Here is a 144,179-nt window from a genome sequence, read left to right on the forward strand (position 1 = left end):
ATTCAGCACGATATAGGAGGTGGAATGCACCTGTCTCAAGCGCAGTGGAGAATGATTTCAATGTTGTGCAAGGTTCTGCTGCCCTTTGAACTTGCCACACGTGAAGTCAGTTCAGACACTGCCAGCCTGAGTCAGGTCATTCCCCTCATCAGGCTTTTGCAGAAGAAGCTGGAGACATTGAAGGAGGAGCTAACACGGAGCGATTCCGCTAGGCATGTGGGACTTGTGGATGGAGCCCTTAATTCGCTTAACAAGGATTCACGGGTGGTCAATCAGAGCACTACATTTTGGCCACCGTGCTCGATCCTAGATTTAAAACCTACCTTGGATCTCTCTTTCCGGCACACACAAGTCTGCTGGGGTTCAAAGACCTGCTGGTGAGAAAATTGTCAAGTCAAGCGGAACGCGACCTGTCAACATCTCCTCCTTCACATTCTCCCGCAACTGGGGGTGCGAGGAAAAGGCTCAGAATTCCGAGCCCACCCGCTGGCGGTGATGCAGGGCAGTCTGGAGCGACTGCTGATGCTGACATCTGGTCCGGACTGAAGGACCTGACAACGATTACGGACATGTCGTCTACTGTCACTGCATATGATTCTCTCCCCATTGAAAGAATGGTGGAGGATTATATGAGTGACCGCATCCAAGTAGGCACGTCACACAGTCCGTACTTATACTGGCAGGAAAAAGAGGCAATTTGGAGGCCCTTGCACAAACTGGCTTTATTCTACCTAAGTTGCCCTCCCACAAGTGTGTACTCCGAAAGAGTGTTTAGTGCCGCCGCTCACCTTGTCAGCAATCGGCGTACGAGGTTACTTCCAGAAAATGTGGAGAAGATGATGTTCATTAAAATGAATTATAATCAATTCCTCCGTGGAGACATTGACCAGCAGCAATTGCCTCCACAAAGTACACAGGGAGCTGAGATGGTGGATTCCAGTGGGGACGAATTGATAATCTGTGAGGAGGGGGATGTACACGGTGATATATCGGAGGATGATGATGAGGTGGACATCTTGCCTCTGTAGAGCCAGTTTGTGCAAGGAGAGATTAATTGCTTCTTTTTTGGTGGGGGTCCAAACCAACCCGTCATTTCAGTCACAGTCGTGTGGCAGACCCTGTCACTGAAATGATGGGTTGGTTAAAGTGTGCATGTCCTGTTTATACAACATAAGGGTGGGTGGGAGGGCCCAAGGACAATTCCATCTTGCACCTCTTTTTTCTTTAATTTTTCTTTGCGTCATGTGCTGTTTGGGGAGTGTTTTTTGGAAGGGCCATCCTGCGTGACACTGCAGTGCCACTCCTAGATGGGCCAGGTGTTTGTGTCGGCCACTAGGGTCGCTTATCTTACTCACACAGCTACCTCATTGCGCCTCTTTTTTTCTTTGTGTCATGTGCTGTTTGGGGAGTGTTTTTTGGAAGGGCCATCCTGCGTGACACTGCAGTGCCACTCCTAGATGGGCCAGGTGTTTGTGTCGGCCACTAGGGTCGCTTATCTTACTCACACAGCTACCTCATTGCGCCTCTTTTTTTCTTTGCGTCATGTGCTGTTTGGGGAGTGTTTTTTGGAAGGGCCATCCTGCGTGACACTGCAGTGCCACTCCTAGATGGGCCAGGTGTTTGTGTCGGCCACTAGGGTCGCTTAGCTTACTCACACAGCTACCTCATTGCGCCTCTTTTTTTCTTTGCGTCATGTGCTGTTTGGGGAGTGTTTTTTGGAAGGGCCATCCTGCGTGACACTGCAGTGCCACTCCTAGATGGGCCAGGTGTTTGTGTCGGCCACTAGGGTCGCTTAGCTTACTCACACAGCTACCTCATTGCGCCTCTTTTTTTCTTTGCGTCATGTGCTGTTTGGGGAGTGTTTTTTGGAAGGGCCATCCTGCGTGACACTGCAGTGCCACTCCTAGATGGGCCAGGTGTTTGTGTCGGCCACTAGGGTCGCTTAGCTTACTCACACAGCTACCTCATTGCGCCTCTTTTTTTCTTTGCGTCATGTGCTGTTTGGGGAGTGTTTTTTGGAAGGGCCATCCTGCGTGACACTGCAGTGCCACTCCTAGATGGGCCAGGTGTTTGTGTCGGCCACTAGGGTCGCTTATCTTACTCACACAGCTACCTCATTGCGCCTCTTTTTTTCTTTGCGTCATGTGCTGTTTGGGGAGTGTTTTTTGGAAGGGCCATCCTGCGTGACACTGCAGTGCCACTCCTAGATGGGCCAGGTGTTTGTGTCGGCCACTAGGGTCGCTTATCTTACTCACACAGCTACCTCATTGCGCCTCTTTTTTTCTTTGCGTCATGTGCTGTTTGGGGAGTGTTTTTTGGAAGGGCCATCCTGCGTGACACTGCAGTGCCACTCCTAGATGGGCCAGGTGTTTGTGTCGGCCACTAGGGTCGCTTATCTTACTCACACAGCTACCTCATTGCGCCTCTTTTTTTCTTTGCATCATGTGCTGTTTGGGGAGTGTTTTTTGGAAGGGCCATCCTGCGTGACACTGCAGTGCCACTCCTAGATGGGCCAGGTGTTTGTGTCGGCCACTAGGGTCGCTTATCTTACTCACACAGCTACCTCATTGCGCCTCTTTTTTTCTTTGCGTCATGTGCTGTTTGGGGAGTGTTTTTTGGAAGGGCCACCCTGCGTGACACTGCAGTGCCACTCCTAGATGGGCCAGGTGTTTGTGTCGGCCACTAGGGTCGCTTAGCTTACTCACACAGCTACCTCATTGCGCCTCTTTTTTTCTTTGCGTCATGTGCTGTTTGGGGAGTGTTTTTTGGAAGGGCCATCCTGCGTGACACTGCAGTGCCACTCCTAGATGGGCCAGGTGTTTGTGTCGGCCACTAGGGTCGCTTATCTTACTCACACAGCTACCTCATTGCGCCTCTTTTTTTCTTTGCGTCATGTGCTGTTTGGGGAGTGTTTTTTGGAAGGGCCATCCTGCGTGACACTGCAGTGCCACTCCTAGATGGGCCAGGTGTTTGTGTCGGCCACTAGGGTCGCTTATCTTACTCACACAGCTACCTCATTGCGCCTCTTTTTTTCTTTGCGTCATGTGCTGTTTGGGGAGTGTTTTTTGGAAGGGCCATCCTGCGTGACACTGCAGTGCCACTCCTAGATGGGCCAGGTGTTTGTGTCGGCCACTAGGGTCGCTTATCTTACTCACACAGCTACCTCATTGCGCCTCTTTTTTTCTTTGCGTCATGTGCTGTTTGGGGAGTGTTTTTTGGAAGGGCCATCCTGCGTGACACTGCAGTGCCACTCCTAGATGGGCCAGGTGTTTGTGTCGGCCACTAGGGTCGCTTAGCTTACTCACACAGCTACCTCATTGCGCCTCTTTTTTTCTTTGCGTCATGTGCTGTTTGGGGAGTGTTTTTTTGGAAGGGCCATCCTGCGTGACACTGCAGTGCCACTCCTAGATGGGCCAGGTGTTTGTGTCGGCCACTAGGGTCGCTTATCTTACTCACACAGCTACCTCATTGCGCCTCTTTTTTTCTTTGCGTCATGTGCTGTTTGGGGAGTGTTTTTTGGAAGGGCCATCCTGCGTGACACTGCAGTGCCACTCCTAGATGGGCCAGGTGTTTGTGTCGGCCACTAGGGTCGCTTAGCTTAGTCATCCAGCGACCTCGGTGCAAATTTTAGGACTAAAAATAATATTGTGAGGTGTGAGGTATTCAGAATAGACTGAAAATGAGTGGAAATTATGGTTTTTGAGGTTAATAATACTTTGGGATCAAAATGACCCCCAAATTCTATGATTTAAGCTGTTTTTTAGTGTTTTTTGAAAAAAACACCCGAATCCAAAACACACACGAATCCGACAAAAAAAATTCGGTGAGGTTTTGCCAAAACACGGTCGAACCCAAAACACGGCCGCGGAACCGAACCCAAAACCAAAACACAAAACCCGAAAAATTTCAAGTGCACATCTCTAGTAAACATGCCTTACTTAATAATATTCATGTTGAAAATGAAACAGAGATTGTGGGCTAAAATTACCTAGGAATCTTACCTTTTTTTACACATATGTGGCTTCTAACTTTCCATACTCAATTGAAAAATGAATTAGGGTATTGTCGGACTCTGTGCCATAATGAATGTGCAAACACGAAGAACTGTCGCCATTTTAAATTAATGCATTTACAGATTATGTATGACCCTTCCTTTTGTTAAACACACACAATACATTAAATGTGTTTTGGAACACACTCACAAATTGATCAAGGCAGTCAGTGTTGTGTGGGCAAATTACACCAAAGAAATAAAGCACACATTTCTCTGAAAAAAACCATGTAAATGTCTTAAGGTGGCCTATGTTTAGAAATGTTGATGTTGTCCATGGCAAACAATTGGATTCTAGGTTTAAATTTTGTTGCTGTTTATTGTTTAATTTTTAGGAATATTACATGGTTGCTATGGGCAACATCACATCTGAAAATGTAACTGCAAAAATGACCAAAAAACCATGTGCTTGTTGTTTGTGATTATTGCCTGTAATAAGAATTAACCGTAATTTATTATTTTTGCCAGTACACAAACAGTGGTGCAGATGAATTAACCAGGAGAAGACCTAAGGATTAGAAAAACCAGTGATATGTGCAAGGTGATAAAGGCACAAGCCAAACAGGGACGTTCAGGTTTTTTACTGTTACGATCTGTTTTGCTTCTGCCTTGATCACCTTGCACATATCAGTGGTTTATCAATTCATTATGCCTTATCCAGGTTAATTCATAGACCACACTGTTTAAAATTTTTGTTACAATTAACTTATATGTTTACTCACCAGACAGCTGAGGCGATTGTGGATCCTCGCTTTGTGGACTCGCCAAAATTGCTTGTGGTGGCAGGGACAACACTGCGGAGATGTGCCGTTGGGGTGGTGATGATGGAGCAGCAGATTCAGCCTCAAGACGACGTCTCTTGGTTGGCCTCCTAGGCACAGTCACCGAGCCCTGTGATGGGCGCCTTAGTGGAGGGGGGTTTGCAGAAGAAGAACCTATGTGATAAGATAAACATTAACATTTTGTGCTTCTATGTGTTTGCTGAATATGTGATTACAGTGAATTCTTACCTGCATTCCCACCATCTGCATCACTTGGCAGTGTTGGATGTGGCCTGGCTGTGCTGCTTCTCTGGCGTACTGTAAAAATAAGAAGAATTATCTTATGGACATACTTTTATTTAACAATGTTTTCTGAAAATCCTTCTTGTGATGTAAACATCTGGAACCTGATGATAAGTACACTAAACGATGCTTAAGCTTTTCTGGCTGACTTCATTGGGTGTGTATACTTTAAATAAGAATAAAATTCTCTAATTAATCCATGCACAATATTCTAATGAATAAAAATCAAATCACATAGCTTGACACAACCACAATATTGCACGCTAAGGTACCAATTTCCATTCTACAAATACAACACTAGGCTCAAATATCTGCTCAAAAATGTATCTAATATTTCACAAAAACACAAAAAAACAAAACAAAACCACAAAGGACAACCCACAACAACACACAATAAACAAAAATCCAAATAAATCTATTTGTTTTCTAAATATACTAACAACATATTCAACACACTTCTTTTAAATACACCTAGAAAGATTTAGTACTGATATAAAATGGAAGGAAAAGGGCAAGGCAACCAGATTACAAAACCAAAAATAAAAAAAATAAAAAAATAATATTAACACTACATCAGTCATGGACAACCTGGGGCTCTCAAGATGTAGTAAAACTACACATACCAGCATGCACTGCAACAGATGTAGCATTCACTAATAACAAAACTGAGGCAATGCATGATGGTACTTGTAGTTTGCCAACACCTGTAGAGCCACAGGTTGGCCAGGCCTGCACGACATCACCAACACATTGTAACAATCCAAACTGACTGTTACGCACACCAGTGCCAACAGGAGTATACCGGTGTATGAACAGAGAGGGAAGCGAAGCAAACGAACTCACAGACAGTATAACATAACATACACAGGAGGTGATGGAATAACTAATAAACACAAAGTGAACGGAGAAGCCCAAAGGCTCAGGAATTGGGTGTCTCCCTAGTGTCAGGAATGCTCAGATGGAATAGAGCGGACAATGAAGCGATGTGTAGTGATTTAACATGTGGAGCACCTGAAATGATGTTGCTAAGAGCAACAGAAAAACCCCCAAAGGGTTACCAACGGGTGTGGGAATAAACTCCTTGGTCATAGATAGAAATATAGACACAAGGAGAGTATCCACAATCCTAACCCCCACTTGCAGGGCACAGGTTCAGCTTACTGCCACTAAACTGACACCTGGACGCCCTGCACAGTGAGGGAGGATTAAGCAAGCAGCTCTGAGAGTACAGCCGCAAACCTGCTGGGTTCACAGAATAGCAAAAGAACCCCAGCAGGTCAAACAACTGACTCCAGTCTTACTGCTAGGTCCGGATTGGCAGAATGAAGTACCGAATCCCAAGGCCTATTCGCAGTAAGCAACAAGTAAATACAAAGTCACACAGTACTAGCTAACTCTCTGGAACTGACTAACAAACAAAGATTCAGCAGCATTTGCCTAGCCTGAGAGGATGGTTTATATAGCAGGTGCTGTCCACGCCCCACTCAGACCTCACAGACTGTGAGCACAAAACCAGCGCCGGATTCCCTGCCGTGCACAGAGCCTGTAACCACTACACAGTAAAAACCCAGACCGGAGTATCAGCTGCGCTCAGGTTACTTCGCTAACACTTGCCTCCCGGTTGCCATGGCGACGTGGCAGCACAGAGCAGGAGATCCTAACAGTACCCCCCCTCTGACGAGGGGTCAAAGAACCCCTACCACCGGGTTTATCGGGGAACTGCGAGAAGAAAGAGCGTATCAGTCTGGGGGCATGAAGATCACAACTGCGCACCCACGACCGCTCCTCCGGGCCATACCCCTTCCAGTGCACCAAAAATGACAGCCGACCCCGAACCATCTTGGAGTCAAGAACCCTTTCAACCACAAACTCCCTCTGACCCCGTATCAGAAGAGCAGAAGGTCTTCCACTGGAAGAAGGATTACTAACCGCCAGTTTTAAAAGGGAACAATTAAATGTTTTATTTGATACCCAATGAACGGGGCAGATCTAACTGAAATGCCACCGGATTGATAACCCTGGTGATCTTATAAGGGCCGATGAACCGGGGGCCTAACTTATGAGATGGCTGTCTCAACTTCAAATTCTTGGTGGACAACCAGACGAAGTCTCCTAATTTGAAGCTGCAGGGTCTTCTCCGCTTATCAAAAACCCTTTTGGTCACTAATGACACAGACACAAGGGCTTTCTTCACTTTCCTCCAAATACCCCTAAGGACCGAAACAACAGAGGAACCACCAGGCGTGGAATCCAGGGGGTCAAAAGAATTGGCCTTAGGATGATGCCCATACACACAAAGGAAGGGAGAGATCCCTGTAGCAGAGTGAGCCGCGTTGTTATAGGCAAACTCCGCCATGGACAGATGAGCAACCCAGTCAGTATGACACTTGGAGACATAACACCTGAGGAACTGCTCCAAGGACTGGTTCACCCTCTCAGTCTGCCCATTAGACTGTGGATGGTAGCATGACGACAAGCTCACAGAAATCTGGAGATCAGAACAAAATGCCCTCCAGAATTTGGCCACAAACTGGGATCCACGGTCAGAGACCACATCAAGTGGCAACCCGTGGAGGCGCACAACATGCTGCATAAATAACTCAGACAGGCGTCTGGCCGATGGCAACCCAACCAGTGGAAAGAAATGCGCCATCTTCGAAAACCTGTCAACGACAACCCAAATGGCTGTCATCCCCGAGGATTTGGGCAAGTCCACCACAAAATCCTTGGAAATGTGGGTCCATGGCTTAGACGGAATAGAGAGTGGATGTAATGGGCCGACAGGAACCCCTCTAGGAGTTTTATTTCGGGCACAAACGTCACATGCCCGAAACCACTGATCCACATCCCTAGCCACCGAGGGCCACCACACCGCCCTAGACAGCAACTCCCGAGTTCTGGCAATACCCGGATGCCCTGCCGACCTCTTGGCATGGAATTCCAGGAACACTCGCTGTCTTAACCTAGGAGGCACAAACAAAAGACCTACCGGAAGGTCTGGAGGAGCCTACTCCTGTGCTCTAAGGACTAATGACAAGAGGTCCTGGGTAATGCCCACTTTAATACATGATGGGGACACAATGGGCAATGGCTTCTCGGTGGTCTCTTGAACTGGAGCAAAACTCAGCGATAGCGCATCAGCCTTGATGTTTTTTGACCCAGGGCGATATGTTATCAAAAAATTAAAGCGAGCAAAAAACAAAGCCCATCGTGCCTGCCTGGCATTGAGCCGCTTCGCTGACTCTAAATATGCCAGATTCTTATGGTCGGTGAGAATTGAGACCACAAACTTAGCCCCCTCAAGCCAGTGTCTCCACTCCCCGAGTGCATCCTTTATAGCCAACAATTCCCGGTTACCCACATCATAATTCATCTCGGAAGATGAAAATTTACGGGAAAAGTAAGCACAGGGATGAAGGCGATTATCAGACACCCCCATCTGAGAGAGCACTGCCCCAATACCTATCTCAGAGGCATCCACTTCTACCACAAAAGGACGCTCTGGATCTGGGTGTCGCAGCACCTTGGCCGAGACAAATGCCCTTTTGAGACGGGCAAAGGCCGCTTTGGCCTCACAAGACCAGTGAGCAACATCCGCCCCTTTCTTAGTGAGTGCCACCAAAGGGGCCACTATAGACGAAAATCCAGCGATAAACCGTCTATAAAAATTCGCAAAGCCCAGAAAACGCTGAAGCGCCTTCAAACTAGTGGGCTGCACCCAATCCAGGACTGCCTGTACCTTAGAACCCTCCATTTGGAAACCTTCTGAGGAGATGATATACCCTAGAAATGCGATTTGCTGGACTTCAAACTCGCACTTCTCCAGCTTCGCCCCAAGCTGGTGGTCTCTGAGTTTCTGGAGGACTAAGCGTACATGCTTCCGATGTTTCTCCAGGGAATGAGAGAAGATTAGGATGTCATCTAGATAAACAACTAAGAATCTATCCAAATATTCCCTGAGCACATCGTTCATGAATTCCTGGAAGGCTGCTGGGGCATTAGAGAGCCCAAAAGGCATCACCAAATATTCATAATGCCCTGAGTGGGTATTAAAGGCAGTCTTCCATTCATCCCCCTCTCTTATTCGGATTAGATTGTAAGCACCGCGTAGGTCAATCTTAGAAAAAATGGTGGCAGTACGAAGCTGGTCAAACAAAACCGAAATGAGAGGCAGTGGGTACGAGTTTTTAATCGTGATACGGTTCAATTCCCTGAAGTCGATGCAGGGTCGCAACGAACCGTCCTTTTTACCCACGAAAAAGAACCCCGACCCAACTGGGGACTGTGAGGGTCTGATAAATCCCTTAGCCAAGTTCTCCTGAATGTACTCTGCCATAGCCTGAGTCTCAGGACGTGACAGGGAGTACAACCTGCTCTTGGGAAGCTTAGCATCCGGCAACAAATCAATGGCACAGTCATAGGGGCGATGGGGAGGTAGTACCTCCGCAACTTTTTTGGAGAACACATCCGCAAAATCTGCATAACATCCTGGCAATCCTGGCAAACTTAGCTGCGAGAGCCTGACTGGAAGGCTCAAGCAACTCCTGAAACAATCACTACCCCAACTAAGAATCTCCCCAGAGACCCAGTCAAATTGAGGGTTATGGGCCCTTAACCAGGGTAACCCCAAAACCAATGGGGCAAAAGAACAGACAGTCACATAAAAAGACAATTTTTCAGAGTGTGTGGCTCCAATAAACAAAGGAATTTGGCTGGTGCAGGAGGTAATTTTACCCTGGGACAATGGTTCCCCGTTTAACCCACAGATCTCAATCTCTGATGCCAAAGGTACTGAGGGAACAGAGTGTTCCAGGGCGAATTGACGGTCCATGAAAACCCCATCGCCCCCACTGTCAACAAAGGCCTCAGTCTTGACAGTTTGACCGAGGATCTCCAAAGTCACCGGAATGAGAAAAGTCTTTTTAGGAAATTCTGACTTCTGGCCTGACAGGATATTTCCCATCACCCTCAGGCCCTGAAGTTTTCCGGTTTTTCTGGGCATGATACTACAACATGACCTTTATTCCCACAGTACAAACACAAACCCTGCTGTCTCCTCCGCGTCTTCTCACGCGAGGAGAGGCGGGTAGCCCCAATCTGCATAGGCTCCTCGGAATATTCCTCAGAGTCTGAGGTTCCCTTGGGAAAAAAGGAAACTGCGGTCTCCCTTTCAAGCCTACGCTCTCTCAGCCGTCTATCCACCCGGATGGATAACTGCATGAGCTGATCTAAGCTATCAGGCGAGGGATATTGTACCAGTTGGTCCTTTATCTGGTCAGAAAGGCCCCTTCGGTACTGGTTTCTCAGGGCTGGGTCATTCCACTGGGTATAATGAGCCAACCTCCGAAACTCCGTACTATAAACCTCAGCTGGCCGTCGCCCTTGCTTAAGAACCGTAATCTGAGCCTCGGCTGAAGCCATCTTGTCAGGGTCATCATACAAAATGCCCAGTGCCGTAAAAAAAGCATCAACACTTTTAAGCGACGGACAGTCAGGCTGTAACCCATATGCCCAGACCTGTGGGTCTCCTTGTAGCAAGGAAATCACCATGCCCACCCGCTGAATCTCCGACCCAGAAGACTGGGGCCTAAGCCTGAAATATAGCTTACAGCTCTCCTTGAAACAAAAGAACTGCGAGCGATCTCCAGAAAAACGATCCGGGAGATTTACTTTCGGCTCCTTAACCCCTGAACTTGCCGCTGCTGCTGCGGGAGCTCCGCTAGCGGCCTGCGGGGTGTTCATTTTAATGGACATCTCATTAAATGGTCGAGTCAGGACCTGCACCTGATCGACCACCTGTTGCAAAGTATTTTGAGGGGTATGCTCCATATTCCCACAAAATTTCAACAGGAGTAGGGCTGCTGAATATGTTACGCACACCAGTGCCAACAGGAGTATACCGGTGTATGAGCAGAGAGGGAAGCGAAGCAAACGAACTCACAGACAGTATAACATAACATACACAGGAGGTGATGGAATAACTAATAAACACAAAGTGAACAGAGAAGCCCAAAGGCTCAGGAATTGGGTGTCTCCCTAGTATCAGGAATGCTCAGATGGAATAGAGCGGACAATGAAGCGATGTGTAGTGATTTAACATGTGGAGCACCTGAAATGATGTTGCTAAGAGCAACAGAAAACCCCCCAAAGGGTTACCAACGGGTGTGGGAATAAACTCCTTGGTCAGAGATAGAAATATAGACACAAGGAGAGTATCCACAATCCTAACCCCCCACTTGCAGGGCACAGGTTCAGCTTACTGCCACTAAACTGACACCTGGACGCCCTGCACAGTGAGGGAGGATTAAGCAAGCAGGTCTGAGAGTACAGCCGCAAACCTGCTGGGTTCACAGAATAGCAAAAGAACCCCAGCAGGTCAAACAACTGACTCCAGTCTTACTGCTAGGTCTGGATTGGCAGAATGAAGTACCGAATCCCAAGGCCTATTCGCAGTAAGCAACAAGTAAATACAAAGTCACACAGTACTAGCTAACTCTCTGGAACTGACTAACAAACAAAGATTCAGCAGCATTTGCCTAGCCTGAGAGGATGGTTTATATAGCAGGTGTTGTCCACGCCCCACTCAGACCTCACAGACTGTGAGCACAAAACCAGCGCCGGATTCCCTGCCGTGCACAGAGCCTGTAACCACTACACAGTAAAAACCCGGACCGGAGTATCAGCTGCGTTCAGGTTACTTCGCTAACACTTGCCTCCCGGTTGCCATGGCGACGTGGCAGCACAGAGCAGGAGATCCTAACACTGACAAACACAATTAGCTTGATTAAATTACAAACAACAAAGGACAACACACAGATGTTTACACTTTTATTAAAAAAACAACAACTCACCATCCTGCCTTGGCCGGTCAGAATCCCGGACATGAGTCGCACCAACCACTTCTGGCGGAATTAGTGAACGCACAGGCTCCTCCCAATCGCGGTAAGATGCACGGAAGGGGTGTCCACCCCCGGTTTGGCGGGCTGATTTGGCCTCCTTGGCCATCTTTGCCTTGACACGGCGCTTTATGTCATAAAAGCGCTTGCGACACGTGTCCTCGGTCCGCCTCACCACACCCTCACTATTCACAGCCGCAATGACCTTCCCCCACAGAACAGACTTCCTACGTGTGGACACCTTGGCAGCATCATGGCCAAACAACTGCTGATGATGCCTCATTAGCTCCCGCACTAAAGCCATATTTTCTGAATAGCTGAATTTCACATTGCGGCCAGTCTTTGTAGTGGTGCGTGGCTGCGGAGCCACAATACCATCACTATCACTGGAGGCCGCAGCAGCAGCCACCCCCTCCTCCTCACTAACCTCCTCCACCTCACTCACCTCCTCCCTCTCACTAACCTCCTCCACCTCACTCACCTCCTCCCTCTCACTCACCTCCTCCACCTCACTCACCTCCTCCACCACACTGACCTCTGACTGGGACATAATCCGGACAAACTACAAATAACACTGAAAAAGAAAAACACAAAACACACTCCTCCACTACCACTACACACAACACACACACACACACACACACACACACACACACACACACACACACACTCACTCACGAACAATGACAATAGACTTGAAAAAAAAACAACGACATAAAAGAAGACAAACTTTAAAATAACTACACAACAAGTATGACAAGACTACTTACACACACAGTACAGCACTCAACAATCGCAAAAAAAACCCCAACAAATCCACCAAATTCTCCACAAAACTCACCAACTCCTAACACACCTTCCTCTCACCTCTCCACTAGCTAAACCCACGAGGTGCGGCCGGTTTGGGGCGTTTTTATAGTAATGTGCACAGACACTCCTCCATCACGAATCAAACCAATCACGGGCGAGTGACAAAAACGAAACTTAGGAAAAAAACGCGTCCGGGAACGGAGAAACACTGCCGTAACCGAAATGTGACGCAGTCGTAACAAAAACTGCAGAACACGGCCGACAAACCTCTAAATCGGCCACATTATACCTTACAAAACCACGAATGACATCGACATCGTAAAACACGAAAAATACAAATACGACAGCTTAGTAAATGAGGCGTAACAAATTAAAAAAGTTCCACAAATACACTTTCGATGTCATTCGTGATGATTCTCACTCCAAATCGGTACTAATACGAATCTTAGTAAATATACCCCACTATATGGACAATAGTATTTGTCCACACATGTTAGACTTAGGGTGCCATCCAGGGGGCACTGCCAAGCCCGCCACTGTTTGCATCAGCCTTCCGGCACCCGCAGCAGTTACGTTTACTGGCAGACGCACACGGTGGTTTCTGCAGGGTTACATCTGACCGCGTGTGCCATACCATCCAACATTGCAGAGCAGGAATCCAGTACAAAACAGGAAAGTGTGTGTGGCTACTGGTGAAGGGGCCGTGCCCCTGTGGCACTGCTATATAACTCTATGGGAATATGAGACGCTGTATCAAGCCCTGCATTCCTATGTCGTGGCTAATTTCTCATACACATACTAATATGTAAATCGGGGAAATGTATCCAAGTTCATAAAGGGTGGAGAGGTGGACAAGTAGGGGTAAATTTACTAAGGTTTACTAAGGTGGGAGCAACCAATAGCAACCAATCAGAGTCTATCTATTATCTTCTAGAAGCAGCTAGATAAATGTTAAGTAAAATCTGATTGGTTGCTATGAGCAACATCATTAGTTCTAAAAAAAAACTCCCACCTTAGTAAATTAACCCCTAGAGAGGTTGCCGTAGCAACCAATAAGCCTCTAGCTAGCATTTATCAAGTAGTCTACATTCTATAAAATGATAGGTAGAAGGACTCTTTAAGAGCTATGATATATCACCCCTGATAACTTTGGACTTTTTATTGTTTGTTGGATGGACTGCAAGCTCTTTGAACTATTTTCTATGTCTCTGGATGTCCATGATAATCTAGTCCAGTACTTGGTGAGTCGGGGAGAGTACTGTCAGGATGTCGGATGTGCGACGTTACGCAATAGACTATAGCTGTGGTTACCGGCCTATTTCAGGCTGCAGCATGTGCCTTGTAAGCCATTTTTTTCATGACGCGGCTGTGTTAAAAATATTGTACTATTCACATCAGGGGAATCACTATCGGTTCCAAAGAAATAAAAATAACCGCGTTTGCGGATGATATTCTGCTATACTTTGCCAACCCTTACTCACTAGCTTACCCAATTGAAAAATGACAGTTGTTTGAGGAAGTACCTGATTTCACTGTCAATTGGGCCAAATCTATAGCACTTTGGGGCTTATTTATCAACAAGTGATAAAACTTGTTGTGAATGATAAAACCCGTTGCATATGATAAATGGTGCTCCAGCCAATCAGCTCCTGTCATGCTTGGAAAAAAATGACAGCTGCAAGCTGATTGGCTGGAGCCCCATTTATCATACGCAACAAGTTTTATCATTCACAACAAGTTTTATCATCCATTGATAAATGGGCCCCATCGTTTGGGTCGGGACGATCCCCGTTCTGCTGGACTGAATGCTGCCTCGTTGTCTTGGCGGTCAGATCACTTTACTTATCTTGGGGGTTAAAATCCCATGAAACCCGAGACTTCTCTATAACCTTAATTTCACACATAGATTGCGCGAGATCTCTGTCGAGCTGAAGATCCCTCCCTCTTTCATATATTAGCGGGATCCGGTCTGAAGATCGACAGTGTCTAGGTCGACAGTGTTTAGGTCGACCACTATAGGTCGACAGTCACTAGGTCGACATGGATGGAAGGTCGACAGGGTTTCTAGGTCGACATGTGCTAAGTCGACAGGTCTAAAGGTCGACATGAGTTTTTCACATTTTTTTTCTTTTTTTTCTTTTTTCATACTTAACGATCCACGTGGACTACGAGTAGAATGGTAAAGTGTGCCGAGCGAAGCGGTAGCGGAGCGAAGGCACCATGCCCGAAGCATGGCGAGCGAAGCGAGCCATGCGAGGGGACGCGGTGCACTAATTTGGGATCCCGGTCACTCTACGAAGAAAACGACACCAAAAAAAAAAAAATCCTCATGTCGACCTTTAGACCTGTCGACCTAGCACATGTCGACCTAGAAACCCTGTCGACCTTCCATCCATGTCGACCTAGTGACTGTCGACCTATAGTGGTCGACCTAAACATTGTCGACCTAGAGACTGTCGATTTGATGAACCACACCCATATTAGCAGGGCAAGCCTCATCAAAATGATAATTTATGTACCTGAACCAGGTCTTACCATTGCCACTGACTAACGATATCGGCCCTCATTCCGAGTTGATCGCTCGGTATTTTTCATCGCATCGCAGTGAAATTCCGCTTAGTACGCATGCGCAATATTCGCACTGCGACTGCGCCAAGTAATTTTACAATGGAGATAGTATTTTTACTCACGGCTTTTTCATCGCTCCGGCGATCGTAATGTGATTGACAGGAAATGGGTGTTACTGGGCGGAAACAGGCCGTTTTATGGGCGTGCGGGAAAAAACGCTACCGTTTCCGGAAAAAACGCAGGAGTGGCCGGGGAAACGGGGGAGTGTCTGGGCGAACGCTGGGTGTGTTTGTGACGTCAAAACAGGAACGACAAGCACTGAACTGATCGCACAGGCAGAGTAAGTCTGAAGCTACTCTGAAACTGCTAAGTAGTTAGTAATCGCAATATTGCGAATACATCGGTCGCAATTTTAAGAAGCTAAGATTCACTCCCAGTAGGCGGCGGCTTAGCGTGTGTAACTCTGCTAAAATCGCCTTGCGAGCGATCAACTCGGAATGAGGGCCATCATACATACTTTCTATTTCTTCGTTTCATCTGGCAAGGGAAAAGGGGGCGTATTAGCTTATTGAAATTACCACAACCCAAATCGAACGGTGGCAGATCAGGATGTCTATACCAATACGTCCCTGGAGAGAGCATTTCTAGAAGGGGGAGACTTGATAACGTTTCTACATCTTCATGACCATGTCATGGAGAACCCATTGCTCCGGCCTCCCAGGAAGTTGTGGCATACTTTGCATCACAAACACAATTTAAATAACAGGATTTTAATTTTAATACCTACCGGTAAATCCTTTTCTCCTAGTCCGTAGAGGATTCTGGGGTCCACTTATTGACCATGGGGTATAGACGGTTCCGCAGGAGCCATGGGCACTCTTAAGACTTTTCAATGGGTGTGAACTAGCTCCTCCCTCTATGCCCCTCCTCCAGACTTCAGTTATAGGAACTGTGGCCAGGGAGACGGACATTTCGAGGAAAGGATTTACTTTAATACTAGTGGTGAGATATCTACCAGCTCACACCGCAACCATGCCGCACACATGGCAATCAACATAACACACGCCAACAGGCATGAACCAATTGCAGCAACAAGCTGAAACTAACATAACACAACTTGTGTATAACTAAACTGCAGGTAAAATACGCACTGGGACGGGCGCCCAGCATCCTCTACGGACCAGGAGAAAAGGATTTACCGGTAGGTATTAAAATCCTGTTTTCTCATACGTCCTAGAGGATGCTGGGGTCCACTTATTGACCATGGGGTTTATACCAAAGCTCCAGTACGGGCGGGAGAGTACGGATGACCTCGCAGCACCGATTGACCGAACTTGAGGTCTTCATCGGCCAAGGTCTCAAACTTGTAGAATTTTGCAAACGTGTTTGACCCGACCAAGTAGCTGCTCGGCAAAGTTGTAATGCCGAGACTCCCCGGGCAGCCACACAGGATGAGCCCACCTTTCTAGTGGAATGGGCCTTCACCGACTTCGGCAACGGCAATCCAGCCGTAATATGAGCTTGCTGAATCGTACCTCTGATCCAACGCGCAATAGTCTGCTTAGAAGCAGGACACCCAATCTTGTTGGGAGCATACAGGACAAACAAAGACTCTGTTTACCGAATTCGAGCTGTTCTAGCGACATAAATCTTCAAAGCTCTAACCACATCTAGAGACTTTGACTCAGTGAACGTGTCAGTAACCACTGGCACCACAATAGGTTGGTTTATGTGGAAAGAAGAAACCACCTTTGGAAAAAAATGTTGGCGAGTTTGCAACTCTGCCCATTCTTCATGGAAGATCAGGTAACGGCTCTTGTGAGACAAGGCCCCCAATTCAGACACCCGCCGTGCGGATGCCAATGACAAAAGCATCACCACTTTCCAAGTGAGAAACTTCAACTCTATCTCTCGTAGAGGCTCAAACCAATCCGATTGAAGGAACTGCAACACCACATTAAGGTCCCACGGTGCCACTGGAGGCACAAATGGAGGCTGGATGTGCAGAACGCCTTTCACGAAGGTCTGAACCTCTGGAAGAGAGGCCAATTGTTTTTGGAAGAACACTGACAAGGCCGAAATCTGGACTTTGGTTGACACCAATTGGAGGCCCGCCTCCACACCAGCCTGCAGAAAATGGAGTAAACGTCCCAAGTGAAACTCTTCCGTAGGAGCCTTCTTGGTTTCACACCAAGACACATACTTTCTCCAAATACGGTGGTAATGTTTCGACATTACTCCTTTCCTGGCCTGAATAAGTGTGGGAATGACTTCTTTCGGGAATACCCTTACGGGCTAGGATTCGGCGCTCAACAGCCATGCCGTAAAACGTAGCCGTGGTAAGTCCTGATACACGCACGGCCCCTGCTGCAGCAGGTCCTCGCGAAGAGGAAGAGGCCGAGGATCTTCTATGAGCAACTCATACCAAGCCCTCCTTGGCCAGTCTGGGGCAATGAAGATTGCTCGAACCCTTGTTCTTCTTATGATCCTGAGAACTTTTGGGATCAGCGGAAGTGGAGGGAAGACATACACTGACCGGAATACCCACTGGGTCACTAGCGCATCCACTGCTATTGCTTGAGGGTCTCTCGACCTGGAACAATATTTCTGAAGCTTCTTGTTGAGACGAGATGCCATCATGTCTACTTGAGGAACTCCCCACCTCTGCGAAGACTTCTTGGTGGAGGCCCCACTTTGTCTGCTGAGGAAGTCTGCTTCCCAGTTGTCCACTCCCGGAATGAAAATTGCTGACAGAGCTTTCGCATGCCTTTCTGCCCAGAGGAGGATCCTTGTCACCTCTGCCATTGCTGCTCTGCTTTTCGTTCCTCCCTGCCTGTTTATGTACGTGACTGTTGTTACATTGTCCGACTGGATCTGCACGGGATGATCTTGAAGAAGATGTACCGCATGTCGAAGGCCGTTGTAAATGGCTCCCAATTCCAGCACGTTTATGTGAAGGCAGGCTTCCTGATTTGACCATTTTCCTTGGAAGCTTTCCCCCTGAGTGACAGATCCCCAGCCTCGGAGACTTGCATCCGTGGTTACCAGGACCCAGTCCTGAATCCCGAATCTGCGTCCCTCTAATAGGTGCGGACTGTGTAGCCACCACAGGAGTGAAATCCTGGCTTTTGACGACAGGACTATTTTCCGGTGCATGTGAAGGTGGGATCCCGACCACTTGTCCAACAGGTCCCACTGGAATACTCTGGCATGGAACCTGCCAAACTGTGTGGCCTCGTAGGCCGCCACCATTTTCCCCAACAACCGAATGCACTGATGGATCGACACACTGGATGGTTTCAATATCTGTTTTACCATTTTCTGGATTTCCAGAGCCTTTTCCACCGGAAGAAATACTCTCTGAACTTCCATGTCCAGAATCATCCCGAGAAAAGACAATCTTGTTGTCGGTTCCAATTGTGACTTTGGATAATTTATGATCCAACCGTGTTGTTGGAATATCGACATGGAGAGCGCAATGTTTTGTAACAACTGCTCCCTGGATCTCGCCTTTATCAGGAGATCGTCCAGATAAGGAATTATATTGACTCCTTTTTGATGAAGGAGGACCATCATCTCCGCCATCACCTTGGTAAATACCCTCGGCGCCATGGAGAGACCGAAAGGTAACGTCTGGAACTGGTAATGGCAATCCTGAACCGCAAATCTCAGATAGGCCTGGTGAGGAGGATAAATGGGAATATGCAGGTAAGCATCCTTGATGTCTACCGACACCATGTAATCCCCCTCCTCCAGACTGGAAATCACTGCCCGGAGTGATTCCATCTTGAACTTGAACCGTTTCAAGTAGAGATTCAAATTTTTTGGGTTCAGGATCAGTCTGAACGAGCCGTCCGGCTTCGGAACTACAAAGAGGCTTGAATAAAACCCCTCCCCCTGTTGCGGTAAAGGTACCAGGACTACGACCTGGTCCTGACATAATTTTTGGATTGCCGCTGTTACTGCTTCTCTTTCTTGAAGATAAGCATGCAAGGTTGATTTGAAAAATCGGCATGGGGGAACATCTTGAAACTCCAGCTTGTATCCCTGGGAAACTATTTGCAATACCCAGGGATCCAGGCCAGACAGAATCCAACCTTGGCTGAACAGTTTGAGACGTGCCCCCACCTGAGCGGCCTCCCGCAAGGGAGTTCCAGCGTCATGCTGAAGATTTGGCAGAAGTAGGGGTAGACTTCTGCTCCTGGGAACCTGAAGCTTCTGTTAGCTTCTTTCCCCGTCCTCTTCCCCTTCCTGCAAAGAAGGGAGACCCTCTCGCTCTTTTGTATTTATTGGGCCGAAAGGACTGCATGTGTGTGTGATAGGTCTTTTTTGCCGGTGCAGGCGCAGAGGGCAAAAATGTTGACTTACCTGCGGTAGCCGCCGAGACTAACGCATCCAGACCATCGCCAAATAAGGTCTCACCTTTATATGGGAGAGCATCCATGTTTCTTTTGGAATCCGCATCCGCGTTCCACTGGCGAATCCACAATGCCCGCTTAGCTGATATTGCCATGGTAGTGGCTTGTGAACTCAAGAGTCCAATATCTTTCATCGCTTCTAGCATGTATGCGGCAGCATCTTTGATATACCCTAACTTAAGGAGTATCTCCTCTTTATCAACCGTGTCATTTTCTGATGACATGATATCTGACCATTTTTCAATACCGCGACTGACCCACGCGCAAGCAATAGTGAGTCTGAGCAGTGTACCATTGGCAACATAAATGGATTTCAATGTAGTTTCCATCTTACGGTCAGCCGGCTCTTTTAGTGAAGCCGTGCCAGGTGCAGGGAGAATAACCTTCTTTGTCAACCTGGATAGTGCACTCTCTAACACGGGGCGATTCCCATTTTTTCCTGTCTTCTGCTGGGAAAGGGTAAGCTATCTGAATCCGCTTAGGAATATGAATTTTTTTCTCAGGATTCACCCACATCTCTGCAAAGAGAGCATTTAGCTCATGGGAAGGAGGGAACGTGACTTTGGATTTCTTTTCTTTACATAAATAAGTCTTCTCCTGAGGTACAGGAGTGGCTTCTGTAACTTCCAACACGTCCCTTATAGCCACAATCATATATTGTATATTTTTTGCCAATTTATGATCTATTTCTCTAGAGTCACTATCGTCGACACAAGAATCAGAGTCCGTGTTGGTATCAGTATTTACAAATGGTCTCTTATGTGACCCAGAGGGGCCGCCTGCAGAAGGAAGGACTGAGTCCTGAAAAATCACATCTTCCACAGATTTTCTACAGCATTCAGCCTGAGATTCAGACTTACCTAACCTCCTGTTAATAAGATGCATACTGTCACGTATTTCTTTCACCCATGCAAGCTCTTGGTGTTCGGCAGCGCCACCACATTACAACTCTGTGTCCCTAAAATGCCTTCCTCCGGGGAGGAACTCCCTGCCTCAAACATGCCGCTCACACGTGTACAGCACACAGTCACAGACACACTGGGACTTATAAGGGGACAGACCCACAGCAAAATCTGTCAGAGGGACACAGTATAGGAGCAGCCAGTTCACAACCCCAGCGCCAGTATGTAATATCTGTGAACACAGAATGCCCACAGACAACAGCGCTTTTACACAGTAATTCACACTTGTAATGCACCACAAAATGCTTTGTGCCCCCCTTATTTGCACCCTGTACTTGTTGTCAGAAGTGGAGGAAAGGACCAGCGTTGTCTCTGCAGCCTGAGGAGAGAGAGGAAATGGTGCTGAGCAGTGTGCTGGCTGCCTGAGGAAGAAGCTCCGCCCCCGCAAATGGCGCGTTTTTCACTCAGCAGTGTTTGTTAATCTTTACACTGACGGGGGCAGGGCTGTGCCAGCGGCATCTTATGCCCCCTTTGCGCCAGTTTAAGGAATTATTTGCTGCCCTGGGCGCCCCCCGCGCCCTGCACCCTGCAGTGCTCTGTGTGTGGGCAGCAATGGCGCGCCGCGCTCCCGCCAGCCAAACCGTACCTCAGCTGTCACTTTAGTTGCTAGAAGATCTATCTTCTCATACTCACCTGTCTTCAGACTTCTGGCTCTGCGAGGCGGTGACGGCGTGCTGTGGGAGTGAGCATCTAGGCACAGCTAGCGTTCAGTTCCCTTCAGCAGCTAATGGTGTCCTGCCAGCCAGAAACAGAGCCATGAAACTCTTCAGGAAGTTGGTTCTACTTCTGCCCCCTCAGTCTCACGAAGCAGGGAGTCTGTTGCCAGCAGTTCTCCCTGAAAATAAAAAACCTAACATAAGTCTTTTTCAGAGAAACTCAGTAGAGCTCTTCAGAGTGCATCCAGTCTGCCTGGGCACATTTCTAAAACTGAAGTCTGGAGGAGGGGCATAGAGCATACTTACCTACATTGTATTTCTCCTCTCCGGGAGAAGCCCGGAGAGGAGACGCTGCAGGTGCCTTCGGGGGGCGGGGCCGGACTGTAACATCACTAAGCGCGATTTGCGTAATTTTAACCCCTTCTCCACCCGAAGGACCCGCGAATGCGGGAGGTTATCTATCCATCCTGCTCGCATCACTAGGGTGCGAGCAGGATGCGGGAGACCTGCCCACTCTTCCGAGGGTGCGGGGGGCTACCCCAAAAAACGGGACCCTCCCGCAGCTTCCGGGAGAGTAAGTAAGTATGGCATAGAGGGAGGAGCCAGTTCACACCCATTGAAAAGTCTTAACAGTGCCCATGGCTCCTGCGGAACCGTCTATACCCCATGGTCAATAAGTGGACCCCAGCATCCTCTAGGACGTATGGGAAATTTAAATGCACACAAGTCCCTCTATCTTCCTTTTATGTCCAACCCTGATTTTCAGGACGGCCACGCTAGGCACCGTTTTAATATTTGGAGAGTAGGAGGGGTAATTAATATCGGATGCCTAGTTGACACGTCGGCTAGAAGGCCTCTCGTGTTCCAGGAGGCAATGGAGAAGTACCCAGTACTAGCTGCATGGGTTCACTACGATATGCCGGCGGCCGGGCTCCCGGCGACCAGCATACCGGCGCAGAGAGCCCGACCGCCGGCTTACCGACAGTGTGGCGAGCGCAAATGAGCCCCTTGCGGGCTCGCTGCGCTCGCCATGCTACGGGCACGGTGGCGCGCTACACTATTTTATTCTCCCTCCAGGGGGGTCGTGGACCCCCACGAGGGAGAATAAGTGTCGGTATGCCGGCTGTCGGGCTCCCGGCGCCGGTATACTGAGCGCCGGGAGCCCGACCGCCGGCATACTGAAGACCACCCTAGCTGCATACCTGGTAGCTTTTGGTTTGGCTTAACACTATGTTAGTTTGACTATTCACCAAGTTTCTCAAGCTTGCTGGCCAAATCCCTTAGATACCTTTCTCCAGCAAACACCAATGAGGAGAAAAGCAATTTCTGTGGCTTATAGACGTCTACAAATTCTGCTTCCCAAGGGGGGAGCCTCAGACATGGGTCTCACAGCTTCCGGGCCTGCACACAGTTGATTTATTAAAGGCTCACACTAGGTCATGTCATATGCTTTCTTCTCCCATGTATACAGAGTTGTTCCTTAATATACAGTATTGCACAGATCCTATCTGTCCTAACATAGGAGATTTATAATTGGATTTTCAACAAACAAATCCTGTTTCGAATGTGGCCAATTCCAGGCCGATCTATTCCACTGTTTATGGTCAATTTGAGAACATTTGTTTAAATATATGTCATTAACCCCTGAATGGACTCTGTTTGGAATTCTCCCTGGAGGGCTTCAAATTTCAAAGGAGACTATTGCAGCTGGCCGAAAGTCTATCCTACAGGTGTGAATACATCCTGAGACTACACATTGGAGGTCATTCCGAGTTGTTCGCTCGCAAGGCGATTTTAGCAGAGTTGCTCACGCTAAGCCGCCGCCTACTGGGAGTGAATCTTAGCATCTTAAAATTGCGAACGAAGTAATCGCAATATTGCAATTACACACCTCGTAGCAGTTTCTGAGTAGCTCCAGACTTACTCGGCATCTGCGATCAGTTCAGTGCTTGTCGTTCCTGGTTTGACGTCATAAACACACCCAGCGTTCGCCCAGACACTCCTCCGTTTCTCCGGCCACTCCTGCGTTTTTTCCGGAAACGGTAGCGTTTTTTCCCACACGCCCATAAAACGGCCTGTTTCCGCCCAGTAACACCCATTTCCTGTCAATCACATTACGATCGCCAGAACGATGAAAAAGCCGTGAGTAAAATTCCTAACTGCATAGCAAATTTACTTGGCGCAGTCGCAGTGCGAACATTGCGCATGCGCATTAAGCGGAAAATCGCTGCGATGCGAAGATTTTTACCGAGCGAACAACTCGGAATGAGGGCCCTTATCTCTTTTTAAAACGTAAATATTTTATCTCTTGCGTATGGCGTGGGGGGAGGCAGTGCAGGAAAAGGAGGCAAAAACCGAAAAATTCTTTGAAATGTGGGAGAGTTTCATTGTGACCCTTTCCACAGACCTTCAGACCCATATGTGAAATTCCTTATGTAACCCTTCCTGGTATCTCCTAGGAATGATTGCGGGTGACCCACCAATTTCAGCGTAACCTTAGGGAGAAGAGGGGTGCGAGCAAACTTTTTGTTTAAGTTTCTTTTTGACTGTAACTTTTGTAGTTGCTTGTTTGTCATCTCCACGGGCCTACTAATGTCTGTCCATCCGTATTTTTATCAGTATTGCACTTAATTGGTCTTATGTATATCATCATGTTGGGCCTTCCTGTCTGTGATTATGTACATATTACTTGGTACTATAGGCCCGATTCAGTATACATTGCATCAGTGATCTGACTTATGCGAACGCGACAGCCACGTGACATTACACGTGGCCGCTGCGACACGAAAAATGGCTGCCCTGCGCCTGCCTTGGCAACCCAGCTGCGGAGGCAGGGGGGCTTCCACAAATCAGCAATGCAATTACATTGTGATCGCATCGCTGCTGGGCATTTGCATGTTGGACGGCCTTGCCCTGTGCCTTTAGAATACATTTTAACTCTCAATGTGAAGACTATAAGTAGAGAGAAGCACTATGTTAGTCGCTGACTGGCAGACTACGGGGCCTTATTATTATCAGGTTTTAGAGGCAATAATTCTAATTTATTATCATTGCTTATCATTGAAATAAGAAATGATGTATCGCCGTGATGATATAAAATGCACATGCAGGCACAGGGGCTGCGATAGGAGTCCAGCCCTGCGATAGGCAGAAGTAAAGGGCGATCACTTTATCGTACAGGGCCAGCAGCGCTACTGGTCCAGCAGGTGGAATGTCGCCATTCACAATGTCAACAATGACAGAATGTCAAAGTAACACTTTTAGTCAATTTTAGGGATAGGTTTAGAGTTAAGGTCAGGCTGCGGCAGGGCCGGATCTAGACTTTTCTTTATGGGGGGGGCGGTTTACTGTTTAATCTTGACTCCTCCCTCTACAGTCCCAACTCCTCCCATCTGCAATCCTAACTCATCTTCTCTAAATTCTGACTGAACTTTTTAAGTGAGACTGAGATAGAGCTTTGTGATTGTTCTATGTACATGTGACTGTGCTATGGGGTAATTGTATTTATTAGCCCTAGTACCCACACACCAGCAAGTGGGGGGCAAATGCTCTGTAACCCTTGCTCTCCTGGCTCCTCTGTGCTGCTGTGGTATAAGCTGCAGCACATCATTCTGCCTCAGGCTCTCCCCGGAGAGCTCTCTTCTGCTCAAAAGTGGGCGTGGCTATGACTGTGTTAGGGGGGCGGTCGCCCCCTTCGCCCCCCCAACCCCCTAGATCCGGCCCTGGGCTGCGGTTATGGTTTGGTTTAGGGTCAGGCTGCAGTTATGGTTAGGGTTAGGGTCAGGCTGTGGTTATGGTTAGGGTCAGGCTGTGGTTATGGTTAGGGTCAGGCTGTGGTTATGGTTAGGTTTAGGGTTAGTTAGGGGTTAGTTTGGGTTAGGGTCAGGCTGTGGTTATGGTTAGGTTTAGGGTTAGTTAGGGATAGGGTTAGGCTGCAGTTATGGTTAGATTTAGGGTTAGGGTCAGGCTGCAGTTATGGTTAGGGTTAGGATCAGGCTGTGGTTATGGTTAGGTTTAGGGTTAGTTAGGGATAGGGTTAGGCTGCAGTTATGGTTAGGTTTAGGGTTAGTTAGGGATAGGGTCAGGCTGCAGTTATGGTTAGGTTTAGGGTCAGGCTATAAAACTGCATGTTCGACATACTGACTGTCAATATTCTGGCAGTGTCAACATTATGTCAATATCGACAGTACGAATTTTGTCATTTGACATGTCGACCTCCTGACTGTGTCAACATTCTGGTATCTCTCCGCTCGTGATGTGTTTCTCCGGGTTATCTGTACTAACATGCAGTCTATGGTGGGCTTAACTCCCACGTATACACAAATCAGGACGAATGTGTCGAGAGCAGAAGATTTCCCTCAACTCAAAATTTTGGATTATTTGTACATGAACACTTCTCAAGGCAGGCAGATCTCAGACTAGATCAGAGATAGGCAGCATCCAAGATTAACCAGTCTAAAGGGGAACGGGGGAAATGGCACATGGGGGACATGTGTGTGTGGGGGCGGGGTTAGAGTACATTAGAGATTTGAGGACTTAGGGAAGTGGGAAGTTAGAGTGGCCTATGAGGGGCTTACTGAAGCAAGCAACAAGCATTCTGGTATTAGATGATAAGGGAAAGAAAAAACTATTTAAAAACATGTAATTTCAGATGAAGATACATAACTGGCCAACGCTTGGCTTAATCAAATTATTATAAATACTTCAGGGGCCTGCTATGCTGTTTTAGTAGAGGGTTTTTAGCTTCTGATCCATTACCAGGCCTCGATATCCTGCGCCTCTTAAGCAGTGACAGAGACAGGACGTGGCGGGTAGTTATTTATTGATGCCTGATAAGACAGCCCATTGTACAGAGCAGCGACACCTTTATAAAAACTATTCACAGACTGTTTGGAGATTCAAGTAACACTTTCATCATACGTTTCAACACTTAAAACTATATTTAACCAAGTACCTCTTCTGAGATGTAACAAATATGACAAAACACGGCCTGCGATCATTCATTTTCAGTGATGTTTCCTCTCCTATATTTAGCTTTTTTCTAAAGTTACCTAATTTGGTTTACACATTTTAAACATATAAACTTAATAAGATAGCTCTCGTTTGCATATTTCCATCTCTCAGCTTCAGGTAATGGCGGATTCCCATATAGAAAATAATACGGTCGTCCAAGGAGAATGCTTTCCCTTTTACCTAAAGCAGAGGTATTCAACAGGTGGCCCTCCAGCTACTACAGAACTACATATCCCAGCATGCCCTAATAGCAAAACTGTGGCAAAACACGCAAGGACATGTAGTTGCACAGCAGCTGGAGGGCCTGACCTAAAGCATTGAGAAGTACTGCAACTTTATTGAAGAGATACTGTATGGACGGATTGTAGCTCTTCTGTTTTCCTCAAGTGGCGCTGCGAGCAGGATGCGGAATGACCTGACGCCCGGGTTTATCTACCAGACGAGATCTGGGGAAGGGTGGGACTCTTCTATTTGCCATATATGGGGTTATGTTATATTACAGAAGAGTTTACTAAAAATTGAACAGTCCCTTAACTTGTTTTTTTTTTCTTCCAGATTCTATTTTATACTCAATGATGAACATGCATGAATGTGGATGTCTGTCCTGGGAAAGATTATCTTTTGCACTGTGATCCAGTAATGTTTTAATCCAGAGACTGCTACTGATTCAGAACCAGTGGGGTCAACAACTCGAATGGAATAGTTCTGTCTCAAATTCACCCCCTTGTATATAAAGATTTCCCTGGTGTTTCATGTTGGCAGAGGTGGAGGAAATGATGATTAAGATGTTGACTTGTAGTCCTTTTTTCGGTGAGGTGGGCCCTTGCTAGAAAATATTATTGTGTGACCCCTCACTTGGCCCAAACAAATACATCTAAAGATACATTCCATTTGAGGCAAGCCTTTGTTTTCTTCCATCCAGGAAGTGATGCATCCATACTACAGCAGCTGCTCCATCAACATCAGGGGTAGGGCAGCACTTCCAGCTAATAACACTGGAGAAGACTGGCGGTCACCAGAATATAGGAATTTTGAGTCCGGCTGATGGATATGTCAGTCTGTACATGGATGTTTTATTTTCTTGGCATCTGTAAGGTACTGTGTACGGTATATCCATTTATCTTGCTTGCATTTTTCTTCACGTCCTACTAATTGCATTGAAGATCCAAGCTATCGGAAGTATGAAAGCAACATCAGCAGCCCCATTGCCAGACTGAAGACGATGAAGAAAATGGCGGCTACCCAGATATCGTATTTCTGTACATTCACGCTGGTCGGAGAGTCCGATGGAATCATGTTGGTCAGGTTCAGCATATAGCCCAATGTCCATCCAATGTCGGTGTTTGCAGCCTGTACAAAGGACATTGAGGGATAAAAGATATCAGTTAACACACGTGTCTAATTCAGGACTTTGTAGAATTAGTATTTCAAGTTTTCTTTCCCCAGCAATAACAGAAAGTTGAATTGTCGCTGTCCACTTCCAGCCCTGAAATGCCCTATTTTACAGATAGCCTAGTTTACTGCAACCTATCACCATGAATTTAGCACATGCCCTGCAAAAGATCCGGTTCCCAGCAGGCGCGTAATTGCTGCTCTGCAGAAGTACCATCCTCACAAACACTTACTTGACATTAACTCTTCCCACCCTCATTCCATCTCTCTGGTCATACAATTTCATACGTGCAAAATATTTGTGGTTGCCAGAGTAAAATCATACAAGGTATGGAGCAGGGTGCATCAGGCATCGCATAGCACTTGGGCTAAACCATGTTACACTGCAGGTGGGGCAGTAACATGTGCAGAGAGAAATTAGATTTGGGTGGGTTATATTGTTTCTGTGCTGGGTAAATACTGGCTGCTTTATTTTTGCACTGCAATTTAGATTTCAGTTTGAACACACCCCACCCAAATCTATCTCTCTCTGCACATGTTACGTCTGCCACACCTGCAGTGCACATGGGTTTGCCCAATAGCTTACTTTTTTGGTTTGCTAACAAACCTGAATAAGGCCCTATATAATGACACCAGTACACCATTTGGTCAATGAAGTTTTAATGACAGGGGACTGAACAACTAAGTGGCCCTGGGGGCCCCCGGAATCTCCATCCGGCCCCACTAGTTTGCACATGAAACTTACTATTATAAATAATATAGGGGAAATATTTCCAAGAAATTGACTTATCTTCTAAGTATTTTCTCTAATAAATTAGGAGACGTCACCTGTTTCATGAAGCTGATGGTGTTCCAGTTGCCGTCGTTGAATTTGTAGGCATCCAGCAGCAGTGTGAGGATATAATTGGCATTAGGGCAGTAATCCCTGAGGCGGTCTTTATTTTCATTCGGGTAAGATGAACGAAGCTGCAAATGAGGAATATTGATACAATTACGCTTGCAAGGTAAAACAGTATAATTCACATTTGAATCCATTCCAGAGTTCTGATACTCCATATAACACCCCATGCAGCAAGCAGAGCTGCACAGTGTATGAAATGTCAGCTACTGATGTACAGTGCATCAAATGTCAGCTACGGCTGTGCAGTGCATCAAATGTCAGCTACGGCTGTACAGTGCATCAAATGTCAGCTACGGCTGTGCAGTGCATCAAATGTCAGCTACGGCTGTGCAGTGCATCAAATGTCAGCTATAGCTGTACAGTGCACCAAATGTCAGCTATAGCTGTACAGTGCATCAAATGTCAGCTACGGCTGTACAGTGCATCAAATGTCAGCTACGGCTGTACAGTGCATCAAATGTCAGCTACGGCTGTACAGTGCATCAAATGTCAGCTACGGCTGTACAGTGCATCAAATGTCAGCTACGGCTGTACAGTGCATCAAATGTCAGCTACGGCTGTGCAGTGCATCAAATGTCAGCTACGGCTGTGCAGTGCATCAAATGTCAGCTATAGCTGTACAGTGCACCAAATGTCAGCTATAGCTGTACAGTGCATCAAATGTCAGCTATAGCTGTACAGTGCATCAAATGTCAGCTACGGCTGTACAGTGCATCAAATGTCATCTACGGCTGTACAGTGCATCAAATGTCAGCTACGGCTGTGCAGTGCATCAAATGTCAGCTACGGCTGTACAGTGCACCAAATGTCAGCTATAGCTGTTCAGTGCATCAAATGTCAGCTACGGCTGTACAGTGCATCAAATGTCAGCTACGGCTGTGCAGTGCATCAAATGTCAGCTACGGCTGTACAGTGCATCAAATGTCAGCTACGGCTGTGCAGTGCATCAAATGTCAGCTACGGCTGTACAGTGCACCAAATGTCAACTATGGCTGTACAGTGCATCAAATGTCAGCTATAGCTGTACAGTGCATCAAATGTCAGCTACGGCTGTACAGTGCATCAAATGTCAGCTACGGCTGTACAGTGCATCAAATGTCAGCTACGGCTGTACAGTGCATCAAATGTCAGCTACGGCTGTACAGTGCATCAAATGTCAGCTATAGCTGTACAGTGCATCAAATGTCAGCTATGGCTGTACAGTGCATCAAATGTCAGCTATAGCTGTACAGTGCATCAAATGTCAGCTATAGCTGTACAGTGCATCAAATGTCAGCTATAGCTGTACAGTGCATCAAATGTCAGCTATAGCTGTACAGTGCATCAAATGTCAGCTATGGTTGTACAGTGCATCAAATGTCAGCTACGGCCGAACAGTGCATCAAATGTCGCCTACGGCTGAACAGTGCATCAAATGTCGGCTACGGCTGTACAGTGCATCAAATGTCGGCTACAGCTGTACAGTGCATCAAATGTTGGCTACGGCTGAACAGTGCATCAAATGTCGGCTACGGCTGAACAGTGCATCAAATGTCGGCTACGGCTGTACAGTGCATCAAATGTCGGCTACGGCTGTACAGTGCATCAAATGTCGGCTACGGCTGTACAGTGCATCAAATGTTGGCTACGACTGAACAGCGCATCGAATGTCAGCTAAGGTTATACAGTGCATCAAATATCAGCTGCGGCTGTACAGTGCATCAAATGTCAGCTACGGCTGAACTGCCTATCAAATGTCAGCTACGGCTGTACAGTGCATCAAATGTCAGCTACGGCTGTACAGTGCATCAAATGTCAGCTGCGGTTGAACTGCTTTTCAAATTTTAGCTATCGGATTACATATGTCAAATCCTATTTGTGCATCATTTGTCAGGTTCCTCGAGGAAAGTTTCAGAAGATAAATACTAGAAATCCGACATACCTCGTTCCAGTCTCGTGCACAGAATGTCTGAATTGCGCTTCTCACTGTCTGCAAAGTTTGACCAGATGTCAGGTTGAGAAAGTCAAATGTATAAAAGAAAGCAGAAAAAGCCTAGGGGAGGTAAAAACACAATCCATTAGTCACACAAATACCTGAGGTTGGGTTCACACAGCATGGCTAATTCCCTAACAATGCAAGGAGGCGCACTAACCCATAACAACAACCAATCAGAATCTTGCTTTCATCATCTACCTTGCTTAATTGACACTTCAGCTGTCCCATAGACTTTGTAGACCATTGTAATTTTGATGACATACTTAGTGCACGTGAAACTATAACTTTAACTCTAAAGTGACTTACAAAAAAGTTTCCAACAATAGGCGGCTGGTAAACGCTGTCAAACGAGCAGGGAGTTTCACCCGTACAGGCAGTGAAATTGTAGATGGTTTTAATAAGGTTGTAACACTCGCTGGCATTGCCGGACCCGGATATGTTGAACCCTTGGGTTTGTAGCGTTGGTGGGGCGTAAGTGGCGGTGCACGGACTGTCATACAGAGTCTGAGTGGTGATGGTACTTTGGTATCCAGTGGGATAGCAAGGGTTGTTTATGGGTTTAGTTAAATCCATTCCCTGTAAGAAAGAGAAAAATACAATGTTACTGAATTTGTAATAAAAAAAGAGGGCATAACACAATGACTGGCACAATAGGACCTGATTCAAGTTTGTAAGTAAAGGAAAAAAGCAAACAACTGGGCAAAACCATGTGCAGTGCAGGGGGGGGGGGGGGGGGGGGTTAGATGTACATGTGCAGAGAGAGCTAGATTTGGGAGGTTTATATTTTTTCTGTGCAGGGTAAACACTGGCTGCTTTTGCATGTAGCCCACACATTAGACAGCTTTACTTTACACTGCAATCTAGATTTCAGTTTGATCCATACTTGCCTACTCTCCCGGAAAGGCCGGGAGACTCCCGAAAATTGTGTGTCACTCCCGCCCCCCCGGGGAAGTGGGCAAGGCTCCCGCATACTGCTGCATCCCCGCCACACCCCCACGCGCACCAGCACCTGCTCCTTGCGCATCCCGTCACAAAGAAGAAGCGGATGGGGCGATGACGTGATTCGTGCTAAATCGCGTCATCGTAGCCCCGCCTCCCACTTCACAATGCCGGTAATGGGGCATTGAAAAGTGGTGGGCAGGGCTACGATGACGCATCCCCGTGTCCCCGTACCGCCTCCTCCACGCCTCCCTCCTATGTGACTTGGCTGCTACCGAGCTGCAGAAAAGTATGCGAGTACGGTTTGAACACAGCCCACCCAAATCTAACTTGCTCTGCACATGTTACATCTGCCCCCCGCCCTCCCCCCTTCCCTGCAGTACAACATGGTTTTGTCCAGTTACTTATAAACATTAATCAGGCCCATGGGCCATACTGTAGCTCTGCAGAACTTTAGAGGACTGAAGCTGATTTGAACTCAAATCGTACATACTGAGTTATTTGCGTCTTCATCTTCGCACTTCATCTTCCACGGTGCATAAGGCACAGCATGCCTTATGGAATAGCCAGCTAGATGCAGGCTCGGATGCGTTTATGGCAATTGTGACCGTATTCTTGTAAAGGCAATCATTTAAAAGTCAGGTGTGTCTTTAAAGCGGAAATACTTTCAAGGACAAAATCAACCAACATGGCTTTGCAATTTAAATGCTTGCCTCTTTAAGAATACAGGCAGACTCATTCTCGCACTTAAATCTCGCAGGCTATTACATAAGGCCTGACATCTCTATAACAGTGTTAGTCCCGAGAGATGAATAGCATCTGCATTGCAAATCCCATTTTCAATGTAAAATTTCATGAACAAAAAGTAAAATAAATAAAAACATCAGTTTTTTCCCTCTGTTAAAAATAAAGTGGAAATACTTTTTTGCCACAGTAATAGGGGTATCGGGCGCGCTGTACAGGTTACTATGGGCACTCTATTTCCATATATTGAGCCTTATTCAGCATAGATTGCATCAGCGGTGCGGACTTGGGAAGGCATGGCGTTGAAAATGGGGGCGGGTTCAGAGCGGCCGCTGCAACCCGTAAAATGCCTGCTCTGCACCTGCCTTCGCAGCCTGGTTTCCCGTTTTCAGAGACGGCGTCCGTCACCGCCACCACCTCTCCGCCGACAAATGGTAACAGACTGTCAATCGCTGACATGTGTCGCCAATCTGCCACTGCCCACATCTCAATCATGTCCCATGTCTCCCTTAGCAGATAGTCCTGGCCGGGCCTCTTCAACAAGCCCGGACATGGGTAATTGGTACCTTTCTCCCCTTCCCCTTAGATTGTTAGCTCCTAGGAGCAAGATATTCCACCCTTCTGTACTCACAGGCCTCTTCTCTTGCACACCAACTACAGCCTTCTACTACTCTGTGGCCCTATAACACCTGCTCCACTCGCTCGTAGCCGGTCATCTCCTGCAGCTACTCTAACCTGCCAGATGCGCCGTCGCTATGGGATACAGGTTCCAGCCCTCGCCGAATACTCCCTCACACACCCCTAGGCTCCCAGCTGTATTGTGCACAGAGTACTGTGGCTGTACTTGTTACGTACGGCTATGCTCCCTTTACCGTACTGTTCTGTTCATCCTGCACAGTCTTTGAGCGGTATGTACTAAGCATTACATCCACAATGCGGTACATCCCACCACTTACTGCGTACATACATATGCACTTACAAATGCGATTAGTATCGCAATAGACAGCTCTCCCGATAAGAGTTCTCCTTCGCGGTTTCGGGGCTCCTGTGTTTTAGGACTCTATGCATGCGCAGAGTGACACGGAAGCCGCAGGGGTTGCTGGGAGGGATCCGATTGGATCCCTCTCCGAGGGAGTTGTGAAAAGAATCCCATAGGTCTCAACTGGGTAACGCCATCCAAAATATGGCATTACCCACCGGCTCCAAGCTCCAGAGTGCATCATTTTCTGGAACTTAGTACATATTGAAATGTATTAAATACCCGGATTTTATCGCATTTTAGGCTTTAGTACATCCCACCTTTATTGTTTGCTGCATGTACAGAACTACGGGGCACTGGTGGCGCCCTATAAATAAAGTGTAATAATAATAAGTATATTGAAGGAGCCATTTTGGAGGAGCTATTGTGTCCAATGAAAATAACCTCCAGTGTGTTTCCCATTGGCGTTACTTCCCCGTCGTAACATAGATGGTATCTCAGTATGAACCTCCGACCACTTCATGACATTACTAGCGGAGACACTGGGGACTTGCTAGGTTACGTTCCCTGACCTCTCACCTGCGCTGTTTTCACGAGCATCTGTTTCAGAGCCTGGTTCTGCCCGTAGCACAGGAAGCTGTGGGTATAGATGCTATACGGGAACCCGTAGAGTCTGAAATCTGCTCTCTCCTTTGCGTCTTGAATATCGACATTTGGGATGAAGCTGATTTGCGTGGAGGCCCCTCCGAGATCCAGGGCGCCAAATATGTTGGAGGAGATTGGTCGTACCCATTTACCGCTGAAGGAATACTGGGAAGAAAATGGTTACATATCTGAAGTGGAAGATTGTTCTTGCGTTATACGTAAGATACATTAATTGACCGCTGTAGATGAGAAGAGAATGAGTAAGTACAGATAATGGTTCCCCTATCCTGAATGACATTAATTATAATGTTTTCATGATGTTTAAGGGGGTAATTCTGAGTTGATCGCAGCAGCACGTTTGTTAGCAATTGGGCAAAACCATGTGCTCTGCAGGGGGGGCAGATATAACATGTGCAGAGAGAGTTAGATTTGGGTGGGTTGTTTTGTTTCTGTGCAGGGTAAATACTGGCTGCCTTATTTTTACACTGCAATTTACATTTCAGTTTGAACACACCCCACCCAAATCTAACTCTCTCTGCACATGTTATAACTGCCCCCCCCCCCTGCAGTGCACATGGTTTTGCCCAACTGCTAACAAATTTGCTGCTGCGATCAACTCAGAATTACCCCCTAAGTGCGGTTTTCTCTATCTGTTATTAGGCCTCATGTGCAGGCCTTTGTGACTGATGATAAGTACATTTGGGAGGTTATCTCATGCCATGTAAGTCCTGCAGCCTTCCGATACACTATCTCTCTCCCGGCTGCTCGTGTTAGTATGTGTAACAGCAGAGGCTTCCATGTAATGCTCTATGCATGCAATGACAAATACTACACAAGAATCCATGAGGTACCTTGTACGTACACAAGCAGCCAACGGCTAGGATTACCTATTACCCCAGAGCTCACTGCCCCAGAGGTGTCTGGTACACACAGGGCTGGCTGGCTCTAGGAGGGAGCCAAAAGGACTATGGGGAGATGTAGAAAGCCTTGGAGAGATATAAAGTGAAGTTGTCCATAGCAACCAATCATTCAGTTGCTGTCATTCCATAGACTGTGCTACAGTAGATAACCACAGTTAAAAGCGGATTGGTTTCTTTGGGCAACCCCTCCACAGTTTGGCACATCTCCCCCTATCACTGCTTCCTACTAAGACACTGGGATACCCCTGTTTCCCTATTTTAGTGGCCAATTCTAGTGCTGATCACATATATAGGGGATGTGCTACAGGCGTACGGTAACAGGGCACATATATAGGGGCTGTGCTACCAGCATTACAGAGCACATATATAGGGGGCATGCCCCAAGCATAACATGGCACATACGGGGTCTGCTACACATGTAAACAGGGCACATATATGAGGGGCAAGGTGCAAGCATAATAGGGCACATATATAGGGGCATGCTACAAGAGAAACGGCACATACATAGGGGGTGTGGTACAAGCGTAACAGGACATCTATATGGGGGTGTGGTACAAGCGTAACAGGACCTATAATGTATATGGGGGTCATGCTACAAGGGTAAAAAGGACACATGTAAAATATAAAATAAACCGTGTCCATGGATCTGATATAACAATTTATCATCAGATAAAATTATATCATTACATAAAAAATCTAGAGCACATGATACAGAATAAATACTCCTTATATTCTATATGGATAATAATTCAGCTCATGCCTATCAGCAGCGAATCAGCATTTATCAGCCAGGATCCGCCAGTTCCCATGTACTATAATAACAAATCGGAAGCTTTGTATATACTTGCAAAAACGACTGAACAGTGCATCAAATGTCAGCTACTGCTGAACAGTGTATCAAATGTCATCTACGGCTGTACAGTGCATCAAATGTCATCTACGGCTGTACAGTGCATCAAATGTCAGCTACTGCTGTACAGTGCATCAAACGTCATCTACGGCTGTACAGTGCATCAAATGTCAGCTACGGCTGTACAGTGCATCAAATGTCATCTACGGCTGTACAGTGCATCAAATGTCATCTACGGCTGTACAGTGCATCAAATTTCAGCTACTGCTGAACAGTGTATCAAATGTCATCTACGGCTGTACAGTGCATCAAATGTCAGCTACTGCTGAACAGTGCATCAAATGTCATCTACGGCTGTACAGTGCATCAAATGTCATCTACGGCTGTACAGTGCATCAAATGTCATCTACGGCTGTACAGTGCATCAAATTTCAGCTACTGCTGAACAGTGTATCAAATGTCATCTACGGCTGTACAGTACATCAAATGTCATCTACGGCTGTACAGTGCATCAAATGTCAGCTACTGCTGAACAGTGCATCAAATGTCATCTACGGCTGTACAGTGCATCAAATGTCATCTACGGCTGTACAGTGCATCAAATGTCATCTACGGCTGTACAGTGCATCAAATGTCAGCTACTGCTGAACAGTGCATCAAATGTCAGCTACTGCTGAACAGTGCATCAAATGTCAGCCACAGCTGTACAATGCATCAAATGTTGGCTACGGATGTACAGTGCATCGAATGTCATCTATGGTTGTACAGCACATCAAATGTCAGCTACAGCTGAACTGCCTATCAAATGTCAGCTGCAGCTGTACAGTGCATCAAATGTCAGCTACAGCTGAACTGCCTATCAAATGTCAGCTAAGGCTGTGCAGTGCCTCAAATGTCAGCTAAGGCTGTGCAGTGCCTCAAATGTCAGCTAAGGCTGAACTGCTTATCAAATATCAGCTACCGGATTCATATGTCAAATCCTATTTGTGTGCCATTTGTCAATTTTTTTTTTTTTTTAAAAGCCCCATTCCATCCCCTTTCTTCCTTATCATCACACAGCACCCACTATTGGCTGCAGGGCACTCTATGCAGGGCCACAACAGCTTAAACGGCTGTGGCCAGTTGTTGGGCATGGCAATGCCCAGTCGTGCATAAGTGGCCTCCATGGAGATGCCATACCAACACAAAGCTGGAGGGGACATGGCCAAACAATAATAGGAACATAGTGACGCTTACATAGCTGGGCCAGGCTAAGGATGGCCATCAAGTGGTTAAGTATTGCTTGTCGATGGTTCTAAACCACTGGGAATAAAGCACTGATGGTTCAACCATCGATGGATCCCTCACACAAATCCAGGCCGCTGTCCAACATAGGGCTCCCACAGCTGATGTTCACCACCAGTGAACATACATTGATGGAACAATTAGGTACCATAGGTGTCTAGCCATTGATGGCTACTAACCATTAATGGTCGATGGTCATCTCTGGCCAGGCACACCCCTCACAGCACCCTTGATCCTCGGTTTGATATATATATATATATATATATATATCACTGTACCTGATAGTACCGCTTTACATACTTTAACATAGAAACAATAATTCGTATGCAATTATTAGAGGTATTCAGAACATTTATTTGTGCGTTATGATGGATCAGGCCTGGCCAACCTCTGGCTCTCCAGATGTTGCAAAACTACACATCCCAGCATGCCCTGCCACAGTTTTAGCATTCCCTAATAGCAAAACTGTGGCAAAGCATGATGGGACTTGTAGTTTTACAACAGCTGGAGAGCCACAGGTTGGCCAGGCCTGCGATGGATGATACACACCCGCAGCTTGCCTTACAAAAGCTCTAATGCAGCAAGCTCACCATAGAAAGCCTACCTTCATGAAAGACTCCAAGAGATAATTGATAGTTATCCAACCATAGGACCCCTCTTCTTTACCAGTAATAATCCGAGCCCCCCGAAAATCGATTGGGTAACTGCTTATGGTCTTCGAAACTTCGGCAAGGACCATGTCCGACGCAGACTTGTTCTGTAGGCTACAACATGGTAGACAAGTGTAAATGCAGCATAACATACTTTATATTTCCATTACGTGCGTGTATAAATAGTGAGCTGTGATGTCACCACTGAGGTGACTGCTGATGTCACCGCTTCAATGTTCAAAAAAACACTGAAGGAAAAATAAGAATTTACTTACCGATAATTCTATTTCTCGGAGTCCGTAGTGGATGCTGGGGTTCCTGAAAGGACCATGGGGAATAGCGGCTCCGCAGGAGACAGGGCACAAAAAAAGTAAAGCTTTTACCAGATCAGGTGGTGTGCACTGGCTCCTCCCCCTATGACCCTCCTCCAGACTCCAGTTAGGTACTGTGCCCGGACGAGCGTACACAATAAGGGAGGCAATTTGAATCCCGGGTAAGACTCATACCAGCCACACCAATCACACCGTACAACTTGTGATCTAAACCCAGTTAACAGTATGATAACAGAAAGAGCCTCTTAAAGATGGCTCCTTAACAATATAACCCGAATTTGTTAACAATAACTATGTACAGTATTGCAAATAATCCGCACTTGGGATGGGCGCCCAGCATCCACTACGGACTCCGAGAAATAGAATTATCGGTAAGTAAATTCTTATTTTCTCTATCGTCCTAAGTGGATGCTGGGGTTCCTGAAAGGACCATGGGGATTATACCAAAGCTCCCAAACGGGCGGGAGAGTGCGGATGACTCTGCAGCACCGAATGAGAGAATTCCAAGTCCTCTTTTGCCAGGGTATCAAATTTGTAGAATTTTACAAACGTGTTTTCCCCCGACCACGTAGCTGCTCGGCAGAATTGTAATGCCGAGACCCCTCGGGCAGCCGCCCAAGATGAGCCCACCTTCCTTGTGGAATGGGCCTTAACAGATTTAGGCTGTGGCAGGCCTGCCACAGAATGAGCAAGTTGAATTGTGTTACAAATCCAACGAGCAATCGTCTGCTTAGAAGCAGGGGCACCCAACTTGTTGGGTGCATATAGTATCAACAGCGAGTCAGATTTTCTGACTTCAGCCGTCCTTGAAATGTATATTTTTAAGGCTCTGACAACGTCCAACAACTTGGAGTCCTCCAAGTCGCCAGTGGCCGCAGGCACCACAATAGGTTGGTTCAGGTGAAACGCTGATACCACCTTAGGGAGAAAATGCGGACGAGTCCTCAGTTCTGCCCTATCCGAATGGAAGATTAGATAAGGGCTTTTATAAGATAAAGCCGCCAATTCAGATACTCTCCTGGCGGAAGCCAGGGCCAGTAACATAGTCACTTTCCATGTGAGATATTTAAAATCCACCTTTTTCAATGGTTCAAACCAATGGGATTTGAGGAAATCTAAAACTACATTTAGATCCCACGGTGCCACCGGAGGCACCACAGGAGGCTGTATATGCAGTACTCCTTTAACAAAAGTCTGTACCTCAGGAACTGAGGCCAATTCTTTTTGGAAGAATATTGACAGGGCCGAAATTTGAACCTTAATAGATCTCAATTTGAGACCCATAGACAATCCTGATTGTAGGAAATGTAGGAAACGACCCAGTTGAAATTCCTCCGTCGGAACACTCCGATCCTCGCACCACGCGACATATTTTCGCCAAATGCGGTGATAATGTTTCGCGGTGACTTCCTTCCTTGCCTTAATCAAGGTAGGAATGACTTCTTCTGGAATGCCTTTCCCTTTTAGGATCTGGCGTTCAACCGCCATGCCGTCAAACGCAGCCGCGGTAAGTCTTGAAAGAGACAGGGACCCTGTTGTAGCAGGTCCCTTCTCAGAAGTAGAGGGCACGGGTCGTCCGTGACCAACTCTTGAAGTTCCGGGTACCAAGTCCTTCTTGGCCAATCCGGAGCCACTAGTATTGTTCTTACTCCTCCTCACCGTATAATCTTCAATACCTTTGGTATGAGAGGCAGAGGAGGAAACACATATACTGATTTGTACACCCAAGGTGTTACCAGTGCGTCCACAGCTATTGCCTGTGGATCTCTTGACCTGGCGCAATACTTGTCCAGTTTCTTGTTGAGGCGAGACGCCATCATGTCTACCATTGGTCTTTCCCAACAGTTTATTAGCATGTGGAAGACTTCTGGATGAAGACCCCCCTCTCCCGGGTGAATATCGTGTCTGCTGAGGAAGTCTGCTTCCCAGTTGTCCACGCCCGGGAAGAACACTGCTGACAGTGCTATTACGTGATTCTCCGCCCAGCGAAGAATGTTGGCAGCTTCTGCCATTGCACTCCTGCTTCTTGTGCCGCCCTGTCTGTTTACATGGGCGACCGCCGTGATGTTGTCCGACTGAATCAACACCGGTTTTCCTTGCAGGAGTGGTTCCGCCTGGCTTAGAGCATTTTAGATTGCTCTTAGTACCAGAATGTTTATGTGAAGAGACTTTTCCAGGTTCGTCCATACCCCCTGGAAGTTTCTTCCTTGTGTGACTGCTCCCCAACCTCTCAGGCTGGCGTCCGTGGTCACCAGGATCAAATCCTGTATGCCGAATCTGCGGCCCTCCAATAGATGAGCCTTTTGCAACCACCACAGAAGATATACCCTTGTCCTTGGCGACAGGGTTATTCGCAGGTGCATCTGAGGATGCGACCCTGACCATTTGTCCAACAGATCCCTTTGGAAAATTCTTGCATGGAATCTGCCGAATGGAATTGCTTCGTAAAAAGCCACCATTTTTCCCAGGACTCTTGTGCATTGATGTACCGACACCTTTCCTGGTTTTAGGAGGTTCCTGACAGGTCGGATAACTCCTTGGCTTTTTCCACGGGAAGAAAAACCTTTTTCTGAACCGTGTCCAGAATCATCCCTAGGAACAGCAGACGTATCGTCGGAAAACAGCTGCGATTCTTGGAATATTTAGAATCCAGTCGTGCCGTCGAAGAACTACTTTAGATAGTGCTCTTCCGACCTCCAACTGTTCTCTGGAACTTGCCCTTTTTAGGTCGTGCAAGTAAGGGATAATTTAGATGCCTTTTTTCTTTGAAGAAACATCTTTTCGGCCATTACCTTGGTAAAAAGGCCCGGGGTGCCGTGGATAATTCAAACGGCATCGTCTGAAACTGATATTGACAGTTCTGTACCACGAACCAGAGGTACCCTTGATGAGGACGACAAAATTTGGACATGGAGGTAATCCTTGATGTCCAGGGACACCATATAGTCCCCTTTTTTCCGGTTCGCTATCACTGCTCTGAGTGACTTTATCTCGATTTGAACCTTTTATGTAAGTGTTCAAAACATTTTAGATTTAGACTATGTGTCACCAAGCCGTCTGGCTTCAGTACCACAATATAGTGTGGAAAAATAATACCCTTTTCCTTGTCGTAGGAGGGGTACTTTGATTATCACCTGCTGGATATACAGCTTGTGAATTGTTTCCAATGCTGCCTCCCTGTCGGAGGGAGCCGTTGGTAAAGCAGACTTCAGGAACCTGCGAGGAGAAGATGTCTCGACTCTCCAATCTTTACCCCTGGGATAATACTCGTACGATCTAGGGGTCAACTTGCGAGTGATCCCACTGCGCCCTGAGACTCTTGAGACTACCCCCCCACCTTGAGTCCGCTTGCACGGCCCCAGCGTCATGCTGAGGACTTGGCAGACGCGGTGGAGGGCTTCTTTTCCTGGGAAAGGGCTGCCTGCTGCAGTCTACTTCCCTTACCTCTATGTCTGGGCAGATATGACTGGCCTTTTGCCTGCATGCCCTCATGGGAAAGGAAAGATTGAGGCTGAAAAGACGGTGTCTTTTTTAGCTGAGATGTAACTTGGGGTAAAAAAGGTTGGATTTCCCAGCTGTTGCTGTGGTCCCCAGGTCCGATGGACCGACCCCCAAATAACTCCTTCCCTTTATACAGCAATACTTCCATCTGCCGTATGGGATCTGTATCACCTGACCACTGTCGTGTCCCTGACATCTTCTGGGAGATATGGACAACGCACTTATCTTGATGCCAGAGAGCAAATATCCCTCTGTGCATCTCACATACATATATATAGAATGCATCCTATTAAATGCTCTACATGAATAAAATATTTTCAGTCAGGGAATCCGACCAAGCCAACCCAGCACTGCATCTCCAGGCTGATGGCGATCGCTGGTCGCAGTATAACCACCGTATGTGTGTATATACTTTTTAGGATATTTTTCCAGCTTCCTATCAGCTGGCTCCTTGAGGGCGGCCGTATCTGGAGACGGTAACGCCACTTGATAAGCGTGTGAGCGCCTTATCACCCTAAGGGGTGTTTCCCAACGTACCCTAATTTCTGGCGGGAAAAGGTATAACGCCAATATTTGCTATCGGGGTAACCCTACGCATCATCACACACTTCATTTTATTTTATCTGATTCAGGAAAAACTACAGGTAGTTTTTTCACTCCCACATAATACCCTTTCTTGTGGTACTTGTAGTATCAGAAACACGTAACACCTCCTTCATTGCCCTTAACGTGTGGCCCTAATGAGAAATACGTTTGTTTATTCACCGTCGACACTGTATTCAGTGTCCGTGTCTGTGTCTGTGTCGACCGACTGAGGTAAATGGGCGTTTTTAAAAACCCCTGACGGTGTTTCTGAGACGCCTGGACCGGTCCTAATAGATTGTCGGCCGTCTCATGTCGTCAACCGACCTTGCAGCGTGTTGACATTCTCACGTAATTCTCTAAATAAGCCATCCATTCCGGTGTCGACTCCCTAGAGAGTGACATCACCATTACAGGCAATTTCTCCGCCTCCTCACCAACATAGTCCTCATACATGTCGACACACACGTACCGACACACAGCACACACACCGGGAATGCTCTGACAGAGGACAGGACCCACTAGCCCTTTGGGGAGACAGAGGGAGAGTCTGCCAGCACACACCAAAAACGCTATAATTATATAGGGACAACCTTATATAAGTGTTTCTCCCTTATAGCATCTTTTATATATATACAATATCGCCAAAATCAGTGCCCCCCCTCTCTGTTTTAACCCTGTTTCTGTAGTGCAGTGCAGGGGAGAGCCTGGGAGCCTTCTCTCCAGCTTTTCTGTGAGAGAAAATGGCGCTGTGTGCTGAGGAGATAGGCCCCGCCCCTTTTTCGGCGGGCTCGTCTCCCGCTATTTTTGAAGTTAGGCAGGGGTTAAATATCTCCATATAGCCTCTGTGGGCTATATGTGAGGTATTTTTTGCCTCTAATAAGGTTTTTATTTGCCTCTCAGAGCGCCCCCCCCAGCGCTCTGCACCCTCAGTGACTGTTGTGTGAAGTGTGCTGAGAGGAAAATGGCGCACAGCTGCAGTGCTGTGCGCTACCTTTATGAAGACTCAGGAGTCTTCAGCCGCCGATTTTGGACCTCTTCTCTCTTCAGCGTCTGCAAGGGGGCCGGCGGCGCGGCTCCGGTGACCATCCAGGCTGTACCTGTGATCGTCCCTCTGGAGCTAGTGTCCAGTAGCCAAGCAGCAAATCCACTCTGCACGCAGGTGAGTTCACTACTTCTCCCCTAAGTCCCTCGTTGCAGTGATCCTGTTGCCAGCAGGACTCACTGTAAAGTAAAAAACCTAAGCTAAACTTTCTCTAAGCAGCTCTTTAGGAGAGCCACCTAGATTGCACCCTTCTCGTTCGGGCACAAAATCTAACTGGAGTCTGGAGGAGGGTCATAGGGGGAGGAGCCAGTGCACACCACCTGATCTGGTAAAAGCTTTACTTTTTTTGTGCCCTGTCTCCTGCGGAGCCGCTATTCCCCATGGTCCTTTCAGGAACCCCAGCATCCACTTAGGACGATAGAGAAACGTGTATTATACGTAATTATGCCCTCCTTTAGGCCCAGATTTATCAAGCCTTGGAGAGTGATATATTGCACGGTGATAAAGTACATGGACAAATAGTCGACACATGAAAATGGTCGACACGGGACATGTCGACACACGACAAGGTCGACATGGATTTTTTTTACTGTTTTTTGTGTCATTTTTTCCGTAACATGACCAGGAACCCCTATTAGTGTACCGCGTGCCTCGCTCCACTACCACTGCTATTCTCAATTGTAGTCCACGTGGATGGTAAAGTATGAAAAAGTAAAACATTATTTTTTTTAAAAGCCATGTTGGCCTTTTCATGTGTCGACATGTCCCGTGTCGACCATTTGTCCATGTCAAAAGGCGACCAATAGTGGTCGACCTAGTGACTGTCGACTTAAGTAGGGTCAACCTGCCAAACGGATACCCATCAATATATGTATTATTTATTTATTGTTATACATTTTTTCTTGGGAGGGGGCATTAATTGAATATTAATTAGTGACAAAGTAATACATATGTTTAATATGACTCTTTATTATGTTCCGCCTGGACGCTCAGAATACATGTAGTCTGCATGTAGTTTCAAACCCACCACAAATCGCCGTAAAAGACTGGTGATGAGTTTGTCATTTAACTGCAAACTCGCTTGGTATGAAATATTTGGTAAGTTTGAGCCCTGAACTCGACACGTGAGCTCTCACGATAACTCACCAAAAACTCGCAACTTATTACATTTTAGTCTTTGTATTTAACATTTTTTCCTTGGTTTGTTTCTTTTGCTGTTATATAATGATTAAAAAAAAAAAAATCCCACAGTGATATGGACTATCAAGGCAACACAGTCACATGGCACATGATGTAGTGAGCAGAGAGGCTTTGGAATGTCCCTCTGAGCTCTGTCTGCTTTGTGCACTGTTTAATCTTGCTTTAGCTTCTACCCTCATATCCTATCACATGACATGCTGATATCTTTGAACCTGTCTTTGACTGTGAGCCATACTTGCCTACCTGACCCTCTCCATGAGGGAGAAAATGCTCTGTTCCTGGACTTTCCTGGTAATGTATGATTGCCATCACCTGTGGTGAAACGCCTTTCTTATCAATTAACTAGCTCAGTGGTTCTCAAACTCGGTCCTCAGGACCCCACACGGTTCATGTTTTCCATGTCACCCAGCTGGTGCACTGTGTATAACCAACTGCCACATTTTAAAAATCTACAGGTGACCTGCAAAACATGAACCGTGTGGGGTCCTGAGGACCGAGTTTGAGAACCTGTGAACTAGCTTACCACAGGTGATGGCAATCATACATTAGCAGGAAAGTCCAGGAACAGAGCATTTTCTCCCTCAGGGTCAGGTAGGCAAGTATGCTGTGAGCCCTGAAATGACCATCATCCTGGTATTAAAACACATACGTGACCGATGTGGCAGAGTTTCTTGTTGAATTTGTCACAGTAAATAAGAATTTACTTACCGATAATTCTATTTCTCGGAGTCCGTAGTGGATGCTGGGGTTCCTGAAAGGACCATGGGGAATAGCGGCTCCGCAGGAGACAGGGCACAAAAAAGTAAAGCTTTTACCAGATCAGGTGGTGTGCACTGGCTCCTCCCCCTATGACCCTCCTCCAGACTCCAGTTAGGTACTGTGCCCGGACGAGCGTACACAATAAGGGAGGCAATTTGAATCCCGGGTAAGACTCATACCAGCCACACCAATCACACCGTACAACTTGTGATCTAAACCCAGTTAACAGTATGATAACAGAAAGAGCCTCTTAAAGATGGCTCCTTAACAATATAACCCGAATTTGTTAACAATAACTATGTACAGTATTGCAGATAATCCGCACTTGGGATGGGCGCCCAGCATCCACTACGGACTCCGAGAAATAGAATTATCGGTAAGTAAATTCTTATTTTCTCTATCGTCCTAAGTGGATGCTGGGGTTCCTGAAAGGACCATGGGGATTATACCAAAGCTCCCAAACGGGCGGGAGAGTGCGGATGACTCTGCAGCACCGAATGAGAGAATTCCAAGTCCTCTTTTGCCAGGGTATCAAATTTGTAGAATTTTACAAACGTGTTTTCCCCCGACCACGTAGCTGCTCGGCAGAATTGTAATGCCGAGACCCCTCGGGCAGCCGCCCAAGATGAGCCCACCTTCCTTGTGGAATGGGCCTTAACAGATTTAGGCTGTGGCAGGCCTGCCACAGAATGAGCAAGTTGAATTGTGTTACAAATCCAACGAGCAATCGTCTGCTTAGAAGCAGGGGCACCCAACTTGTTGGGTGCATATAGTATCAACAGCGAGTCAGATTTTCTGACTTCAGCCGTCCTTGAAATGTATATTTTTAAGGCTCTGACAACGTCCAACAACTTGGAGTCCTCCAAGTCGCCAGTGGCCGCAGGCACCACAATAGGTTGGTTCAGGTGAAACGCTGATACCACCTTAGGGAGAAAATGCGGACGAGTCCTCAGTTCTGCCCTATCCGAATGGAAGATTAGATAAGGGCTTTTATAAGATAAAGCCGCCAATTCAGATACTCTCCTGGCGGAAGCCAGGGCCAGTAACATAGTCACTTTCCATGTGAGATATTTAAAATCCACCTTTTTCAATGGTTCAAACCAATGGGATTTGAGGAAATCTAAAACTACATTTAGATCCCACGGTGCCACCGGAGGCACCACAGGAGGCTGTATATGCAGTACTCCTTTAACAAAAGTCTGTACCTCAGGAACTGAGGCCAATTCTTTTTGGAAGAATATTGACAGGGCCGAAATTTGAACCTTAATAGATCTCAATTTGAGACCCATAGACAATCCTGATTGTAGGAAATGTAGGAAACGACCCAGTTGAAATTCCTCCGTCGGAACACTCCGATCCTCGCACCACGCGACATATTTTCGCCAAATGCGGTGATAATGTTTCGCGGTGACTTCCTTCCTTGCCTTAATCAAGGTAGGAATGACTTCTTCTGGAATGCCTTTCCCTTTTAGGATCTGGCGTTCAACCGCCATGCCGTCAAACGCAGCCGCGGTAAGTCTTGAAAGAGACAGGGACCCTGTTGTAGCAGGTCCCTTCTCAGAAGTAGAGGGCACGGGTCGTCCGTGACCAACTCTTGAAGTTCCGGGTACCAAGTCCTTCTTGGCCAATCCGGAGCCACTAGTATTGTTCTTACTCCTCCTCACCGTATAATCTTCAATACCTTTGGTATGAGAGGCAGAGGAGGAAACACATATACTGATTTGTACACCCAAGGTGTTACCAGTGCGTCCACAGCTATTGCCTGTGGATCTCTTGACCTGGCGCAATACTTGTCCAGTTTCTTGTTGAGGCGAGACGCCATCATGTCTACCATTGGTCTTTCCCAACAGTTTATTAGCATGTGGAAGACTTCTGGATGAAGACCCCCCTCTCCCGGGTGAATATCGTGTCTGCTGAGGAAGTCTGCTTCCCAGTTGTCCACGCCCGGGAAGAACACTGCTGACAGTGCTATTACGCGATTCTCCGCCCAGCGAAGAATCTTGGCAGCTTCTGCCATTGCACTCCTGCTTCTTGTGCCGCCCTGTCTGTTTACATGGGCGACCGCCGTGATGTTGTCCGACTGAATCAACACCGGTTTTCCTTGCAGGAGTGGTTCCGCCTGGCTTAGAGCATTTTAGATTGCTCTTAGTACCAGAATGTTTATGTGAAGAGACTTTTCCAGGTTCGTCCATACCCCCTGGAAGTTTCTTCCTTGTGTGACTGCTCCCCAACCTCTCAGGCTGGCGTCCGTGGTCACCAGGATCAAATCCTGTATGCCGAATCTGCGGCCCTCCAATAGATGAGCCTTTTGCAACCACCACAGAAGATATACCCTTGTCCTTGGCGACAGGGTTATTCGCAGGTGCATCTGAGGATGCGACCCTGACCATTTGTCCAACAGATCCCTTTGGAAAATTCTTGCATGGAATCTGCCGAATGGAATTGCTTCGTAAAAAGCCACCATTTTTCCCAGGACTCTTGTGCATTGATGTACAGACACCTTTCCTGGTTTTAGGAGGTTCCTGACAGGTCGGATAACTCCTTGGCTTTTTCCTCGGGAAGAAAAACCTTTTTCTGAACCGTGTCCAGAATCATCCCTAGGAACAGCAGACGTATCGTCGGAAAACAGCTGCGATTCTTGGAATATTTAGAATCCAGTCGTGCCGTCGAAGAACTACTTTAGATAGTGCTCTTCCGACCTCCAACTGTTCTCTGGAACTTGCCCTTTTTAGGTCGTGCAAGTAAGGGATAATTTAGATGCCTTTTTTCTTTGAAGAAACATCTTTTCGGCCATTACCCTGGTAAAAAGGCCCGGGGTGCCGTGGATAATTCAAACGGCATCGTCTGAAACTGATATTGACAGTTCTGTACCACGAACCAGAGGTACCCTTGATGAGAAGGACAAAATTTGGACATGGAGGTAATCCTTGATGTCCAGGGACACCATATAGTCCCCTTTTTTCCGGTTCGCTATCACTGCTCTGAGTGACTTTATCTCGATTTGAACCTTTTATGTAAGTGTTCAAAACATTTTAGATTTAGACTATGTGTCACCAAGCCGTCTGGCTTCAGTACCACAATATAGTGTGGAAAAATAATACCCTTTTCCTTGTCGTAGGAGGGGTACTTTGATTATCACCTGCTGGATATACAGCTTGTGAATTGTTTCCAATGCTGCCTCCCTGTCGGAGGGAGCCGTTGGTAAAGCAGACTTCAGGAACCTGCGAGGAGAAGATGTCTCGACTCTCCAATCTTTACCCCTGGGATAATACTCGTACGATCTAGGGGTCAACTTGCGAGTGATCCCACTGCGCCCTGAGACTCTTGAGACTACCCCCCCACCTTGAGTCCGCTTGCACGGCCCCAGCGTCATGCTGAGGACTTGGCAGACGCGGTGGAGGGCTTCTTTTCCTGGGAAAGGGCTGCCTGCTGCAGTCTACTTCCCTTACCTCTATGTCTGGGCAGATATGACTGGCCTTTTGCCTGCATGCCCTCATGGGAAAGGAAAGATTGAGGCTGAAAAGACGGTGTCTTTTTTAGCTGAGATGTAACTTGGGGTAAAAAAGGTTGGATTTCCCAGCTGTTGCTGTGGTCCCCAGGTCCGATGGACCGACCCCCAAATAACTCCTTCCCTTTATACAGTAATACTTCCATCTGCCGTATGGGATCTGTATCACCTGACCACTGTCGTGTCCCTGACATCTTCTGGGAGATATGGACAACGCACTTATCTTGATGCCAGAGAGCAAATATCCCTCTGTGCATCTCACATACATATATATAGAATGCATCCTATTAAATGCTCTACATGAATAAAATATTTTCAGTCAGGGAATCCGACCAAGCCAACCCAGCACTGCATCTCCAGGCTGATGGCGATCGCTGGTCGCAGTATAACCACCTTATGTGTGTATATACTTTTTAGGATATTTTTCCAGCTTCCTATCAGCTGGCTCCTTGAGGGCGGCCGTATCTGGAGACGGTAACGCCACTTGATAAGCGTGTGAGCGCCTTATCACCCTAAGGGGTGTTTCCCAACGTACCCTAATTTCTGGCGGGAAAGGGTATAACGCCAATATTTGCTATCGGGGTAACCCTACGCATCATCACACACTTCATTTTATTTTATCTGATTCAGGAAAAACTACAGGTAGTCTTTTCACTCCCACATAATACCCTTTCTTGTGGTACTTGTAGTATCAGAAACACGTAACACCTCCTTCATTGCCCTTAACGTGTGGCCCTAATGAGAAATACGTTTGTTTATTCACCGTCGACACTGTATTCAGTGTCCGTGTCTGTGTCGACCGACTGAGGTAAATGGGCGTTTTTAAAACCCCTGACGGTGTTTCTGAGACGCCTGGACCGGTCCTAATAGATTGTCGGCCGTCTCATGTCGTCAACCGACCTTGCAGCGTGTTGACATTCTCACGTAATTCTCTAAATAAGCCATCCATTCCGGTGTCGACTCCCTAGAGAGTGACATCACCATTACAGGCAATTTCTCCGCCTCCTCACCAACATCGTCCTCATACATGTCGACACACACGTACCGACACACAGCACACACACCGGGAATGCTCTGACAGAGGACAGGACCCACTAGCCCTTTGGGGAGACAGAGGGAGAGTCTGCCAGCACACACCAAAAACGCTATAATTATATAGGGACAACCTTATATAAGTGTTTCTCCCTTATAGCATCTTTTATATATATACAATATCGCCAAAATCAGTGCCCCCCCTCTCTGTTTTAACCCTGTTTCTGTAGTGCAGTGCAGGGGAGAGCCTGGGAGCCTTCTCTCCAGCTTTTCTGTGAGAGAAAATGGCGCTGTGTGCTGAGGAGATAGGCCCCGCCCCTTTTTCGGCGGGCTCGTCTCCCGCTATTTTTGAAGTTAGGCAGGGGTTAAATATCTCCATATAGCCTCTGTGGGCTATATGTGAGGTATTTTTTGCCTCTAATAAGGTTTTTATTTGCCTCTCAGAGCGCCCCCCCCAGCGCTCTGCACCCTCAGTGACTGTTGTGTGAAGTGTGCTGAGAGGAAAATGGCGCACAGCTGCAGTGCTGTGCGCTACCTTTATGAAGACTCAGGAGTCTTCAGCCGCCGATTTTGGACCTCTTCTCTCTTCAGCGTCTGCAAGGGGGCCGGCGGCGCGGCTCCGGTGACCATCCAGGCTGTACCTGTGATCGTCCCTCTGGAGCTAGTGTCCAGTAGCCAAGCAGCAAATCCACTCTGCACGCAGGTGAGTTCACTACTTCTCCCCTAAGTCCCTCGTTGCAGTGATCCTGTTGCCAGCAGGACTCACTGTAAAGTAAAAAACCTAAGCTAAACTTTCTCTAAGCAGCTCTTTAGGAGAGCCACCTAGATTGCACCCTTCTCGTTCGGGCACAAAATCTAACTGGAGTCTGGAGGAGGGTCATAGGGGGAGGAGCCAGTGCACACCACCTGATCTGGTAAAAGCTTTACTTTTTTGTGCCCTGTCTCCTGCGGAGCCGCTATTCCCCATGGTCCTTTCAGGAACCCCAGCATCCACTTAGGACGATAGAGAAATTGTTATTAGATGAGTTGCAGAAGGGTTACAACAGTTAGATCTACTCTGATCTGGCAGTGTAACTGCAGTTTGGATTCCCACAGGCTCACAGTCTAGGCCTGGTGTCCAGCGTGGACTCAGCCCATCCCTTCTCATGGCCCAGGTCCAAGTCAGTATTTTGCTTTCTACAGTTTAGCTAAGAATCCCAGCGATGACCTTAACAGTTAATGTGAATGAGGACGTTCTAGTCCCAGGCCTTGTAGGATTGTTGCTGAGATCTTATTGGAACCCACAACACCGTTAAGTCATTAGTATAGATTAACCCTAGCAGGCCCTTACTCCAGCAGTCTCATCCCAGCTGTGGCTCCAAGATAAGCTGGGGCCCCTCTCTGCCCTTCCGGTGGTATAACAGACATTGCCTCCTCCAGACAGGAAACCAGAGATTTGCCGGCTGCGGGAGGGTTGCTTGCATAGCTGGAGATCCCGGCACCTAAATACAGTTATAATAAAGCCTTTATCATTAAACCAAGTGAAACATATAGCAGCAGCATACCATAATTGCTTCGTATATCGCTCACATAAAAAGGAACAGACCTGTTGTGTTTGAAACATTTCATGCATTCTCATATAATGTGGTAATGATGCGTAGGCAAATCCCGGAGTGGGGGGGGGGGGGGGGGGGTTTCCAGTTGCCCGAAAACACCCCTCCTGACTAATGGCTGACATCATGACCACAATTACAGTAGTACTGTATGTGGTATGATTTTACTAGAGCTGCGGCCACAACATGCAGTATAGGGGACAGGACGGAGCATATGCACAGTGGCAACAGCTTCTCTTACCAAGGGGATCATTCTGAGTTGATCGCTCGCTAGCTATTTTTTGCAGTGCAGCGATAATATAGTCGCCGCCCACGGGGGAGTGTATTTTCGCTTTGCAAGTGTGCGAGCGCATGTGCAGCCGAGCGGTACAAAAAAGTTTTTTTGCAGTTTCTGAGTAGCTCTGAACTTACTCAGCCGCTGCGATCATTTCAGCCTGTCTGGTCCCGGAATTGACGTCAGACACCCGCCCTGCAAACACTCGGACACGCCTGCATTTTTCCAAATACTCCCAGAAAACGGTCAGTTGACACCCACAAACGCCCTCTTCCTGTCAATCACCTTGCGATTGGCTGTGCGAATGGATTCTTCGTTAAATCCATCGCCCAGCACCGATCCTTTTTGTACCCGTACGACGCACCTGCGCATTGCGGTGCATACGCATGCGCAGTTTTGCTGAGTTTTAACCTGATCGCAGCGCTGCAAAAAATAGCTAGTGAGCGATCAACTCGGAATGACCCTCCAAGTCTTCTGTGTTTGTGGATCTGAGTGCTCAGTCAGCAAACTTGACCAGAGTGCAGCTGGCAACAAGTAGAGACAGGTGTCCAACCATGAGGCGGGAGAGTGTGTGCTTAGGATGCTCTGTTCTGGCTCCTACTGTTTATATTAAGTATGTATATTTATTATGAGATACTGTATCCTACTAGTAGTTATATTATGTGTGAAAAACACCCCACCCAAATCTAACTCTCTCTGCACATGTTACAGTACATCTACCCCACCTGCAGTGCACATGGTTTTGCCCATTACTGGCTTTTTTTTTTTTTTAAACAACTCTGAATAACCCCCAATGTGCTGGTTTATGCCAGTCATAAAACATACCTCCCAACATGACCCTCTCCAGGAGGGACACAATGCTCTGCTCCTGGACTTCCCTCTTAATTTATAATTACCATCACCTGTGCTGAAACACCTTTCTTATCCATGAACCTGTTCAAAACAGGTGCCGGCAATCCTAAATGAAGAGAAAAGTCCAGAAGCAGAACATTGTGTCCCTCCTGGCGAGGGTGATGTTGGGAGGTATGCATAAAATATGTCGACAAACAGGAGGGAAACCATTTCCACCACCACATTAGCATACCTCCCAACATGACCCTCTCCAGGAGGGACAGAAAGCTCTGCTCCTGGACTTCCCTCTTAATTTTATGACTGCCATCACCTATGGTGAAACACCTTTCTTACCCATTACCCTGTTCAAAATAGGTGTCGGCAATCACAAATTAAGAGAAAAGTCCAGAAGCAGAGCATTTTGTCCCTCCTGGAGAGGGTCATGTTGGGTGGTATGCATTAGACAGGTAAACTCGATTGACTTTAGAATTTTTGATGAATACCTCAATAAGAAACATTTGGCCCTGGGCTTCCGTGTAAAAAAATGCTGATACTCTAAGTCGCTGTGATTCCAGAAAATTTGAGAACCATCTCTAAATAGCGGTTAACCCCTGCGGCTAATTGTATGTGCCCCAATGACTGCATACCTTCCTCATACCTCCCAACATGACCCTCTCCAGGAGGGACGCAATGCTCTGCTTCTGGACTTTTCTCTTTCTCTATGATTGCCGGCACCTGTTTTGAACAGGTTAACATACCTCCCAACTGTCCCGATTTTCGCGGGCCAGTCCCGTTTTTTGGGGACTGTCCCGCTGTCCCACCCGTGGGCCGCAGTGTTCCGCGGTGGGGGGCAGTTGGGAGTCTCTGTCTCTCGCTGCCCTGCTTAGCAGAGCAGCGGTGAATAGACGCTGTGCGCATGCGCACAGCTTCTATTCACTGGAGACAGAGGGCGGGATGTACTAATGTACATCGCCGCCCATCGCCGCCCTGCGCCACGATGCTGATCGCATATGTACTAACATATGCGATCAGCATTGCGGAGGACAGCTCTTCCGATAAGAGCTGTCCTCCGCGATGCGCAGCGGCAGCCTGACTTCCGGGATTCGGCCCCAGGAGTCAGTCTGCGCATGCGCGGGGTGACGGGGGCGGCCGCAGGGCATGCTGGGAGGGATCCGATCGGATCCCTCACACAGCGCCGCGGAGAGAAGCCCATAGGCTTCTATGGACGTACGCCAGCTAAAGCTGGCGTACCCCGCCGCGGCACTGTCCTGCCGGCCGGGGGTTAGTACATCAGGAAAATGCGGTAAACAGGGAGTTTACCGCATTTTCCGCTTAGTACATTCCGCCCAGAGGGAGAGGGGGCATGCCAGCGGCTCACAGAGCGCTGGGCATGCTCCCTCAGTGACGAAAACGGGGGCGTGGCTCGCGATCGCGGGTCCTCCGTGAAGACACGCCCCTTTTGTAGGCCACGCCCCCTTTCGGGAGCGCGCGCGGCTTCGCAGCGCATGTGTCCCTCTTACTGCAAGGGCAAAGTTGGGAGGTATGGGTTAATGTAAAAGAAAGGTGTTCACCACAGGTGATGGCAATCATACATAAGAGAGAAGCCCAGGAGCAGAGCATTCTGTCCCTCCTGGAGAGGGTCATGTCGGGAGGTATGCAGCCTGGGCTGCAGGTACTGAGCAATGCCTACATGAAAGGGCCCCTTCACACCACAGTTCCAGCTCTTTATGTGTGAGAATTGATCTATCGGAAATGCATGTGGGTCTGCATAGTTACATGGGCGCACATTTGCTTTCTGAGTCTGCGTCAGCCCCTGCATGTGTAATAACACCCTTTACCTAATTTCTACCAAAACAGTACTAACTGGTTTGCCTAAACCACAGGTTCTCAAACTCGGTCCTCAGGACCCCACACAGTGCATGTTTTGCAGGTCTCCTCACAGAATTACAAGTGAAATAATTAGCTCAACCTGTGGACCTTTTAAAATGTGTCTGTGAGTAATTAATACACCTGTGCACTTGCTGGGTTACCTGCAAAACATGCACTGTGTGGGGTCCTGAGGACCGAGTTTGAGAACCACTGGCCTAAACGCCCCATTTCTCAGGCAACCATTTTAGTGTTTAGTCTCATATTCCCCTTACATACCTCCCAACATGACCCTCTCCAGGAGGGAAAATATGCTCTGCTTCTGGACTTTCCTCTTAATGTATGATTGCCGGCACCTGTTTTGAACAGGTTAATCATGGATAAGGAAGGTGTTTCAGCACAGGTGCTGGCAATCATACAGGTAGGGCTGTAACACACTGGCCGGTTTCTCCCGGATGGCAAAAAGCCGGACAAACTTTGTCCGGCTTTTTGCCATCCGGGAGAAACCGGCAGAGTCTCGCACACAGGACGGCTTTGAGCCGTGTGTAATGCTGTGCGCATGCGCAGCATCAGACACGGCTTGAGAAAAAACCGTTGTGTGTGAAAGCTCCCCTTCACACACACGGTTCACTGGCTGCAAAGATGGCCCGGCGGCCGCCCGGCCGCCGGACCTTCCAGTGGTGAGACCCGGCTGCAACCCGGCAGCCGAGCCGGAGCCGTGTAGTGTGAAGGGACCCTAGCCCTCACACTGTTAACTACAATGCCGGCACGGGAAAAAGCTGTCCGGCTTTTTCCCGGCCGGCAAAAACTGGGTAGTGTGTTTTAGCCCTAAGAGGGAAGTCCAGGAGCAGAGCATGTTGGGAGGTATGCCCTTATCGCCTCGAATAGCTCCTGTCAATCACATCAGTAGTGTTTGCGATGGGCTGCGTGAGTTCACCAGCAATCCTAAGTCCGATGTTCACGCAGAGGGCATCTGCGGCTTTTGCATAATTTTGCACCGCTGCTGCGTACAATAGGGCCTGATTCATGTTTGTAAATAATGCATAAAAAGCAAGTAAAGGCCTATATAGACGGACCGATGCGGGAGAGATGTGTGCTGAGCGAACAGCTCAGCACACATCTCTCCCCCCGCTCAGCACAGCGCGATGTGTGCTGAGCGTGTGGGGGGAGACGGGGGTGCCGCTCATTTCACCCAGCGGGTGAAGTGAGCGACCTGCTAGATTGGCCTAGCACCAGCGATATCTAGCACCAGCGATAGCGATGCGTGGAGCTGCGCATCGCTATCGCTGTAGGGGGTACACACGGAGCGATAATGCTTAAATTCTAAGCAATCTAGTCAGATTGCTTAGAATATCGCTCCGTGAGTACCCCCCTTAACTTTGCGTCTGGAACAAACCATTTTGCCATGTAAGGGGAGCAAATATATTTATCTTTTTTCTGTGCAGGTTGAATACTGGCTGCTTTTGCATGCAGCCCACAAATGTTAGACAGCTTTATTTTTACACTGCAATTTAGATTTCAGTTAGGACAACACCCCAAACTATTCTATGGGCCTAATTCAGACCTGATCATACAGTAGCAGCAAGTTTGTTAGCAGATGGGCAAAACCATGGTGGTCATTCCGAGTTGATCGCTAGCTGCTTTCGTTCGCTGTGCAGCGATGAGGCAAAAAAATGGCACTTCTGCGCATGCGGCGCACGCGCGACCTACTATTACACCGACAGATGTAGTTTCACACAAGGTCTAGCGAAGCTTTTCAGTCGCACTGCTGGCCGCAGAGTGATTGACATGAAGTGGGCGTTTCTGGGTGTCAACTGACCGTTTTCAGGGAGTGTTCAGAAAAATGCAGGCGTGCCAGGAAAAACGCAGGCGTGGCTGGGCGAACGCAGGGCGTGTTTGTGACGTCAAAACAGGAACTGAACAGTCTGAAATCATCGCAAGCGCTGAGTAGGTATTGAGCTGCTCTAAAACTGCACAAAAAAACTTTGCCGCCGCTCTGCGATTCCTTCGTTCGCACTTCTGCTAAGCTAAAATACACTCCCAGTGGGAGGCGGCATAGCGTTTGCACGGCTACTACTTACATTCATGAATCAGGCCCCAAAGATGCAACGGTGGTGCAATTAGCATCCTATGAATCAGCCCCTAGACTGGGGTTAGAGCGAGGGTAAGGGAAAGTAAATAAATTACTGAAGTAATTATTTTTACTCGGGTCTTACTGAAAATGTGAGAGAGGTCGGCATACAGAGAGTTAAAGGCAGGGAAGGATTACTACAAGTGTGACTGGGATCATTTGTACCTTTGTGCAGAGAAATGTGTGTTACAAAGAACAAAAGTATTAGAATGATTCTTCAATGGAGGCATTAGACACATGAGAAGTATGGACGTTGGGGAAATAAAGTAACGGGACTGGGCGGGAAAAGCCGTCTTATGGTGGTGATTAGTTATACAGGTCAGGGCGGAAGTCTGTTCCTTATATTACGAGGCTGGAGAGCATTGTATATGGGAAAACCAGATGTTTATATGGAAATATGAGACAGGATCATAGTAAAAGCAGAGTTTGGGGAGTTATGTATGGTTGCCAATAACTTGCTGAAAGCAGATTGAGAAGACACAGACCTGGGAATGCAAAGGCACAAAGAAAGATGAAATTCATGAGGTAAACCTTAGTAACGTGTGAGAAACTGAGGAGAACGGGTCTGAATTAATGCATTTTAAACCACGAGAAGCAGTGTGTCCACCTTGCAGTAACCCAGGGAAGATTTGTGGAGAAACTATGGGGTACATTTTCTTAAAGTCATTTTGCTGGATGGGGATCCATAAATTATGGGGTATCCCCTGAAAATTTAAATGTTGACCTATTGACCCCATTGACCTTTTCAGCCCATTGACCTCTTGCATGTCGACCTAATTCTGGTCCACCCAGTGATCCACACACAATTTCTTATTGCCGCAATAAGTGATAAGTGGTGATGAGAAATAATCATTATCGGGACATAAATATTAATTCATGCTCAATAAGCATGGAGACAGAATAGAGGGGGGATGTATCACACAGATAAAGGACAGGTGGAGAAGTTACCCATAGCAACAAATCAGCTATCATTCATCTAGTCGCAGTGGTTGTCAAACTCGGCCCTCAGGACCCCACACAGGTCCTGTTTTCCAGGTCACCCGGCAGGCACACCGTGTGTCACCAACTGTCACATTTTAAATATCTACAGGTGACCTTGAAAACATGACCTGTGTGGGGGTCCTGAGGACCGAGTTTGAGAACCTGCGATCTAGTACATTCTATAACATAATACCTAGAAACTGTGATGTCAGTGGATCGGAGTCATTTGATTGGCTGAATATTGGTTTAGCCCACTTGTGGCAGCCCTATCAGCGAATAGGTGATGGGGCCCAATTGAGACCCTCCCTCCAGCACCTCCACAAACTCAGACATTGTGAATGCAATAAAAGTGATGAGAACTTCCCTACCTACCCTGAACGTCACACACATGAGTCTGGCTGACAATGCCGGTGTTATTCTCCTTGTCCGTGGGCCATTGGTAGATGTAGAGCGAGGTGTGAGAAGAGCCGGCGTCAAACACCATTCCATACTAATAAACACAGAAAGAGAGATATAATTTATAATATCAACATTGGACACACCCAATTGAATTACAGCCCAGATCTGGCAATGAAAGATACATTTTCTCAGGCCGCTCATGTAGAAGATTTGCAGATGTGCCAATATTAGGTATCAGCGTGGTCATTGTGGGTTATTTACAGGCCTTTGTGTACTTCAGTGCATCTTGCTGTCAAAATGATGGCCAAGAGACAGCACGGTTCAATAATCTCCTAGCCTGAGTGCGAGGCTTTTGTCTAGATGAAACGCATCGGTCTTGGTTGTGGAAGCATCAGGGCCTGCGATTACTCTCTCTGGCCCTGCTAATTCACACCGTTGAAGGGATGCCATAAACTGTTGCAAAACCAGTTATTTACAAGGAACTGAAAGCAGCTGGCATTTGCATAGTCTAAATTAGCAGGCATGTGCAACACTTCCGTATTTTACTTCATGTGCCATGCCCTGCAAAACTCCTGACTCTGCCAGCGCCCAGCTGGTCAGAACTCGCAGGCACATGAAAGCAAAAGGTAATAACGGGGGAGCTGTATCAATAATTGGAGAAACATGAAGGGCAAAAGTTGACCAGTGCAACCCATCAGCTCCTGTCATTTATCTAGCACAGCCCACGAAACGTCAGATGTTGCCTTGCGCAATTTCTAACTCTCCAAGGCTTGATACATCACCCCTTTAGTGAGGGATCATTACAGATTATGAGGGTGGAAGCTGGAGCTGTCAGAAGTCACTAACGTGCTACCACATCTCATCATTAATTCTGCTTTCATTTGGAAAAAACTCTCCCTCGGGTGTCCCCTACATAATGTCAGCTATATACTGCTGGATGGGTTTCTGATATACCATACTGTATATATATATAAATAGATACTAACGTCACTTCCTATTCTTTATTAAGCTTTAGTGATCCATGTCATCAAAGCACATCTTTCACTGTCCCAGTGACAACCTCAGGGTCAGATACGGCCATTTTGGTTTGTCATCCACTCACACTGTGGGCGGGATGTACTAAGCCTTGAAAAGTGATAATTTCAGTGTGATAAAGTACCAACCAATCAGCTCCCCCTGTCATTTTTCAAACCCAGCCTGTGATATGGCAGTTAGGAGCTGATTGGCTGTTACTTTCTCACAGTGAAATTATCACTTTTCTAAGCTTAGTACATCCCGCCCACAGTGAATGCAGCCATTTTCTGGGCTGAACTAATAGTCACAAACAAAATCATCTTATCAAAGGGAGTCATTCCGAGTTGATCGCTCGCTGCCGATTTTTGTAGCGCAGCAATCAGGTAAAAAAATGGCAAAACTGTGCATGCGTATGCACCGCAATGCGCACGCGCGTCGTACGGGTACAAACAGCATCGTTGTTGTGCAATGCTTCTAGCGACGAATCCGTTCGCACAGCCAATCGCAAGGAGATTGACAGGAAGAGGGCGTATATAGGTGTCAACTGACCGTTTTCTGGGAGTGGTAGGAAAAACGCAGGCGTGTCCAAGCGTTTGCAGGGCGGGTATCTGAGGTCAATTCTGGGACCTCCGTCGCTAGGATCATCGCACAGGATAAGTAACTTCAGGGCTGGTCTTGTTTTGCACAAAATGTTTTTGTACTGCTCGGCTGCACATGCGATCGCAGTCGCACACTTGCAAAACGAAAATACACTCCCCCACGTGGGTGGCGACTATGCGTTTGCACGGCTGCAAAAAGTAGCTAGCGAGCGTTTAACTCGGAATGATCCCCTATGTACTGTTCACTAGTAAAGTACCAGCCAATCAGCTCCTAACTGCCATGTTATAGGATGATGTGTTTGAAAAATGACAGGTAGGAACTGGTTGGTTGGTACTTTATCTCCGTCCACATTATCTGTCTCCAAGGTTTAGTACATAGGGCCTAATTCAGTAAGGATTGCATCGCAGGGCAAGGCCACCCAGCATGTTGGCCGCCCCCCCCCCCCCCCCTTCCCCCTGACCAAGCAGAAATTGCAATCGCACCACAATTTTTACTTGATTGCAAAAAATTGGGTAGCCTCCTACCGGCGCCATGCCCTCATTTGCGCCACCACATTCCCCATTTTGAAGTCACGCCCCTGCAACGCTCCATCTCCTCCTCAGAAGTGGAGCGTTGCCACACACTCCCCGCCCCGCGAATGCCTCTGCCTGATTGTCCGGCAGAGGCGTTTGCATATTCTGCGGGCGCCCGCAGTAAATGCAGGCGCATGGGCAGGACGGGAGAATAGCGATACAACCTGGATCAGGCCCATAGACCCCAAAGACACATTCTAATGGCGAACTCTGACAAGCCTGTAAATACATCTGTGCAAGGCTTTATCATGGAATCGTGGACAGTTCTGTTGGTAGACAATGGGGCCCAATTATCATAGTATATTTGCTGCTTACTCCCCGAAAACACCCGTATTCTGGTTTTAGCCGCAAATATTAAGTATCCGCTGAATGCATAGGAGCTGGAACAGGGCCAAGCGGGCCAGGGGGCGGTCCACCCTCCCTTCAATATTTGAGAGGCACCAGTCAAAGTACTGGGTCGCAGGGTGCAGTACAGCCGCCATCTACAGTTAATACGGGCAGTGTGAGGACGGAGATAATACCTTTTCCGTTTGCTCCACCTTTTCCCTCCCCACAGCCCTTCTCCACCTGCCTCCCGGGACCACGCATGCGCAGGAACACCGGCGGCACTCGGACCACATCGGAAGTAATATCGCTCCCAGATGGCATTGAATATGCAATTAATGATAAATGGGCCCTTATAAGTGACATCACTTCCATATGATGACATCACTTCCTGACATACGGAAGTGTCTTCCTGATCTGAGCACATGCAAAAAAAAATTAGGCTAGATTCAAAGAAGACATTGGGGTTATAGTTAGGTGTCTACTGACTACTGGTTCAGCCATCCTTACATAGCGCTTACCTTAGTTCCAGGTGGAAGAGGGACGACCATGGTCTTCACCAGACTGAGAATCAAAGCAATTATAAGTGATATGACAGACACCACAAGTAGCACCAGGAGACACGTCTGCTTGGAATCCAGACCCATTCCGAATCCTGAGTGAGATGAGAGAAAGTTGGTGACGAATAAAATAACTAAATACAGGTATTAGTCTATAGGGGCAGATGTATCAAGTCTTGGAGAGTGATAATGCGGAGAAGCTGCCCATTTATCTAGCACAGTCTTTGAAATGACAGTCATAAGCACATCAGCTGCTTTGGGCAACTACTAAAGTTAATCTCTCTCCAAGGCTTGATACTTCTCACCTAAAGATTGCAGAAAACAAAATGTCTGCTGGAGGGCCCTCTTTGTTATGTTTTCCTAGCCTTGACCAGTTTTCTGTAGAAAATCTCATTAAGAATGGATAAGACTATGAAATAACTATGTGCCAGGTAATCCGGCTCACCTTACACCGAATACATTCCTGTAACATTACCATTCTTAGCACAGTCTGTTCACCATTAAAAGTGGGGGCATCTATAGGACACGGCTTATACAGGAGACAGCCCGACCTTACACCCATTAATCTACAGCTGCTTACAATAACATGCTGAGATGCCGTCGGACTGAGCTCTCCAGTAGTTCACTTTTATGTGCCCATATGGGAATGATTCCACAGGTTCTCTGGGCAGTACGGATGGTGTAGTGGATAGCATTACTGCCTCACAGAACTGAGGTCATGGGTTTGATTCCCGCTATGGTCCTAGCTGTGTGGAGTTTGTATATTCTCCCCGTGCTTGCATGGGTTTCCTCCGGGTACTCTGGTTTCCTCCAACAATCCTAAAATATACTGGTAGGTTAATTGGCTCCCAACAAGTCCCATCAAGTCTACACCCTCTGTTCCACCCCCTATTCCAACATGTACCCCCGCCATGCCACCTCATGCTGTGCCATGCCGACCTGGGTGCCCCCTCCCGGAGGTTTGGTGTACATTTCGGTGGTGTGACCGATGGCGGCATATAAGAACGCTTCTACAGTGTGCACAGACACTAAAAGTGGGCGTCTCGATCCTTGCACGACTGAACAAGGGAAGGGCTTTGTAGCGGCAGTTGCATAAAGTTGCAGTCGGGCGACGCCAACAGGCCCTGCTGCCTGCGCTTCTGCGTCCACCCGTGCGTCAGGCCCTAGATGTTTATTCACTGGCGTCAAAATAAATGCTAGCAGACTGTATTATAGTACCTGCTCCATTTACCTGCGTGAACCGCAAGTGAGTGCACTGATGTCACCAGAGTGTCCTCCATTACGGCCCTCCCCAAAAGCAAGCACAGCGCTAGTAACCAATACGTGCAGAATGCTATTGTATGTATGGTTGCTGATGTTTGGCTCGGCACCAGTGGGTAATCGGTGTGTCACAGATAGCACACTATTGTACCATGGATGCACATAGAGCAATCTCAGGTATACAGTTACCGGGATAAGAGCAGGCTGTTCTGCATGACAAAGAATAATTGCAGAAAGTGAAAGGGATAATCCCAACATGGGCGGCATGGTTGGTGTAGTAACTAGAATGGCTGATTCACAGCACTGAGGTCAGTAAAGGTCACTGAGCACTGAGGTCATTGAGCACTTCAATTCAAAGTTAAAGGTGGGGAGTTTGCATGTTTTTTCCCGTGCAGTTTCAGAGTAGCTCAGAACTTACTCAGCCCTTGTGATCACTTCAGTCTGTCCGGTCCCGGAATTGACGTCCCACCCTGCAAACGCTTGGACACGCCTGCGTTTTTCCAAACACTCCCAGAAAACGGTCAGTTGCCACCCACAAACGCCTTCCTCCTGTCAATCTCCTTGCGATCACCTGTGCGAATGGATTCTTCTTAAAACCCATCGCACAGCAACGATCCGATTTGTATCCGTGCGACGCACCTGCGCATTGCGGTGCATACGTATGCGCAATTCTGACCTGACTGCAGCGCTGCAAAAAACGCTAGCGAGTGATCAGGTCTGAATTACCCCCTTTGTCCCAAGTAAATGCTTTTTTTTAGTTAGGGGTAAATCATCAAACCATTCACAGCGGACGCCGTCAATGCCCAATGGAGAGAATCATTCAGAACTCAATCATGATGTAACGTGTAACAAAGTATATAAATGCTTCAAATGTACAACTGCAGGAACTGGATGTAAAACAAACTGATGAGAAGATAGTGGGGGTCATTCCGAGTTGATCGCTCACTAGCAGTTTTTAACAGCCGTGCAAATGCTATGCCGCCACCCACTGGGGAGTGTATTTTAGCTTAGCAGAAGTGCGAACGCATGTGCAGCCGAGCTCTGCAAAAACAGTTTGTGCAGTTTCAGAGTAGCTCTGAACCTACTCAGCCCTTGCGATCACTTCAGCCTATTCGTATCCGGATTTGACGTCATACACCCGCCCAGCCACGCCTGCGTTTTTTCAGACACGCCTGCGTGTTTGCAAACACTCCCTGAAAACAGTCAGTTGACACCCAGAAACGCCCCCTTCCTGTCAATCTTCTTGCGGCCGCCAGTGTGAAGGAAAACTTCGCTAGAACCTGAGCACAACCACAAAGGGCTTTGTACCCATACGTCGCACGTGCGCATTGCGGGGCATACGCATGCGCAAAAATGCAATTTTTTTACCTGATCGCTGCACTGCAAAAATCGGCAGCGAGCGATCAACTCGGTATGACCCCCAGTGTGTAGACCCTGCCTACAGTGTCATTGCAGATGTTTATACATTGCTAAATAAATGCAAAACTAATGGTAGAACCGTCTGAGAAATATACACAGGGTGAGACATTCTTCATTTACCATTCATCTACATATTTATCAAATCTTGCAGAGAGATAAAGTACCAAACAATCAGCTTCTAACTGCCACGTTACCGGCTGTGTTTGAAAAATGACAACTAGGGGCTGATTGGTTGGTACTTTATCTCTTTCCGCTTCATCTCCCTCCAAAGCTTTGATAACTCTCCCCCTATTCATTTTATGCCAAAATCCACCAATCACATTACCTAACAGGAACCAGCGGGTGTGGTATGTTAGGTGGATTAGACTTAGGTCGACAGTGTCTAGGTCGACCACTATTGGTCGACAGTAAGTAGATCGACAGTTTCTAGGTCGACAGGGGCTCTAGGTCGACTTGTACTGGGTCGATACGAGAAAAGGTCGACATGAGTTTTTTTACTTGTCTTGGTGTCGTTTTCTCCGTACAGTGACTGGGAACCCCATTTAGTGCACCGTGTCCCCTCGCATGGCGAGCGAGTGCCTCGCTGCACCCGGCACATGTTACCGTTCCCAATTGTAGTCCACATGGATCGTAAAGTATGAAAAAGTTAAATAAATGAGAAAAAAAAGTGAAAAACTCATGTCGACCTTCCGTCATGTCAACCTAGAGTCTCTGTCGACCTAGAAACCGTGTCATCCTACTTACTGTCGACCAATAGTGGTCGACCTAGACAGTGTTGACCTACTTACCATCAACCCAGAGACCAGATCCCGGTACCAGCACAAGTCCCAGCAACCTAATTATCCATCCCGTCACCGCTATTATACTATGAAATACAGGTGGCTGATAATGTGTAAGTAGCAATAAACGTATATAAACCATTTTCTGCCCCGTAAACAGCGGGGTATCCGTTCACATGGTCGACAGTCATTAGGTCGACCACTATTGGTCGACATTGACATGGTCGACATGGACACATGGTCGGCACATGAAAGGTCGACACATGAAAAGGTCGACATGATTTTTTAAAACTTTTTTTCCTTTTGGGGAACTTTTCCATACTTTACGATCCACATGGACTACGATTGGAACGGTAATCTGTGCCGAGCGAAGGCACCATGCCTGAAGCATGGCGAGCAAAGCGAGCCATGCGAGGGGACGCGGTGCACTAATTAGGGTTCCCAGTCACATTACGCAAAAAACGACACCAAAAAAAGTAAAAAAACTCATGTCGACCTTTTCATGTGTCGACCATTTTCATGTGTCGACAATTTTCATGTGTCGATCATGTGTCCATGTCGACCATGTCAATGTCGACCAATAGTGGTCGACCTAATGACTGTCGACCATAACATGGTCGACCATTCATACCGGAACCAAACAGCGGCGCCCTAGGAATGTGCTTAAATCATGAATTCTGCGTTGGTAAATGCCCACGCAAAATATGATTTTGCAATAACTTAACTTTATAGTTTAAACAGTACTTCTGGTCCAGGTGGGGGGATCCAGAGCCCTGTAATCATGATCCCACCCCGTGTCTGCCTATGATATATATATATATAAAATAGCTGTGAAACTTCTTCAAAATAGATATAGATTGTATACCAAATCCCTGACAATACTCATTCTCCAATACTGCTGATGAAATGAGCTGCTATTAAGAGATTAAAGTCACTCAGGCAAGAGACACACAAGGACTATCACATACCTGCGTGCTGACAAGGACTCCGCTTTGTCCTGCGATGCTGTAGGGGCCAAGAGGAGAGTGAAAGAGGATGGTTCCTCCAAGCTCAATTTAAATTCTCCTCTTCCCCTCCCACTGCTGCTGTGTGTACAGGAACCTCAGTCCTTAGGCTAACATTCAGTCTGCATCTGGGATCTTACAGAGCGTTAAACCTTCTCTTAGTGGCTGGCCAGCACATTGCAGTCAGGGGTGCCCTATCTCCTCTCTCAGATGTTGCATTGGAATCAACAGAACCTGTTTATCATCTCATTTACTACCAGACACGTCTGTAACCGCAGCAGAAATAGCACATCAGGGTTGGCCGTCCAACACTGCCACATACTGCGCTGGCCACCCCATTCCGTGCCATGGCCTATATGTACTGTATGTAGCATGTGCGCCCATCATTTATACAATATTGGCGCAATATTTATTTGGATGCTTTCTTGCTTTTGAAAAAGATGGCCCGTGCGTATACGCAATTTAGAACTTGACAGTAAGTTGCACGGAAGGCCACGTGCAGCAGATCCATGATATTCAGCAAACAGCGCTGTTGGGCCTAATTCATATTTGTACGCGAATGGTTTGCATACAAATACAAAGTTTAGGGGTCTACGCATGCGCAAGACCCATTGCAGTCCCCTGTCAACAGCATGACTGAAATGCTATGGCATTAGGGGGTGGAGCGAGGGCCCCCGTTTTGAAGGCATGACGGATCCAGGGTCTGCATCATCGTACGCAGACTTCCTGGACACAGGTGTCTGAATCCTACGGCCAGCCTGCATAAGCTTCAGCATGTCACTTCGGGGGCGGGGATGTCATCAGGCCCCGCCCCCAAGACTGGGAAATGGCCACAATTCGCGGGGAGGGGCTAAATTACATCAATCATGACATTTAGTCACACACTGCGCCCATTATAGAAACGCCAATGCCTTCCAGGGCTGCTGGGAACTACCTTAAAAATTGTGAGTTTCCCGCATCTTCCGAGGAGGGTAGGCAAGTATGGTATCCGTTCACATGGTCGACCATGTTATGGTCGACAGTCATTAGGTCGACCACTATTGGTCGACATTGACATTGTCGACATGGACACATGGTCGACACATGAGAATGGTCGACACATGAAAGGTCGACACGTGAAAAGGTCGACATGAGTTTTTTAACTTTTTTTTCTTTTGGGGAACTTTTCCATACTTTACGATCCACATGGACTACGATTGGAACGGTAAAGTGTGCCGAGCGAAGCGAAGGCACCATGCCCGAAGCATGGCGAGCGAAGCGAGCCATGCGAGGGGACGCGGTGCACTAATTGGGGTTCCCAGTCACTTTACGCAAAAAACGACACCAAAAAAAGTGAAAAAACTCATGTCAACCTTTTCATGTGTCGACCATTTCCATGTGTCGACCATGTGTCCACGTCGACCATGTCAATGTCGACCAATAGTGGTCGACCTAATGACTGTCGACCATAACATGGTCGACCATTCATACCGGAACCGGCAAGTATGCAGTGAATAGGTCGACACCTTATGGCTGACATGCACAAAGGTCAACAGTGCTTAAGGTTGACAAGTACAAATGGTCAACATAACAATGGCAACACACAAATGGTCGACACATTATTTTTACGTTTTTTTTCATGTTTTCCCAACTTTTGCTTGATTTACTATCAACATGGACTGTGACTAGGAATAGTAGCCGGCGGCAAGCGCAGTGGTAGCAGAGAGAGCCACCTTGCCCACAGTGTGGCGAGTGAATGGAGCCCGCAGGGGTACACGTTTCCACAGATTGTGATCATATATAATGAAACATACAAACTGACACACAAAAATGAAAAATAAATAAAAAAAAATTAAAAAATCATGTCGACCTTTTGTACCCGTCGACCTTACCTACTGTCTACCTTTTACCTGTCAATCTTTTGTACCTGTTGACATAATGCATGTTGACCAATGTTGTCGACCTAATGACTGTCTATCTAGACACTGTACATGTTCTCTGCCACACCCTACCATATGCCGCTGACGTCACAGAACTGCTTTTCATGTTGATTGATAAGTATCAAGCTTTTATCTATCATGTTTTATGCTTGGTGGTTTATAGACTATATTTAATTGCAAGTTAGTGTGCTGGTTTTTCTGGTGGTACTGGAATGATGCTGTTATCTAATTACTTATGACTACGCACTCAGTATATTTCAAGTTAGATTGTGCATTTGTCAGCTATACTATGGGGTACATTTACTAAGCAGTGATAAGTGAGCTACATGGCAACCAATCAGCACTGAAGTAACATCTATAATTTGCATACTATAAAATGATACAGAGCTGCTGATTGGTTTATGGGGAAATTTCTCCACTGGCTCACTTCTCCACTCTTATCACTGCTCACTCAGTAAATGTCCCCCATAGCACAAACCGTGCAACTTTGTTCAGACAGCGGCTCACTCCCCTGCATTGCTGCTCCAATCCCCAGCTCTGTGCTTCCACACTACTCACTGGCTTCCATTTGCGGCATCCCCACCTGCGCCGGCTGCTGGGCGCAGCCATGACAGTCTGATTCAGGTAATTGCCCAAACTCCAATGGGAGACCAGTTTGCAGTCACATGATGCCCACAGCCAATCCCTGTTCAGGCAGGGGTATAAAGAGACTTCCTTGAGAGACGCCAGTGCAATGTTGTCTGTAGCCTTCTAATGTAACTTAGGTATATTTGGTTAGGTTTTATGGTTGTGTTATTGAAAGCATATTGAAGTATTGTATTACAGTTTGGTACGGCAACAGCACTAATGGGAGACGTAAGCTTTTGGAGTGTGTGGTACGTACATCTGCGGGTATTATAGGCAGTGATTTGCCGTCAATTGAAGATATTTACATAATAAAAATTACTGTCACAAGGGAGATAACATGGGGGGTAATTCCAAGTTGATCGCAGCAGGAATTTAGTTAGCAATTGGGCAAAACCATGTGCACTGCAGGGGGGGCAGATATAACATGTGCAGAGAGAGTTAGATTTGGGTGGGTTATTTTGTTTCTGTGCAGGGTAAATACTGGCTGCTTTATTTTTACACTGCAAATTAGATTGCAGATTAAATACACCCCACCCAAATCTAACTCTCTCTGCACATGTTACATCTGCCCCCCCTGCAGTGCACATGGTTTTGCCCAATTGCTAACTAAATTCCTGCTGCGATTAACTTGGAATTACCCCCATTGTTCAAGATTGTCATCATCCTAATCATCATATTGTTTCCTTCCTTCCATCGAAAAGTTGGTTTAGGTGCATTAAAGCTGGGACTTCTCAATTAAAAAATAGCTTTTTTCCATCTGCAATCATCAGTGGTATCTATCTATCTATCTATCTATCTATCTATCTATCTATCGAGGGACTGGGGCCGAATATCAGTCCTGGCATGTGCATGCATGCGTGCCGTGAAAAGGGGCGCGTGGACACTACCCACGAGGGCATGCTGCGAGTCAGGGGGGCGTGGATTCGCGGCAAGCCTCCATTTCCATGGAGACGGGCAGCGAAGTGGCCAGATCAGAGATCAGGAGGCTGCGTGACAAGACCGGTCCTCCTTGCCAGAAGAGCCAGATGGGCAGTCTGGCCCTGTATCTATCTATCTATCTATCTATCTATCTATCTATCTATCTATCTATCTATCTATCTATCTATTTTATTACCTTGTTCAGAGGCTCTAAGTGCAATTCACCATCTTGCTGCACTACAGGCTCATGCATTCCTGTTCCATCTCGGTGTCTCCTTCATTCTGGTTCTATCTCGGTGTCCACTGTATTCCAGTTCCATTCTGGTGTCTCCTGTGTTCCGGTTCCATCCTGGTGTCTCCTGCATTCTGATTCAATCCCGGTGTCTCCTGCATTCCTGTTCCATCCCAGTGTCTCCTGCATTCTGGTTCAATCCCGGTGTCTCCTGTATTCCTTGTCCATTCTGGTGTCTCCTGTATTCCGGTTCAGTCCCGGTGTCAAGCTATCAGCTGTCTATCTGCCAGCTATTCCGGTTCAATCCCGGTATCCAGCTTCCAGCTATCCAGTTACCAGTTGTTCCGGTTCAGTCCCGGTGTCCAGCTTCCAGCTATCCAGTTGTTCTGGTTCAATCCTAGTGTCTAGCTGCCAGTTATCCAGTTACCTATTATTCTGGTTCAACCCTGGTGTCTAATTATCAGCTATCCCGGTTCAATCTTGGTGCCTAGCTATCAGCTGTCCAATCACCAGCTGTCCGGTTCACCCTAGCTCCAAAGTTGTCCAATGTCCAGTACTTGTAGCACTGTCACATCTGTGCACCTGCTCGCAGTTTAGTTTCCGTATGATACTCCAATGCTGATGTATGATGAAGACCTACATCAGACCTTCCAGCTTCTGTCCAGCTTCAACCAACTCTATTCCTATCAAAGCCCTTAGACCGGGTCCACAGACACACACATCCATGACGCTTGGCAAGTTGTGCACATTAGGTATAACGTACAGTACGTGCGCACAGGGAGAGAAGAGGACCAGAAAGAGAGGAATGTAAGTATAACAGTTCAGGAGGGGGCAGGGATGGAACAGGAGAAGAGCAGAGATTAGGAGGGAGAGAGCGGATATATCTCTTTCTCTTATCGCCCTTCTCTCTCTCGTATACTCTGTCCATGCAGGGCTGCCATCAGAAATTGTGGGGCCCGGGACTGACAAAATAGACAGGGCCCCGCTCGCCCCCAAAAAAGATTCTGCCACACTTCTCCACCCCTATATGATGTCATACATTGTGATGTTACATATAGGTGGAGTGTTGCGGACCTACAGGAACGGTTTATAGAGAGCTGATGTGCAGATAAGGCTTGTTTTAAGAAGTCCTCCCTGTGTATCAGACTCCTGTTGATTCACAGACTGGTGCAGCTCTACAGGTGTTGACGGTAGGAGCCAGGGGTGGGCCCACTTCTCTGTATGGGCCCGGGACACTAGTCCCCATAGTCCCCCCCTGATGGCTGCCCTGTGTCCATGTAATGGTGCAATAGTGAATATTGAACTGGGAGCACCTTATTCCTTCATTTTTAGTTCTGTCAGATCATACAGTATACTCTAGTTCAGTTTTTTTAATCAACATTTATGGACTGCTTAAAGTGCACCAACATGTCTATCACACTGCACAGTGGGGGTCATTCCGAGTTGTTTGCTCGTTATTTTTTTTCGCTACGGAGCGATTAGTCGCAAACTGCGCATGCGCAATGTTCGCAGTGCGCCTGCGCCAAGTAAATTAGCACAAAAGTTTGGTATTTTACTCACGGCGTAACAAAGTTTTTTCATCGTTCTGGTGATCGGAGTGTGATTGACAGGAAGTGGGTGTTTCTGTGCGGAAACTGGCCGTTTTCTGGGAGTGTGCGGAGAAACGCTGGCGTTTCTGGGAAAAACGCGGGAGTGTCTGGCCGAACGCTGGATGTGTTTGTGACATCAAACCAGGAACGAAACTGACTGAACTGATCGCAGTGTAGGAGTAAGTCTCGAGCTACTCAGAAACTGCTAAGAAATTTCTATTTGCAATTCTGCAAATCTTTCATTCGCAATGCTGCTATGCTAAGATACACTCCCAGAGGGCGGCGGCTTAGCGTGTGCAATGCTGCTAAAAGCAGCTAGCGAGCGAACTACTCGGAATGAGGGCCCATATTTGGTAACAGCCTGCAAAGGTGCTCAGTGGAAACAGAAAAAAGTCACAAAGTCCAGCCCACTTCTACTTTAGGCCCACTCCCTTCATTCATCTCACCTTCTTTTCTGTTATTCCCGGTAAATACAGCTCCGTTTGGCTTGATTTGCCCAGGCTAGGCTTTTTGATGGGGACTAATTCTCTCGCAGGGACATATCTTGGCCAGGATGTTTTAGTGCAGTGTCTGTGTTGAGCATGGCCCTAACTGGGTGGAGTTTGTATATTCTCCTCACGCTTGCGTAGATTTCCTCCAACAATCCAAAAATATACTGGTAGGTTAATTCGCTCTTAACATAAAAAAAAAGTAAACATGTGCGTGTACATGGACAGACTAGATGGGCCAAGTGGTTCTTATCTGCCGTCACATTCTCTGTTTCTATACATTACAGCAGGGAGCAGGTGGTGCTAGTGACTCCATCTGTGCTGTGCTCTGTCTCCTGCACTCCCGCAGTGCCTATATGCCAGGCACCGGCTGCTATATATAGTCGTAGTGGTGCGCCCAACTCCATCACTGCAGCTCTGCCTCAGCAGCCACCCCTCCCCAGCCTATCCCGGCTCCAGTCTGAAAAGGGGACCCACCAGCCGGGTGAGTGCTGCATATAGGTAGAGGATGCGGCAGGGTGCTGGGCACTACCAGGGCCGGAGTAAGCCTTCGGGGTGGCCGGGGAACTTAAGACAGGGGGGCCCTGGTGGAAGGATGGGTGTATATTAGATTGTGATTGCCTCCCAACATGACCCATTCTTGGAGGGACAAAATGCTCTCCACCTGGACTTCCCTCTTAATATATGATTGCAGTCACCTGTGTTGAACTATTTAATTGATAAGAAAGGTATTTCAACACAGGTGACTGCAATCATAACTTAAGATGGAAGTCCAGGTAGAGAGCATTTTGTCCCTCCTGGAATGGGTCATTTTTGGGAGGTATGGATGGTGTATAGACGATGGAAAGACGATGGAGGAAGACTAACCTAGTGGATGACAAAATAAAACTAATAAAGCATAACGAAGAATATCAATCGACAATCACTCGTAAGAAAGCACAGTTCCTGTCAAATGAGATCACAGCAGCAAACAATAGGCCAGCTCAACTTTTCCGCACAGTGGAGATGCTTTGCAAGCCAGCATGCCTGCAGACTGATGAGACCCTCTCCCAGGCAAGATGCAACGAGTTTGCAAACTTCTTTGCAGATAAAATATCCACCATCCGGGCTGGAATCTCCACAGTGCCATCAAAGGAGTGCCAAACTACAAAGCCTGCCAATATAAGCTACCTGCCTTCATGGACCAGCTTTGATCCAGTGGATGTAAAGGACACTGCTGAAATTGCTCGGATTTTGCGTCCCACCACCTGTGATCTGGACCCAGCCTCAACCAAGCTTCTAATAGGTTGTATGGATATAATTGGTCCTGTCTTTACAAAAATTGTTCAATGCTCTTTGCAGACAGGCATTTTTCCTGAACCCATAAAGGAAGCAATTGTTAGACCGCTTCTTAAAAAACCTAATTTAGATCCCGACTACATGACCAACTACAGACCGGTATCAAACCTTCCTTTCCTAGGAAAGGTTATTGAGAAAGTCGTTGCAAATCAACTGGAAACCCGCCTGACAAGTTGACAACCCATGATATTTATGATCCATTTCAATCAGGATTCAGGAGAAGACATAGCACTGAAACAGCCCTGGTGTGTGTGTTAAATGATCTTCTGATGGCAAAAGACATAGGTGACTGTTCAATATTAATCCTTCTGGATCTCTCGGCAGCATTTGATACCGTGGACCATGGGCTTCTGATTGAGCGACTGATACATTTCTGTGGTCTGGATGGCACAGTCCTAAGCTGGTTCAAATCATTTCTCACAGGCAGGTCACAGAGAGTATCGTCTGGAGTATACTCATCACCAACAGTGCCATTGCCATGTGGTGTCCAACAAGGTTCTATACTATCCCCCATGCTTTTTGCAGTATACATGCTCCCATTGGGCGAAATAATCAGGCGCCATGGCCTGGTCTACCACTGCTATGCAGATGATACACAACTGTACTTGTCCTTTGCTCCGGGCACTGATAACCCAATAGCAACCATAAATGGCTGTCTAGCTGAACTACAGGAGTGGATGAGCGCCAGTTGGCTGCGACTGAACCCGGATAAAACAGAGGTCCTAATGATACGACCGCAACATCAAAGGACAAGACTGCAGCATAGCCAACCAACTGGACTTACACTCGGGGATTCAGAATTACAGACCAGTGATCGTGTGCGGAATCTTGGCGTTGTCCTGGATGGTGGCTTGACACTTAAACATCAGATATCAGCCACAATCAAATCCTCATTCTTTCACCTGAGGAACATAGCCAGAATCAAGCACTTAATTCCCTCAGATGATATGCCAAAAGTCATACATGCATTTGTATCATCTCGTTTAGACTACTGTAATGCCCTCTACCTTGGTCTACCAGCAAAAGAATTGCAGCGCTTACAGCTGGTGCAAAACACAGCTGCCAGGCTATTAACCAACCAGCCCCGTTCTAGCCACATAACACCCATCCTCTACTCACTTCACTGGCTGCCTGTACGATGGCGAATCATCTTCAAGATTGGCTTACTGAGTTTCAAAGCATTACATGACCAAGGCCCAAGGTACCTGAAACAGCTTCTGACCCCATACTGCCCCACTCGATTACTGCGATCTGTAGATGAAGGACTTTTAGCAGTACCTAGAATCTACCGCAATTCCTCTGGGGATCGAGCTTTTAGTCATGCGGCTCCGACTCTATGGAACTCACTTCCCCGCACAGTGCGAGAGGCCCTAACTATAGAATCCTTCAAAAGTAGACTCAAGACTTTTCTGTTTACTCAAGCATTTCCATAATGTCCCTTTTAGTATCTTCATGCTTCTGTATTTTATGAAAATGTACTTCATTATTTTCTGTACTATATTATGCTATGTATCTGTTAAGCGCCTTGAGTCCTATTGGAGAAAGAGCGCTATATAAATAAAATTATTATTATTATTATTATTATTATTATTATATTACATTTAAACCAATGGTGTATATCAGATTTAAACTAATAATTTAATAATAACTGTTTATAGCTCCACCTATAAACATTACTCAATTATTTTATCAAATTTATTGTAGTGGAACAAATATAACTTAACCTTAAAATACACATAGAAAAATAAAATCTATAATTTATCTTATCATATGCAAGAATAGCAGTAGCCTCTGTACTACTTACACACTGGGACAGGACTCAGGAGGGCTCTCTGTGTGTGTCTCTCATTCTAGACCCTCATTAGATAACAGGTTACACAGGACCTAGACACCCAGGCGGGGAGGAGGAGAAGCTGTGATCCCTGTTTCACTTACAGCTCTCTCCACACTCCTATCTCTCCTCTATTGGAAAGCTCCATATGTAGTTCATGAAACATCATATTCCTGTGTCTCTGCCTGTACTGTATACTGTCCTGCTCACATTCTGGCTGCTTGGTTCTGCTGCTGCATAAGAGAGAAAGCTAGTGATGTCAGTGTGCTCTGGCCAGGGGGCCCCCTGACAAAGGGGGGCCTGGGGTACAGTATGCCCTGCGACCCCCCCTTAATCTGGCTATGGGCACTACTACTGTGTGGTGTAACATGTAAGGGGCACTACTACTGTGTGGCGTAACATGTAAGGGGCACTACTACTGTGTGGCGTAACGTGTATAAGGGACACTACTGGGTGGTAATGTGAATAAGGGGCACTTCTGTGTGTCGTAATTTGAATTGGGGTTACAATTGGATAACCACGCCTCTTTCCCTCACAAGACTACAACCCTTTATCGGCATGCGCGCTTTGCCTATTTAAAATATGGCGAGGGGGGTACCGGTCCCTTACTTTGTCAGGGGCGCTCACATCCCTAGATACACCCCTGTGCTCTCGTTCCCAATGAGCAACACTATGAAGCATATACTGTAATCTTTTTTGTTGCTTGTTTCGGAGGGGGCGTGGCCACACCACCAATCACCCAGGACACGCTGTCTTTCTCAACGGCTCTGTATAATCCACCCAAAAAGTACATTTTGTAAATGGAAATACTGAACTGTTTTGCATTGATCAGATCAGGGCTAGGGAACCTGTAACACTCCAGCTGCTGTGGAACTATAAATCCCAGCATGCACTGCCACAGTTTTGCTGTTAGGGCATGCTGAGATGAGTAGTTCCACAGCTGCTGGAGTGTTACTACGTTGCCTATCCCTGTATTAGATACACTCTAGCAGTGTTCATTGTTACCTGATGATGACATTTTGGTCTTTAGATGGGAGGGGGAATATTCACAGTCATCATATACATCTGCCCCCACTGCTACATCATCTTACTTATGTCCAAAGGTGTATAAAACATGTCCCTTGGGTCTATTACGTTTCATTTAGGTTACAAAAAAAATACCAGCCATTTAATTCTTCCAAAATTGCACAGATATATGATCTACCTTTAATTCTGTTCTCCTGAATACTTGAATTTAACTATACACTTGTCAACATTACCTCTCACAAAGACTTGCAATTTAAGTTTCTCCAGCTAAATTGTAATATGTAACAAACACAGGGGTCTGTTTACTATGCCTTGGACAGAGATAGAATGGATGTAGATAAAGTTTCCTGCAAAACAAGACCAGGGTCAGACTTACTTACCCTGTGCGACGGATCCAGCGACGAAGGTGCCGGAATTGACGTCAGACATCCACCATCCAAACGCCTGGAAAACGGTCAGTTGACGCCACGGAACTCCTCCCGCCTGTCAGTCTTCTTGCGATCGCCGCTGCAATCACTTTTTCCACCGCACATGCGCAATTCCGACCCGTTCGCACCGCTGCGACAAACTGCAGCGTACGAATGGGTTGGAATGACCCCCTAGGTTTTAAGTTTATCCAGTCAATCAGATTTAACCATCTGTGCTGAGCTATGGATATACCTAAAACCTGGACTGTTGGGGTGCCTTGAGGATTGCATTGAGAACCACTGTATTTTCAGTAAAAAAATGGAATAGAATGATCTATTTAATGGATAGGAGGTCTAGTAAAGTGGTGGGAAGTTGGGTCATAATGCAACATTAGATGTGATCTCTTCAGATTGTTACATTTCTCTGCACACCTTGAAGAAGTTTCTCCTGAGAATGGGGGATGAGGTGAGAAGTGAGGTGAAACGCGTTGGATCACAGTATCCCAGAACACTGAGTAAAACCAATGCCTTTTGCTGGGCACCTTCATGGTGTATTCAAAAATATTGCATTATTATTTGTAGATTATTTTTTTCTTCTTCTTGGTTTACATTGTATGTGTGCGGATTTTTGTAGCTTCGTATCACGCATTTCGCCAATGACAAATTATGTATAAACCTCTCAGCCCAATTCCATGCAATGTTATACATTTATTTACACTCTTTAAGGTTTGGGGTTTATGCAAAAATAATAATGTGTCTTTCAGGGAGTTGAACAGGGCAGGAATTATTATTATTATTATTATTATTATTATTATTATTACATTTTATTTATAGGGCGCCACAAGTGTTTTGCAGCGCCGTACAAAGGACAGTACAGGGAGACAAAACTTAGCATAACAGTAAATAAATAACAAAAATGGAGTGCAGGTAACAAAGAGCAACACAATTCTCAAAACATAATACAGCTTAGATGTAAGTAGCGAATGAGTAATCATTGTACTACTTGGGGCTGGCGGCCATAGATAGAGATAAGCCTTTACCAGCAGGAGAAAAAGCAGGTAAAGATGGTCGCTGAGTGAAATGTGTCAAGAAGAGGGCTTAGACAAGAGGAAAGAGGGCCCTGCTCTGAAGAGCTAACAATCTAGTGGGGAGGGGCAACAGACAGATGACATGAGGTGCAAGCAGGTAGAAGCCTGATGGTGGTATGCGAGCAAAGCAGAGATGTCCAAGGCATGGGGCAGGGGGATGGAGGAGCAGCCTAAGGACTAGGTTATGCATTGGAGGGGTACGCTTTGAGCTATAGGTGGGTTTTCAATGCCCGTTTGGAGATTTGCAAGGTCGGGGAGATTACCCTCCGCTTTGTGATTTGTCATACCGGAATAATTCCTGCAGGCGCAATTTAGCAGCAGATTAGCCGCACAGTAGACGATTACTTGCTCAGAGTTTTTCCTGGATCCAGCTTATTCAGTCTAAATCAATCACACACCTCCCACCACAAATAATATATTATATATATAATTATCAGCAACTTACTCTTTTCTTGAAGATCTCAAATTCTGACTACATCTTTTTTGAGGAATCTGGAAAATCTCCTGCGTGCGATCTGACACTGTTTATCTTTATATACGGAAACAAGATATTCCAGTGAGCAGGGAGCGGCCGAACAACCTACCCACTTGCAAGGCAACGACAGCTACTTTCCTTAACTATAAACTGATGGCGGACAATAATTCATAATCTGTCTTTTGTATAGAACCAGCGTGTGTAACGCTTCCTGGCAAAGGACGCGACGATCGCTCTTATAAAACAGCTCTGCAGTGAATGAGGGTGGGTCGGGGCATGAGACGCTTGCAGGGTCCCCTCTCGCACTGAATTTATATACAGATGTTGGCTGTTATATTGAACTTTTTTTTTCTTCAATATTTTTTGTATATATTTTTATTGAAGCGATGTATAAATCATTGAACAACGGGCCTAATTCAGACTGGATCGCTGCAGCTGCAGCGATCACATTCTGAATCCCTATGTGGAGTGCACCCGCGCAGCGGGCGCACTGCGCGGGCGCACCCCCGGGAGCCTAGTGAGATGCTAAAAGCATCAAAGGGCTGCGATCGCCTCTCTCTGATTGACAGGCAGAGGTGGTCGCGAGGCGGGAGGGGACTTGACAACAGCGCTAGAATGTTGTTGGCGGGTCGCGGTCCGGACAACGGAGGTGGCGGGCTGCCGCGAGTAGCGGCCTGCCTGCGCAATGTTTTTACACCCTTGCAGGGAGGGGGGGGGGATAGGTCTAGACATGCGGGGCGGCTAAATTTAGCACATCTGCGATCAGATCTGAATCCCCCCCCCCCCCCATCCCGAACATAGTAGCAACTAATACATGCATATTCATAGGTAGGAAGGCCCAACATGAAGGGATAGAAAAGGTCATTTAAAAATGAATATAGGACCTTATCCAGCATCAGTTTTGCTAAATCGTTTTGCGATCCTATGTTGGGGGCCGCCAGCATGCTAATTTAATTGCGATTGCATTGCTGATTAAGGGAAGCCCCCCTGCCTGCGCAGCATGGCTGCAAAGGCAGACGGCTCACAGCCATTTTCTCTGTCGACAGGTAAAAGGTAGACACTTGAACAGGTTGAAAAAAGAGCAATTCCAGACGCGCTGTCACAGCTGCCAGCAAGGGATTGTCAGTCCCAATATAATTTTTACAACGAAAAGCACTTAAGCCGGCGCTGGATGTTTCTCCAATAGTAAATAATTAGAAAACTATGGATGATTGTAAAAGCACACTTGGATTTATTTACTAAACATCAATTAATAAAATAAATAATAAAATTCACATATATACATGAAGTTTAAGGGCATATATGGAGCTGTGAAGCATTTGAATGTGCTGCTAATAAGTGTCCACTATGGAATGGATCCCGGACTAGAACACTGGACAGAGTTCCCTGGGGAAGAGAAATGAAATACAGCTGGTCTTACCCGTGAGGACGGAGGCTTCAAGAGGCTTTAGAAAACAGCAAGCAAGCTGTATCACTTGTATTCAAGCTGGGTCCCTCCAGTCGGTGCTGTAATGTGAATGTCCCACAGGGAAAAATTCCAAAGCAGGTGTTCCAAAACTGATGGCAGCTTTCACACTTAACGCGTTTCCCTAGGCTCGGTCACCTAGCTTCATCAGAAGTAAAGCTCGCTCTGATTAAGGGATCTATTTAAACCCTATTAATGACCTGATGCCCAACAGGTGTGTAGCAATAACTATTCAATCATCCACAGTGTTATGCTGGCCATACATCAGGACGATATCTTTCCAACCAGCCAACTAGTTGGCTGGTTGTAAAGATAATCAGGCAGTGTGTGGGAGCAAACGATTATCAGCCGTTTGCTCCCACACGCTAAAAAACGGCCAGAAACGGTCTGTCCAACTAGTTGGGAAAATCAAACCTGTTTGATTTTCCCAACTCATCGTTCAGGTGTAGGGGGAACTGAACGATAAGTAGGCGGACACCTACTTCTTCATCGGAATCCCTGTCAGACACAGCGGCTGAGCGGGAGGAGAGAATTCAGTGCCCCTGCTGCACTGGCGCACCTCAACAGTGTTCACCGCCTGCAGCAGCTGTGTCCCCCTGCCTGCACCCCTGTCAGAGGTCACCCGGCACCTACCCTACAAACCCCCGCATTACCAAACCCAGCAGTGGTGTTCCCCTACCCGGACCCCATCAGCAGCGGACACCCGGCAGCTGTCACCCCGCCCGCGATCACCATCCGCAGGAGTGATCCCCTGTCCGCGCCCCATCAGCAGCGGACACCCGGCGGCTGTCACCCCGCCCGCGATCACCAGCCGCAGGAGTGATCCCCTGTCCGCGCCCCATCAGCAGCGGACACCCGGCGGCTGTCACCCCGCCCGCGATCACCAGCCGCAGGAGTGATCCCCTGTCCGCACCCCATCAGCAGCGGACACCCGGCGGCTGTCACCCCGCCCGCGATCACCAGCCGCAGGAGTGATCCCCTGTCCGCACACCATCAGCAGCGGACACCCGGCGGCTGTCACCCCGCCCGCGATCACCAGCCGCAGGAGTGATCCCCTGTCCGCACCCCATCAGCAGCGGACACCCGGCGGCTGTCACCCCGCCCGCGATCACCAGCCGCAGGAGTGATCCCCTGTCCGCACCCCATCAGCAGCGGACACCCGGCGGCTGTCACCCCGCCCGCGATCACCAGCCGCAGGAGTGATCCCCTGTCCGCACCCCATCAGCAGCGGACACCCGGCGGCTGTCACCCCGCCCGCGATCACCAGCCGCAGGAGTGATCCCCTGTCCGCACCCCATCAGCAGCGGACACCCGGCGGCTGTCACCCCGCCCGCGATCACCAGCCGCAGGAGTGATCCCCTGTCCGCACCCCATCAGCAGCGGACACCCGGCGGCTGTCACCCCGCCCGCGATCACCAGCCGCAGGAGTGATCCCCTGTCCGCACCCCATCAGCAGCGGACACCCGGCGCTGCTGCATGTCAGCCTTCGATTCTAGCATCTACCTTCCCACCAGGCTGCAGCATATACCCCATTAGAGGTCACAAGCAAACAAACAAGCTGCCCCTGTCAACCCGGCAGCGGCAGCTGTATATACACATGGTATTAGACACACACTGGCATGCACGCACAGACACACTGTGACACGCACGCACACACACTGTGACATGCACGCACACACTGTGACACGCACGCACACACACTGTGACACGCACGCACACACACTGTGACACGCACGCACACTCACTGTGACACGCACGCACACACACTGTGACACACACACACACTGTGACACGCACGCACACTCACTGTGACACGCACACACACTGTGACACGCACGCACACTCACTGTGACACGCACGCACACACACTGACATGCACGCACACACTGCGACACGCACGCACACACACTGTGACACGCACGCACACACACTGTGACACGCACGCACACACACTGTGACACGCACACACACTGTGACACGCACACACTGACACGCACACGCACACTGTGACACGCACACACTGACACGCACGTGCACACACATACTGTGACACGCACGCACACACACTGTGACACGCACGCACACACACTGTGACACGCACACACACTGTGACACGCACACACTGACACGCACACGCACACTGTGACACGCACACACTGACACGCACGTGCACACACTGACACGCACGTGCACACACATACTGTGACACGCACGCACACACACTGTGACACGCACGCACGGGGTCACGGGGGTGTCTCTGCATTCGTGGAAAGGGGTCCCATGTGTAAACATGGGACCCCTTTCAGTCCGGGTGTTCGGTTTGTTGTTTTGCCAAGTACGTGGATTATAATCTGGACCCTGGATCAGGTGAGTATAATTATCTTTTATTTTCAGGTACCCGTGGATTCTACTTGGAGAAGAGGACCGACTGCTTCGTGTCAACATAGGTAAGTATGTGTTTGTCGACATGTGTGAAATAAAGTTGTACTTGTCACGGTGTGTGTCTCCTGTTTTTATTTGGGTATTTTTTTGCCATTAGAACTACAGGTACCAGCGGGCCCGTTTTTCTCCCACATACTGGTACTTGTGGTTCTCCAAGTACCAGCTTGCAGGGGAGGCTTGCTGGGACTTGTAGTACTACTGGAAAAAACAATATTCTTTAAATTTTCTCAAGGCTATCAGCCCCCCATCCGCAGCCTTTGGATGGGGGGGACAGCCTCGGGCTTCGTCCCTGGCCCTTGGGTGGCTGGGGGGGGGGACCCCTTGATTGAAGGGGTCCCCACTCCCCCAGGGTACCCCGTCCAGGGGTGACTAGTTGGATATTTAATGCCACGGCCGCAGGGCACTGTATAAAAGTGACCCCCGGCTGTGGCATTATCTGTCCAGCTAGTGGAGCCCGATGCTGGTGTAAAAAATATGGGGGACCCCTACTCTTTTTGTCTCCCGTATTTTTTGCACCAGCACCAGGCGCAGAGCCCGGTGCTGGTTTTAAAAATACGGGGGATCCCCTGTCCGTTTTCCCCCCGGATTTTTAGAACCAGGATCGGCTCGAAGAGCCCGAGGCTGGTTATGCTTTGGAGGGGGGACCCCATGCAATTTTTTTTCGGGTTTTTCCCATTCCATTTAAAAAAAAATAATAATAATATCATATCAATAATATCTGACGACGGTTACATTAAACCAAAACGTTAAGCTGTCAGAACAGGGTCACGTATGTTCTTGATTTTAGAAAAGTCCTAGAGTGCCGCCTATCGTTTGTGATATGTTTGCTTTTTGAAGCTCAGGAGGGCACCAGGCAAGCTGTACATTTTACTACATTGGGAGTGCCGAATATCTACATCTGGTATATATATATTTGCCTTGGCAGCCCAACCATGCTGGTATCCATAGTTCAGTATAAAAATAAGTAAATCTAATAAATGTATGGTGGTGAAAGAAAAGACCAGTTTCACTGAAAAAAAGACACTTCTGCATGTTTTGAAATGAAAAAAACAAAACAAAACTGAAGAACTGTAGGCAGGCACTGTCCGCCTACTTCGGTGACATCACAAGTTGGACAGAAGTTGGAAGGTTGGTTGGTCTGATTAAAAGTTGGTTAGATGTGTGGAGCACTGGTAAAAAGTTGGTTAGATGTGTGGAGCACTGGTAAAAAGTTGGTGAGATGTATGGGGCACTGTTTTAGTTGAACAGACAAGTTGGATGGTTGGAAGTTTGGAGTGTTGGAGAAAAGTTGGTCTGACGTATGGCTAGCTTTAGTAAAAACAGTAATTCTACATTATCACTAGTCCTATTAGATAAAAAGAGCGATTAGTAGGAGGCAAACCCACAAAAAAAAAAAATATATATATATATAGTATAAAATCGTACAAATATACAATGAATGAAACTGGATAGGATAGGGGTTAAAGGTCAGTGCAATCACATGACCTACTCCCAGACTATATGTTATATGAATGATGGTGTTTCTTATATCACTCTTAGGAACCCCTTGCTTGGGGAACTATATCTGTCCACCTGCTGAAATTACCTGAGATATTGTAATCTCGTAGGGGAGATGAATGAAAGTGGCCTGACGGATGTGACCCGGTTGCTAAGCAACCAGAGTACACTCCAGCGCGCGGCACAGTGACGGGGGTTGCCCAGTTGCTATGCAACCCGAGTGAACATCGTCGCGATACGTGACGACGTCACTCTCCTGTCACGTGACCCGCAGGGCGGAACAGCGAGGCCGGGGAAGGAGTATAGATCTGTGCCCAACTGTGGGCATCTCAATAGTACAAACCACATTTAAAAACTTAGGAGAAGTTGAACATGTGTATAGGTAGTTATTTAGCCATACGGTGACACTTTCATTAACATTGAATACATATTATTTTATGGCTCCAGGCGTCAAAGCTTATCTGCAGGTCAGATTTTATAAGAGGCACAGATTCCCTCATATTAATCAGATAACCTGTCTCTATAATCAGACTCCATGGGACAATTATATATATTAAAGATTCAATGGATAATATGTTTCTTCCTCAGTTCTCCTCAAAAAGTGTTTAATAAATTAACAAGGAATACAGAGAAAATAATAATAATAATAATAATAATAATGATGATAGTTACATGAGAATGAAATAATAAAAGATATATCATATTAAAAATATTATAACATTTCACTAAAGAAGGGGGGGGGGGGGAAACATTGCAACAATTCATATTTCTCAGGGCCTATCATCTCCGCTACCATTGGGTGGCTGTCCGGCCGTGGAGGAACTCCAGTTGTCAGGAGTATCCCAAACATCCGAAGAGACCCCGGATGTCTGCACAGCCCGGACGCGCTGACTTCATGTATATATGTGAATTTTATTATTTATTTTATTAATTGATGTTTAGTAAATAAATCCAGGTGTGCTTTTACAATCATCCATAGTTTTCTAATTATTTACTATTGGAGAAACAGCCAGCGCCGACTTGAACAGGTTGACTGGTACAAAAGATAGACCCATGAAAGGTTCTTGGGCCAAGAGAGAAGGTTTGGGCAGGGGTGGTTGCAGGCCAGGGAAGAACTTGCAGGAAGGGGAGGTTGCTGGACTAGGGTAGAAGGTGTGGGCAGGGGAGGTTGCTGGACCAGGGGAGAAGGTGTGGGCAGGGGAGGTTACTGGACCAGGGGAGAAGGTGTGGGCAGGGGAGGTTGCTGGACCAGGGGAGAAGGTGTGGGCAGGGGAGGTTGCAGGACCAGGGGAGAAGGTGTGGGCAGGGGAGGTTACTGGACCAGGGGAGAAGGTGTGGGCAGGGGAGGTTGCTGGACCAGGGGAGAAGGTGTGGGCAGGGAAGGTTACTGGACCAGGGGAGAAGGTGTGGGCAGGGGAGGTTGCTGGACCAGGGGAGAAGGTGTGGGCAGGGGAGGTTGCTGGACCAGGGGAGAAGGTGTGGGCAGGGGAGGTTGCAGGACCAGGGGAGAAGGTGTGGGCAGGGAAGGTTACTGGACCAGGGGAGAAGGTGTGGGCAGGGGAGGTTGCTGGACCAGGGGAGAAGGTGTGGGCAGGGGAGGTTGCTGGACCAGGGGAGAAGGTGTGGGCAAGGGAGGTTGCTGGATCAGGGAAAGAGGTGTGGGTAGGAGAGGTTGCTGGACCAGGCAGGGGCATTTAAACATAGGAGGGGGCCCGTGTGCACCTCCGGGTGGGCCCCCTCCTCTGTACAGCGCTGTAGATTCCGGCATTGTGCCGGAGTCTACTGTGCATGCGCAGGTCTCCGGAAACATGGCGCCCACCATGATCCGGAGACCAATTTGTCTACTGCGCAGCCACGGTGGCCATTTTGGCTGCAATTTCCGCCGTGACCGCAGCACACAACGCTGGACTCCAGGAAAGGTAAGTATTTAAATGGGTGCAGTGTGTGCAGTGTGGGACCCCCCCTGGACCCAGGGGCCCGTGTGCACCGCACACATTGCGCCCATTATAGAAAAGCCAATGGGACCAGGGGAGAAGGTGTGGGCAGGGGAGGTTGCAGGACCAGGGGAGAGGGTATGGGCAGGGGAGGTTGCAGGACCAGGGGAGAAGGTGTGGGCAGGGGAGGTTGCAGGACCAGGGGAGAAGGTATGGGCAGGGGAGGTTGCAGCACCAGGGGAGAAGGTGTGGGCAGGGGAGGTTGCAGGACCAGGGGAGAAGGTATGGGCAGGGGAGGTTGCAGGACCAGGGGAGAAGGTGTGGGCAGGGGAGGTTGCAGGACCAGGGGAGAAGGTGTGGGCAGGGGAGGTTGCAGCACCAGGGGAGAAGGTGTGGGCAGGGGAGGTTGCAGGACCAGGGGAGAAGGTGTGGGCAGGGGAGGTTGCAGGACCAGGGGAGAAGGTATGGGCAGGGGAGGTTGCAGCACCAGGGGAGAAGGTGTGGGCAGGGGAGGTTGCAGGACCAGGGGAGAAGGTGTGGGCAGGGGAGGTTGCAGGATCAGGGAAGGAGGTGTGGGCAGGAGAGGTTGCTGGGCCAGGAGAGAAGGTGTGGCAGGAAAGGTTGCTGGACCAGGGAAGAAGGTAAGTGCAGGAGAGGTTGCTGGACCAGGGGAGAGGGTATGGGCGATATCGCATAGCGTTTCCCCTTTGGGGCCTCCGACATAGCGCATACACACTATGCTATAAAGTTAGATTGAGCTGCATGTACAGCCGACAGCGGTGGGACGTTAACGACCCCCGGGAGCAGGCATTGGCCATCGATGGCAGCATACACACTGGGCGATATTGCAAACAATATCGCTCAGGAGGATAAAAATGAGCAATATTGTTTACAAAATCGCTTAGTGTGTACCCACCATAAGATTGTGTTACTGCTGCAACACTTTCCCTAGTCTGATTGTGCACCAGTGCAGACTCCAGATTGCAGCAGTGATCAGTAACGTCTTGTGTGTTTGTTTCCAGATGTTATGCAAGCTCTCCTGTGTGCAGTACTGTGATGCTGTCACTGTCATCGCGGTACCCCATGCTCACCAGCGTGTACCCCATGGCGTTCCCATCATTCTAGGCACTGGGTGTCGTCATGACACTTTGTTCACTTGACTGCTATTCCTCCAATGGGAATCTTAGCAGCAGTCAATCGGCTGCTGAGCTAGGATTCACCAATCTCTGGCATTGCAGTTTCCACCTGACCCAATCCTCCAGTCAGCGTAAGGCAAGAGAAATAAAAGCCTGGTTCTAGCATTGTGCAATTGCCTAGACCAACATCGCTGACCAAGCTTTGTTGCTGGCTCCTGTATTTGGATTCCAGGTGCGGAAAACCATGTTGACAGCAGATTGCCTACACAAGGATCAAGTACGCTATACAGTTACCTGGTTCCAGTTGTTCAGTTTAGCCGGTCCTAGCATAGAGGGACCAACTGCTCTGTTCCTGGACTTCTCTCTTATTTTAAGATTGCCCTCACCTGTGTTGAAGAGCCTTTGTTATCAATTAACCTGTAAGAACAAGAAAAGGTATTGGTGGTCATTCCGAGTTGATCGCTAGCTGCATTCGTTCGCTGCAGAGCGATGAGGCAAAAAAAAGGCACTTCTGCGCATGCGTATGCGGTGCAATGCGCACGCGCGACGTACTATTACAACGAACGATGTTGTTTCACACATGGTCTAGCGATGTTTCTGGGTGTCAACTAACCGTTTTCAGGGAGTGTTCGAAAAAACGCAGGCATGGCAGGAAAAACGTAGGCGTGGCTGGGCGAACGCAGGGCGTGTTTGTGACGTCAAAACAGGAACTGAACAGTCTGAAGTCATCGCAAGCGCTGAGTAGGTATTGAGCTACTCTAAAACTGCACAAAAAAACTTTGCCGCTGCTCTGTGATCCTTTCGTTCGCGCTTCTGCTATGCTAAAATATACTCCCAGTGGGAGGCGGCATAACGTTTGCACGGCTGCTAAAATCAGCTAGCGAGCGATCAACTCGGAATGCCCACCACTGTACACAAGTAAGAGCGCTCTGCAAATACCACGTTATTTCATAAAAGAGACTGATTCACCAAAATACAGTCCTCTCAGACTCCTTCTGAGGAAAATGTAGCCAAATAATGATGTGGACTCCTCCTTTCCAGGATTATTCCCAGCAATATTGCTTCAGATGCTTTTAATAAACCTGAAAAATATTGTCTCCTTTCCCTCATTTATTTGAGGATGAGTGGAGACACTTAGAAAGAGCCAAACATAGTGTAGCAATCTTTTAAAATGGAAACAGGTTGCACTTACAAAACACACAAATATCACCGTAAGCTCCATAAGACACAGCAGCATCGATATATCACCCTGGGAGATTCCTGGTACCACAGATGGTTTGGTAGTGGATTGGTCCCAAGCTCCGGATGTCCGGTTAGACACAGGAAGCAGCCCATCACAGTGATAAGAAAGTCCTGGAGTCCAAGCATAAAAATACGTGAGCCACGCTTAACGCGTTTCAGACTCTTTAGTCCTTCATCAGGACAACATGATTACCAACTAAAACTGAGTATTAAGACCACATATTCTAAAGGACAGACAGAGTATAAAAGAAGAGTATCAGGGCAGAAAGCATTTAAGTTTAAATTCACCGTTTAGTCCCTTGGGACCAAGGGTGCCCAGACGGTGAATCCACCTCATCTCTGCCTGTGACAACCTCTTATCAATGTCCCTCGTTCTCCATTTTGGAAGTATCACCTGGATACCACAAAAGGTTTTCAGAAAACATTCCTTTGAACTATGAATCTTTTTAAAGTGTGCAGAAACGGTATGTGTATCCAAACCTTTGCGGATATTATATATGTGTTCCGCCCACCTAAGTTTAGCACATCTGCTCGTCTTCCCGATATAGACTAACCCACATGCACACTCTAGCAGATAGATCACATTTTTCGAGTGGCATGTTATGAATTCTTTTATCGTGTACGTGTGGCTATTGACTGTGAATTCAGTTATTTTCCGTAAAGGTGACTTGACAGTTTTACACATTAAACAATCTACACTACTTCTAACAAGCTGATTTTTCAAGGAGGGGGCCCTTCTATAGATAAAAATGGGCTTATCTGGTAAAACGGAGGAGAGTATGGAATCTTGTTTTAAGATGTTCCAATGATTTATAAAAACCCTCTCTATACGTTTAAAAGATCTTCTATACTGAATGATGAAAGCCCATTTGAATTTTTCATCTGAAGGTTCCAAAAGTTTCTCCCTTTCTATATGGGACACTTTCTCCCTTGCTTTCTTTAGAAGACTGGGACAATATCCCTTTCTAGAGAAATGATGAGAGATTTAGTTCAACTGTTGGTCGCATATCTCTGTATCCGTGCAATTTCTTTTAATTCTTGCAAACAGACTCAATGGAATCCCATCCAGCCAGTGAGCGTGATGTTGACTTGTTCTGTCTGTAAAACTGTTGGAGTCTGTATCCTTTCTATATGTCTTAGTGTTCACTTGTCCATTGGAGATGTAGATTGTTAAATCCAAAAAAGTCACCTCCTTCTGGCTCTTATTGAACACTAATTTGATGGACATATCATTAGAGTTTAAAACATCATAGAAGGTGCCGAGGAAATCCTCATCACCACACCACACAAACAGTATGTCATCTATGTAGCGCTGCCAGGACACTAGGCCCGCCACCAGACTGCCATCTGACCAGATCTGACTGTCTTCCCAGTATGCCATAAAAAGATTGGCATAACTGGGGACGAACCTAGTGCCCATGGCAGTGCCAGCACATTGTAGATAAAAGGTCCCGTCAAAATAGAAATAATTATTTAACAAAATGAATTTAATACTTTCCAAAATAAAACTTTTCATGATACCACTAAGTGTACTTAAGTCCAAAAAATGGGAAACTGCAGTGAGTCCTTTTTCAAGATCTATAATTGTATACAAAGTACAAACATCTGCTGTACATAGAGTGTCACCTTATTCCCATTTATAGTGATTAATTATCCTAAGAACCTCACTCGTATATTTTAAAAAAGCTTTAGTGGTTTTTACTAAGGGTTGCAAATGATAATCTACCATCGCTGATAGGTTACTAGTCAGGCTGTTGCAGCCTGACACCAGGGCCAGTTCTAGCCGTTGTGGCGCCCCGGGCAAAAATAGGGGCCTGGTTTCATACAGGGGCATGGTCATTTACACCCCCTGTAGAGTTGTGCCCCCATTTGTGCCCCCTGTAGAGTTGTGCCCCCATTTGTGCCCCCTGTAGAGTAGCGCCGCTTAAAAATAAAATAAAAAATAAAATAATTAATACTTACTATCCCCGCTCCTGATTCCCAACCGCTGTTGACCTCTGCCGCGCCGCTCCTCGGATCTATGGGAGAGACGTCATGACGTCTCTCCCATAGCACAGCATAGACACTAGAGGTCAATTATGACCCCTAGCGTCTATGTGCCAGTCCCACAATGCTGTGCGGTGCGCAATGACATCATCACGCACCGCACAGCAAAGGTCCTCTACACGAAGAAAAACTAGACGGGTAGCGTCTACCCGTCTAGTTTCCTTCACAGCACTGCACAGCACCGGGGGGCACTGACCAACACTAGCGGATCTTGCCTTGGCACGATGCCCTCCGGAAGGCGGCGCCACGGGCAAAAGTCCCGTGTGCCCATGGCAAGAGCCGCTACTGCCTGACACGATTGGCCTACCCGGAGGGAGGAGGGGGTCCTTATGTATCTTTGGGAGCACATACATTGTTGGAATAGATGGATTAGATATATTTAAATAATCAAATTCAGTTTTGGTGATTGCTTTATAATAGCTTTTGTGCTGAGATCATGTAATGCTTTCGCAATTTGTGCAGTAGGATCTGCTTTTAGTTTTTGATACGTAATACCATCATTAAGTTGTTTGTACACTTCCTGCATGTATGCCTCCTTTTTCATAAGGACCACCCCTCCACCCTTATCAGCAGGTTTAATAATCAATTCCTTATCATTTTTAAGGGTCTGGATTGCTTCAAAATCCCTTTTTGTAAGGTTTAGTTTCACATTTTTTGAATCCTTCAGGATAGCCTTCTCTATCTCGTCACACACCACTTTGTTAAAAACATCCAAGCAATTGCCTCTAGCCTGTGTTGGATAAAAGGTAGAAGGTGGTTTAAAATTTGAAAACTCTACTTTAGTTGTATCTTGAGAGGCCTCTTATTCACTCTCTTTATTTTGAAAAAAAAACAAACGTTTAATAGTTAATTTGCGGATGAATTTTTGTACATCTAAAAAGACGTTAAACGAGTTGGTCTTATTTGAAGGGGCATATTTCAGGCCTTTTTGTAGGACCTTTTCTTCATAGATATTAAGCGATCTATCTGAAAGATTAAAGATTTTTCCCTCTGTCAAAACCTCATTAGGAGTAACCGAACCGAAGTAGTTATATCTTACGGGCTCTTTTGATTTTCTTTTATATTTTCGATTTATTCCTGCCCTCTTGCCTCGCTTTGTTTTTCTCTTTTCTGCATAGGCTCACCTAGAACCTGTTTTTTGGGGTTCTCGGACCCCATTCTAAAAAAGAGTTCTCATGATCCCTATCCATTAATGGTTGAAATCTATTGCCAGTATTGATACCTGGTGGTATGTCCACACGATAAGGTGGTTCTGATAGAGGGTCTTTCCACTCCCCATCTATCCCGCTTCCCACCACGATATGGCCGGTACCTTTGTCCCCAAGGTCTTTTTTGGGGTCTATTCTGATTATCAGTCCCATGTTGATAAGGTAAACCCTCTTTATTGGTAGATTTAAATGCCACATTTCTTCTCCATACTGGAGATTTACCGGTGGGAAAAAATATTTTCTTATGTGGGGTGTCAGATTCACTGCCCTGAGTTCTATACGGGAGCCTTGTTTTAAAGCTCTTAGGGTGGAATGTACTAAAGGAAAAATGCGGTAAAACCCCCGAAAATGGGGGGTTTTACCGCATTTTCAAATGTACTAAGACCCTACCGCCGGTGTTTCGCCGTCCAGGGTATCGCCATCTCTGGATGGCGATACCCTATAGAAGCCTATGGGCTTCTTATCGCCGACCGCCGCAGCCCGCCGCCTCCGCCACCCCCGCCGCAGACGCCTCCCCCCCTCCCCCCCCAGCATACCTTCCTCCAGGCTGCCCTGGTACCGGAAGGTAGTCTCCTCCTCCCCCTAGCAATGGAGGAGGCGCCGGGGACAGCTTGCTGCTGCTTCCCGGGGTGCGGGCAGTGTGGAGACCCCTGGGAGGTGACGGAGACCACCCCGCAGACCACCTCACAGGTATCGCGGGGGGCCTCCGTCACCGCATCGCGATATTAATCGCATATGTTAGTACATATGCGATCAACATCGCTGTGATAAGCGGTGAGGGACGGCGATGTATCTTAATACATCCCGTCCTTAGTAACAGGGAATCTATCCATACTTGTATCTGTTATTGGAGATTTTGACTCTTTAGTCACCGCCTCATTGGTATCCCTTTTAAAAAAAATTCTGTTTACGATCCCTTAGTTCCTTAGTATTTTTGTTCATTTTCTGTAATAAAGATTTCTCTAAGTTATTAAACTCCAACTCTTTATAAGGATGTACCAGAGTTTGTAAGGTTTTGATTTCTTAATTCAGTTTCATCAAATTCCTTTTCCTCTCCTCGGGGCCGGATTAACAATGGGGCTGATGGAGCTGCAGCTCCAGGCCCACAGTGAAAATAGGCCCACAGTCCCCCAGATACTTCCTACACACCCGTCTGGTAATCGAGTCCAGAACAGTCTCTGCTGTAATACAGAATGGCCCTAATTCCTAGTTGTTCGCTCGCTACCTACTTTTAGCAGAAATGCAAACACAAAGCCTACCGCCCTCTGGGAGTATATTTTAGCATAGCAGAATTGCTAACGAAAGATTAGCAATTGCTAACGAAAGATTAGCAATTCTGCTATAAGTATTTCCTTGCAGTTTCTGAGTAGCTCCAGCCCTACTCCTAGATTGCGATCACCTCAGTACGTTTAGTTCCTGGTTTGACGTCACAAACACGCCCAGCGTCCGACCAGCCACTCCCCCGTTTCTCCAGACACTCCTGCGTTTTTACCTGGCACGCCTGCGTTTTTAGCACACTCCCTGAAAACGGCCAGTTTTTGCCCAGAAACACCCACTTCCTGTCAATCACACTACGATCAGCAGAGCGATTGAAAAGCTTTGTTCGCCCGTGAGTAAAATAGCATAGTTCTGTGTAAAATTGCTTAGCGCGTGCGCCCTGCTGTGCATACGCATGCGCAGAACTGGCGGATTTTAGCCTATTAGCAATTCTGCTAAAATTAGCAGCGAGCGAACAACTCGGAATGAGGGCCATTGTGTGGGCAGCACAGTGGAAACTTACACAGCCCCCCCACTGTAAGCATAGCGTCCCAGCACCCCCTCCGCTATATGACTGTTCTGCAGCTACTGACCTGACTGGGCTGTGGGCGGACCGAGGCAGCAGACGGGATCGCTCTTTTCCCAGGCAGGCAGCGACCTCTCAGCATGTATCATGTCAGCTCAGGCTGGACTATCTGAGATGGGCATGGCCTGAGATGGTGAGTTTGCCCAGCAGTAGCGGATTGCGCGGCACAATACACTGACAGGGGTGGAGGTGGGGTGGTTGCGCGGCTGCATACTCTGTAGAGAGGGTGCTTGGATGCGTGGGTGCATACACTGACAGGGGCGGGGATTGGGATTGGGCTTGGATACTAGGGGGTAGCGGGGTCACTGGTGTGAGGGTATGCCCCTGTAAGTAAATAAATAAATGTAACCAACGGGGGTGTCCAACATTGATTGCTTGAAGGTGACTGACCACGCCCCCTCCAGGAAACAGCTACTCTAACCCTGGGATCTGTGTGGGCTGCGCATATTAGCCCTCCTCTTCCTGTTTCTTTCCTCCTGAAGGTGCCTGAGCCCTGAGATGCCACCTCCACCACACTCTCCTGGCTTCCTGCTCTCTATGATCAGCAAGAGGGTAATTATCCATCTGTGACAGGCAGTCAGAGCACTCTGATCAGGTACCTTCTCGGTGTGCTGCATGCCCCCTTGGTTCAAGGAGGGAGGAAAGGGGGGGGGGGGGGGGGAGAATAAAGATATTTCCATCTTAACACATTCCAAAATTTGGGGTGCGGGGCACACCAGTGAAAGCAGCAGGGAGCATGGTCATGTCGGGTTGACACGGGTCAGTGTGCGGTATGAAAGCACCATGGTGGAATTCCCGGGTCACCTGACCTGGTTTTTAAACCCGGGAATAAAGCAGTGTTATTTCACGGGTTGAATACCAGGTCGGTGGCAGCGTAAACTGGCTTCCGGGTCAATGCGACCTAGGACCCGTTTACTACAATGGGGAGAAGCGGCGTGGAGATTATCTCATCTCCCAGTGCCGCCCCTGCTGTCGGATCCGCCCCCGCCGCTATGGCAACCGGGCCGGCATATTGCCAGGTTGGGAAGCCAGCAGGTAGCGTCCAATGCCGGATCCCACCCGGGAAGGACCCGTTTCCAATTCCCGGGTGGGATCCGGAATTGGCGATGTGAAAGGGGTATTACTTACTGAGCTGTCCCTAGCCGCTCTTCCCTAGCGTATGGATGCTGCATCCATTTACCACTATGCAAAGCAGTAAGGGGGGGATTTACTGAGCCTTGAAACATGCTAAATTTCACGGTGATAAAGTACCAGCCAATCAGCTCCTAACTGCCATGTCACAGGCAGGGGCGTAGGGAGGGCGGTTCCAGTGGAGCTCGAGCTCCAGGCACCCAAGACAGTACAGGGCACCTCAGCTCAACTCCGCCGGAACCTCCGCCTGGCCGCACGGAGCTCGCAGCTGTCAGTCACTACCTCCCTCCCTCCTCCCCTCCACCCGTCTGCGCTCCGTGATGCACGGGCGTCTGACGTCATGACGTCAGACAACAGACAGGTGGAGATACGACCAGACTCCACAGGGCTGCGGAGACGGAGCAGCAGCAACGGCAAGCAGGAGCGGGGCAGGTGAGTATTGTTTTGTTGTTGTTTTTCTTTAGTGTGTGTAAGCGGCGCTACCAGGGGGCACAGCTACAGGGGGTACAGCTACAGGGGGCACAACTACTGGGGTCAAATCTACTGGGGGCACAGCTACAGGAGCACAACTGCTGGGGGCAAATCTACTGAGGGCTCAGCTACAGGGGCACAACTACTGGGGGCAAATCTACAGGGGGCACAGCTACAGGGGGCACAGACAGCTACAGGGGGCACAGCTACAGGGGGCACAGCTACAGGGGGCACAACTACTGGGGTCAAATCTACTGGGGGCTCAGCTACAGGAGCACAACTACTGGGGGCAAATCTACAGGGGGTACAGCTACAGGGGGCACAACTACTGGGGTCAAATCTACTGGGGGCACAGCTACAGGGGGCACAACTACTGGGGGCAAATCTACTGGGGGCACAGCTACAGGAGCACAACTACTGGGGGCAAATCTACTGAGGGCTCAGCTACAGGGGCACAACTACTGGGGGCAAATCTACAGGGGGCACAGCTACAGGGGGCACAGACAGCTACAGGGGGCACAGCTACAGGGGGCACAACTACTGGGGTCAAATCTACTGGGGGCTCAGCTACAGGAGCACAACTACTGGGGTCAAATCTACAGGGGGTACAGCTACAGGGGGCACAACTACTGGGGTCAAATCTACTGGGGGCACAGCTACAGGAGCATAACTACTGGGGGCAAATCTACAGGGGGCACAGCTACAGGGGGCACAACTACCAGGGGCAAATCTACTGAGGGCACAGCTACAGGGGGCACAACTACTGGGGGCAAATCTTCTGATGGCACAGCTACAGGGGCACAACTACTGGGGGCACAATTACTGGGGGCAAATCTACAGGGAGCAATTCTACTGGGGGCTCAGCTACAGGGGCACAACTACTGGGGCAAATCTACAGGGGCACAGCTACAGGGGGCACAACTACAGGGGGCAAATCTACTGAGGGCACAACTACAGGGGGCAAATCTATAGCTGGCACACCTACAGGGGGCACAACTAATGGGTCCATAACTATATGGGGCATAACTGTGGCCATGCCCCTTCCCTATGAAGCCACACTCCTTTTTTTTTGCAGCGCGCCATCGGCGCACACTATGTTTCGACTAGGAGTGCGTGTGTGTGTGTGTGTGTGTGTGTGTGTGTGTGTGTGTGTGTGTGTGTGTGTGGGGCACCAAAGGAATCTTTCGCCCTGAGTGCCACAAGATCTAGAACCGGCCCAGGTGGCCATGCCCCCAATTCAGTACAGGGGAGTAGGGCGCCGAAACATACCTTGCTCCAGGCACCATGACACCTTGCTACACCTCTGGTCACAGGCTGGGTTTGAGAAATGACAGTTAGGAGCTGATTGGCTGGTAATTTATCACTGTGAAATTTATCAGTTTTCAAGGCTTAGTACATCTGGCCCTAAGATGTACTAAGCAGTGGGCAACTTCTCCACTGGCTCACTTCTCCACTTTTATCACTGGTTAGTACATCTCCCCCTAAGTGAGTGGAAGACTTCTCAATCTTTCTGCAAACACGATCACTGCAAAAAGCGGGTGGGATTGTGGATCAGTTCCCAAAAAGCTCTTTCCCACAGATGATGGATTTGAATCTGCTTTCTCTAATCCTAGCCGACTTGTCCACCGACCCATGGATCCACCGACTGAATGGGCAATTAGTAATGCTATACACACTGATACCCCTTTCAGACCTCCAGCTAGGAACACGGGTTATTGACAAATGAGCGTGCATAACCCATGTTCAGGTGCGGTCTGAAAGGTGCCAGGGGAAAAATACCGGGTCAAGCAACCCAGTATTTCAACTCTGATAGCGAGCAGGGTTAAACTCGTGTTCAACCCAACTCACTGTGCGGTGTGAACGGGTCGATGCGACCCGTTTCCTGTTCACTGTGTGTGTACAGGAAGTGATTGGAGATCATGTGATCTCCAAGCGCCGTCACCACTGATGTCACCAACCTGGCAATATGTGACCCGGCTTCCTGTTCACAGTGACTGGACAGGCGGCGCTTGGAGATTATGTGATCTCCAAGCGCCGTCCCCGCCGGGTCAAAGGGTGTAAAAGGGGCCTGAAGCAAGTCACAGCCGGGTAGCACCCGTGTCAGGCTCCCGGTATTAATTTGCAGAAAATCCTATCAGCTAGTGACTACAAACTTTTACATGCTGATGCCATTTATACTAATAGTATCTATTATAATGTGCTATTGTGTCCATCATGTGCAGTGAGCACCAGAGGAAGGTGCACATGACACCCCCCCCCCCCCCCCCCCAGCTCTTACTTGTACCAGGCATACAATGCTCCCACTTGTATTACTGTAAGGGAAGCCAATCACTAGCATGCTTTTATATTATATGTTTTTCCTAAGAAAGCTTTCTGTATTATATGGAGGTCACTAGGATTTTCTCTGTGTTACATGGCGGACATTAGTATGCTCTTTGTATTATATGGTGATCACTATAATGCTCTCTATTATATGGCGGTTGCTAGATTGGTCTCTGTATTATATGGTTTCTGTATTATAGATGCCCACCCCCCGCGGCATTGGTTACACCCTGTGTGGCAGCACGTAATAGGCCCTTCTTAAATTTCAGCTCCAGGCCCATGTGTATCTTAATCTGGCACCGCCTCTCCTTAATAATTAGTTCAATTAATGCAGTTGAGCACGACTTCAGAATGGCATTCCATTCATTTTTTAATTTGGACTCTGATGAACTGAAGGATGGTGGTTTAATGGTCTTTAGGCCCTTTGGTATAATAAGTAGTGATGTGCACCGGACATTTTTCGGGTTTTGTGCTTTGGTTTTGGATTCGGTTCCGCGGCCGTGTTTTGAATTCGGACGCGTTTTGGCAAAACCTCCCTGAAATTTTTTTGTCGGATTCGGGTGTGTTTTGGATTCGGGTGTTTTTTTACAAAAAAACCTCAAAAACAGCTTAAATCATAGAATTTGGGGGTCATTTTGATCCCATAGTATTATTAACCTCAATAACCATAATTTCCACTCATTTTCAGTCTATTCTGAACACCTCACAATATTATTTTTAGTCCTAAAATTTGCACCGAGGTCGCTGTGTGACTAAGCTAAGCGACCCAAGTGGCCGACACAAACACCTGGCCCATCTAGGAGTGGCACTGCAGTGTCAGACAGGATGGCATTTCAAAAAAATAGTCCCCAAACAGCACATGATGCAAAGAAAAAAAGAGGTGCACCAAGGTCACTGATGGCTAAGCTAAGCGGCACAAGTGGCCGACACAAACACCTGGCCCATCTAGGAGTGGCACTGCAGTGTCAGACAGGATGGCAGATTTAAAAAATAGTCCCCAAACAGCACATGATGCAAAGAAAAAAAGAGGTGCACCAAGGTCGCTGGATGGCTAAGCTAAGCGACACAAGTGGCCGACACAAACACCTGGCCCATCTAGGAGTGGCACTGCAGTGTCAGGCAGGATGGCACTTCAAAAAAATAGTCCCCAAACAGCACATGATGCAAAGAAAAATGAAAGAAAAAAGAGGTGCAAGATGGAATTGTGCTTGGGCCCTCCCACCCACCCTTATGTTGTATAAACAGGACATGCACACTTTAACAAACCCATCATTTCAGCCACAGGGTCTGCCACACGACTGTGACCGAAATGACTGTGTCACGATCCGGGTATCTGGACGCCATTACTTGCCTTTCAGATGTCTCCTGAGGCTGGCTCAGCGTTCCAAGGCCGGATCTCATCTGTGTCCACATTCTGCATATCCCTCCTGTCACGCTGAGACGCTGTCACAGCGGCGCCATGTTTGAATCCTGCATGGCGTCTCCTGTCCTCTGCGGCCGGCGTCGCCATTACTGTTATGTTTCCACATGGTTTCCAAACCAGCTTTCCCTCCAAGTTCTAACATGGGCGCAGCCAGGGGTGTATCTAGGGGTCTGAGCGCCCCTGGCAAAGTAAGGAACTGGTGCCCCCTACCTCCCCCACCCAGGGACACAGAGGGGGAGTTACAGATAGGCTAAGGTCAGGGACACTGACAGGGAATTACGGGGAGGGTGCAGGCAGGGATACTAAGGGGGAATTATGGGAAGGGTGTGGGCAGGGACACTGAGGGGGAATTATGGGAAGGGTGCGGGCAGGGACACAGAGGAAATTACAGGAGTGTATGGGCAGGGTCACTGAGGGGACAGTTACAGGGATGGTGCGGGCAGGGACACTGAGGGGTAATTACAAGGAGGGTGTGGACAGGGACACAGAGGGAATATACTGTATGCACACATACATACAGTTAAAAAGTAACCCCTCTCTAGGTGTGATGACACTACATGTCCCAGTAAATCCAGTTGACAAGGTGTGCTGGGACTTGTAGTCTCAACACAGCTGGACAGGCAGTTACTGCTCTAGATACCTCTCCATACAGAGCTCTTTGTAACCTGTGATCCAGACTGCCAGGATAGACCACGCAGTGCAGCTACGGTACCTCAGACAATGTACAGGTATGCTCATGCTGCACTGCTGACTGGTGCTGATTGTAGTGGCTGGTGTTTAGTGACAGACTGCGTGGGACCAATGAGAAGGGGAGCGGATGAGGAAGAGGAGGTGCCTCGCCCCTCCCCATACCTGGAAGTGCCCCGCTCCCCGGCTATATTCACCATCATTGTGACTGTAGTCACAGAGAGTGTCAGAGTGCAAAACGCTTCTGAGAGTCCGGCAGTGGATGAGTACTGTTAAGGGATGTAGTAAGAACTACTATGTTATTCTACCCCCTGGCCCGGGTGGCACTGCCGGGCAGCGCCCCCTCCTTAGCCAGCGCCCCTGGCAAGTGCCATCCTGGCCAATAGGAAGATACACCCCTGGGCGCAGCCATGTTGGATCCAATCACATGTCTCAGTTCCACCAATCCACTGCCTCTGGAAATCTGCATAATTGCCCAGCCAATGCCTGCATTGCTGCAGGTATAAGTATCCTGTGCCTGGGCCAGGAAATCGTCAGTGCTTTGTTTGTCATACCTTGTTCCAGTCTCTCTCCTGTGGTTGTGTTTCCAGGTTCCAGCTCCTGTCTCCAGCATCCACTAAAGAGACCCGCACCTGCCTACCACATACCCTCCAACATGACCCGCCCCACTAGGTACAAAATGCTCTGTTTCTGGACTTCCCTCTTAATTTATTATTGCCATCACCTGTGAAGAAACAGCTTTCTTATCAGTTAACTAGTTCAACACAGGTGATGGAAATCATAAATTAAGAGGGAAGTCCAGAAACAGAGCATTTTGTACCTAGTGGGGTGGGTCATGTTGGAGGGTCTGCTACCATCCTGCGGTGCAGCCTGACTCTGCAGTCCTCCGTGGCTGATCCAGTTTCCAGCTTCCAGCTATTGCATCTGCTTCCAGCAATATCCACTACCACCGGTAATCATCCTTCAATTCCTCTGTTTCCACGCTCCCTAGCATCTTACTATATTCACTCCGTGTTTCATCACCTGGCTGGTTCCACCCAGCATTCACTCAGTGACTTTATCATCTGGCTGATTCCATTCCGCATCCACTCCGTGTCTTACCACCTGGCTGGTTCTATCCAGCAATTACAACAGCTGATTCAAGTTTCCAGCTTCATCTGTTCCATCTACTGGCATGTTCCTTGGATATCTTCACTACTACAGCCAGGCCTGGTAAGGTTATTCCATCTAAGGACTGTAACAACTGTTCTTAACCTACCAGTGTCCTGTGAAACCATTTCATGGTCAGAGTGCTCCAGGAATCATATTATTTATCATTGCCATTTTTATTATTTGCTGTCTGTTGTTACACGGAGTTTGTCAATAAACTTTTAATTTACTTTTACCTGGTTGTCATGGTCACACCTTCGGGTTTCCTTTTAACACTTACATGTCCAGGGGTCTGATTAAACCTCCCCGGTTTAAGTTCCTCTCAGCCCCTACAACTGAGGCTTCCTCCTGTCAGCTAAAACCCTCTGTTGTGACAGACTGGTTGGTTTGGGCCCCCACCAAAAAAGAAGCAATCAATCTCTCCTTGCACAAACTGGCCCTACAGAGGCAAGATGTCCACCTCCTTCTCATCGTCCGATTCCTCACCCCTTTCACTGTGTACATCCCCCTCCTCACAGATTAATTCGTCCCCACTGGAATCCACCATCTCAGGTCCCTGTGTACTTTCTGGAGGCAATTGCTGGTGAATGTCTCCACGGAGGAATTGATTATAATTCATTTTGATGAACATCCTCTTCTCCACATTTTCTGGAAGTAACCTCGTACGCCGATTGCTGACAAGGTGAGCGGCTGCACTAAACACTCTTTCGGAGTACACACTGGAGGGGGGGGCAACTTAGGTAAAATAAAGCCAGTTTCTGCAAGGGCCTCCAAATTGCCTCTTTTTCCTGCCAGTATACGTTAGTGATGAGCGGGTTCGGTTTCTCGGAAACCGAACCCCCCCGAACTTCACCCTTTTTACACGGGTCCGAGCCATACTCGGATTCTCCCGTATGGCTCGGGTAACCCGAGCGCGCCCAAACGTCATCATCCCGCTGTCGGATTCTCGCGAGATTCGGATTCTATATAAGCAGCCGCGCGTCGCCGCCATTTTCACTCGTGCATTGGAAATGTTAGGGAGAGGACGTGGCTGGCGTCCTCTCCGTTATTGTTGAACTTGATTGTGCTGTGCACTATTGCTTAATTGTGGGGAGGGCTGGGGAGCAGCTGTATATAGGAGGAGTACAGTGCAGAGTTTTGCTGATCAGTGACCACCAGTTATCCGTTCTCTGCCTGAAAAAAACGCTCCATATCTGTGCTCACAGTGTGCTGCACATATCTGTGCTCACACTGCTTAATTGTGGGGACTGGGGAGCAGCTGTATTATATAGCAGGAGTACAGTGCAGAGTTTTGCTGACAGTGACCACCAGTATACATACCTCCCAACTGTCCCGATTTTCGCGGGACAGTCCCGTTTTTTGGGGACTGTCCCGCTGTCCCACCCGCGGGCCGCAGTGTCCCGCGGTGGGGGGGGCAGTTGGGAGGCTCTGTCTCTCGCTGCCCTGCTTAGCAGAGCAGCGGTGAATAGACGCTGTGCGCATGTGCACAGCGTCTATTTATTGGAGACAGAGGGAGACGGGGCATGCCAGCAGCTCACAGAGCGCTGGGCATGCCCCTTCAGTGACGAAAACGGGGGCGTGGCTCGCAATCGCGGGTCCTCCCGCGAAGACACGCCCCCTTTTCGTAGGTCACGCCCCCTTTTCGGGAGCGCGCTCGGCTTCGCCGCACGGGTGTCCCTCTTTCAAGAAGGCAAAAGTTGGGAGGTATAAGTATACGTTGTCTGCCTGAAAAACACTCCATATCTGTGCTCAGTGTGCTGCTTTATTGTGGGGACTGGGGACCACCAGTATAATATTATATAGGAGGAGTACAGTGCAGAGTTTTGCTGACCAGTGACCACCAGTATATAATATATAGCATTACGGTACAGTAGGCCACTGCTGTACCTACCTCTGTGTCGTCATTAAGTATACTATCCATCTACATTCTATACCTGTGGTGCATTTTAGTTTTGCAGTTTGCTGACACAGTGACCACCAGTATACTATATATAGCAGTACGGAAGGCCACTGCTGTACCTACCTCTAGGTCGTCATTCATTAAGTATACTATCCATCTACATTCTATACCTGTGGTGCATTTTAGTTTTGCAGTTTGCTGACACAGTGACCACCAGTATACTATATATAGCAGTACGGAAGGCCACTGCTGTACCTACCTCTAGGTCGTCATTCATTAAGTATACTATCCATCTACATTCTATACCTGTGGTGCATTTTAGTTTTGCAGTTTGCTGACACAGTGACCACCAGTATACTATATATAGCAGTACGGAAGGCCACTGCTGTACCTACCTCTGTGTCGTCATTAAGTATACTATCCATCTACATTCTATACCTGTGGTGCATTTTAGTTTTGCAGTTTGCTGACACAGTGACCACCAGTATACTATATATGTAGCAGTACGGAAGGCCTCTGCTGTACCTACCTCTGTGTCGTCATTCATTAAGTATACTATCCATCTACATTCTATACCTGTGGTGCATTTTAGTTTTGCAGTTTGCTGACACAGTGACCACCAGTCTACTATATATAGCAGTACGGAAGGCCACTGCTGTACCTACCTCTGTGTCGTCATTAAGTATACTATCCATCTACATTCTATACCTGTGGTGCATTTTAGTTTTGCAGTTTGCTGACACAGTGACCACCAGTATACTATATATAGCAGTACGGAAGGCCACAGCTGTACCTACCTCTGTGTCGTCATTAAGTATACTATCCATCTACATTCTATACCTGTGGTGCATTTTAGTTTTGCAGTTTGCTGACACAGTGACCACCAGTATACTATATATAGCAGTACGGAAGGCCACTGCTGTACCTACCTCTGTGTCGTCATTCATTAAGTATACTATCCATCTACATTCTATACCTGTGGTGCATTTTAGTTTTGCAGTTTGCTGACACAGTGACCACCAGTATATATAGCAGTACGGTACGGAAGGCCACTGCTGTACCTACCTCTGTGTCGTCATTAAGTATACTATCCATCTACATTCTATACCTGTGGTGCATTTTAGTTTTGCAGTTTGCTGACACAGTGACCACCAGTATACTATATATAATAGCAGTACGGTAGGCCACTGCTGTACCTACCTCTGTGTCGTCATTAAGTATACTATCCATCTACATTCTATACCTGTGGTGCATTTTAGTTTTGCAGTTTGCTGACACAGTGACCACCAGTATACTATATATAGCAGTACGGAAGGCCACTGCTGTACTTACCTCTGTGTCGTCATTACGTATACTATCAATCTACATTCTATACCTGTGGTGCGCCTCTTTTTTCCTTTGCATCATGTGCTGTTTGGGGACAATTTTTTTGAAGTGCCATCCTGCCTGACACTGCAGTGCCACTCCTAGATGGGCCAGGTGTTTGTGTCGGCCACTTGTGTCGCTTAGCTTAGTCACACAGCGACCTTGGTGCGCCTCTTTTTTTCTTTGCATCATGTGCTGTTTGGGGACAATTTTTTTGAAGTGCCATCCTGCCTGACACTGCAGTGCCACTCCTAGATGGGCCAGGTGTTTGTGTCGGCCACTTGTGTCGCTTAGCTTAGTCACATAGCGACCTTGGTGCGCCTCTTTTTTTCTTTGCATCATGTGCTGTTTGGGGACAATTTTTTTGAAGTGTCATCCTGCCTGACACTGCAGTGCCACTCCTAGATGGGCCAGGTGTTTGTGTCGGCCACTTGTGTCGCTTAGCTTAGTCACACAGCGACCTTGGTGCGCCTCTTTTTTTCTTTGCATCATGTGCTGTTTGGGGACAATTTTTTTGAAGTGCCATCCTGCCTGACACTGCAGTGCCACTCCTAGATGGGCCAGGTGTTTGTGTCGGCCACTTGTGTCGCTTAGCTTAGTCACACAGCGACCTTGGTGCGCCTCTTTTTTTCTTTGCATCATGTGCTGTTTGGGGACAATTTTTTTGAAGTGCCATCCTGCCTGACACTGCAGTGCCACTCCTAGATGGGCCAGGTGTTTGTGTCGGCCACTTGTGTCGCTTAGCTTAGTCACACAGCGACCTTGGTGCGCCTCTTTTTTTCTTTGCATCATGTGCTGTTTGGGGACTATTTTTTTGAAGTGCCATCCTGCCTGACACTGCAGTGCCACTCCTAGATGGGCCAGGTGTTTGTGTCGGCCACTTGTGTCGCTTAGCTTAGCCATCCAGCGACATCGGTGCAAATTTTAGGACTAAAAATAATATTGTGAGGTGTGAGGTGTTCAGAATAGACTGGAAATGAGTGGAAATTATGTTTATTGAGGTTAATAAAACTATGGGATCAAAATGACCCCCAAATTCTATGATTTAAGCTGTTTTTTAGGGTTTTTTGTAAAAAAAACACCCGAATCCAAAACACACCCGAATCCGACAAAAAAATTTCGGTGAGGTTTTGCCAAAACGCGTCCGAATCCAAAACACGGCCGCGGAACCGAATCCAAAACCAAAACACAAAACCCGAAAAATGTCCGGTGCACATCACTAGTATACGTACGGACTGTCTGACGTGCCTACTTGGATGCGGTCACTCATATAATCCTCCACCATTCTTTCAATGGTGACAGAATCATATGCAGTGACAGTAGACGACATGTCAGTAATCGTTGGCAGGTCCTTCAGTCCGGACCAGATGTCAGCACTCGCTCCAGACTGCCCTGCATCACCGCCAGCGGGTGGGCTCGGAATTCTTAGCCTTTTCCTCGCACCCCCAGTTGCGGGAGAATGTGAAGGAGGAGATGGTGACGGGTCACGTTCCGCTTGACTTGACAATTTTCTCACCAGCAGGTCTTTGAACCTCTGCAGACTTGTGTCTGCCGGAAAGAGAGATCCAACGTAGGTTTTAAATCTAGGATCGAGCACGGTGGCCAAAATGTAGTGCTCTGATTTCAACAGATTGACCACCCGTGAATCCTGGTTAAGCAAATTAAGGGCTCCATTCACAAGTCCCACATGCCTAGCGGAATCGCTCTGTTTTAGCTCCTCCTTCAATGTCTCCAGCTTCTTCTGCAAAAGCCTGATGAGGGGAATGACCTGACTCAGGCTGGCAGTGTCTGAACTGACTTCACGTGTGGCAAGTTCAAAGGGTGGCAGAACCTTGCACAACGTTGAAATCATTCTCCACTGCGCTTGAGTCAGGTGCATTCCCCCTCCTTTGCCTATATCGTAGGCAGATGTATAGGCTTGAATGGCCTTTTGCTGCTCCTCCATCCTCTGAAGCATATAGAGGGTTGAATTCCACCTCGTTACCACCTCTTGCTTCAGATGATGGCAGGGCAGGTTCAGGACTGTTTGCTGGTGCTCCAGTCTTTGGCACGCGGTGGCTGAATGCCGAAAGTGGCCCGCAATTCTTCGGGCCACCGACAGCATCTCTTGCACGCCCCTGTCGTTTTTTAAATAATTCTACACCACCAAATTCAATGTATGTGCAAAACATGGGACGTGCTGGAATTTGCCCAGATGTAATGCACGCACAATATTGGTGGCGTTGTCCGATGTTACAAATCCCCAGGAGAGTCCAATTGGGGTAAGCCATTCTGCGATGATGTTCCTCAGTTTCCGTAAGTGGTTGTCAGCTGTGTGCCTCTTATGGAAAGCGGTGATACAAAGCGTAGCCTGCCTAGGAACGAGTTGGCGTTTGCAAGATGCTGCTACTGGTGCCGCCGCTGCTGTTCTTGCTGCGGGAGGCAATACATCTACCCAGTGGGCTGTCACAGTCATATAGTCCTGAGTCTGCCCTGCTCCACTTGTCCACATGTCCGTGGTTAAGTGGACATTGGGTACAACTGCATTTTTTACGTCTGTGTACATTTTCGGTATCGCCTGCCTAGAGAAATGGAACCTAGATGGTATTTGGTACCGGGGACACAGTACCTCAATCAAGTCTCTAGTTCCCTGTGAATTAACGGTGGATACCGGAAACACGTTTCTCACCACCCAGGCTGCCAAGGCCTGAGTTATCCACTTTGCAGCAGGATGACTGCTGTGATATTTCATCTTCCTCGCAAAGGACTGTTGGACAGTCAATTGCTTACTGGAAGTAGTACAAGTGGTCTTACGACTTCCCCTCTGGGATGACGATCGACTCCCAGCAGCAACAACAGCAGCGCCAGCAGCAGTAGGCGTTACACTCAAGGATGCATCGGAGGAATCCCAGGCAGGAGAGGACTCGTCAGACTTGCCAGTGACATGGCCTGCAGGACTATTGGCTTTCCTGTCTAAGGAGGAAATTGACACTGAGGGAGTTGGTGGTGTGGTTTGCAGGAGCTTGGTTTCAAGAGGAAGGGATTTAGTGGTCAGTGGACTGCTTCCGCTGTCATCCAAAGTTTTTGAACTTGTCACTGACTTCTGATGAATGCGGTCCAGGTGACGTATAAGGGAGGATGTTCCTAGGTGGTTAACGTCCTTACCCCTACTTATTACAGCTTGACAAAGGCAACACACGGCTTGACACCAGTTGTCCGCATTTCTGTTGAAATAATTCCACACCGAAGAGGTGATTTTTTTTGTATTTTGACCAGGCATGTCAATGGCCATATTCGTCCCACGGACAACAGGTGTCTCTCCGGGTGCTTGACTTAAACAAACCACCTCACCATCAGAATCCTCCTTGTCAATTTCCTCCCCAGCGCCAGCAACACCCATATCCTCATCCTGGTGTACTTCAACAGTGACATCTTCAATTTGACTATCAGGAACTGGACTGCGGGTGCTCCTTCCAGCAATTGCAGGGGGCGTGCAAATGGTGGAAGGCGCAATCTCTTCCCGTACAGTGTTGGGAAGGTCAGGCATCGCAACCGACACAATTGGACTCTCCTTGGGGATTTGTGATTTAGAAGAATGCACAGTTCTTTGCTGTGCTTTTGCCATCTTAACTCTTTTAAGTTTTCTAGCAGGAGGATGAGTGCTTCCATCCTCAGGTGAAGCTGAACCACTAGCCTTGAACATAGGCCAGGGCCTCAGCCGTTCCTTGCCACTCCGTGTCGTAAATGGCACATTGGCAAGTTTACGCTTCTCCTCAGACGATTTTGATATAGATTTTTGGGTCATTTTACTGAGCTTTATTTTTTTTAATTTTAGATGCTCTCTACTATGACATTGTGCATCGGCCTTGGCAGACGACGTTGATGGCATTTCATCGTCTCGGCCATGACTAGTGGCAGCAGCTTCAGCACGAGGTGGAAGTGGATCTTGATCTTTCCCTATTTTACCCTCCACATTTTTGTTCTCCATTTTTTTAATGTGTGGAATTATATGCCAGTATCAATAGCAATGGCCTACTACTATATATACTGCGCACAACTGAAATGCACCACAGGTATGGATGGATAGTATACTTGACGACACAGAGGTAGGTAGAGCAGTGGCCTTCTGTACTGTACTGCTATATAGTATATACTGGTGGTCAGCAAACTGTGCAAAACTGAAATGCACCACAGGTATGGATGGATAGTATACTTGACGACACAGAGGTAGGTAGAGCAGTGGCCTTCTGTACCGTACTGCTATATATTATATACTGGTGGTCAGCAAACTGTGCAAAACTGAAATGCACCAAAGGTATGGATGGATAGTATACTTGACGACACAGAGGTAGGTAGAGCAGTGGCCTTCTGTACCGTACTGCTATATATTATATACTGGTGGTCAGCAAACTGTGCAAAACTGAAATGCACCACCGGTATGGATGGATAGTATACTTGACGACACAGAGTTAGGTAGAGCAGTGGCCTTCTGTACCGTACTGCTATATAGTATATACCGGTGGTCAGCAAACTGTGCAAAACTGAAATGCACCACAGGTATGGATGGATAGTATACTTGACGACACAGAGGTAGGTAGAGCAGTGGCCTACTGTACCGTACTGCTATATATTATATACTGGTGGTCAGCAAAATTATGCACTGTACTCCTACTATATACTACAATGCAACACAGATATGGAGCGTTTTTCAGGCAGAGAACGTATAATACTGGTGGTCACTGGTCAGCAAAACTCTGCACTGTACTCCTCCTATATAATACTGCTGGTCCCCAGTCCCCACAATAAAGCAGTGTGAGCACAAATATATGCAGCACACTGAGCACTGATATGGAGCGTTTTTCAGGCAGCGAACGAATAATACTGGTGGTCACTGGTCAGCAAAACTCTGCACTGTACTCCTCCTATATAATACTGCTGGTCCCCAGTCCCCACAATAAAGCAGTGTGAGCACAGATATATGCAGCACACTGAGCACAGATATGGAGCGTTTTTCAGGCAGAGAACGTATAATACTGGTGGTCACTGGTCAGCAAAACTCTGCACTGTACTCCTCCTATATGATACTGGTGGTCCCCAGTCCCCACAATAAAGCAGTGTGAGCACAGATATATGCAGCACACTGAGCACAGATATGGAGCACTTTTCAGGCAGAGAACGTATAATACTGGTGGTCACTGGTCAGCAAAACTCTGCACTGTACTCCTCCTATATAATACTGCTGGTACCCAGTCCCCACAATAAAGCAGTGTGAGCACAGATATATGCAGCACACTGAGCACAGATATAGAGCGTTTTTCAGGTAGAGAACGTATAATACTGGTGGTCACTGGTCAGCAAAACTCTGCACTGTACTCCTCCTATATAATACTGCTGGTCCCCAGTCCCCACAATAAAGCAGTGTGAGCACAGATATATGCAGCACACTGAGCACAGATATGGAGCGTTTTTCAGGCAGAGAACGTATAATACAGGTGGTCACTGGTCAGCAAAACTCTGCACTGTACTCCCCCTATATAATACTGCTGGTCCCCAGTCCCCACAATAAAGCAGTGTGAGCACAGATATATGCAGCACACTGAGCACAGATATGGAGCGTTTTTCAGGCAGAGAACGTATAATACTGGTGGTCACTGGTCAGCAAAACTCTGCACTGTACTCCTCCTATATAATACTGCTGGTCCCCAGTCCCCACAATAAAGCAGTGTGAGCACAGATATTTGCAGCACACTGAGCACAGATATGGAGCGTTTTTCAGGCAGAGAACGTATAATACTGGTGGTCACTGGTCACTGGTCAGCAAAACTCTACACTGTACTCCTCCTATATAATACTGCTGGTCCCCAGTCCCCACAATAAAGCAGTGTGAGCACAGATATATGCAGCACACTGAGCACAGATATGGAGCGTTTTTCAGGCAGAGAACGTATAATACTGGTGGTCACTGGTCAGCAAAACTCTGCACTGTACTCCTCCTATATAATACTGCTGGTCCCCAGTCCCCACAATAGCAGTGAGCACAGATATTTGCAGCCCCCTGAACAAAACTGAGAGGACGCCAGCCACGTCCTCTCACTATCATTTCCAATGCACGAGTGAAAAATGGCGGCGACGCGCGGCTCCTTATATAGAATCCGAATCTCGCGAGAATCCGACAGCGGGATGATGACGTTCGAGCGCGCTCGGGTTAACCGAGCAAGGCGGGAAGATTCGAATCTGCCTCGGAACCGTGTAAAATGGGTGAAGTTCGGGGGGGTTCGGATTCCGAGAAACCGAACCCGCTCATCACTAATAATAAGTGCAGCCTGATACTGTACTACATACTGTTGAAGGTTTACCACTTCCCACCACATCCTATTTTTTTTCAACATAATAACCTCCAATTTTTTAAAAACTGAACTCAAATCCTCATCACAAATTTCAACACTCTTACTAACATCAGTAAAAGTGGCATTAAATAAAGAAAGGATGGAAAAAGGACAAGTGGATAAGAAAGAACTTTAAAACGATGCGCAATAAAACTTGGGGTGCAGCTACAACATGTACATTTAAGTATACATCCCACAGACACTTAAACACAGGATAAGAACAAGAAAAGATATTGGTGGTCATTCCGAGTTGTTCGCTCGCTAGCTACTTTTAGCAGCCGTGCAAACGCTAAGCCGCCGCCCTCTGGGAGTGTATCTTAGCTTAGCAGAAGTGCCAACGAAAGGATCGCAGCGCTGCTATAAACAAAAATTGTGCAGTTTCAGAGCAGCTCGATACTTACTCCTAGCTAGCGATCACTGCAGACTATTTAGTTCCTGTTTTGACGTCACAAACACGCCCTGCGTTTGGCCAGCCACTCCTGCGTTTTTATCTGGCACGCCTGCGTTTTTTCACACACTCTCCGAAAACGGCCAGTTACCACCCAGAAACACCCACTCCCTGTTAATCACTCTGCGGCCAGCAGTGCGACTGAAAAGCGTTGCTAGAGCTTGTGTAAAACTGCATCGGCTTTTGTGAAAGTACAACGCGCGTGCGCAGTGCGTCCCTCGCAATGTGCAGAATTGCCGTTTTTTTGCCTGATCGCTGCGCTGCAAACAAAAGCAGCTAGCTATCAACTCGGAATGAGGGCCATTGTACGCAAGTAGGAGCGCTCTCCGAATACCGCGTTATTTCATAAAACACCAAAGTGTGACATGTATAAAAGAGACTGATTCACCAAAATAAAGTCCTCTCAGACGCCTTCTGAGGAAAATGTAGCCAAATAATGATGTGGACTCCTCCTTTCCAGGATTATTCCCAGCAATATTGCTTCAGATGCTTTTAATAAACCTGAAAAATATTGTGTCTCCTTTCCCTCATTTATTTGAGGATGAGTGGAGACACTTATAGGCCCTACAGACTCGGCGATTTGCCGCCGAGCTGCCCAAACGCCGATACGACAGACGGGCGACCCGGCGGCGGGGGGGCAGTGACGGGGGGAGTTTCTTCACTCCCCCCGTCACCCGGCTCCGTAGACGTGCAGGCAAATATGGACGATCTCGTCCATATTGGCCTGCATGCACAGCCGACAGGGCACCAGCGATAAACGAGCACGATATGAACGTTATCTCTTTCATTAATGAACGAGATCGTTCATATCGTGCAGTGATGTCGGCCAGTATGTAGGGCCCATCAGAAAGAGCTAAACATAGTGTAGCAATCTTTTAAAATGGAAACATTTAATACTACAGATTGCACTTACAAAACACACAAATAAGAACAGCATATCACAGTAGGCTCCATAAGACACAGCAGCATCGATATATCACCCTGGGAGATTCCTGGTACCACAGATGGTTTGGCAGTGGCTCGGTTCCAAGCTCCGGATCCCCGAACCACACAGAAAGCAGCCCCTCACAGTGAGGGGTGTCGTAACAGGGGGGGGCAGCTGCCCCCCCCCCAAACTTGAGAGGCGCTGGCTGATGAAGAGGAGGAGCGATGTGCGTGCAGTGCAGGGACCCCCGCCCCCGACTCCCAGTAGATCAGTGTCGCGATTCGCGGCTATTTAGGGGGTGTGGCCCAGAGACAGAGACAACTCAGTCTCCGTCTCTACAGTGAGCCGAGTGAGGCGCCGCTGCAACGATCGGAGCTGCTGCTCATGCTCCACATGCAGACAGCGCTACTTTCACTTACCCTGAGGAGAGTGCTAGCACAGAAGGAGCTTGCCCCGTCCGTATATGTCAGCACCATGAGACCGGGAGAAGCATGCGGTGCGACGATGTCCTCTGACGCTCTAGCAGGGTCCCACTTGTTCACCTAACTAGCGCTGAGAGCAGACGTAGCTGCTCTCTATTGCTCTGCGCAAAGTGCTGAGAGGGACAAGCATGTTGCTGTCTCTAATGCTGGACGCAGCCTATTATGGAAGAGGCCATTGGAAAAAAAAGGTAACATGGGGCATGGACATGTTGGGGGCTTAAATAGATGAAGGGGTGGTCTTCAGTATGCCGGCGGTCGGGCTCCCGGCGACCAGCATACCGGCGCCGGGAGCCCGACAGCCGGCATACCGACACTTATTCTCCCTCGTGGGGGTCCACGACCCCCCTGGAGGGAGAATAAAATAGTGTGGCGCGCGTAGCGCGCCACCGTGCCCGTAGCGTGGCGAGCGCAGCGAGCCCACAAGGGGCTCATTTGCGCTCGCTACACTGTCGGTAAGCCGGCGGTCGGGCTCCCGGCGCCGGTATGCTGGTCGCCGGGAGCCCGACCGCCGGCATATCGTAGTGAACCCAGATGAAGATGTGTGCAATATATCTATCCTTATAAACACACATACAGTACTCTATCGCATATCTGAACCCCCAAACCCCACACACACCCAAAGCCTGTTATATATAATAGATCAGGTGCCATTCACAGACTCCATAATAAGGGTCAAGCCGACCACTAGTGTTATTCTATAGTTTATTAAAACCTTTATCACTACAGTACTAGTGGTCGGCTTGACTCTTATCAAGAAGTCCGTGAATGGCGCATGATTTGTTGTATATTGTTTCCTTATGGAGTTGGAGGACACCCAGCACTAATATTGACTGTCTTATGTGTGCAGAGTGATCCCTTGCTATATATATATATATATTTCTCTATCGTCCTAGTGGATGCTGGGGTTCCTGAAAGGACCATGGGGAATAGCGGCTCCGCAGGAGACAGGGCACAAAAGTAAAGCTTTCCGATCAGGTGGTGTGCACTGGCTCCTCCCCCTATGACCCTCCTCCAAGCCAGTTAGATTTTTGTGCCCGGCCGAGAAGGGTGCAATCTAGGTGGCTCTCCTAAAGAGCTGCTTAGAAAAGTTTAGCTTAGGTTTTTTATTTTACAGTGAGTCCTGCTGGCAACAGGATCACTGCAACGAGGGACTTAGGGGAGAAGAAGTGAACTCACCTGCGTGCAGGATGGATTGGCTTCTTGGCTACTGGACATCAGCTCCAGAGGGACGATCACAGGTACAGCCTGGATGGTCACCGGAGCCTTGCCGCCGGCCCCCTTGCAGATGCTGAAGTAAGAAGAGGTCCAGAATCGGCGGCAGAAGACTCCTCAGTCTTCTAAAGGTAGCGCACAGCACTGCAGCTGTGCGCCATTTTCCTCTCAGCACACTTCACACGGCAGTCACTGAGGGTGCAGGGCGCTGGGAGGGGGGCGCCCTGGGAGGCAAATGAATACCTATTTTGGCTAAAAATACCTCACATATAGCCTCCGGAGGCTATATGGAGATATTTAACCCCTGCCAGAATCCGTTAAGAGCGGGAGACGAGGCCGCCGAAAAAGGGGCGGGGCCTATCTCCTCAGCACACAGCGCCATTTTCCCTCACAGAAAGGCTGGAGGGAAGGCTCCCAGGCTCTCCCCTGCACTGCACTACAGAAACAGGGTTAAAACAGAGAGGGGGGGCACTAATTTGGCGTTAGAAATATATAAAAAAGATGCTATAAGGGAAAACACTTATATAAGGTTGTCCCTATATAATTATAGCGTTTTTGGTGTGTGCTGGTAAACTCTCCCTCTGTCTCTCCAAAGGGCTAGTGGGTCCTGTCCTCTATCAGAGCATTCCCTGTGTGTGTGCTATGTGTCGGTACGTGTGTGTCGACATGTATGAGGACGATGTTGGTGAGGAGGCGGAGCAATTGCCTGTAATGGTGATGTCACTCTCTAGGGAGTCGACACCGGAATGGATGGCTTATTTAGGGAATTACGTGATAATGTCAACACGCTGCAAGGTCGGTTGACGACATGAGACGGCCGACAAACAATTAGTACCGGTCCAGACGTCTCAAAAACACCGTCAGGGGTTTTAAAACGCCCGTTTACTTTAGTCGGTCGACACAGACACAGACAGGGACACTGAATCCAGTGTCGACGGTGAATAAACAAACGTATTCCTTATTAGGGCCACACGTTAAAGGCAATGAAGGAGGTGTTACATATTTCTGATACTACAAGTACCACAAAAGAGGGTATTATGTGGGTTGTGAAAAAACTACCGTAGTTTTTCCTGAATCAGATAAATTAAATAAAGTGTGTGATGATGCGTGGGTTCCCCCCGATAGAAAATTATGGGCGGTATACCCATTCCCGCCAGAAGTTAGGGCGCGTTGGGAAACACCCCTTAGGGTGGATAAGGCGCTCACACGCTTATCAAAACAAGGCGGTACCGTCTATAGATAGGGCCGTCCTCAAGGACCAGCTGACAGGAGGCTGGAAAATATCATAAAAAGTATATACACACATACTGGTGTTATACTGCGACCAGCGATCGCCTCAGCCTGGATGTGCAGAGCTGGGGTGGCTTGGTCGGATTCCCTGACTAAAAATATTGATACCCTTCACAGGGACAGTATTTTATTGACTATAGAGCATTTAAAGGATGCATTTCTATATATGCGAGATGCACAGAGGGATATTTGCACTCTGGCAGCAAGAGTAAATGCGATGTCCATATCTGCCAGAAGATGTTATGGACACGACAGTGGTCAGGTGATGCAGATTCCAAACGGCACAAAGGTGTATTGCCGTATAAAGGAAGAGGAGTTATTTGGGGTCGGTCCATCGGACCTGGTGGCCACGGCAACTGCTGGAAAATCCGCCGTTTTTACCCTAAGTCACATCTCTGCAGAAAAAGACACCGTCTTTTCAGCCTCAGTCCTTTCGTCCCTATAAGATCATATCTGCCCAGGGATAGAGGAAAGGGAAGAAGACTGCAGCAGGCAGCCCATTCCCAGGAACAGAAGCGTTCCACCGCTTCTGACAAGTTCTCAGCATGGCGCTGAGACCGTACAGGACCCCTGGATCCTACAAGTAGTATCCCAGGGGTACAGATTGGAATGTCGAGACGTTTCCCCTTCGCAGGCTCCTGAAGTCTGCTTTACCAAGGTCTCCCTCCGACAAGGAGGCAGTATGGGAAAAAATTCACAAGCTGTATTCCCAGCAGGTGATAATTAAATTACCCCTCCTACTACAAGAAAAGGGGTATTATTCCACACTATATTGTGGTACTGAAGCCAGAAGGCTAGGTGAGACTTATTCTAAAAAAATTTTTGAACACTTACAAAGGTTCAAATCAAGATGGAGTCACTCAGAGCAGTGATAACGAACCAGGAAGAAGGGGACTATATAGTGTCCCGGGACATCAGGTATGCTTACCTCTATGTCCCAAATTTGCCCTTCTCACTAAGGGTACCTCAGGTTCGTGGTGCAGAACTGTCACTATCAGTTTCAGACGCTGCCGTTTGGATTGTCCACGGCACCCCGGGTCTTTACCAAGGTAATGGCCGAAATGATGATTCTTCTTCGAAGAAAAGGCGTCTTAATTATCCCTTACTTGGACGATCTCCTGATAAGGGCATAGTCCAGGGAACAGTTGGAGGTCGGAGTAGCACTATCTCGGATACTGCTACAACAACACGGGTGGATTCTAAATATTCCAAAATCGCAGCTGATCCCGACGACACGTCTGCTGTGCCTAGGGATGATTCTGGACACAGTCCAGAAAAAGGTGTTTCTCCCGGAAGAGAAAGCCAGGGAGTTATCCGAGCTAGTCAGGAACCTCCTAAAAACAGTGCATCATTGCACAAGGGTCCTGGTAAAAATGGTGGCTTCCTACGAAGCAATTCCATTCGGCAGATTTCACGCAAGAACTTTTCAGTGGGATCTGCTGGACAAATGGTCCGGATCGCATCTTCAGATGCATCAGCGGATAACCCTATATCCAAGGACAAGGGTGTCTCTCCTGTGGTGGTTATAGAGTGCTCATCTTCTAGAGGGCCGCAGATTCGGCATTCAGGATTGGATGCTGGTGACCACGGAGCCCAGCCCGAGAGGCTGGGGAGCAGTCACACAAGGGAAAAAATTTCCAGGGAGTGTGATCAAGTCTGGAGACTTTTCTCCACATAAATATACTGGAGCTAAGGGTAAATTTATAATGCTCTAAGCTTAGCAAGACCTCTGCTTCAAGGTCAGCCGGTATTGATCCAGTGGGAAAAACATCACGGCAGTCGCCCACGTAAACAGACAGGGCGACACAAGAAGCAGGAGGGCAATGGCAAAAACTGCAAGGACTTTTCGCTGGGCGGAAAATCATGTGATAGCACTGTCAGCAGTGTTTCATCCCGGGAATGGAAACTGGGAAGCAGACTTCCTCAGCAGGCACGACCTCCACCCGGGAGAGTGGAAACTTCATCGGGAAGTTTTTTCCACATGATTGTAAACCGTTGGGAAATACCAAAGGTGGACATGATGGCGTCCCGTCTGAACAAAAAACGGGACAGGTATTGCGCCAGGTCAAGAGACCCTCAGGCAATAGCTGTGGACGTTCTGGTAACACCGTGGGTGTACCAGTCGGTGTATGTGTTCCCTCCTCTGCTTCTCATACCTAAGGTGCTGAGAATTATAAGACGTAGAGGAGTAAGAACTATACTCATGGCTCCGGATTGGCCAAGAAGGACTTGGTACCCGGAACTTCAAGAGATGCTTACAGAGGTCTTATGGCCTCTGCCGCTAAGAAGGGACTTGCTTCAGCAAGTACCATGTCTGTTCCAAGACTTACCGCAGCTGCGTTTGTCGGCATGGCGGTGGAAAGCCGGATCCTAAGGGAAAAAGGCATTCCGGAAGAGGTCATTCCTACCCTGATCAAAGCCAGAAAGGAGGTGACCGCACAACATTATCACCACATGTGGCGAAAATATGTTGCGTGGTGTGAGGCCAGGAAGGCCCCACAAAGAAATTTCAACTCGGTCGTTTCCTGCATTTCCTGCAAACAGGAGTGTCTATGGGCCTCAAATTGGGGTCCATTAAGGTTCAAATTTCGGCCCTGTCGATTTTCTTCCAGAAAGAATTGGCTTCAGTTCCTGAAGTCCAGAAGTTTGTCAAGGGAGTATTGCATATACAACCCCCTTTTGTGCCTCCAGTGGCACTGTGGGATCTCAACGTAGTTCTGGGATTCCTCAAATCACATTGGTTTAAAACCAGTCAAATCTGTGGATTTGAAGCATCTCACATGAAAAGTGACCATGCTCTTGGCACTGGCCTGGACCAGGCGAGTGTCAAATTGGTGGTTTTTTTCTCAAAAAAAGCCCATATCTGTTTGTCCATTCGGACAGGGCAGAGCTGCGGACTCGTCCCCAGTTTTCTCCCTAAGGTGGTGTCAGTGTTTCACCTGAACCAGCTTATTGTGGTGCCTTGCACCTACTAGGGACTTGGAGGACTCCAAGTTGCTAGATGTTGTCAGGGCCCTGAAAATATGTTCCAGGATGGCTGGAGTCAGGAAAACTGACTTGCTGTTATCCTGTATGCACCCAACAAACTGGGTGCTCTTGCTTCTAAGCAGACTATTGCTAGTTGGATGTGTAATACAATTCAGCTTGCACATTCTGTGGCGGGCCTGCCACAGCCAAAATATGTAAATGCCCATTCCACAAGGAAGGTGGGCTCATCTTGGGCGGCTGCCCGAGGGGTCTCGGCTTTACAACTTTGCCGAGCAGCTACTTGGTCAGGGGCAAACACGTTTGCTAAATTCTACAAATTTGATACCCTGGCTAAGGAGGACCTGGAGTTCTCTCATTCGGTGCTGCAGAGTCATCCGCACTCTCCCGCCCGTTTGGGAGCTTTGGTATAATCCCCATGGTCCTTTCAGGAACCCCAGCATCCACTAGGACGATAGAGAAAATAAGAATTTACTTACCGATAATTCTATTTCTCGGAGTCCGTAGTGGATGCTGGGCGCCCATCCCAAGTGCGGATTATCTGCAATACTTGTACATAGTTACAAAAATCGGGTTATTATTGTTGTGAGCCATCTTTTCAGAGGCTCCGCTGTTATCATACTGTTAACTGGGTTTAGATCACAAGTTGTACGGTGTGATTGGTGTGGCTGGTATGAGTCTTACCCGGGATTCAAAATTCCTCCCTTATTGTGTACGCTCGTCCGGGCACAGTACCTAACTGGCTTGGAGGAGGGTCATAGGGGGAGGAGCCAGTGCACACCACCTGATCGGAAAGCTTTACTTTTGTGCCCTGTCTCCTGCGGAGCCGCTATTCCCCATGGTCCTTTCAGGAACCCCAGCATCCACTACGGACTCCGAGAAATAGAATTATCGGTAAGTAAATTCTTATTATATATATATATATATACACACACACGCACAGAAACCCACCTTCGCAAATTCTGCGTTTGCCCCTGGTGTGGCCTAATGCAGAGGAGTGTCCGCCTTTCATAGGAGACCTGTGTGGCTGTGCTGTGTAGTGTGCAATCAGGTAGTGTCTCTCCCGCTCGCTCCCTCCCGTGTCTCTCCCACTTGCTCCCTCTCTCTATGTCCCACTCTCTCACCCTAACACTCTCTCTCCTCTTGCTCCTCTCTCTCCCTGACACTCTTTATCTCCCCCTGACACTGTTTCTCTCTGTCCCTGACTCTGTTTCCCTCTCTCTCTCTCTCTCTCTCTCTCTCTCTCTCTCTCTCTCTCTCTCTCTCTCTCCCTCTTTCTATCTATCTATCTATCTATCTATCCTTGACACTCTCCCGACCGTGGTGCCGCCTCCATTTCATCTCGATAGTTCCGCCTCCTCCTCCTGGTGGCTCCGCCCCCAGGTGCACCAAACTTAGGCTCTAACTTGCCCCCTCCCAACCTATAAATGTTCTGATGCCGCTGCTCACAGTGATAAGAAAGTCCTGGAGTCCAAGCATAAAAATACGTGAGCCACACTTAACGCGTTTCAGACTAGTTAGTCCTTCATCAGGAGAGTGGTAGAAAGGCTCAAAGTGTCCGTATTTATACTCTATACAAGTGGGAACAACAGGTGAGTATCATCACCGCTAACCGGCGTCTCTCCGGCACTGCGCATGTGCACTCAATCCGGAAGGCGGAAGCGGAAGTCAGTCATGCGGTCAACATGCGTTCCAGATGGCCGGAAGTTCCGATGTTTGCGTTCCTCTGCAAACTTTGTTGTTTCCCAATCGCAAAACCGATGGTTTTCTTTTAAGTAAAACCAGAGAGTTCCCCAAGTAACGTCCAATGATATACATCCACAGAATATTCATACATAAAAAAACAAAAACGACATGATTACCAACTGAAACTGAGTATTAAGACCACATATTCTAAAGGACAGACAGAGTATAAAAGAAGAGTATCAGGGCAGAAAGCATTTAAGTTCAAATTCACCGTTTAGTCCCTTGGGACCAAGGGTGCCCAGACGGTGAATCCAACTCATCTCTGCCTGTGACAACCTCTCATCGAAGTCCCTCGTTCTCCATTTTGGAAGTATCACCTGGATATTGTGGAGATGTGCCCTGTAACACAGGGCACATCCTAGCAGCAGCACGCAGGGGATCTGTGTCAGATGGCGCTGGGATAGTGTGTCTGTCCCCAGCGCCTGTCAGTGAGCGGCAGCGGCTAGTGTCCGGTGCAGGGACCGGGTGTTTCCCTGCACCAGACTTACAGCGGTGACAGACAGCGCTGCGGCAGGGACGCTGTAAACTTGGCGCCAATTTGGCCGCCAATGAGAAGCGCCGGCCGCGTCATTTCAAATCAGAGCTCGCTGGGCGCCGGCCAATCAAAGGGCTGATGCGGCGAGCCAATCAGCCTTTTCCGCATTATAGGTCCCGCCCCCGGCGAGTGACGTCAGACGCCGCCGGGACCTGGAGAGAAGAGGACGCTGCCGGGAAGAGCCAGAAGAGGATGGGCGGCGCGAGAAGGCAGAAGAAAACCGCGGAAGCTGTACCTGAGGCCGCGGAAGAGGCCTGAAGACGCGGGCGTCGGCGGAGAAGATGTCCAGCAGCGGCTGGACGGGCCAGCGTCAGAAGAGTGAAGAGGAGGACCCAGAGAGGCCACTAGGGGAGGAAAGGAAAAGAGCTGACGAAGCTCCCCCCTGGTGCCTCTCCCACCGGACAGGTAGGCCCACAGTGAGGGCACCTGTCAAACCTCCCCCCCAGACCACCAGGGATCGGGCATTAGGCACTTGGGGACAGTCAGGCCACAGGCCTGTGGCGCAGCAGGCGTGCACTAGGCCCGTGGGGTAATATCAGGCATTAGGCCTGTGGCTACATTAGAGGGCATTAGGCCCTAGTTAATGGCTCATTAGGAGAAAAGGTGACCCTGGACGTCAGGCCCAGGTCACCCAACTGCCCGCATGGCAGGCGGGCACTAGGCCTGTAGCTATTCGTCAGGCCTCTGGCCGTGGTTAATTAGGGGGCACTAGGCCCAGTGTAAATAGAGTACCCCCCAGGTGAATAAGGGTGGTGCTGAGCACTAGGCCCAGGCCACTCCAACGTGTACATGTAGGCAAGCCCCCAGGGCCTGAGCCCCTGGTAAGTTAGTGCATGGGAGGTGGGTAGGCTGTACGGCGCCCACTCGCCAGTAATCTGAAGCACATAGGAACTTAAAGGGACAGCACCGTTGTAGATACTTGTACTGTACTGTGGTGTTGGATTAATGTTTCCGTGTTGCAGGGCCAAGTTTGCTTATAGTTTGTGTTTAGTCTTGTTGCACCACACACACACAGAGCTAGTTTGAGGGCTCTGCCGTTATAGTTAGTGTAGTGGTGTGTTACACCAGTATAGAGTTGGGCCCTGCACGGCTGCTGTTTGTGTGCCTCCTTACAGGCACCTGTAAGTGAAGAGGAAGATCGCAGTGCAAGATTGGCAACGGTGAGCATCATCTGTGTCCGTCTGTCCCTCTGTCTGTCTGTCCCCTGAGCGCCGGTTCGGTGGACTTTGCATGGCCGTGCGAGATCCAGGGTACACCTCAGCGTGAGAGCGCTGGTATGTGAAAATTGGGTGGCTGAGGCTTTGTGCCTGTGATGACCTTTTACCCAACCGGTGAAGGTCACCGTCACCCCTGGGGTATCCTCTTTTCCGGTAGAAGAAGAGTTGATACTCCTTAATTGGTTCACTTTTCTTCCTAGCTCGTCCGTCGTCAGCTCCTGGAAGGGGATCGCCGTGTCCGGGTTCAAGTGCAGTTTCCAGGTTCGTTGAAAGTTCCGTGACCTGAAGGTGAGAGGGTGCAGCGCCTGGTGAGTAGTGAGTCTACACCTGCACGGCAGCAGACACTACACTGCACCGCCACTCTCACAACACCACAAAAGGTTTTCATAAAAAATTCCTTTGAACTATGAATCTTTTTAAAGTGTGCAGAAACGGTACTTGTATCCAAACCTTTGTGGATATTATATACTAGGTGATTCATCGCGGCCTACGGGCGCTCTTCACACCGTCGGAAGGGGCTACGCCCCCTTAACCCTTGCACACCCTTGTGGCGTGCAATATTTTTATTATATGGAGTATTACATCCAATCATAATTGTGTGAGTGGTTAAATATTGCACGGACAAAGGGCGTGCATTGGTTAAGGGGTGGAAGCCCCTTGCAACGGCGTGAACAGTGCACGCAGGGCCTGGTGAATCACCTAGTAAGTGCTTTGGTTGGGGGAGTAGGGGGTGCGGGGAAGAGGCGGATGGGATCCTGGGGTGCCACGGGAGGGGCGGTTGCGGTGGTGCCGCAGGTGGGGGAGGGTGCGTGGGTGCCGCGGGTGGTGGTCCGGAGCCGCTGCGGGTGGGAGAGGAGCAGTTGCGGGGTTGCCCCAGGTGGGGGAGGGGTGGATGCGGTGGTGTGGCGGGAGGTACGGGTGCGGGGTCGCTGTGGGTGGGGGAGGGGGTCCGGAGCTATCGCGGGCGCTGGAGGGGGTGTGTGGGGGTGCCGCGGATGGGGCTCAGAGGTACTGTGAGTGGGGGAAGGGTAGGTAATGCTTATCCTGCTTATCCTCCTGTCAGCAGCTAAGCTGCTGTCCTCCCTTTGGCAGTGGCTCTCCCGGAGACTCGCACAGCAGCCAGTCACTATTGTTTGCGCCGGTGTCCCAACGCGCCGCATTACAGGGAAGAAGATATACGCAATAAACTACAGCTCCCAGCAGCCCTAAGGGGTGTAATGCTTTGGTGCTAAGGGCTGCTGACAGCTGTAGTTTATGTAGTGCATCTACTTCCCTGTAATGCGGCGCATTGGGACACTGGTGCTAACAATAGAGACTGGCTGGCAGAACTGAGTGACTGGCTGAATCAATGTAAAAGGTGAGAGTGCTGTGCAGTGTCAGTGACACTGCACACAGGGCAGGCGCTAGCTGCTCAGCAAAGGGATGCAGTGCAGGGAGGCACCAGGAGGGAGAGGCGTTCTACCTGCTCTGCATCCCTGTGTTGAGCTGCTGCTGCTATCCCTGCTGCTGCCGGCTGCTGTCACACATGCAGCGGCGCCGACAGCACAAAGCCTCCTCTTCCCCCTCCCCTCCCCTGTGTGACATTCAGTGGCCGGGAGGGAGCCAAACTGAGCAGAGCTAGATGGTAGTAAGGGGTGGAGCTACACGGGACCATGTTGCAGCAGGAGGATGAGCTGCTACTGCTTCGGGCAGCCAGACTTCATTAGATAAGTGTCTGGAAAGAGAGTGAGTGTGTGTGTGTATATACAGTGTCTGTGTATACTGTATATATGTGTGACTGTGTATGTGTGTAATGTATGTACAGTATGTATGTGTGTGTGTTTGTATATATGTGTGTGTGTGTGTGTGTGTGTGTGTGTGTGTGTGTGTGTGTGTGTGTGTGTGTGTGTGTGACTGCTGCATAATGTGTGTAAGTGTTGCTGGTACAGGGGGCGTTACGTGTGTAAGCGACACTGGTACAGAGGGTGTTACTTGTGTAAGCAGCACTGGTACAGGGGGCGTTACGTGTGTAAGCGACACTGGTACAGGGGGCGTTACGTGTGTAAGCATCACTGGTACAGGGGGCGTTACGTGTGTAAGCGTCACTGGTACAGGGGGGCGTTACGTGTGTAAGCGTCACTGGTACAGGGGGCATTACATGTGTAAGTGTCTCTACTACAGGGGTCATTATGTGCGCTGTGCGTTTATAAAGTATGCGAGGGTGCAAATTTATAGTTTGGAGGGGGCGCCGAACACCCTAGCACCGGGCCAGACTGCACACCCACTGCACTGCGCAGCACTGTCACCTTTTACATTTATTCAGCATCCAGACATTGCCCTCCGCGATATCACCCACTCTATCCGTTACATTAACCATCTCAGGTGCTGTGTTGCGGAGTCAGGGACTCTGGGGATCTGGGTGCGGCTGTGGTGGGGAGGCACTAATGTGACATCACAGGCAGAGCAGGCTCCCGGGCTCAGAGAGTATGCGGCGCAGGAAGGCCTATGAAAGTCTTCCGGTGCGCCGCTTTCATACACATCTATGCCGGTGGCCACAGCAGCTTTTGTTCCACCTGCGGCGCGGCTAGGGAGTGGGGATTGTCGATGCCGGAGGGGGCAGGTGAACTGGCAGCAGGACATTTGTGGTCATTCCGAGTTGATCGCTCGCTAACAGTTTTTAGCAGCCGTGCAAACGCTATGCCGCCGGCCACTGGGAGTGTATTTTAGCTTAGCAGAAGTGGGAACGAAGGGATTGGAGAGCGGGTACAAAAAATTTTGTGCAGTTTCAGAGTAGCTTCAGACCTACTCAGCGCTTGCGATCACTTCAGATCATTCAGTTCCTGATTTGACGTCATTAACACGCCCTGCGTTCACCCAGCCATGCCTGTTTTTTTTCCAAACACTCCCTGAAAATGGTCAGTTGACACCCAGAAACGCCCACTTCCTGTCAATCACTCTGCGGCTGCCTATGCGACTGAAAAGCAGTCCCTGTGTAAAACTACATCGTTCGTTGTAATCGTAAGCCGCACATGTGCATTGCGCTGCATACGCCTGTGCAGAAGTGCCGAGTTTTTGCCTGATCGCTGCACAGCGAAAGAATGCAGCTAGCGATCAACTCGGAATGACCCCCATAGGACGCTGCAGTAAAAGGATTGTTTTTTACCCTATATGCAGCACAGAGACTTGCTGCAGATGCAGTGGCATACCCTCCAGCTGCACCTTTTTGGCAGGTGCAGTCCCTTTTCTCTGACGTCCTAGTGGATGCTGGGTACTCCGTAAGGACCATGGGGAATAGACGGGCTCCGCAGGAGACTGGGCACTTCTTTAAAGAAAAGATTAGGTACTACATCTGGTGTGCACTGGCTCCTCCCTCTATGCCCCTGCTCCAGACCTCAGTTAGAATCAGTGCCCGGCCTGAGCTGGATGCACTTAGTGGGCTCTCCTGAGTTCACTATAAAGAAAAGTATTTGTTAGGTTTTTTATTTTCAGTGAGATCTGCTGGCAACAGACTCACTGCTACGTGGGACTTAGGGGAGAGAAGCAAACCTACCTGCTTGCAGCTAGCTTGTGCTTCTAGGCTACTGGACACCATTAGCTCCAGAGGGATCGAACACAGGGCCCGACCTCGATCGTCCGTTCCCAGAGCCGCGCCGCCGTCCCCCTTGCAGAGCCAGGAGACGGAAGAAACCGGAGAAAATCGGCGGCTGAAGACTCCGGTCTTCAATAAGGTAGCGCACAGCACTGCAGCTGTGCGCCATTGCTCCCACAGCACACCACACGCTCCGGTCACTGGTGGGTGCAGGGCGCTGGGGGGGGGGGGGGGGGCGCCCTGGGCTGCAATTAATATACCTTTTGGCACAAAAAAGCACATAATACAGTGTATAATACTGTATATGTGCAGAAACCCCCGCCATTAACGTTATAAAAAGCGGGAGAAGCCCGCTGCTGAAGGGGCGGGGCTATCTTCCTCAGCACAGCCAGCGCCATTTTCTCTTCACAGCTCCGCTGGAAGGACGCTCCCCAGGCTCTCCCCTGCAGTATACACTACAGAAAGGGTAAAAAAGAGAGGGGGCACATAAATTTAGGCGCAAATTGTGATATAAGCAGCTATAGGGGGAAAATTCACTTTGTGTATAGTGTATATCCCTCTGTTATATAGCGCTCTGGTGTGTGCTGGCATACTCTCTCGCTGTCTCCCCAAAGGACTTTGTGGGGTCCTGTCCTCAGTCAGAGCATTCCCTGTGTGTGTGTGTGTGTGTGTGTGTGTGTGTGTGTGTGTGTGGTGTGTCGGTACGGCTGTGTCGACATGTTTGATGAGGACGCATACGTGGAGGCGGAGCAGGTGCCGATAAGTGTGATGTCGCCCCCTGCGGGGCCGACACCTGAGTGGATGGATATGTGGAAGGTATTAACCGACAGTGTCAACTCCTTGCATAAAAGGTTCGATGACGCAGCTTTGGGACAGCCGGCATCTCAGCCCGCGCCTGCCCAGGCATCTCAGAGGCCGTCAGGGGCTCAAAAACGCCCGCTACCTCAGATGGCAGACACAGATGTCGACACGGAGTCTGACTCCAGTGTCGACGAGGATGAGACAAATGTACAATCCACTAGGGCCATCCTATGCATGATTACAGCAATGAAAAATGTGTTGCACATTTCTGACATTAACCCGGTTACCACAAAAAAGGGTATTATGTTTGGGGAGAAAAAGCAGCCAGTGACTTTTCCCCCATCTGATGAGTTAAATGAATTGTGTGAAGAAGCGTGGGGTTCCCCAGATAAGAAACTAGTAATTTCTAAGCGGTTACTAATGGCGTACCCTTTCCCGCCAACGGATAGGTTACGCTGGGAGACATCCCCTAAGGTGGACAAGGCGCTCACACGCTTATCAAAAAAGGTGGCACTGCCTTCTCAGGATACGGCCGCCTTAAAGGAGCCTGCAGATAGAAAGCAGGAGGCTATCCTGAAGTCTGTGTATACACACTCAGGTACTATACTGAGACCTGCTATTGCTTCAGCATGGATGTGTAGTGCTGCAGCAGCGTGGTCTGATTCCGTCTGATAACATTGATTGCCTTGACAGCGACACTATATTGCTAACCATAGAGCATATTAAAGACGTAGTCTTATATATGAGAGATGCACAGACGGACATTTGCCGGCTGGCATCTAGAATTAATGCAATGTCCATTTCTGCCCGGAGAGTATTATGGACTCGGCAGTGGACAGGTGATGCTGATTCTAAAAGGCACATGGAAATTTTGCCTTATAAGGGTGAGGAATTGTTTGGGGACGGTCTTTCGGACCTCGTATCCACAGCAACAGCTGGGAAGTCGACTTTTTTACCTCAGGTTCCCTCACAGCCTAAGAAAGCACCGTATTATCAAGTACAGTCCTTTCGGCCTCAGAAAGGCAAGCGGGTTAGAGGCGCGTCCTTTCTGCCCAGAGGCAGGGGTAGAGGGAAAAAGCTGCACCATACAGCCAGTTCCCAAGAACAAAAATCCTCCCCTGCTTCCACTAAGTCCACCGCATGACGCTGGGGCTCCACATGTGGAGCCAGGTGCGGTGGGGGCCCGTCTCCGGAACTTCAGCGACCAGTGGGTTCGCTCACAGGTGGATCTCTGGGTTCTACAAGTGGTATCTCAGGGATACAAGCTGTTACTCAAATCAGCCTTGCCAGCTACTCCCCAGGACAGGGAGGTAGTACTGGCGGCAATTCACAAGCTGTACCTCCAGCAGGTGATAATCAAAGTTCCCCTCCTTCAACAGGGACGGGGTTACTATTCCACAATGTTTGTGGTACCGAAACCAGACGGTTCGGTGAGACCCATTCTAAATTTGAAATCCTTGAACACTTACATAAGGAAGTTCAAGTTCAAAATGGAATCGCTCAGGGCGGTTATTGCAAACCTGGAAGAGGGGGATTATATGGTATCACTGGACATCAAGGATGTGTGATACCTTAGTGGGCTCACCTGAAGTCTCGTGTTCGTCCCGTTGCTGCTCCTCTCGTCGTCCACTTCCTGGTTGTGCGGAGCCAGTTGGAGTCTGCGGACACCTGTCTAGGACCTGGGCAGAGGGACGGAGATACCCCAGTACAGACAACACCCCAAATGGGAAAGGACCACTACGCTGGGATATAGTAACAAGGATTTATTGTAGAAGGGAACCCGGGTTTGGGGTTAGAAAAACTTAGTGCATTTCGGTTAGAATCATTACCATTTCTTACATAACATTCACAAAAGCAATATGAACTTGGCATAATAATGACACAAATACATTTCCTAATTTTATCATTCCAGACAGGGAGGTTTCAGACAAGAAGCTTTTACGACTACACAAGCACGATGCTAATCTTGCCACTAGTAAAGGGGTCTCTGACCTAATGTATAGATAATCCGGAGAAGTCCAAGTGTATGTCCGTGCAAATAGTTCTACACAAAACGTCTGGCAAGTGTTCTCCTGCAGATAGGGCAGTGATACAGGGTCCTGTATAATTTGAAGCGTATACAGCTGCAGAGGGTCGGTGAGCTACAGACCCAGAAAGTCACCAGTGGCTCCTTGGATTTCCTTTACACTGGTTAGTGGTTGACTCAGCATAATATGGGCGACTTTTGGGCCTCAGAATGCTACCTCTGGTAAAGTGTGTATCATATAGTTGGCGGTGGTGTGCAGCATAATTTGACAAGGTGGCTGGAGACACTGTGGGGGGGGTCTTAAAAGGGCTACCAGTGGTGTTGGACCCTATCTAATCTGGTCCTGGGGGAGCAGAAGGTGGGGGTGTCCTTGTGGGCTTTCATTCGCTACCAAGGCCCATTAGAGGAACGTGTACCTGATCGCCGCTGCACTCTCTCTGGCGGCAGCGGGTCTTCTTCCCTGCCCGGCGGCTGGCGTGGCGTCACTCCCCGTCTCTCTCTCTCTGAAGCGGCACAGCGTCGGCGGCTCTGGTGGTAGTGTCCACACCGCGCCTCCACTCCCGCCGCGGCTCGCAGCTCTCCCTTGTCTCCGGTCCTCTCCCCACTGGTCAGCGGCAGGGCGCACTCCGTCTTGTCAGCCACCGCTCCGTTCGTCTCCCTCCTCGCACATCCGCGGTCGGGCGCACACCGTCTCTCTCCTGCCTCCTGGGCTTCTCTGCTCTCTCCCCTCCCGCACACCGCCGGCTCCTCCTCCACTTCTCCCGCTCAGCGGCTGCCAATCACCCCAGATTCCTGCAGGTCACGGTCCGGCCGCTGGGGTTGCCTAGCGACCGGGCAGTCTATTAACCCCCCCTTCTTGTGGGGGACGGCGGCTGCCGTTGTATTCAGCAGGGGTCAGAGTGGGGGCAGATGCTGTGTATCACATATTCCCCCGCTGGAAGATTGCGTGTCCTCACGCATTAGGCAACATGTGAACAGTAGTGAACGGGTAGACATACTTAAGTTGGGTACCAACATACATATACATTTCCGAACAAACGTATTTACAGATCAAATATTAGCTCATTCCCTGTATCTGGGGGGCGGGACGCCCTTCGTGCTACGTCCCGACCTTCTAATTTCGACCGTGGGGGCTCTGGGCTCATTATGACTAATGGCTGGGTTGGTTCGACTCTGACCCTCTAAGGGCCCACTAACTATGGGGTCTAGGTTGTCAGGGGGTGCTGAGCTCGATGCGGGTGGACCGCACATAAAAAGCAAGAGCTCCATGGGGTCAAGTAAGGGTATGCCGCCCGGGGATCCCCGTCTCTCTGCCACAGGTGAGCTTGCCGTTTCTGGTGGTACTTCGGAGGTGTAAGGCTTGAGTTGCTCTCTGGATACAACACTAACGGGCCCATCTTGACCTCGACGGATCTCATAGGTGAACCGTTCTCTTTCCGGGACGCTGACGACGACATAGGGTGCGTTTTCCCACATAGTGTCCAACTTACTGGTGCGGTGGTTCCGTTTCTTCCAAACAAGGTCACCCACATGCAGAGGCGTAGGGTGGGTGGTTGCATTGTAATTCTTCTCTTGGCGTCGTCGGACGGTTCCCATTCGCACCTCCACCAGTTCTCTGGCCGCTTGAATTCTCCGCTGATGCTCGCGAACCCAGTCGGTTTGTGGAGTGGTAGGAGGCGTTAGCGCGGGGGCGAGCTCTAGGTCTTGAGGCAGTTTACCTTGTCGACCGAACATGAGATAGTATGGTGTGAAACCGGTGGAGGAATGTTCCGCATTATTGTAGAGGTAGACGAGTTCGGGCAACAAGGTCGGCCAACGGGCGCGGTCCCCAGCTGGTAGGCTTCTGAGCATCCCAATGAGGGTCTGATTAGCTCTCTCGCACAAACCATTCCCCTGCGGGTGGTATGCTGTCGTTCTCGCTTTCTGGCAGCCGTAGTAGGAGCACAGTTCATAGAATAGCTGCGACTCAAAGGCAGGTCCTTGGTCGGTTAGTATGCACTCGGGGTAACCATAGGGCCTGGCGAAGTGTTTCAGGAATAGTTCGGCCGTAGTCTTAGCAGTCAGGTCTTTTGCAGGAACCGCCACTAAGAGCTTGCTATAGTGATCGGTCATGGTTAAGGCATAGTTGTGTCCACTGGTGCTGGGCTCTAATTTCACATGGTCGAGAGCGACAATTTGCAGCGGCCGGTGACTCTTGATGGGGTGCAGGTGGTCCTTCTGATGTGCATCTGGGCGTCTCTTCAGATTGCAGGGGACACAGTCCCGACACCATCGTTCTACGTCATCATGCAGACCTATCCAGAAGTACCGGGTGCGCAAGATGGCTTCCGTTTTTTGCGTACCGAAATGTCCTGACTTGTTGTGGTAGGCCGTAAGTAGGAAATTTGCTTGTTTCCTGGGGACAACCACTTGGTTCACCGTCTGGTGAGTCCCGGGGTTAATACTGGTACGTACTAAGATACCCTGTCTCAGGTGGAATTGTCTCCGATGTCGCAGTAGCTTTATCAGCTCCGGATCCGCTTCGGCACGTTGTGCCCGGGTCAGTTGTTGGTTACGTCGGAGGAGAGTTGTGAGTTCCCTCGTCGTTGGATCCTGTCGCTGGATCTCTCCCCAGTCTACAACAGGGGCTTCGGACAAATCCGATCGCTGTGGGTCCGTGATGGTTAATGGGTCTGAGGTGACCGTCCATCTTTTCTTCGAGACCTTGAATACAGGTGCTTCTATTTCTTCCTCAATATCCCTTCCTTCTTCCGCCACATCGGTGGTGGGCAACCGGGACAGAGCGTCGGCGTTACCGTTCGATTTCCCACTCCTGTAGGACACGGTGTATTGGAAATTGGCGAGCCGTGATACCCACCGCTGTTCAAGGGCGCCAAGTCGGGCAGTGGACAAGTGCGCCAAGGGGTTGTTATCCGTCATGATGACAAATGGTGTCGCAGCGAGGTAGTGTTTGAATTTTTCTGTGACGGCCCAGACCAGGGCGAGCAGTTCCAATTTGAAAGCACTGTAATTTTCACAATTCCGCTCTGTTTTACGTAGTCCTCGACTGGCATATGCGATTACTCTCTCGCGCCCATTCTGCATCTGTGACAATACGGCTCCTAGTCCACGATGGCTGGCGTCTGTGCAGACTTGGAATGGCTGCTCGTAATCTGGATACGCCAACAGCGGGGCTTCCGTCAAGGAGGTCTTCAACTGGTGGAAGGCCCGTTGCTGTTCTTCGCCCCACTGCACTGGTGACGATCCCCTCCTTTCGCGGCCAGACTGACCTCTCAGTAGTTCATGGAGCGGAGCTGCCACTTTGGCAAAGTGTTCCACGAAACGTCTGTAGTAGCCCACGAACCCGAGGTAGCTGCGGACGTCCTTAACGGTCTTTGGCACCGGCCAGTCCCGAACAACTCGGACCTTCTCAGGATCGGGCATCACGCCTTCCGCGCTGACGACATGACCTAAGTACTGGACCTTGGGTTTGAGTAGGTGGCATTTCGTGGGTTTAAGTTTCAGGCCGCATTTTGTCAGCTGTTGGAATACTTCTTCTAGATGTCGCAAGTGGTCCTCGTAACTCTTCGAGAAGATTATTACGTCATCGAGGTATAGCAAGACCATCTCGAAGTTGTGCTGTCCAAGGCAGTGTTCCATGACGCGTTGGAATGTGGCGGGCGCGTTACAAAGCCCAAACGGCATCCTTTCAAATTCAAACAGGCCCATCGGTGTCGTGAAGGCTGTTTTTTCCATGTCTTCGGGGGCCATCTGAATCTGCCAGTATCCACTGGTGAGGTCAAGGGTCGAAAAATATGCGGCAGTCTTCAGGGCTGTCAAGGACTCTTCTATCCGAGGGAGTGGGTAGGCGTCCTTATGAGTAGCTGCATTGAGCTTGCGGTAATCAACGCAGAAGCGTAGGCTGCCGTCCTTCTTCTTGACGATCACTAGCGGAGCTGCCCATGGACTGTGGCTTTCTTTGATAACTCCTGCGTCTTTCATCTCTGCTATCATTTTTCTCACAGGCTGGTACAAGGCTGGGGGAAGGGGTCGGTGTCTCTCTTTAATAGGAGGGGTCGTCCCTGTGGGAATGTGATGGTATACTTTGTCAGCTTTTCCGAAGTCAGAAGGGTGTTGGCTAAAAGCCGCTGCATTCCGCCGCACCACTCGTAATACTCCCATTTTCTGTTCGTTGGGGGTATCAGCGTTGCCGATCTGGATATCAGCCCACCATGGGGGTTCTTGACCCGTTGTCGGCAGCCTCTCGGTCGCCGTCTCTTGGGCAGCTGTGGTCACCTCTTGGCCTACAATGTCTCGGAAGTCAATTGAGCTTATTTTCGCCACCAGGCAGCGTTGGTGTAGTCTGATAGCATAGGGGTGCGGGTTCAATATACGTACAGGCACTCTTCCGTGTTTCACCTTTGCTAGCGTTCTCGCCACCGCGAAGGGTTGTTGGCCCTCCGAGTCACAGGACTCCACCAAGGCTTCGTAATCTCGTCCTCCTGGACCGATTCTTGCCTTACACCAAATTACATGTTCAGAGTTTGGCCTCAAGAGGATGGCCCGGTGGTCGGTGATTCTGGCCTTCCCTACCTCTCCTCGATGGTTAGTGAATTTCTTCTCTTTCTCCAACAGGCGCACCGTCTGCTGCAGGGCTCTCCGCTCCACTGGGGCGGCTTTCTGCATTTCCTGCCGAAGGGCTTCCACTAGCTCATCAGGGCAGTTCTTCAAGACATTCATCCCCAGGATGACGGGGGGTAGGTGAGTGTTAGGAGCCGTGGTGACAAGGTACCCTTGTCGGGGTAATGTCGCGTTTCCAATTTTTGTGTCCGCTTCCCAGTAACCCTGATACGTTATGGGTTGTCCATTGCTGGCCAGCAGATGGAGCCAGGTGGTTGGTGGGGACACAATGGTGGCTTCGTCCCAGTGTTGAAGGAACTCGGTGATCCGTATGGTGGAGACTTGCGACCCAGTATCCAACAGAGCTGGAATCTCAATTCCGTTGATACGGATCTTCAGGTGCGGGCATTCTCCGACGTACCTAGACCATTCTTGGGGCAGTGGACCACTTACTGGTTCCTCTCCCGAAGGTCGGTCCGTTGCCTCGGGAGTTCTTCGTTTAAAGCGGCCGCAGGGCAGTTCCTTTCGATATGACCACTCTGTCGACACCCTCTGCATATCGGGCTCCCCTGAGAGTCGAACTGATCAGTGGGTCTTCGGCCCGATTCTCTTACCACGTCCCAGCGAGGACGACTCCGCCCACCTCGTTCTTGACGCCATTCTCGGCGCCTATTCCTGTCTTGGTCCCTGTCAAGCTCATCCATCCTTTGGTTCATTCGGGAGAGATTCGTCGTTATCTCCGCCAACGTTTGTTTGAGCGTTTCCATAGAATCTGGACCCGGTGAGGCTTGCGCTTGTTGGAGGACCGTTCCTACTTGGATTGGTCCGTCCGATTTCCGGAGTGGTGCGGTTTCTCTGTAGCTGTCCTCTTCACTCCACTCCGAAGATGCGTCTTTCTCGACATTATTGCTCTGATTTTTCCCAAGGATCTGCAGTACCGTCTCTTTAAATTCGGAGAAGGAGCTCCCTGGTTGCTGTCGTCTCTCCATACGCATTTGGGATCGAATCGTCTCTCCTCTTGCCCCCTCCACAAACAGGTCTGTTAACGTTCTATCTATCCCGTCGGCCTCTCGTTCATCCAGAGCCCGTATAGTCTTTGCAGCTTCTTGTAAGGCCAGCGCGAAGTCACGCAGTGATTCATCGGATCTTTGTTTCCTTGCATAAAGACGACTCTTTAATTCCGCTATGGTCTGGCAGTCAAATATGGTCACTAGCTTCTTGAAGATGCATTCGACGGTCTTCTTTTCGCTGTTTTCCCATGCCTTCACTTCCCGTAGTGCCGAATCCGTCAATTGACCCATCACGATCTCTATTTTCTGTTCTTCGGTTAGTGAGTACAGGCGGAACATGGAGTACATCTTGTCTTTAAATTCTTTGAATGTACTTGAACCCGGCACTTGTTTTCCGGCAAACGTTGGTAACCATGGTGCCCCAAAATAGTATGGCATAGTCAACGGTGATGCCGCCATGGTGGTCGTGTTTCTTTGTCCGGGTGACGGTGGTAGCATCCTCCTGCCGGATGCTGATGTGGGAGTAGCGGGAATCTGTGAATCCGTCATCTTGTTCGTATCCTGTTCGCGGACGCCAATTGTGATACCTTAGTGGGCTCACCTGAAGTCTCGTGTTCGTCCCGTTGCTGCTCCTCTCGTCGTCCACTTCCTGGTTGTGCGGAGCCAGTTGGAGTCTGCGGACACCTGTCTAGGACCTGGGCAGAGGGACGGAGATACCCCAGTACAGACAACACCCCAAATGGGAAAGGACCACTACGCTGGGATATAGTAACAAGGATTTATTGTAGAAGGGAACCCGGGTTTGGGGTTAGAAAAACTTAGTGCATTTCGGTTAGAATCATTACCATTTCTTACATAACATTCACAAAAGCAATATGAACTTGGCATAATAATGACACAAATACATTTCCTAATTTTATCATTCCAGACAGGGAGGTTTCAGACAAGAAGCTTTTACGACTACACAAGCACGATGCTAATCTTGCCACTAGTAAAGGGGTCTCTGACCTAATGTATAGATAATCCGGAGAAGTCCAAGTGTATGTCCGTGCAAATAGTTCTACACAAAACGTCTGGCAAGTGTTCTCCTGCAGATAGGGCAGTGATACAGGGTCCTGTATAATTTGAAGCGTATACAGCTGCAGAGGGTCGGTGAGCTACAGACCCAGAAAGTCACCAGTGGCTCCTTGGATTTCCTTTACACTGGTTAGTGGTTGACTCAGCATAATATGGGCGACTTTTGGGCCTCAGAATGCTACCTCTGGTAAAGTGTGTATCATATAGTTGGCGGTGGTGTGCAGCATAATTTGACAAGGTGGCTGGAGACACTGTGGGGGGGGTCTTAAAAGGGCTACCAGTGGTGTTGGACCCTATCTAATCTGGTCCTGGGGGAGCAGAAGGTGGGGGTGTCCTTGTGGGCTTTCATTCGCTACCAAGGCCCATTAGAGGAACGTGTACCTGATCGCCGCTGCACTCTCTCTGGCGGCAGCGGGTCTTCTTCCCTGCCCGGCGGCTGGCGTGGCGTCACTCCCCGTCTCTCTCTCTCTGAAGCGGCACAGCGTCGGCGGCTCTGGTGGTAGTGTCCACACCGCGCCTCCACTCCCGCCGCGGCTCGCAGCTCTCCCTTGTCTCCGGTCCTCTCCCCACTGGTCAGCGGCAGGGCGCACTCCGTCTTGTCAGCCACCGCTCCGTTCGTCTCCCTCCTCGCACATCCGCGGTCGGGCGCACACCGTCTCTCTCCTGCCTCCTGGGCTTCTCTGCTCTCTCCCCTCCCGCGCACCGCCGGCTCCTCCTCCACTTCTCCCGCTCAGCGGCTGCCAATCACCCCAGATTCCTGCAGGTCACGGTCCGGCCGCTGGGGTTGCCTAGCGACCGGGCAGTCTATTAACCCCCCCTTCTTGTGGGGGACGGCGGCTGCCGTTGTATTCAGCAGGGGTCAGAGTGGGGGCAGATGCTGTGTATCACAGATGCTTACCTACATGTCCCCATTTACCCACCTCACCAGGTGTACCTCCGTTTTGTGGTACAGGACTGCCATTACCAATTCCAGACGTTGCCGTTTGGTCTGTCCACGGCACCGAGGGTATTTACCAAAGTAATGGCCGAAATGATGATACTCCTTCGAAAGAAGGGAGTTATAATTATCCCGTACTTGGACGATCTCCTTATAAAGGCGAGGTCCATGGAGCAGTTGTTGGTCGGAGTAGCACTATCTCAGGAAGTGCTACAACAGCACGGCTGGATTCTGAATATCCCAAAGTCGCAGCTGGTTCCTACGACGCGTCTGCTGTTTCTGGGTATGATTCTGGACACAGAAGAAGGTGTTTCTCCTGGAGGAGAAGGCCAAGGAGTTGTCATCTCTAGTCAGAGACCTCCTGAAACCAAAACAGGTGTCGGTGCATCACTGCACGCGAGTCCTGGGAAAGATGGTACCTTCTTACGAAGCAATTCCCTTCAGCAGGTTCCATGCAAGGATCTTTCAGTGGGATCTGTTAGACAAGTGGTCCGGATCGCATCTTCAGATGCATCGGCTAATCACCCTGTCCCCGAGGGCCAGGGTGTCTCTGCTGTGGTGGCTGCAGAGTGCTCATCTTCTCGAGGGCCGCAGATTCGGCATACAGGACTGGGTCCTGGTGACCACGGATGCAAGCCTCCGAGGTTGGGGAGCAGTCACTCAGGGAAGAAACTTCCAAGGACATTGGTCGAGTCAGGAGACTTCCCTACACATAAATATTCTGGAACTAAGGGCCATTTACAATGCCCTAAGTCAGGCAAAACCCCTGCTTCAAAACCAGCCGGTGCTGATTCAGTCAGACAACATCACGGCGGTCGCCCATGTAAACCGACAGGGCGGCACAAGAAGCAGGATGGCGATGGCAGAAGCCACAAGGATTCTCCGATGGGCGGAAAATCACGTGATAGCACTGTCAGCAGTGTTTATTCCGGGAGTGGACAACTGGGAAGCAGACTTCCTCAGCAGGCACGACCTTTACCCGGGAGAGTGGGGACTTCATCCAGAAGTCTTCCAGCTGATTGTAAATCGTTGGGAAAGGCCACAGGTGGACATGATGGCGTCCCGCCTCAACAAAAAGCTAAAAAGATAGTGCGCCAGGTCAAGGGACCCTCAGGCGATAGCTGTGGACGCTCTAGTGACACCGTGGGTGTACCAGTCGGTTTATGTGTTCCCTCCTCTTCCTCTCATACCAAACGTACTGAGGATAATAAGAAAGAGAGGAGTAAGAACTATACTCATCGTTCCGAATTGGCCAAGAAGAACTTGGTACCAGGAACTACAAGAAATGATCTCAGAGGACCCTTGGCCTCTGCCGCTCCGACAGGACCTGCTACAGCAGGGGCCCTGTCTGTTCCAAGACTTACCGCGGCTGCGTTTGACGGCATGGCGGTTGAACGCCGGATCCTGATGGAAAAGGGCATTCCGGTTGAAGTCATTCATACGCTGATAGAAGCTAGGAAGGATGTGACAGCAAAACATTATCACCGCATATGGCGAAAATATGTTGCTTGGTGTGAGGCTATGAAGGCCCCAACAGAAGAATTTCAGCTGGGTCGATTTCTGCACTTCCTACAGTCAGGAGTGACTATGGGCCTAAAATTGGGATCCATTAAAGTCCAGATTTCGGCCCTGTCTATTTTCTTTCAAAAAGAACTGGCTTCACTGCCTGAAGTTCAGACGTTTGTTAAGGGAGTGCTGCATATTCATCCCCCTTTTGTGCCTCCAGTGGCACCTTGGGATCTCAACGTTGTGTTGGATTTTTCTAAAATCACATTGGTTTGAGCCACTTCAGACCGTCGAGTTGAAATATCTCACGTGGAAAGTGGTCATGCTTTTGGCCTTGGCTTCGGCTAGGCGTGTGTCAGAATTGGCGGCTTTGTCATGTAAAAGCCCCTATCTGATCTTCCATATGGACAGGGCAGAATTGAGGACTCGTCCCCAATTTCTCCCTTAGGTGGTATCAGCGTTTCATTTGAACCAACCTATTGTGGTGCCTGCGGCTACTAGGGACTTGGAGGCTTCCAAGTTGCTGGATGTAGTCCGGGCCCTGAAAATATATGTTTCCAGGACAGCTAGAGTCAGAAAAACTGACTCGCTATTTATCCTGCATGCACCCAACAAGCTGGGTGCTCCTGCTTCTAAGCAGACTATTGCTCGTTGGATCTGTAGCACGATTCAACTTGCACATTCTGCGGCTGGACTGCCGCATCCTAAATCAGTCAAAGCCCATTCCACGAGGAAGGTGGGCTCTTCTTGGGCGGCTGCCCGAGGGGTCTCGGCTTTACAACTTTGCCGAGCTGCTACCTGGTCGGGATCAAACACGTTTGCAAAATTCTACAAGTTTGATACCCTGGCTGAGGAGGACCATGGGGTAAATTTACTAACATTCGTATTTTCCCGTTTCAGGTCAAAGTTCAATCACGAATGACATCGAAAGTGTAAAACTGCAACTTTTTGAATTTATTACGACTAATTTACTAAGCTGTCGTATTCGGGTTTTTCTTTTGTTCCGATGTCGATGTCATTCGTTTTTTTTTGGTTTTTTTTACGGCAGTGATTAGCAAAACACTGCCGACTTTTTAAAAATGAATCTCGGCCGGATCTGTGTGATCCGTGCTGGGGTTCATTTTTTTTTTTTTTTTAAATTAAACAGTGTAAAATCAAAAAAAAAATTGCGTGGGGTCCCCCCTCCTAAGCATAACCAGCCTCGGGCTCTTTGAGCCGATCCTGGTTGCAGAAATATTGGGGGGAAAAATGACAGGGGTTCCCCCATATTTAAGCAACCAGCATCGGGCTCTGCGCCTGGTCCTGGTTCCAAAAATACGGGGGACAAAAAGAGTAGGGGTCCCCCGTATTTTTAAAACCAGCACCGGGCTCCACTAGCTGGACAGATAATGCCACAGCCGGGGGTCACTTTGATATAGTGCCCTGCGGCCGTGGCATCAAAAATCCAACTAGTCACCCCTGGCCGGGGTACCCTGGGGGAGTGGGGGCCCCTTCAATCAAGGGATCCCCCCCCCCAGCCACCCAAGGGCCAGGGGTGAAGCCCGAGGCTGTCCCCCCCCATCCAATGGGCTGCGGATGGGGGGGCTGATAGCCTTTTGTGATAATGAAAAGATATTGTTTTTAGTAGCAGTACTACAAGGCCCAGCAAGCCTCCCCGCATGCTGGTACTTGGAGAACCACAAGTACCAGCATGCGGCGGAAAAACGGGCCCGCTGGTACCTGTAGTAGTACTACTACTAAAAAAATACCCAAAAAAAGACAAGACACACACACCGTGAAAGTAAAGATTTATTACATACATGCACACAAACATACATACATACTTACCTTATGTTCACACGCACGTCGGTCCTCTTCTCCAGTAGAATCCAAGGGGTACCTGTTGAATAAATTCTACTCACCAGATCCAGGGTCCCAGGGTCCTCGGGGCAACCATTTGTAATCCAGGTACTTGAATAAAATAACAAACCGCAGACCCGAGCCACGAACTGAAAGGGGCCCCATGTTTTCACATGGGACTCCTTTCCCCGAATGCCAGAAACCCACTCTGACTTCTGTCTAAGTGGGTTTTTTCAGCCAATCAGGGAGCGCCACGTTCTAGCACTCTCCTGATCGGCTGTGTGCTCCTGTACTGAGTGACAGGCGGCACACGGCAGTGTTACAATGTAGCGCCTATGCGCTCCATTGTAACCAATGGTGGGAACTTTCTGCTCAGCGGTGACGTCACTTTAGGTCAACCGCAGGGCAGAAAGTTCCCACCATTGGTTACAATGGAGCGCATAGGCGCTACATTGTAACACTGCCGTGTGCCGCCTGTCAGTCAGGACAGGAGCACACAGCCGATCAGGAGAGTGCTACAACGTGGCGCTCCCTGATTGGCTGAAGAAACCCACTTAGACAGAAGTCAGAGTGGGTTTCTGGCATTCGGGGAAAGGAGTCCCATGTGAAAACTAGAGATGAGCGGGTTCGGTTTCTCTGAATCCGAACCCGCACGAACTTCATGTTTTTTTTCACGGGTCCGAGCGACTCGGATCTTCCCGCCTTGCTCGGTTAACCCGAGCGCGCCCGAACGTCATCATGACGCTGTCGGATTCTCGCGAGACTCGGATTTTATATAAGGAGCCGCGCGTCGCCGCCATTTTCACACGTGCATTGAGATTGATAGGGAGAGGACGTGGCTGGCGTCCTCTCCATTAGAAATTAGATTAGAAGAGAGAGAGAGATTGTGCAGAGTCAGACAGAGTTTACCACAGTGACCAGTGCAGTTGTTGTTAGTTAACTTTTATTTATTTTAATATAATATATCCGTTCTCTGCTATATCCGTTCTCTGCCTGAAAAAAAACGATACACAGCAGCAGCCAGTCACACAGTGTGACTCAGTCTGTGTGCACTCAGCTCAGCCCAGTGTGCTGCACATCAATGTATAAAAGGCAAAGCTTATAATAATTGTGGGGGAGACTGGGGAGCACTGCAGGTTGTTATAGCAGGAGCCCCCAGGAGTACATAATATTATATTAATTTAAAATTAAACAGTGCACACTTTTGCTGCAGGAGTGCCACTGCCAGTGTGACTAGTGGTGACCAGTGCCTGACCACCAGTATAGTAGTATATTGTTGTATGTATTGTATACTATCTCTTTATCAACCAGTCTATATTAGCAGCAGACACAGTACAGTGCGGTAGTTCACGGCTGTGGCTACCTCTGTGTCGGCAGTCGGAACTCGGCAGGCAGTCCGTCCATCCATAATTGTATTACAATATATACCACCTAACCGTGGTATTTTTTTTTCTTTCTTTATACCGTCGTCATAGTGTCATACTAGTTGTTACGAGTATACTACTATCTCTTTATCAACCAGTGTACAGTGCGGTAGTTCACGGCTGTGGCTACCTCTGTGTCGGCAGTCGGCAGGCAGTCCGTCCATCCATAATTGTATTATTATTATAATATATACCACCTAACCGTGGTTTTTTTTTCATTCTTTATACCGTCGTCATAGTGTCATACTAGTTGTTACGAGTATACTACTATCTCTTTATCAACCAGTGTACAGTGCGGTAGTTCACGGCTGTGGCTACCTCTGTGTCGGCAGTCGGCAGGCAGTCCGTCCATCCATAATTGTATTATTATTATAATATATACCACCTAACCGTGGTTTTTTTTTCATTCTTTATACCGTCGTCATAGTGTCATACTAGTTGTTACGAGTATACTACTATCTCTTTATCAACCAGTGTACAGTGCGGTAGTTCACGGCTGTGGCTACCTCTGTGTCGGCAGTCGGCAGGCAGTCCGTCCATCCATAATTGTATTATTATTATAATATATACCACCTAACCGTGGTTTTTTTTTCATTCTTTATACCGTCGTCATAGTGTCATACTAGTTGTTACGAGTATACTACTATCTCTTTATCAACCAGTGTACAGTGCGGTAGTTCACGGCTGTGGCTACCTCTGTGTCGGCAGTCGGCAGGCAGTCCGTCCATCCATAATTGTATTATTATTATAATATATACCACCTAACTGTGGTATTTTTTTTTCTTTCTTTATACCGTCGTCATAGTGTCATACTAGTTGTTACGAGTATACTACTATCTCTTTATCAACCAGTGTACAGTGCGGTAGTTCACGGCTGTGGCTACCTCTGTGTCGGCAGTCGGCAGGCAGTCCGTCCATCCATAATTGTATTATTATTATAATATATACCACCTAACTGTGGTATTTTTTTTTCTTTCTTTATACCGTCGTCATAGTGTCATACTAGTTGTTACGAGTATACTACTATCTCTTTATCAACCAGTGTACAGTGCGGTAGTTCACGGCTGTGGCTACCTCTGTGTCGGCAGTCGGCAGGCAGTCCGTCCATCCATAATTGTATTATTATTATAATATATACCACCTAACCGTGGTTTTTTTTTCATTCTTTATACCGTCGTCATAGTGTCATACTAGTTGTTACGAGTATACTACTATCTCTTTATCAACCAGTGTACAGTGCGGTAGTTCACGGCTGTGGCTACCTCTGTGTCGGCAGTCGGCAGGCAGTCCGTCCATCCATAATTGTATTATTATTATAATATATACCACCTAACCGTGGTTTTTTTTTCATTCTTTATACCGTCGTCATAGTGTCATACTAGTTGTTACGAGTATACTACTATCTCTTTATCAACCAGTGTACAGTGCGGTAGTTCACGGCTGTGGCTACCTCTGTGTCGGCAGTCGGCAGGCAGTCCGTCCATCCATAATTGTATTATTATTATAATATATACCACCTAACCGTGGTTTTTTTTTCATTCTTTATACCGTCGTCATAGTGTCATACTAGTTGTTACGAGTATACTACTATCTCTTTATCAACCAGTGTACAGTGCGGTAGTTCACGGCTGTGGCTACCTCTGTGTCGGCAGTCGGCAGGCAGTCCGTCCATCCATAATTGTATTATTATTATAATATATACCACCTAACCGTGGTTTTTTTTTCATTCTTTATACCGTCGTCATAGTGTCATACTAGTTGTTACGAGTATACTACTATCTCTTTATCAACCAGTGTACAGTGCGGTAGTTCACGGCTGTGGCTACCTCTGTGTCGGCAGTCGGCAGGCAGTCCGTCCATCCATAATTGTATTATTATTATAATATATACCACCTAACCGTGGTTTTTTTTTCATTCTTTATACCGTCGTCATAGTGTCATACTAGTTGTTACGAGTATACTACTATCTCTTTATCAACCAGTGTACAGTGCGGTAGTTCACGGCTGTGGCTACCTCTGTGTCGGCAGTCGGCAGGCAGTCCGTCCATCCATAATTGTATTATTATTATAATATATACCACCTAACCGTGGTTTTTTTATACCACCTAACCGTGGCAGTCCGTCCATAATTGTATACTAGTATCCAATCCATCCATCTCCATTGTTTACCTGAGGTGCCTTTTAGTTCTGCCTATAAAATATGGAGAACAAAAAAGTTGAGGTTCCAAAATTAGGGAAAGATCAAGATCCACTTCCACCTCGTGCTGAAGCTGCTGCCACTAGTCATGGCCGAGACGATGAAATGCCAGCAACGTCGTCTGCCAAGGCCGATGCCCAATGTCATAGTACAGAGCATGTCAAATCCAAAACACCAAATATCAGAAAAAAAAGGACTCCAAAACCTAAAATAAAATTGTCGGAGGAGAAGCGTAAACTTGCCAATATGCCATTTACCACACGGAGTGGCAAGGAACGGCTGAGGCCCTGGCCTATGTTCATGGCTAGTGGTTCAGCTTCACATGAGGATGGAAGCACTCAGCCTCTCGCTAGAAAACTGAAAAGACTCAAGCTGGCAAAAGCACCGCAAAGAACTGTGCGTTCTTTGAAATCCCAAATCCACAAGGAGAGTCCAATTGTGTCGTTTGCGATGCCTGACCTTCCCAACACTGGACGTGAAGAGCATGCGCCTTCCACTATTTGCATGCCCCCTGCAAGTGCTGGAAGGAGCACCCGCAGTCCAGTTCCTGATAGTCAGATTGAAGATGTCAGTGTTGAAGTACACCAGGATGAGGAGGATATGGGTGTTGCTGGCGCTGGGGAGGAAATTGACCAGGAGGATTCTGATGGTGAGGTGGTTTGTTTAAGTCAGGCACCCGGGGAGACACCTGTTGTCCGTGGGAGGAATATGGCCGTTGACATGCCAGGTGAAAATACCAAAAAAATCAGCTCTTCGGTGTGGAGGTATTTCACCAGAAATGCGGACAACAGGTGTCAAGCCGTGTGTTCCCTTTGTCAAGCTGTAATAAGTAGGGGTAAGGACGTTAACCACCTCGGAACATCCTCCCTTATACGTCACCTGCAGCGCATTCATAATAAGTCAGTGACAAGTTCAAAAACTTTGGGTGACAGCGGAAGCAGTCCACTGACCAGTAAATCCCTTCCTCTTGTAACCAAGCTCACGCAAACCACCCCACCAACTCCCTCAGTGTCAATTTCCTCCTTCCCCAGGAATGCCAATAGTCCTGCAGGCCATGTCACTGGCAAGTCTGACGAGTCCTCTCCTGCCTGGGATTCCTCCGATGCATCCTTGCGTGTAACGCCTACTGCTGCTGGCGCTGCTGTTGTTGCCGCTGGGAGTCGATGGTCATCCCAGAGGGGAAGTTGTAAGCCCACTTGTACTACTTCCAGTAAGCAATTGACTGTTCAACAGTCCTTTGCGAGGAAGATGAAATATCACAGCAGTCATCCTACTGCAAAGCGGATAACTGAGTCCTTGACAACTATGTTGGTGTTAGACGTGCGTCCGGTATCCGCCGTTAGTTCACAGGGAACTAGACAATTTATTGAGGCAGTGTGCCCCCGTTACCAAATACCATCTAGGTTCCACTTCTCTAGGCAGGCGATACCGAGAATGTACACGGACGTCAGAAAAAGACTCACCAGTGTCCTAAAAAATGCAGTTGTACCCAATGTCCACTTAACCACGGACATGTGGACAAGTGGAGCAGGGCAGGGTCAGGACTATATGACTGTGACAGCCCACTGGGTAGATGTATGGACTCCCGCCGCAAGAACAGCAGCGGCGGCACCAGTAGCAGCATCTCGCAAACGCCAACTCTTTCCTAGGCAGGCTACGCTTTGTATCACCGCTTTCCAGAATACGCACACAGCTGAAAACCTCTTACGGCAACTGAGGAAGATCATCGCGGAATGGCTTACCCCAATTGGACTCTCCTGTGGATTTGTGGCATCGGACAACGCCAGCAATATTGTGTGTGCATTAAATATGGGCAAATTCCAGCACGTCCCATGTTTTGCACATACCTTGAATTTGGTGGTGCAGAATTTTTTAAAAAACGACAGGGGCGTGCAAGAGATGCTGTCGGTGGCCAGAAAAATTGCGGGACACTTTCGGCGTACAGGCACCACGTACAGAAGACTGGAGCACCACCAAAAACTACTGAACCTGCCCTGCCATCATCTGAAGCAAGAAGTGGTAACGAGGTGGAATTCAACCCTCTATATGCTTCAGAGGTTGGAGGAGCAGCAAAAGGCCATTCAAGCCTATACAATTGAGCACGATATAGGAGATGGAATGCACCTGTCTCAAGTGCAGTGGAGAATGATTTCAACGTTGTGCAAGGTTCTGATGCCCTTTGAACTTGCCACACGTGAAGTCAGTTCAGACACTGCCAGCCTGAGTCAGGTCATTCCCCTCATCAGGCTTTTGCAGAAGAAGCTGGAGGCATTGAAGAAGGAGCTAACACGGAGCGATTCCGCTAGGCATGTGGGACTTGTGGATGTGTGATACCCGCGTTTGGGGTATCCCTTCTGCTAGTTAAACCAGTTGCAGATGCACTGTGAGGATTAAAATCCTTTTTACACTGGTTGCTAAGCAACTATGGCAACCAGGAGAGGAATATGTATAACACTAGGACCCTGGGCTTTCCATCAGGATCCCTGCAGAGCGGGAAGCTGGGAGCGCTCTGATTGGCCGTGTTGTGTGGGGAGAGAATCAGGGAGGAGAACTGCAGTGAGCAGAGAGAGAGAGCAGCATGGCAGTGGAATAGGAGGCAGTGTGTCATGTGTGGGTGTGAAGAGCTGTACGCGGAGGTCTGGAGGCGCACTGCGCTGGGAGAGACTGGGCATCGAGAGACGGCTGTCATCCTGAAAAGCAGCAGTGAGAAGTGACCGGCAGGAGCTGGCAACAGCAGCAGATAATGCAGGTACTCTACTTCACCCCAGACAGCCCCCACATATGGGCACCCAGACCAACAGTGATCACCCTGACAGCTTGCAACATCACAGCCCCTTGGGACAGATCACAGCAGGACCCTATGTACAAGGAGAGGGACATGTGGGATTTATTTGGAGCTGCCTTCCATTGTACCAGAGAGAGCCTTAAGGGATAGGGTTGTGTGAAACCCTCTGCTTCCCCTTACCACTGCAATTGCAAGGAAAACACGAAGTGACACTTATCCCTAGACTGTTTGAGCTGCAGCACAATGTGTGTGCCAGAATTGGGTCATTTGCTCTGTGACCCACTGACTGTGAAATGACTGACTCCACAGCGCCCTCTATTTGAAGCATTGCTAGACTGTGAAATGACTTACTCCACAGCGCCCTCTATTTGAAGCATTGCTAGACTGTGAAATGACTTACTCCACAGCGCCCTCTATTTGAAGCATTGCTAGACTGTGAAATTACTTACTCCACAGCGCCCTCTATTTGAAGCATTGCTATACTGGGATATGACTTACTCCACAGCGCCCTCTATTGGAAACTGGTGCTATACATGGCAAGTAGCTGCTCCACGGCACCACCCGTTGGATTACAAATACTGTGCACAGTGCGAACTCATTCTACAGCACCCCCTGTAGGACAGTGATATAGCTGGAACATTTTGTCAGCAGCATAAACTGAACATATCCAATCTAGCGCCATCTAGTGACCCGTCAGTATAACGCATGCATACTCATGAAACAG

The 144,179-nt window shown here is 48.4% G+C and overlaps 1 protein-coding gene and 1 long non-coding RNA gene across 3 annotated transcripts; both read right to left on the minus strand.

Moving 5' to 3' along the window:
- Nucleotides 1–26,230: 26,230 nt before the first annotated feature.
- On the minus strand, nucleotides 26,231–77,303 carry LOC134948318 (ectonucleoside triphosphate diphosphohydrolase 8-like). Of its 2 annotated transcripts, none has more exons than XM_063936237.1 (10): nucleotides 77,191–77,303; nucleotides 60,782–60,915; nucleotides 57,724–57,841; nucleotides 51,007–51,157; nucleotides 37,672–37,831; nucleotides 33,948–34,178; nucleotides 31,013–31,282; nucleotides 30,653–30,763; nucleotides 28,659–28,796; nucleotides 26,231–27,788 (listed from the first exon to the last, which is right to left on the minus strand). In XM_063936237.1, exons 2-10 carry the CDS (start codon nucleotides 60,905–60,907, stop codon nucleotides 27,609–27,611), a joined length of 1,485 nt encoding a protein of 494 aa, XP_063792307.1. In that variant the 5' UTR covers nucleotides 60,908–60,915; nucleotides 77,191–77,303; the 3' UTR covers nucleotides 26,231–27,608. The 2 variants fall into 2 exon arrangements, with proteins under 2 accessions (XP_063792307.1, XP_063792308.1); XM_063936238.1 differs by lacking the exon at nucleotides 77,191–77,303 and adding an exon at nucleotides 65,247–65,335.
- An 8,698-nt stretch (nucleotides 77,304–86,001) lies between these two features.
- On the minus strand, nucleotides 86,002–92,442 carry LOC134947454 (uncharacterized). Its single transcript, XR_010182559.1, has 3 exons — nucleotides 92,041–92,442; nucleotides 86,887–87,047; nucleotides 86,002–86,111 (listed from the first exon to the last, which is right to left on the minus strand). It is a non-coding gene; the product is annotated as an uncharacterized LOC134947454 (long non-coding RNA).
- Nucleotides 92,443–144,179: the final 51,737 nt, after the last annotated feature.

The sequence above is a fragment of the Pseudophryne corroboree genome, chromosome 8, assembly GCF_028390025.1.
Source record: "Pseudophryne corroboree isolate aPseCor3 chromosome 8, aPseCor3.hap2, whole genome shotgun sequence".
In the NCBI taxonomy this organism is placed as follows: domain Eukaryota; kingdom Metazoa; phylum Chordata; class Amphibia; order Anura; family Myobatrachidae; genus Pseudophryne; species Pseudophryne corroboree.

Bases quoted from the DNA above. Each gene is read 5' to 3' on its own strand.
- LOC134948318 (XM_063936237.1), bottom strand. From the start codon at position 60,907: ATGGGTCTGGATTCCAAGCAGACGTGTCTCCTGGTGCTACTTGTGGTG. The intron at 57,842-60,781 runs GTAAGCGCTATG...TGTGTTTATTAG, and splicing joins CTCTTCCACCTGGAACTAAG to TATGGAATGGTGTTTGACGC. The intron at 51,158-57,723 runs GTAGGTAGGGAA...AACTGTATTTAG, and splicing joins TCATGTGTGTGACGTTCAGG to GTGCCGGGATCTCCAGCTAT.